General features: G+C 43.0%; 1 protein-coding gene across 3 annotated transcripts; it reads left to right on the top strand.

Moving 5' to 3' along the window:
- The first annotated feature begins 65,428 nt into the window (after positions 1 to 65,428).
- On the top strand, positions 65,429 to 141,574 carry Slf2 (SMC5-SMC6 complex localization factor 2). 3 transcript variants are annotated; one of them, XM_045155764.1, is made up of 20 exons: positions 65,429 to 65,717; positions 68,436 to 68,479; positions 69,709 to 70,442; positions 73,463 to 73,517; positions 82,157 to 83,124; positions 84,321 to 84,391; positions 91,657 to 91,779; positions 93,241 to 93,408; positions 94,918 to 95,020; positions 103,215 to 103,290; positions 105,196 to 105,337; positions 109,144 to 109,249; positions 110,853 to 111,029; positions 113,249 to 113,346; positions 114,246 to 114,333; positions 118,222 to 118,353; positions 118,630 to 118,707; positions 124,553 to 124,639; positions 133,693 to 133,761; positions 138,276 to 141,574. In XM_045155764.1, the coding sequence occupies exons 1-20, from the start codon at positions 65,578 to 65,580 to the stop codon at positions 138,309 to 138,311; spliced, it is 3,495 nt and encodes a 1,164-aa protein (XP_045011699.1). In that variant the 5' UTR covers positions 65,429 to 65,577; the 3' UTR covers positions 138,312 to 141,574. The 3 variants fall into 3 exon arrangements, with proteins under 3 accessions (XP_045011699.1, XP_045011708.1, XP_045011709.1); XM_045155773.1 differs by lacking the exon at positions 65,429 to 65,717 and adding an exon at positions 67,982 to 68,067; XM_045155774.1 differs by lacking the exons at positions 65,429 to 65,717; positions 68,436 to 68,479; positions 69,709 to 70,442; positions 73,463 to 73,517; positions 82,157 to 83,124 and adding an exon at positions 83,790 to 83,845.
- The last annotated feature ends 2,605 nt before the right edge of the window (positions 141,575 to 144,179 follow it).

Here is a 144,179-nt window from a genome sequence, read left to right as displayed (position 1 = left end):
AGCCTTATGCATGTGAGACAACAGGTACCTTACCATCTGAGCTACATTGCTAGGCTGATTTCTCACGGTTCTGGAGACCAGGAAGTCAAGATCAAGGCGCCAACAGCTTGTGGCTGTTAAGGGCCTGCTTCTTTATAGATGGTACTTTCTTACTGTGTCTTTAAATGATGGAAGGTACTAGTTAGCTATCCAAGTTTTTTTAATATTTTATTTATTTATGTGTGTGAGAGAGAGAGACAGAATGGGTGTGCCAGGACCTCTAGCGACTGCAAACTCCAGATGCATGCACCACCTTGTGCATCTGTCTTTACATGGGTACTAGGGAATCAAACCTGGGTCCTTAGGCTTTGCAGGCAAGTGTCTTAACCACTGAGTCATCTCTCCAGCCCTGAGGTTTCTTTTATAAGGACCTGAATCTCTTTCATGAGAGTCCCACCTGCTAATATAATCACCATGAAAGGCACCACCCAGGGTCTCTGGGCAGCCAAAAATGGGAGAGAGCAAGGCTGATGCAAGCTTGAAAGATGGATTGGAAAGGGAACCCTGGGGCACCTGAAAGGCCTGTGGATGAGGCTAGAAGCTGGATAGTGCCAGATCAGAGATAGCTTTGCCAACCATAACAGGAAACCTTGGTTTCCTTCAGACAATGTCAAGAGCTGAAGAAGGAGCTACATGAGGGACAGAGCCATGTTGTTGGACTTCTCTTCCTTTACCCATGCGTGGGAACAGGGTAAATAGGGAGCCTGGCAACTTTCTGGAACACATGAGAATCCATGAAGGAGCAGGCCTGGAGAACACATGAGAATCCACGACACATCGAAGAAGAATGGGGACCATGGAAGACAGCCAGACAAGCCTGCCCGAGGAAGTCACAGAGCAAGTGCACTCAGTGACCTTCCACAACTTGAGAGAAGAGGACTTGCCTGCTGTGCTGCCAACCCTGCGAGGCTCCCTCGCCCCCACTTCTTGGAAGTCCATCTGCTCCTATAGCTTCAGCTACCATTTGTCCATAAGTGGTTGGGTGTCCCACAAGGGAATGGGGCCAGCCTGTCTCATTCACCATTGCAACCCCAGCCTGTTCTATCACAGACACTCAGTGGACATCTGTTGACTGATACACAGACATGAAGAGTGACTTCAACATCTATATCCCCAGCTTCAGATCTTGCCACCCACCATGGACTGAACAATTCCATGTGGATGTTTCCCTCTCTCATTTAACCTGCTCAAGACCAAACATAGCACTTCCTCCACCACCTCCCCAACCTTTCCTCTGTGTGCATTTATTTTTTTTTTATTTGCAAGGAGAGAAAGTGCACATGAGCGCATCAGGGCTTGCAAGTGAATTCCAGACACATATGCCACTTTGTGCATCCAATTTTACAAGCTCTGTGTGCATTGTAGTGAATAAAATAAGCCCCACTACTGACCAAGCCAAAGGCCCAGGCTTCACTCTTGGCTCATCCTTCTCTCCCACCCATCCCCCAACTTCTAGCCAGTCCTGATTCATTCTCTCTTCTCTTCAGCTGCCCCCCTTCCTCCCACTGGACAACTCCAGTTGTCAGCTCCCATTGTCTCTGTAGTGATTTCCTAACTGGTTTCTCTGCTTCAGACCTCAACTACCTCCAACCCATCCTCCAGAATCATTCTAAGGTAGAAAGTGTGATTAACCATCCACCTTACTACCCTTCAAGATGGTTCCTCACCAAAACTCCCTGGCCAGTGCATGGGATCCTAGCCTTCAGTCGCAGCAGAGTCTTACAGCCTAACCCACACCATTATTCTTGACTCGTGACTCCCACCTCTTCTTAGAATACTCTTTTCCAAACCCTACTGCACCCAGTTTCCATACCACATTCACTTTGTAAAACTCCATCATCTCTCAAGACTCCCTGAAATTTTCTTTAGAAGTTCTATTTGGGTCAGGGGTGGCATATCTGTCATCCAAGCATTCGGGATACTGAGGCAGGAGGATTACAAGTTCCAGGCCAGCCTGGATTGTGCAATGAGTTTCTGTCTCAAAAGCAAAAACAAACAAAAAAAACCACTTCATTTGATTTTTGGTTTTCTTTGAGCTTTTCTGTGCTTTCCAATATTCTGCATTCAGCAAGTATTAATTTTGTTGATTAAGAAAATATGTTAGGTTAGGAGTGTGCCCCAGTAGTAGAGTGCTTGCCTAGTACATTCAGGGCCCTGGATTTGATCCCCAGTACAGAGAGAGAGAGAGAGAGAGAGAGAGAGAGAGAGAGAGAGAGAGAGAGAATGGTAATAGAGAGATAGAAAAGAGTGGAAGGAGGGAGAAGAGGAGGGAGGAAGCAAGGGAAAGAAGAAAGAAAGGGAAGGGAAGGGAAGAAAATGGAGGAAGGAAGGAAGGAAGGAAGGAAGGAAGGAAGGAAGGAAGGAAAACTTTTTTATTTGAGGGAGAGAGAGAGAGAGAGAATGGGTGTGCCAGGGACTCCAGCCACTGTAGAAGAACTCCAGATGCGTGCGCCCCCTTGTGCATCTGGCTGACGTGGGTCCTGGAAAGTCAAACCAGGATCCTTTGGCTTTGTTGGCAAATGCCTTAACCACTAAGCCATCTCTCCAGCCCAAGAGAAACTTTTTTAAAAATTTTTTTGTTCATTTTTATTTCTTTATTTGAGAGTGACAGAGAGAGAGAGAAAGAGGCAGAGAGAGAGAAAGCACAAGCCAGGGCCTCCAGCCACTGCAAACGAACTCCAGACACATGCGCCCCCTTGTGCATCTGGCTTATGTGGGTCTTGAGGAATCAAGCCTTGAACCAGGGTTCTTAGGCTTCACAGGCAAGCGCTTAACCACGAAACCATCTCTCCAGCCCCCAAGAGAAACTTTTTAATGCAACTGAGAGTCCTCTTCGCCCTAAAACTTCCTCAGGCTCCCACACCCCCCTACCCATAAACCTCTACTCCCTTGGGCTTCACTGGGCCTCTCTTCCGCCTGCTACATGGCTGGCATCCTTATTTACATACCTGTCTCCCTTATAGAGTGAGGCCCTTGTGGACAAGGGTGTAGGAGGATCTTGTTCATGTTGGCTGGCATGGGACTTGGCTCATCAGGTGTGTTCTATGACATTTTTTCTTGCAGAGCTGGGAATCAAACCCAGGGCCGTAGGCACTCAAGGCAAGTGTCCTTCCACTGAGCAACACCCATCCCATATACCAATGGTTCAACAAATTAATGACCAAGTGGCCTGAAAACAAGCTCACTGTTTGGTCAAATCACGGCACCCTGTGGGAGTCAGGGCATTGGGGACACTTGCTCTGGGAGAAGAGAAAAGCAGCCAGTCACGCCTGTCCCCACATAGGGCTCTGCCATACTCCTACCCATCTCCATGAGTGCTCTCTACCACAAAGGATCCTGCTGGCTTGAGGGAAGGTAACAGGACTTACCAAATGGAAAGGGTCATTTTAAGGCCTCACCTCACCTCAGCCCTGATCTGTACCTTCAGAGACCCTGAGTTGTGCGCAGACCCACAAGGAGAGTAAACCAGAGGGAGGACAGCAGGGAAAGAGGAAGGGAAGGTCTGACATGCAGAGACCAGAGAGCTGGAGATAGGACTCAGTGGGTAAAGTGCTCGCCACACAAGACATGAGAACCTGATTAGAATCCCCAGCAGCCATGTAAAAACTGGGCGTGCTGGTGTGTGCTTAGCATTCCAGGCTGGGGGGGCTGAGACTGGAGGATCCCTACAACTTTCTGGCCAGCTACTCTAACCAGATGGGTGGGCTTCTGGTTCAGTGCAAGACCCTGTCTCAAAAAACAAGGTAGAAGAGGTAGGTGGGTCACCGTGAGTTCGAGGCCACCCTGAGACTACACAGTGAGTTCCAGGTCATCCTGGACTAGAGTGAGACCCTACCTCGAAAAGCCAAAAATAAATAAACAAATAAATAGAAATAGAAATAAATAAATAAGGTAGAGAGCAATTGAAGAAGATGCTCTGCATTGACCTCTGGTTTGTACATGCACAGTGGATAAGAGCTTGCCATGTGAGCATGATGACCTGAACTTGAATCCCCAGCACCCATGTTAAAAAAAAAAAAAAAAGTGAGGCCAGGCATGATAGTGCTACACGCTTTTAATCCCAGCACTCCAGAGGCAGAGGTAGGAGGGTCACTGTGAGTTCAACTCCAGCCTGGGACTACAGAGTGAGTTCTAGATCAGCCTGAGCTAGAGTGAGACCTTATCTTGGGGAAAAAAAGCCACGTGAGGTGGCATGTGCCTATAATCCCAGCTCTGAGGAGGTGGAGACAAGCAGGTCTGTAGAGCTTGCTGGCTATCTAGACTAGTCAAATCAGTGAGTTCTGGGTGCAACCAGAGACTCTGTTTCCAAAACAGCAGACAGAGAGTGACTGAGAAACACACCCTACATCAATCTCTGGTTTCCATACTTGTACATGCACACACATGCATGCACACCTACACATACACATGAGCCCATATACACACAAACATGCACATATACATGCACACACACATACACATGAAAAAATCTAAGTAAAAATGAATTAATAAAAATATTTAAATCATGGTGGAAACGAACTGCCCTCTAATTGGACTGGAGACCCGCTCCATGGGAGGGAATATATCCCTGATACTGAAAACTTAAAACAGGGGTAGTCGTGAGCCCTAGGGGTGTAACGTCTGCTGATGTCTGGCTAAATGTATATACTATGTTTATCAAACTGCCCAGTAAGCATTTTCTTAATGTTCATACCCTTATATTAATGCTACTCTCACTTTTGGTAGAGAATCTTCTCTTTTCAGATGGCAGGGGCCTTGGGATGACTCAGAAGGTATCATGGTGCTGGAAAGAAGTGACCGGAGTACTCAGTACTATAATATCTCTATCACGCCTTCCAAGGCTCAGGGTCTCATGTGGAAGAGGCAGCGGAAAGAATGTAAGAGCCAAAAGAAGGGTAGGACTCCTTACAATGTGCTCCCTCCAGACACAAAATGGCCTGGATATCCGTGACCTCACAGTGCCTGACACTACCTACACAAGACCATCATAGGAGGAGGAAAAGATCATGACATCAAAATAAAAGAGAGACTGAAAGAGATGGGGAGGGGATATGATGGAGAATGGAGTTTCGAAGGGGAAAGTGGGGAGAGGGAGGGTATTACCATGGGATATTTTTTGTAATCATGGAAGTTGTTAATAAAAATTTGAAAAAAAAATTTAAGGAACTGCAGAGACCTTGCAGGGGCAAGGTACTGAGAGGAAACAGGAGAGAGAGACTGAGAGGAAGACTCACAGTAAGCTGCAAGTAGAGCCGAGCAGCCTGGCTACACAAAGCCTATGCTGGAGTTGGGAGCTAGGAATCTGAGGGAAGGGGAGAAGAGATTGAGGCCCCGTCCTCTGCAGGTGCCAGCCCCCATGTCCAGAGCTGCGGGCAGCACTCAGCAGGGGGTGCATGAGGCTGCCACTTGAGTGCTGAAAGCTGACTTGGGCCCAGATTCTCTGCTATGGGAACTGGCGCAGCTTCAGGACTGAGAAAGGTGTGGATAACAAACCAAGCTGAACTGGTGATGGGGAAAGAATAGGGTTTCCCTGTGGGGAAAGAGCTGGCTGGCTTCTCTGAGGCCCCAGATAAGAGCAAGTGACCAGTGACTTGGGCCTATAGACAGGAAACTTGACAAGGGGACACCACGGAAAGCCTGGTTTCTGTGAGCAGAGTGGAAAGTGGGTTCCCTGAAGGGAATCCCCCCCCCACACACACACACACTATTTCCCTGCCCATTAATCACACCTAAGACAAGGTGCTGTGAGATGGCTGCATGACCATACTTAGCAACAGTATTTGAGTATTTGAGTGCCCACTGTTGACCATGACCATCTGAAACACCCACACACTCAGCCACCCCCCACATAACTGTCGACTTCATGGCCCCATGCATCCATTGTATATACACAACCACACTCCGGCACAGCCTCCACCTCATCACCATCCAAACTCACGCTCAAACTTCTCATATATGTAGAAGTCATAGTCTCGCCAGATATAAGACGGGGCCACCAACTCTCATTTACACCTTTACTGCTGCTCAGAGTAAAATAGGGTTCATACACACATAACCTATCACATAAGGTACCTGAGCGTCCCCCAGACATTCCTGCACACACCCATAAGAAGATAAGCGTACACACACTAAGTGTTAAGTCTAGCAAAAGTGATAAGAGACAGCACCAGAGGTCTGGGTCTTGGTTTTGAAAAGAGCAAATGACAGGGTCAGGTGACTGGGCTCGTGGAAACAGCTAGCTCTGTGGCCACAACCCTAGCAGCATCCAGTAAGAGCAGCCATAGAGCCCACATCTCTTTTTTTTTTTTTTTTTTTTTTTTGGTTTTTCGAGGTAGGGTCTCACTCTAGCTCAGGCTGACCTGGAATTCACTATGTAGTCTCAGGGTGGCCTCGAACACTCGGCGATCCTCCTACCTCTGCCTCCCGAGTGCTGGGATTAAAGGCGTGCGCCCGGCTTCTTTTTTTTTTTTTTTTTAAGACACTCAAGAGAAGTCTTTCTTTTTTATATATATTTTTTTGGTTCATTTTTTATTTATTTATTTGAGAGTGACAGACACAGAGAGAAAGACAGAGGGAGAGAGAGAGAATGGGCGCACCAGGGCTTCCAGCCTCTGCAAACGAACTCCAGATGCGTGCTCCCCCTTGTGCATCTGGCTAATGTGGGACCTGGGGAACCGAGCCTCGAACCGGGGTCCTTAGGCTTCACAGGCAAGCGCTTAACCGCTAAGCCATCTCTCCAGCCCATGAGCCCACATCTCTTGAAGATAGTCCTTGCATCCCAGTTGACTTGGGGCCTTACCCACCCTGCCTCTAGAAGTCGTCTATCCGACCAGTGTCCAGTCCCCTTCAATCCCTACGGTCTCCCCCTCCTTAGCCCCTCTCCTGTCAGCTCATTCTCTTTCCATCTGCATCCCTTCTTCTCCCCCTACTGACCCCCCCATCCCTACCCCCCCAGCCTTGGTGATAAAAGAGCCAGATTGGAGCGGGTGCCATGCAGCTTCATTCCCCACCATATGGGCCCAAAAGCCAAATCGTCAGCTAAGCGATTAAATCAAGTATGTCGAACAAAATGTTATGAACTGACATTATGGGTATATAATTTTATGCCATTTGTTGCCATCTGTTTATCTAAACAGCCCCCATTCCACACAGACATACAGACTCACACCTTCCCTCCTACCCTCCACCCAGCAGGATCCCCCCACTCCAACCCGGGCCACAGGTCAGGGTCAAGAAGACCCAGAAGTTGAAGAACCAGGGGATTTGGGATGCTTGGGAATCCAAAAGAATTGGGGTATCAGGAACCCCAGAAAGGCTGAGAGATGAAAGCATAGGGGATCATTACCACTCACTGGCCTAGGAGGGGAAGGCTCTCGGAGAAATGGAGGCTGAGGTGTCAGAAGTTCTGGACATAAAGACTGTGGCTAGGGCCCGGGCTTGAGACCATGGACCTGAGCCAGGGATCCTCATTGGCAAGCCTCCAGCCTGGCACGTGGCACGTGTGTGAGAGTGTGTATACAATGCCGGGGTGGCATGAGAGCAGCAGCTGTGCACAGCCAAGCTGTGGGCACTTCCTCTCCCTCTGCCCCACCTGTCCAGGTCTGAGGGTCCTCTTGGAACCACAGGCACGGCTAGCAATCCAAAGGTTGAGGCTGTGTTTTCTAGTGTTTCCTCAGCATGCGGCCACAGGCAGGAGCACTGTCCTGCGCAGGGACTGGGGAACCTCGCCCCGCACCCTCAACCCCAGTTTCAGCCAAATTGTCCCTTGGTACCAGGCCTAAGGTCCTGGGCGCTTAAGCAGGAGTTCCCAATCACAGATGCGCGGTCACCCTACCCTTCTCTTTCCCACTGCCTGGCTCTTCTGTCTCTTCTGTGGGTCTCTCTCTCTCTCTCTCTCTCTCTCTCTCTCTCTTCTTCACTGTGGTGTCTTTTGTCTCTCTCTCTCACCTCCATGTTGGCTTTCATCTTTGTCTGTCTGCTCTGACTTTGTTTTGCCCTCAGATTCTTCTGGAGGTGCAGGCTAGGGCCTCAGGGCTGTTCAGTTGAAGGAGGTCATGGGCCAAAGTGGGAATGGGGACACAGGCCAGAGCAAAATGCTACACATCAAGGACATGTGTGGTGGACATTCAGGTGACCCTGGGACACTGAAAGCTATGGAACGACTCCAAGAGCCAGAAAGGAGGGGGCGGCTGTGAGCGGAGGTGTGAGCGGAAGGTGCCAGCACCTCGTGCGTGCCCACAACACCATAACCCAGAGGTTGTCAGAATGTGCTTTGGGGAGATGGAAGGCAAGATCTTCAGGAGCTTATGAAAATGCTATCCTTGACACATGCATGCTCATGCGCATGCGTTCTCTCTCGCTCTCCCGCGCACACAGGCAGGAGGCAGGTCCCACTTATACAGTTATGCACACAGAAACATATGGGGACAGACACAAGCACACATACACGCAGGGTCACAGTGACACTTTCCAAATATACACCCTCACAATCGGAAACAGTCGCTAGCAAAAGAGCTCAGAGCTCAGGCCAGGCCTCCCAGGTCCCCGAGCTGGGTTCCCAAGACCTGGCCTCAGCCTCTCTTCCACACACAGCACAAGAAGACCCAGGCTTTGAAGAACTGGGGGATTTAGGATTCTTGAGAGTCCAATAGAATTGATTGGATGGGAATCCAAAAGAACATGGCCACCTGGCATCCTCAAAGACCTAAGTACCCCTCACTTCTGGAGGAGTTGAGCTGTCACACCCAGAGAGGGACAGAAGCCCAAGAAAGAAACAGAATCGAACCCAAAAGAAGGCTGAGCTCCAGACCACGGCTGGGAGAGGAAGGCCATCAAACAAGAGACAGAGACACTGGTCAAGGGACATAAAAACGAGAAAGACAAAGAGACTTGACGGCCGCCGTGGAAAGCGCGGCCGCAGCGGGGCGAGGGCACGCTGCGGGCGGGCGGAGGTGCCCGGGACGCGCCGAGCAGGGCCTGCGCGGGTGGCGGCAGCGGGCGGAGGCTGGAAAAGCTCATTTTGCTGGTAATTTACTCTCCTGCTTTTGGGCCGCTCCGCCTGCCGCTGCCGCCCGCCCGGGCTGCCTGTTCCAATATTAGATATAAACAAGTAAACTGTGTAATGGATCACATTAAGCAGGCCTTGCGTCTTGAGGCAGGATTTAATTTGCATGGCAGATTAGCTTGTCTTCCCAGCAAGGCACCCCGGGGCACCCCGAGCTGTAATAGGATCCCGCCTCTTAGAGCCCATTAAGGCAATTGAGAGCGCCTTCTAATCTCCCTCCCCGCCCAGCGCCAGAATCCCCTCCTGCCGGACTGGGAGGGACTTGTGATGGTCGGACCCCATCTTGCCACCCAGTGTGGTGCCCCATCTCAGGCCCCACCTCTCCCTTAAAGTGACAACCCCAAGTCCCATGGACTGCCCCTTTTCCATCTCTTTCCTTGACACCTCGCCTCATGGAAGTTTCTCTCTTCACACCCACAACACTTCTGAATCAGGGAACTGCTTTCGCCCCACTTCCCCCCTCCCCCATTCCTCCAAGTTTACCCAAACTCCACGCCAGAGCCTCAACTTGTTTCCCCCAGATGGCTCCTTCAAACCTTCCACTCACCAGTGGGCTTCTCATATGAAGTCAAGGGTTAGAAAACGCTCCATCCTTTTCTTCAGTTTCTCACGGAGCACCTGCTTATGGAAGCTCCTGTCCACTCAGCAATAGCCTTCAAGATGACTCAGAGAAGGACTCAGTACCTACCTGCAAGTCACAATTGGATTTCAAGTTGGGGCTAAAGCGAGTGCTTATCATAACCCTCATTTGTAGGGTGATTTAAAGGTGTATTTTGTGTGGGCATGCAGTTGAGAGCACATTAGTGTGTGTAGGGTGTGCATGTGTTTGCACGTGTCCGTGTGCACATGCATAGGAGCCAGAGGAGGACAACAGGTATCCTCTTCACTCTTCCGCCTTTTTTTCTTTGAGACCAGGTAGCTGCTGACCAGGGAGCTCCAGAGATCTGCCTTTCTCCACCCTCCTTAGCACTGGAGTTAGTGTGAATTCTTTAAAGTTTGTAAGTAGTATCTATAATGGGCCATTAGGGCTGGAGAAATGGCTTAGCAGTTAAGCACTTGCCTATGAAGCCTGAGGACCCGGGTTTGAGGCTCGATTCCCCAGGTCCCACGTTAGCCAGATGCACAAGGTGGCACAAGCATCTGGAGTTTATTTGCAGTGGCTAGAGGCCCTAGTGCATCCATTCTCTCTCTCTCTCTCTCTCTCTCTCTCTCTCTCTCTCTCTCTCAATCCTTCTGTCTGTTGCTCTCAAATAAATAAATAAAAATAAAAAAAATTATAATGGGTCATTAATCCTCAAAGAAATCTTCTTAAATCATTTTAAAGATAAGGAGGATGAGGCACAAAGAGAAGAAATGACTTAGTCAAGGTCAAACAGCTAGGACTCCAGGATTCAACCACGTCTTCTGGACCCCAATGCTGCAGCTCTTCAGATAGACCATATAGCTGGGATCAGCACTGGGGTCCAGAGAGGAACAGGTCAGTCTTGGGTTAAGGACTATTTAGGGATCTACGTCAAGATCAGGCCCAACCTTTGTACCACCGCTGGGCCAGGAGTGGAGCCCATACAGGTTCATTTGACCAGAGATACTTCAGAGTAGATTTCTTGGACACTTGTTAGAAGAACAAAACACGCAAAAGCTAGTGCTATCGGAGACAAGGGTGGTGCGTAGACAGAGAAGGACTTCGGTCTGTGGAAGCATCCAGATGGGTTTCCTCAGGGCTGCAGAGCCCCTGAGCTGGGTTGGGTTCAGCTGGGGAGCCTGCAAGCTCAGAGCTGTGGCCTGGGCTGGGTGGGATGGAGCCGGGCTGGTGGAGAAGGGTCAGGGCAGCCCTTCTTGGCTCACAAAGGGTCCTTGTTGTGGGTAATGGGACTCCCCTGGCAGCTTTATTTGCTGTCAGTGGCTTTTATTAAAGTCTCCAGTTTCAGACCCTCCAACCTCCAACCATTGTGTATGCTCCCCATGGGCCCTGCCCCCAGCCCTTGGCTAAGCAGACTCCAAAGAGACCCCCCCTTCTGGGCCCCTGCCTCCCACCTCCACCTCCCAGTGAGAGGGCAGAGAGGCTCTGCACTCCTCGGGGACTTTGCAGCCTTGGCCCTCCATACCCGGTTGGTCTCTAATCCACCAGCTGTTGGACTGGTGCTGAGGGTAGCGTGGTGAGTGGGCCTCGTCAGGATTCAGAGTGACACCCACGCACGCACTCACATGGATGCGCATCTGTTCCCTCAACCCATGTCTGCACACAAATATACTAGAATGCTACTCTTTAGGGATTGAGAAGGGGGTGGAATGGATGGCTACAGTTTGATTCTGTTAGCATTTAGGGATACCCTCCAGACACTTTTAATCCAAATACCAAATCAGTTCTGGGGAGATGGAGAAAGGTGTCCCCCAGCTCAGACCGCTACCTGTATTGCTCTTCTCGCTCCCTTCCCTCCTTCAGTCAGCAGTGAGGAGTGTGGCTGGAAGGCAGGAAGCAGCGGGAGCTAGACTGAACCTTGACCTTGCGTAGGTAGGAGTGTCAAAAGCACTGAATATCCGCAGGTAGTTTATCCTCACCCCACCCAAATTCAAATCCCTCCTCTGTAATCCGGAGCCCCAGGTTCAAATTCATAGCCCAGAAGCCTGGCAGCTGAGAGAAGCACTATGGCCACATAGTTCTTTCAAGAAGGGACTCATCTGGCATTTAGGGGTGGGGAGACTGACCGGGCTCACCAGGATGACCCCCTAAAGCAGAAGTTTGAAAGAACATGAGAACTTGATCCCAGGAAGTCCTCGCTGAACTGGAGAAACAGACACAGAGCTTGAAGGGAAGTCCAGGGGCTGCAAAATGGGGACCAAAAGGGGACCTCAAATCACACACACTGGCCTCGATGTTATGCCCCAACTCATCTTATAGAGGCAGAGGTGGCTGTTCCTCTCTGTCCCCACAAAGGTGAGATGTGAGGTGGGCATGGCTTGGGTGTGGTCCCTGCAATCCACACATGAATGCACACCTGTGCACACACATTTATGTGTGTGGATGTCTGTAAGGTTGGAGTCTGTGTGAGCACAGATATTTGGAATCAATTTGTATGCTGGTGTGTGTCTCTTCTGGGGTACTGCTTTCTGGGAAAGCTGGGCTATAGGTTTAGGTAGAAGGTGTCTACGTCTGAAGATGTATTTGTTATGGGATGTCAGTTCCACATATATTGGAGTGTGTCAGAGAGGGACCAGTCTAGGGGGTCCACAGCCCTCCCCAGGGTCTTCTGAGCTCCTGGCTCGGCCTGTGCCAGGCCATTTGGGGAGCGCCCGTGCTTTATGGTGCGCGGGTGAAAAATGGAAATGCTAATAAGTAGTCGTTAAGTTGTCTTGCAAAAATGTTAAATGATAAATTGGGTAATGTTATTGTTGAAATGAAATATGTAAAATAAATGAGTTATTTATTTCTAATAAATATTTTGTTTACGATATATTTGTAGGGGTGTTAATTATTTTCCCCCTCAATCGGGGCAACAAATAAATTCTAATAAAGTGCAGACTGTGGCAAAGGCAGTAGGGACATCGGTGGTTCCTCTGAGCTGGGCTGCCCGAGGTCCTCACATATGATGGATGCTGTAGTCACAAGCAATTGTTCTTCTTGCCCTCTGCTCCAGCTCCAAATGTGGCACACCCCCGCAAAAAAAAAAAAAAAAAAAAAAAAAAAAAAAAAGCCAGGCATAGTAGTGCAGAACTGTGATCCCAGCACTTGAAAAACTGAGGCAGGAAGATAGTCAATTCAAGGCCTGCTTAGTGACATAAAAAGACCTGGTCTTGGAGAGCATTTGTTTCTTGCGCCTACATGGTTTGGGGGGTGATCCTGAGAGGCCCATCCAGACCTTTAGGGGTGTGTGGAGAGGAGCCGACACCAGGAGGTTCAAATAAAGTTTTGCCCTGCGAGCTGGAGAGATGGTTTAGCAGTTAAGGTGTTTGCCTGTGAAGCCTAAGGACCCAGGTTCAGTTCCCCAGGACCCAAGGAAACAAGATGGCATCTGGAGTTCATCTGCAGTGGCTGGAGGCCCTGATGGTTACACCATTCTCTCTTTATCTCTGCCTGCCTATTTCTCTCTCCCAAATAAATACGAATAAAATATTTTTTTAAAAAAAGTCTCAAAAACAATAAGAAGTGGGAACAGGAAGAGGAGAGAAAGAAAGGAAGGGAGGGAGAAAGAAGAGAGAAGGAAAGAAGACAGAGAGGGAAAGAGGAAGAGAGAGGGAGGGGAAAGAAGGAAGGGAGAAAGAAAGAAGGAAAGACTATATGAGAAAAAAGAAAGTGAAATAAAAAGCAATTCAGGGAAGCAGACAGATAGCCCAGGGTCTCCATGAGATGATTAAACCTCCCTGGGCTAGGTCTTGCTCCTTAGCTAGCTGCTCAGGCCCTAGGCAATCCCATCACTATGAGAACTAGCTTCTCAGAAGCAGCAGTAAACATATAAGTAAACTAAGCAATAAAGAAATCTCACATCACCTAACCCATCAGCATCATTGAGCACTCGCACTATACTAGGTGCCCCCAGTTACTCTAGCTCTCCTTTGACACAGTTGGGGGTAGCCAGGGGACAGATGCTCCAGCCTCCATTGTTTCTAACCCTGTCTGACTAGAGCTCCTCCCTTTAAGGAAGGCCCACCATCCACTTTAATCCTGTCTCTCCTCCCTCCACCCTTTCTACTCCAACCTCTTCTTAAACAGATACTTATTTTTTAATATCTTATGTTTATTTATTTATTTGGGAGAGAGAAAGAAAGAAAGAAAGAAAGAAAGAAAGAAAGAAAGAAAGAAAGAAAGAAAGGAAGGAAGGAAGGAAGGAAGGAAGGAAGGAAGGAAGGAAGGAAGGAAGGAAGAAAGAATGAATTTCCGACGCATGTGCCACCATGTACATCTTACATGGGTCCTACAAATTGAACCTGGGTCCTTTGGCTTTGCAGGCAAGCGCCTTAACCACTAAGCCATCTCTCTGGCCCTTAAACAGAAATTTCTATGACTAGGAAGGTCTTGGCCTCTCCAGGACAGAGAACCGTAGTTTAGCCCCTTCAGACCCATCTAACAAGAAATTGAGCTGGGATCAAGCCAGCCTCCTGAGGCCAAACTGTGGTGGTGGTGGTGGTGGTGGTGGCTGGGAGCACATTCCCCTTCAGAACAGGCTGCCTGCCAGGACATTATCTCCCTATGGGTAATAAAACTGCTGAGGCAGGACTAGCTGGTGGTGGGGACAGGTAGCACAGGCACCCAGCACCTGCTTCAGGGCCATTCTGTCCCTGCCCCAGGGGGCATCCAGCTCTCCATCCAACTCCTGGAACCAAGCAAGGTTCAGGTTCCCACAAAAAGCCTCTAAGCTAATCTCCAGCTAGGGGACTCGACCATTTAGCGTGCCTTCTTCAGGGTGTCTGTAGCTTGCTATTGGGCTGATTCAGAAGGTTCCTGAGAACTCTTTAGAGTTGGGATGTGGAACCCTGCCTCCTGGGCTGGGGTCCTCACATTCTTCCAGAAAGGGGACCTTTAGTTCTTCTGCCTACAACCCTAGCCAGTACACTGTACCTGCCTCTCAAAAAGCACCCCTGAGGGCTGGAGAGATGGCTTAGCAGTTAAAGCACTTGCCTGCAAAGCCTAAGGACTCATGTTCAATTCTCCAGGTCCCATGTGAGCCAGACCCACAGTAATGCAAGTGCACAATGTTGCACATGCGCACAAAGTACGCACACGTCTGGAGTTCGATTGTGGTGGCTGGAGGCCCTTAAGTGCCAATTCTCTCTCTGTCTCTCTCTCTCTCTCTCTCTCTCTCTTTTTTTTTTCCCCCCGAGGTAGGGTCTCACTCTAGCCCAGGCTGACCTGGAATTCACTATGGAGTTTCAGGGTGGCCTCGAACTCACGGCGATCCTCCAACCTCTTCCGAGTGCTGGGATTAAAGGTGTGCGTGCCACCACGCCCAGCTCTCTCTCTCTCTCTCTCTCTTAAAAAAAAAAAAAAAAAAGCCAGTCTGTTGGGCTTGTCTTACATTAAAAAAAAGCATCCTTGAGTCAAAAACATGGCTCAGCAGTTAAAGGCACTTGTTTGGGGAGCCTGATGGCCCAGGTTTAATTCCCAAGCCACCCACATAAGCCAGATGCAAAAAGTGGCACAAATGCCAGGTGTGTGTAATGGCAAGAAGTCCTGGCAAGAAGTCCTGGTGTGCCACCCACACACAAAGATACTTATTTTTAAAAAGTACCCTCAGGCTGGACTTAGCAGTTAAGATGCTTCCTGCAAAGCCAAAAGACCCAGATTTGATTCCCCACTACCCACATAAGCCAGATGCTCAAGGTGGCACATACGTCTGGGGCTTGTTTGCACAGCTAAAGGCTGTGGTGTGCGTTCTCCCTCTCTCTCTCTCTGCCTTTCACACTTAAATAAATAAATAAATATACTTTTAAAAATTATATTTATTTATTTATTTGAGAGAGAGAGAAAGAGGTAAATAGAGATAGAAAGAGTATGGATATGTCATGACGGCCATCCAGCTACTGCAAATGAATTCCAGAAGCACGCACCACCTTGTTCATCTAAGCTTACTTGGGTCCTGGGGAATCAAACCTGAGTACTAGGTTTCACAGGTGAGCACTTTAACCACTAAGCCATGTCCCCAGTCCTAAAAAATAAATACTTTTTTTAAAGTACCCTGGGGGCTGGAGAGATGGTTTAGCAGTTAAGCGCTTGCCTGTGAAGCCTACGGACCTCCGTTCAAGGCTTAATTCCCCAGGACCCACATAAGCCAGATGCACAAGGTGGCGCATGCATCAGGAGTTTGTTTGCAGTGGCTGCAGGCCCTGGCATGCCCATTCTCTATCTGCCTCTTTCACTCTCTATCTGTAGCTCTCAAATAAGTAAAAATAAATAAAAATTAAAAAGTACTCTGGGCTGGAGAGATGGCTTAGCAGTTAAGGCACTTGGTGGAAGCCAAAGGGCCCAGGTTCAACTCACGGACCCATGTGAGCCAGATGCACAAGATAGTACATGCATCTGGAGTTCGTTTGCAGCATCTGAAGGCCCTGGCACCCCCATTCCCTCTCTCTTTCTCTCTCTCAAACAAATAAAATAAAATGGCTTGTTTTAGGGGGAAGAAAAGTACCCTTCTACACAGGCATGATGAGTGCGTGCATGTACGTACATGGAGATGGGTATTCGAGAAGAGTACCAGGCCAGGCTTATGGGAGAACAGAGAGACCTTCAGCTGGGACGAAGAGGAAGGAAAATAACAGGGAGTCCATAGAATGAAGCACCCCCCCCCCCCCCGCCATCCACAAAGGCCACCCTGACCTACACACACTTGGACGCACAGCACACGAGTGCACATCCAGCTGCAAAGCCCCAGTCCCACACAATCACAGCTGCACATGTGCCACGCTCAGGAGAGTTTGAATCAGGTCCAGGAGCTGTGAGGAAAGATGACCAGACAAAAAGGGACCTGAAATCATTGCCCATCTGCAGGGCTTTGAGTAAATGGAGAAAGGGGGTATTGACATTGGGGGGAGGGTGCCCCCTGCTGGACAGAATGGCTGTAATCGCTCCCTACCCAGCAAGTTTTCTCCCTCATCTTCTCTCAACACGCAGGTCTCAAGATATCCAAACATACTGCACTACTGTCCCTCACACACTGAGTGAGGCCCAACCAGGAAGCATGGTTCTTTCCAAACATGTAAAATCTTTGATCATCATTTGTTTAAACTGTATAAATAGTCTACCCAGTTTTAATAGGATTTTTCTATGAATCGTCAACAAAGCATGAAATGTGATATTTTCACCATGAGTAGTTGGGAAATTAGTTACCTCTGTCTATGGAGCTCTGCTGGCTGGAGACCCCTGTGCTGTCTTGTCCCTTCTTCTCCTCCACATCAAGCTGGGCTGGGCCTTTCATAATGCTTTCTCCTCAGCCCCTGCCTTTTTTGGGTAGTGGGAGAATTCCGAGGAACCCATCAGTGACCACTTGTTCTGAAAGCAAACACCAGATGTCCCGGACCTCCATTTCCCAGAGTTCTCCTCTGAACGTAAGGCCTCTTGTCCTGAGTCACATCTAGTGCAGGCCTGGCTGAGTTTCAAGACAGGCAAGCATGTAGTGATGGCTATTTAGGACAGGGTGTTGGCTTAAGGGTAAAGAGTTGGGTCCAACTATATCCTCCCATTGTCCCCCTATGGTTGGGGCCCTCCATGGTTAGCCCCTCCCCAGGCTGTTGTACACTTACTTACATGCTGTTACACATTCACAAGGGTAGGACCTATGCACCGACCTCAGGAGGCTGCCAAGCTGCCCACCAGGCTGAGAACAGAAGGTTCTGAGAGAAACAAGGGAAGGTCAGAGCTGGGGATCAGATCTGGGAAGCAGGAGAGGAGAGCATTGGAGGAGAGCTTCAAGGGTGGGAGCCTTGTAGAACTGAGATATGGCAGACTCAGAGAAGCCAGGATTAAGACAGCAATGGTAGAACCTGTCCAACATCCAAGAAAGCCTTCCAATCCCACTTCCAGATGACTTCTGACCTCTGCCCCTGCCACCAAGCCCGCTAGCCCCAAAGCATCCCTCCTCTGCCTCACAGGCCTGGGGGGGGGGTGGGGAGCCAGTGGCCCATTCTAGTGACCAAGAGCCTGGAAGCAAAGCTGTTCCAAAGGCCTGAAGCCAGCTCAGGCCAAAGCCTGGTGCCATTCTGCCTCAGAGCTGGACCTGGGCCATGGGGGAGGGGAGGTAGAGCTCTTTCCAGCACCGAACCATGGTCCACGTGCTCCACACTGAACAGGGCCCCCTTCCTTTCTGCCCCCTGCCCCTAACCCTAGATGAATAAAACTCAGGGGGTGAGGGGGAGCTATTCATGGAGCCAGAGAATGTGTGAGCCTCCCAGCAGCCCCCTTCTCATTAGGGGACCCCTGTCAGGTGGCGCTCATTAACTTCAAGTTGTCTCTTGTTTTAAAACTCCAATGAGGGGGGCAGGGTGGAGGGCACATTGTCTGGCTACTGCCCCAAAGAGATTAGGCGCCCAGAGGGAGGGGGCAGGCAAAGGCCCTTTAATTAGTTACTTTCAAAGGTTCCCTGTCCCTTTTCTCTCAGGTCCCCCTCCTAGCCACCCTCCCCCCCCCCCCCCCCCCGGCTGGGCCCAGCTTGGTGGGGGGGGGTAGTCTTTTCTGCTTGGTAGAGCCGCCTGGTCACTCAGCTTAAATCCGCAGTCTTTGTTCCTGCCTGGACAATGGGCCCAGCACATCAGTCATAGAGGCCAGAGGAGAAGCAGGGCTATGAGGCTGGAGCCAGCTGAGCTGGTATATCCTGGCACCAGGGCACAGCAGGGGCTGGGCACCATGGACCTTTTCTGGGATGACAGGAAGAAAGCAAGAACACGCACATGCACGTGCGCACACACACACACACACACACCAACGCATGACTCCATACGAGGAAAAAGGAGAGAGGAATCTCGTGTCAGGGCCCTTTTCCATAGGGAGTTTCTTGTTGGTACCAAGAACCTGACTTGAGAATGGGAGTCCTTTTCCTTTCTGTAGAGTACAAAGAATGGCTTGAGTGAGGCACAGCACAGTCCCCATCTCAGCTCCAGTATCCATTAAAGAGTAATCAATCATTCCAGCCTCTGTTTCTCTGCTTTAAGAAGGAGGAAATGGAGCCAGGAATGGTGGTACACATGTAATCCCAGCACTCAGCAGGCTAAGGCAGGAAGGTAGTGAGTTTAAGGCCAGCCTGGACCACATAATGAGTTCTAGGTCAATTTGGGCTGCTTAGCAAGAATCTGTCTCCCAAAAACAAAAGGGAGGGCTGGAGAGATGGCTTAGCGGTTAAGCACTTGCCTGTGAAGCCTAAGGACCCCGGTTCGAGGCTCGGTTCCCCAGGTCCCACGTTAGCCAGATGCACAAGGGGGCGCACGCGTCTGGAGTTCGTTTGCAGAGGCTGGAAGCCCTGGCGCGCCCATTCTCTCTCTCCCTCTATCTGTCTTTCTCCCTGTGTCTGTCGCTCTCAAATAAATAAATAAATAATTTAAAAAAAAAAAAAAAGGGAAGGGGTGGTGAAGGAATTTCACTTTCCTCTCCAGTCCAGAGTAATAGTCTCTTAGACCAGTGCTAAGACAGTGAATACTCAATATATACTCTACTTTCTCCCTTGCATGGTTCCTAACTGCCAGTGTGACCCCACAACCCCTGCTACTAAGGGGCACATGGGACCTGTCCTGCTTCTGGGGCTGATGACAGACAGACAGACACGGGCTAGCCACGCAACACACCAAGCGCTGGGACACGTGTGAGGAAAAAGACTTGGAAAGTGATGACTGTGTGGATGGATGAGAATGAGAGGAAGGATTCCAAGTGAAATGAGGGATGGGTATAGCCAACAGAGAGGATAAATTGAACACCAGGCCGGGGGGGGGGGGGCGGGTGTCTTGGGGAAGAGGTGAAAGTCTGCATTGCAACAAGTTAGTTATTTGCCTGGGTCAGCAGATTAATGGCACTAACGAAGTTTCCGAAAGCACAGTGAGTTGGGGGCTCGGGGGCGTCCATGTGGAAAGGCACATGACTAGGGATTGATCAGGCTGCAGATGAAACAGAGGGAGCTTCCTGGGCCGTGGAGGTAGGAAATGCCAAAACCAATTATGCCCCAACCCCTCTGGCCTCCAGATTCCTCCCCCAGAGAGCAGGCAAGGGGCCGGCTGTGACCTCTCTCTGTGGGTGTATGCACTCCCGGGCACACACATAGATACCACACCATTCACGTGGGTAAATGACGCTGTGTGCACAGGGGCAGACCCTCTTGTTGGAAGGGGTAGCCCCCCATGTGGTGATGTTGTTAGTATTGGTTAGTGTTCACCCCCCACCCTCTCTTGCCTGTGTCTTGTCTGTCGGCTTTCTGCAGCCATCCTCGCGTCCCATCCGAGTGTCCCTACTTGGCAAACACATGTGTCATGAGGGAGAAGCAAGGTCTCATGGGTGGCTGCGGAGAATCCTCTTCATTCAGTTTTGGCCTTTGAGTTTCTCCTCCTCAAATTTGCTGCTTTGTCCTCAACCCTAGTTTCCTTCCTAGCAACCCTAGATTAGCATTTAGATGACCAATTGCTCACACAGATAGCTGAAACTGTATCAGCCTCTAGTTAGGAGGAGAGAACCCCGCTTTGGGGGAACCCTCATGAAAATAATTAATTATGCATGGGTTCCTTTGAACAGCCTGTGATGTTTGTTGAATGAATAAGTGTGGTAGTTTGAACACCCTCTCCAGCTTAAGAGAATTCACAAAGGGTATCAAAGAACCAGATCAAAGGGTGAGCAAACATCTCTTACAGAAGCTAGAGAAGCCCTTGGTTAAAAATCAACAGCGAAGAGGTGATTAAACATAAGATAAGGGCCCTTCAAACTCCTAACACTAGCCCAGCAGTTGCCTGACTTGGGATCTTTAAGGGAGAAGGGGCAGGGTGGGGAGCTGCAGGTACCAGGCCTGACTTTGGGTCTTGCATGCATGGGGCTGCGGCTGCTTTTCACTGCGTGTGTGGATTGTCAGCACTGGCACCTCCAGTCACAGGACAGAATCTGTGACTTGTGCCATATGTTGAGCGGTGTTATTATAGTTATTAGCAATTAGCAATCATGTGTTATCATAAAATCACTTTTCCTTTAAATATGCAAGTAAAAAAATTGTTTTTTGAATGAGTTCTAGCCAGTCTATTTCTCCTGAAAATTATTTCTAGGTTTTTTTGTTTGTTTGTTTGTTTGTTTGTTAGTTAGTTTGTTTGTTTTGAGGCAGGCTCTTACTCTAGTCCAGTCTGACCTGGAATTTCCTACATAGTCTCAGGGTGGCCTCGAGCTCATGGAGATCCTCCTATCTCTCCTCCCAGGTGCTGGGATTAAAGGCGTGTGCCACCACAGCCAGCTACTTTTAGATTTATGATATAACCCAATAGGCAAGGGAGACAGGATCCCTGAACACACGAGGTCCTCTTGGAAGCCCAGCCATTTGACACACGGAGGATCATACCAGTAGAGCGAGCGTGATGTGCTTTAGATGGGATTGTGCCCAAAAGGCATAGGGACTACTTGCCTACCCCCCTCCCCCAACCTCCACCATCCTGGATTCAGTCACTGCAGCTCCTGACCCTAAAACGCCTCCCACTTCTCATGCCCCCTATCACTACCCTATGCCCCCGCCACAATGTCTACGAGGGAGACCGGCTCCTCTTGGGGCCTGCAAGCTTTTGTTAGCGTTATGTGAGCCGCTAGTGACAAGGGCCCTGAAACCCAACGCGACCAAACTCATAAAAGGGGTCACTGTCTCTTTAATTAAAGTCCCCTGTTTGGAGGTTAAAGACAAACCCGTTTGATGGTGCAGGTGTGTAGAGGTGGGGGTGGGGGAGAGGGGTGGAAGGGACTGGAGGGAAATGGAATTCTATCCTTGGAAAGGAGCAAGGAGGGGCCTCAGTAGGGCAGACTGGCTGACCCATGGGAAGGTCTGATGGAGAGCCCTGAGGGTCCCTAGGAAGAAACCAGGCAGGGGCAGGGAGCCTAGGGGCCCGGGCAGCTGGCTCAATGCTCTGCAAGCATGCGTGCAGTCCAGGCCTCGAGCCAAGCCTGCACATACGGCCTGCCCTGAGCCACCCCGCCCAACATTATGCCGCTGCTGACCACTCCCCTGGTCCATTCCCGGGTTCCTCACTTCCCCATCCCAAAAGTTCTCCATTAACCGAGGGCCCAGGGTCTAACCCTATCTCCACACAGAAGCAACTTCATCACAGTTTAACATAAAAAGATCAGCTGGTATCGACCCGTAATTTGGACCTATGCCACGCTATTGGCAGGAAGACAGAATAAGTTAGGGTGGCCATGTTTCAAAAATTCTCTGTGTGCACTCAATCACCGCCCAGGGAAGGCGGGCGGGTGCGTAATAACCCAGCCGCGCTCTCCATTTCCCCTGTAGATCAATGCTAATACCAGGAGGCCCCAGAAGATGGATGGAACCGACAGGAACCTTGAAATCCCGACACGGAGGCTGGTGCCTCAACCGATAAAGGATTTCGCTGTTGCTGGGGCAGGAACACAGAAACCCTAGGGGCTATGCAGGGACAGTGTGGAGGGGCCAAGGAGCTGAGGAGGGCCCTCCTCTTTCCCACTCACTAATGTCCACGTGGTCACTCACAGGCTCCTCCAGATGCGCCCTTCAGAGTCACTGACATTGCATCATTGCTCCCACGGTGCCAACCCCAAACATCAGCACTTCCTCAGAGAGACCTTGGCTCACTGAGGCCATGCATAAGGAGCCTGGCATTCACACTTACACTCACACATTTATGTAAACTCAATCCTGACACTACAGGCAGACAGACCTCCTGCAATATGGACACGCGTAGACATCCGCACTCACACCTGTCAAAGTGAGACACTGAAACGGCACATGCCCACGCTTCCCTGCCTTTCCTTTGCCCCTCCTCCTTTCTTCCCATTTCCTTCTGGTGCTGGGATTAAAGGCATGCGCCACCATGCCTGGCAGGACTAGGACGTTGCTAAGACCACCTTCTCAGTCTTAATTTCTATCTGTGCAGACACAAATCCTTGTAAAGAGTCACACACAAACACATCAGCCCAAGCAAGCATTCTTGACTTTTGTTAATTAAAAAATTTTGACTATATACTAAAACAAAATTTGTACATATTCGTCGTGCATGTTAATATTCAATACATGTGTATGTTGCATAAATGTTTAAATTGGATTAATATTGGATATATATTTCCTCAAACATTTACCACTTCTATGTAGAGAAAACTTGCAAACTTCTTGTTTTTTGAAATGGATAGTACATAATTATCCACACATTCTCCTGGGTGGCCTGAAGCACAAACACATGCACATGGACACACGCACACACACTCACAAGCACACGCTCGAGTTCACACACCCACGCACACACACACACACAGTTCATTCCAGCAACAGGGTGTCCAGTAGAGATGTCACTTCCATATCCTTTTCAGAGCAGGACGCCAGAAAGTCTCAGAACCCCCCTCTTCCTGGAGCAGAGAACTGCAAGCAAATAAAAGAGACAGAGCATTGTGGAGAGTTTTTGAGGATGAGATAGAGGAAGAAACCCAAGGCTGAGGCTGGCTGCCAAGTGCTGGCTGGATCTTACTGCCTGCTGTCTGACTTCCTTCCTTATGAGCTCAACCCCAAGACGGGAGCCATTTGCATGGCCTCTCACTGACATCTTGTGGCCACATCTAAGGACTGCAAGCATCCCAAAAAGGCTCCTGGTCCCCTACATTACCTACTAAGAAACACTGTCCTGCCTGAATCCTAGATCATCCCAGGCAGAAGCACGCGCCCGGTCCCTAGATGCCTTGTCTGTGCCCAACCAGGGGAGACTGCACAGGGGTCTGGCAAGCACCTCTGGCAGGGCCAGGTGAAAGGACAGGAAACTGCCTTAGGAAAAGGCTTCAGGGTCACTTGGTAATGAAAAATAAATAAATATAAATTAAAACTGGCAAAAATAAATTCTTTTTTTTTTTCAAAAACAGATTCTTAAGGGAGTCCCAGGCTGTAGTAGGCCTTACTGTGTCTTCCACATGACTAGGGTAAGTGAGCCTGAGCTGAGAGCTGCAGGTTGAAGGAGAGTCCACCAGCTGCAGGCATTCCCTCCAGGAGGAAGAGACTCAGCCCTGGCCTCAGGAAGGCAGAGCACACAGGGGAGCCTTTGACCCTTCTTACAACCTTAACTCTGTGGGAAAGGTGATGCGCATGGCTACTACCCTAGCAGAGCCTCTACTCTTGAGGAAGGAAAAGGCTTAGCCAATCCCACAGCAAGGTGCCCCAGTCTTGTCTGAGGACTGTGGAAGCCTCCAGCTATTTCAGCCTTCTATGCCAAGCCCTAGTCTGGAAGCCTTAAAGGAAGCTGATTTCCACATTTCTTTTATGTTCTTAAATACTTTATTTATTTGTTTGATAGAGAGAGGAGAAGCAGAGAGAGAGAGAGAATGAGCATGCCAAGGCCTCCTGCCACTCCAAACAAACTCCAGACACATGTGCCACCTTGTGCATCTGGCTTACATGGGTCAGTAGGTTTCACAGGCAAGCACCTTAACCTTTAAGCCATCTCTCCAGCCCTTGTTGCCACATTTCTGTCAGCAGACTAGAGGTAATAAGAGAGCTAGGCAGAAGGCTGGAGGAATGGGCCCTCGAGAGTCAGCCTCCTCTACCTACAGAGATCTAATGCAAGGACACACAGAAGTAGCATGCCTGAAACCTCAAGCCTGACCCCAGAGTCTTTGGGCCCATGTTTCCTCCTGCTACCAACCCTGGAGCTAGCTCTCAGAACCTGAGGATGACAGGCACAGACGGAGACCATGTGTTCTCAGCCTAGAGCCATGGAACCCTGGTGGTGCTGGACTGATGAGCTTATTATAAATTAGAGACTCGTTAAGAGGTTAGAGGGGCTCAGTAAGCTTTCGGGGCCCATCTTTTCGATTTCTTGTTCAGTTTGTTTATTGCGATTGTTCCTGTCTCATAAGCTTATTGCAAAACCAATAAAAATGATCTATTCCGAGAGGGGAACTGCTCTTTTGACCAGTAAGCTGCCACTTAGTGCTAGACCCCACCTTTCCCCCACCAGGTGGCAAAGCCTTAGCCTGGTTGACCAGCTGTCTCCGGCTGTGGGGTCAGCAGAGGGTGCCAGGTTCCTGCTTGCCAGAAACTGTATCCACCTACCATGCAACCACCCTGACCTAGCCTCAGGCCTCCAACCTGGCCCCATCATACCAATGACTATGGACCCCCAACCCTCCAGTTCAGCTCAGTTTTAGGGGATGGGAGGCCAGAATGGGATCCAAAGACAGTCATGAAAACTTAGAATTTCAAGTGGGATTTTGGCTCAGTTTTCTTTCTGTACTTCAGCGAACCTGTGTTTTCAGCATAGGCTTCCTTGCCCTGAAGTTGCCCTAAAAGTTGATGGAATGAACAAAAAGAGCCCTATAGGCTTCCTGGAATCAGAAGTCCTGATTTTGACTTTGACAGAGCAGAAACACCTGACCCCTTGCATAACCAAATCACAATAAAGGTAATGGACATAGACACCTCTAAACCAAGTTGCTCCGTCTTCCATCTCCATCCCCTGACATCCTTTTCATGAATCATGTGGGCTCCACTTAGTGACTACAGCAGCCTTGAGACATCCTAGATTTTCCTGTACTGCTGGTGTTGGTTTCAGAGCTTTTCAAATGATTACTGTAGGGGAGAACAGAGAGGAAGAGGCTCAGAGACAAGCCACCCCACTTCTTCATGGGCTCAGAATTCCACAGGGTCAGAGCCAGGGACTCTTGAACTCCTTATGCCCAACCCATTCCTGCCTCAAACACAGAATCAAGGTGAGACACCTAGAGTAACTTGGCCAAAGTCCCATAGCCAATGAGTGACATAGCTGGGAAGAGAAACCAAGGTGACTGACTCTTTGCATTGCTCTGCTCTGTCTTCCTCTGTCCCGCTTGGGTCAAAGAGCTCTGCATCCTTGCCCAGTCCCCACAGCCAGCACAGCCCACAGATCATTCTTTCTTCCCTGCTCTATAAGAACAGGTTTGTTTTCTCTAAAGCAAGGGGTCTCATTCCCCAAGGCCAATGCACTGGCTTTGTCCCAAGGCCTCAAGGAGGGAGGAAAAAAAAAAACTTACACAAGAGGCCTTTGGAGTTCTCTGTTATTTCAAAGAGATAGCGTTCATTTACTGGCCGTTATCTATTTGCTTTAGAGAAGGAGTACAAGAAGTAAAGGGGAGGCAACAGCAGAAATTTGCAAGAAGCAGAGCATCTCAAGGACTTGGCACATTCTCAGAGAGTCCGTGAAGAGGTCTGCTAATGTTTCTTTAAGTCTCCTTAGTTCCCCACCCCCATAATAATCATTCAGAAGGCTCTGAAATCAATACCAGTAGATTTGTTTATACTAACAACACTTAAAATTGTCTTACTGGTCTAAGCATGTTACATACATTTATTAGTTTCTTTTTTTTTTTTTTTTTTTGTCTTTTGAGGAAGGGTCTTGCTCTAACCCAGGCTGACCTGGAATTTACAATGTAGTCTCAGGATATCCTAGAACTCACATGATCCTCCTACCTCTGCTTCCTGAGTGTTGGGCTTAAAGACATGCACAGGGCTGGAGAGATGGCTTAGTAGATAAGGTATTTGCCTACGAAGCCTAAGGACCCAGGTTCAATTCCCCAGAATCCATGTAAGCCAGATGTACATGCAGGCACATGCATCTGGAGTTTGTTCACAGAGGCTAGAGGCCCTAGCATGCCCATTCTCTCTCTCTCTCCCTCTCTATCTCTTTTTCTCTCAATAAGCAAATACATAAAAAATAAAGGCATGTACTACCACACCTGGTTCATTTTTTAATTTAATTCTGTATTAATTTAAGATGGGTGTCATGATGTATGCCTGTAATCTCAACACGTGAGGGGAGAGGCAAGAGGACCAAGGCAACCCTTGGCTTCATGGCAAGTATGAGGCCAACCTGTGCTATATGAACCTCTATCTCAAAAATAATAATTTTATATGAATTTATTGCATATCATTTTATTGAGTTACTAAGTCCTGATGGGGCAGAGGGAATTTTCCTCACCTAACCTCTGAAGGGTGGGTATTTGAGTCTATAATGTAAACTGACAGGGCAGATTAACAGAACAGTCATACAAATTATTTACATGTACATAACAAGTACCACACAAAACATGAGATTCAGAGGGCTGGAAAGATGGCTTAGCAGTTAAGGCATTTGCCTACATAGCCAAAGCACCCAGGTTCAATTCCCCAGTACCACGTAAGCCAGATGTACAAAGTGGTGCCTGTGTCTGGAGTTCGTTTGCAGTGGCTGAAGGACCTGGCATGCCCTCCCTCTCTCTCCCAAATAAATAAATAAAATATATTAAAGAAAGAATGACTGTTAAAATTTTTAATTTTATATATACATATACATACATTTATATATATATATATATATATATATATATATATATATACACACACACACACACACACACACACACACACACACACAAATGAGTCAGGGCCGGATATGGGAGCACACTCTAATCTCAGCTCTCAAGGGGCAGAAGTAGGAGGATCTCTGTGAGTTCAAGGTCATTCTGAGACTACATAGTTAATTCCAGGTCAGCCTGGACTAGAGTGAAACCTCACCTCAAAAAAAACATAAAAAATAAAAATGGAAGAGGCAAATGACTGATTTTATTATTTATTTTTACTTTGACACGTGGTCTCGCCATGGAGCCCTGGGCAGTCCAAGGAGGCCAAAATAGCCTTGAATTCGCAATCCCCCTACCTCAGCCACCCTAGTGCTGGGATTGCAGCAGTGAAACTTTGATGACACACAGAAAGGGATTGAGACTAGGGGCTCCTAGAGGAGGGTAGGGTGAGTTACACAAGGGTGAGAGGAGGAAATGAAAGTGGTTATCCCATTATGCAAGTAAAGTCTCTCAGGTAGTAACACTTAGAAGAATGTGTGACATCCTGGGACAATCTCTGGGCAAGGATGTAAACATGAGATCTCCTGGAGTCAGACAAGACAGACACCCGGGCTCTTGCTCACTTTGCTAATCTCTAATGGAAATTTCCTCTGCAGAGCTTTTCGTGTGCCGGACAGCCCCTGGGAAGAGCCTTGTGAGAAACCCCCTCAGACACTGTGGCAGGCATATTCTCATCTTCCACCTGGGAATCTCCTTATAAAAGCACCAACACGGGCTGGAGAGATGGCTTAGCGGTTAAGCGCTTGCCTGTGAAACCTAAGGATCCTGGTTCGAGGCTCGGTTCCCCAGGTCCCACGTTAGCCAGATGCACAAGGGGGCACACGCGTCTGGAGTTCGTTAGCAGAGGCTGGAAGCCCTGGCGCGCCCATTCTCTCTATCTCCCTCTGTCTTTCTCTCTCTGTCTGTCGCTCTCAAATAAATTTAAAAAAAAATTAAATAAAAAAAATAAAAAATAAAAGCACCAACACCAAGGCTAGAGGCTGGGGGGGGGCGGGGGGTGCAGTATCCCTTGTGATAGGAAGGAAGAACGATTCTGAACATTCCAAAGAGATAAGATATCTTTGGAGTCAGCACAGTGGTCCCTCTAGTCAATCTTGTTTACCACTCTGTGGGCCACCTCTGCCCTCAGCTTCTTTGAAGGCCAGTGTTTTATGCTTGACATAGGCGGTTTGGACCATGGCTCCCTCCCACACCATTCCCAAGAGAAGGCTTTCTGCCGGGTTCTGGAAGCCAGGGTGAGGGGTACCCACAGCCTCTTTCGCTCTCTCCCACACAGGCGCCTGCACTGACATCTCTGAGAGGGCCTTTGATTAAAGAGACAAGTGACTTTGCCCATTCTATTGATCAGAATAAATTACTAGGAACTAATTTATGGGCCTCCCCACAGCCGATGACATGGTGGATTGTGCGCTATTGGTCAGTAAATTGGATTGTCAGGCTAGATTATTGGTTCGTATACAGTTATCTCTCATAGCAATATCAGGCAGCCCAGGTAGAGAAGTGAAATCTTTTCTCTGCTGCCAGATGCCAGGATGTCGGAAGACCTTCCCCAGGCCTGGAAGGAGGTGCAGAGAGGGAAGAGGAGGAGAGGGGAGAGGAGGCGAGGCAAGGCAAGGCCTCTGTGCAGGATGCTTATTAATTAGTGCAGCATCACAGCATTAAAAGAACATTAGTGTGGAATCGTCTGCAGAGTGATGGAGAAATGACATTGTGGGCCTCCTCCTGTTTCTCTAGCTATGGCTTGGTGGGGAGGGGGGTTGATGAGCAGACGGAGGGGGGATGGGAAAGACCAGGAGCGAGGGGTGAAAGGGCCAAGAGGAGGGGAAGGGAGAGAAGAGGCCATATTTGCCGGAGTTGCAAGCAGAGCAGGTCTGCTAACTGCCAGCGTCGCCGAGCCACGCTGGGGAAATGGAGCTGCCGTTCTGCTCCGTACATCACAGCCAACGATGAAAAGTTCTAGAGCTGGGATTTCTCAGGCAATTTGGCCAGTGATGCATGGGGCAGTAGATCCTCGCGCACTCTTCCGTGCTTCTGCCAAGCCAGCAATAACAAAAACTTATTTTTTGCCAGGGAAACGGATATGAGTCAGGCAGCCCATCAGGAGTAAGGGGGGCTTTACCACTCCGCTGCGATTTGTACCGCTCCACTGTTTCCCACAGCTCTAAAGACCTGCCAGGAGGTGACAAAGGCGAGACAATTTCAAGTTCACAGTCCTGTGTCCTCGAAGCATAACAGCGTGCCAGAGCTGGGGACTTGCAGGGGCTGTGGGTTGCAAAGTCAGCGGTCTTTCCCCCAAGCTCATTGAGAAAGGAGACGTGGGATTGAAGTGATGGCAACCAGAGAGCTGGGGTACAGCTATGGATTCCTGGACAAGGCTCCTCCCTCACAAAGGCATTAAGCTTCGCATAGGTAGCTTGGACCATGGTTCCCTCCCATGCTATTCCCAAGAGGCTTAGAGGCCCAGAAGGGGCCAGAAAGAAGTGGATGGAAAGTAGAGTGTTGGAGTGAGGAGCTGACCACTGCTGGTGAGAACAGCAACACTTTCAGTTAAGACCCTCTGTGTCTTAACTCTGTGCGCGGTGGCGCACGCCTTTAATCCCAGCATTTGGGAAGCAGAGGTAGGGGGATCACATTGAGTTCGAGGCCACCCTGAGACTACATAGTGAATTCCAGGTCAGCCTGACCTAGAGTGGGACCCTACCTTGAAAAACGAAACAAAACAAACAAACAAAAGACCCTCTGTGCCCTCTTGCCATACACAGCCACACATCCAGACCCTAGGTCATCTGGTCCCTGGGCTAGAAACCCCATTTGATCCTGTTCAATCTCTCCCTGTTGAGGCATAGGCCCTAAGGCAGTCTGCACCTCCTATGGTCTGAGCTTCAGGCTGCAGGGGAAAGATTCAGACAGAGGAATCTGACTCTTGGCAGTGACCCCGCAAGTAACTCTTCCAGGCAGGGACCTATAGCCTCCAACTTCCTGAACTGCCCCTGAGAAGAGAGAGCCCTGAGGAGGTATCATTAGCATCTACAAAGACATCAAGATCACTCTCTTGCTCTTGGTGCTGATTTGGATTCTGTCAATAGACACAGCACTACGAACTAAAAATAGTCTGCATGTTCTCAAAGATGAGAACCCCTGGCCAAGCCTCTAGGTGTGCTTTGTGCCCATGGCCTGTTCAGTCTGCTCTGTGAAAAAGTTCAACTGTGGCTAGTTGATTAGTTGTTGACGAGTTCAGCATGACTATGCATCCTGATCACTCTCCTTTCCCCCCTCTGGCAACAAATATGAAATCAAAGAGGGAAGACCTTCCAGCTGAAAGGAAATAGGGCTGGGTCCAGACCTCCCAGATCCCAAGACAGTTCCACTCTATGTCCGGGCTTCCATCACCGCAACTATGTGGACGTGAGCGCACAAGCCCCTAGAGAGCATCCAGGCCTCCCTCCGAGATGGAAAAGTTTGCAAAGCTTGTAGAAAGAAAAGTGGGCCTGCTAGTCGCTCTATAAATTAGAGACTCATTAAGAGGAAGCAGAAAGGGCTTTGGGGGCCTGAGCTTTTCGATTTCTTGTTGAGCTAGTTTATTGCTATTGTTTCTATTTCATACGTTTATTGCAAAACCAATAAAAATTATCTATTAAGAGCAGGAAACTCATCTTTTGACTTGTTGGTTGAGGTTTCTACAGAATAACCTTTAACTGGTCTGCCCATGTGTGTGGGAGAGAAAGGAGCAGGCCCCATGTACTTACTAGAGGCCAGACAAGCTCAGTAGAAAGGTTCAGTCCAAGGGGGTAAGGGAGAGGGAGCCCCCAAAACATTAACACCCCATGCAGACCCTGTTAGCTTGCTACGTATTTGTATTTCCTAACTGGCACCTATAACTGTGTACGTTTGCAACTATTGTTTCAGAGGAGAAGCATTCAGTTGGATGGAGGAGATAGTTATATATTTAATATAGGGAACTGTTCTTGAAATAAAATTTTTATTACTGTCTCTGAATCGGACTAATAATAGAGCACTTCTAAGATTTCAAAGGAAGGCCTGGGTCTTGTCCCAGGAGGAAGAAAAAGGAGCAAATATTTGTTGCATGCTATTGGACCAGGCTCTGCACCTCTTTTTAAGAAGGTTTGTCTAGCATGCATGAAGCCTGGGTTCAATCCCCAGCACGGCATAAGCTTGGGCACAGTGGTGCACGTCTGTAATCCCAACACTCAGAAGGTAGAGGCAGGAGAATCAGAAGTTCAAGATCCTCTTTGAGTGTGTAGCAAGTTTGAAGCCACCCTGGGCTACAAGAAACACTGTCGCAAAATAAATTAATAAATACCAATAAATTTTTTTTTCTTTTTTTCAAGGTAGGGTCTCACTCTGGCCCAGGCTAACCTGGAATTCACTATGGAGTCTCAGGGTGGCCTCGAACTCACGGTGATCCTCCTACCTCTGCCTCCCGAGTGCTGGGATTAAAGGTGTGTGCCACCACACCCAGCTTACCAATAAAATTTTTAAGTGTTTTCTATTTTAGTAAAAGGTTCATTGAAGCTGGGAGAGGTCAGTGAGGTGCCCAGGGACGAAGGATAATATAATCCCCAGCCTGAGAACACCAGCCTTAGAAGAAGGCAGCCACCACCTCTCTTTTGAAGAAAGAATAGGAGACACAGTGTTCTCCTCCCAGGCCTCCTGGATGCCCTGAGGAAGATTCACAACCAATTGAGGGAAAATCCACTCAACTGTGACTCAAGTTAGAACTTGCCTTCAGAGTTACCAACACCCCTAAATCTAGTGAGAAGGAACCACAGGGGTCTTTAATAATCACTGTCAGGTCACAGGATGGTGACTAATGGGCCTAGAGGAGGAGATGGTGAAAAACACTCCAGGAAATAAATTTGGGTGATTAAATTTCAAGGCAGTTCATGGAACAGCAACCTGAGGCCTAAACTAAGCCATCAAGTTACCAAGAGAATCAAGATTTCAATTTAACCACAGCTGCCCATGAGCCAAAATAACTGAGTAACGCTGACACCCACAAAACCTTCCTTCCATAGGACCAGCTAGAAACAACCCAAATAATTATTGCCTTTCTGAAATTATTATGTAATTCTAACATTCTATATAAAAAAAATAGCAAGAAAGAAAGGAAGGAGGAAAGAAAGAAAGAAAAATAGATATTGCTTATCCAAGTAAGGAAGGTGGAGTGGGGTAGGGTCCTCCAATTAGACCAGAGCCACTCACAAATCGCTGAGTGACTCTCAGTTTACTCTTAACAGAAGAGGCCCAAAATTCCTCTAATTCTTTGCTATTTCAACTGAATGTCATGTACCCTGATTGGATCTAAGCCCCAAACAGTCATGGCCTAGCAGTTGGGGTATAATCCCATCAATTCAATCACACCCCGATACTGTTAAAGCTTTTCAAGTAAATGCCATCAGTCCTCCAAGACAGAGTCCCAGGGCTGATCCCCCTTCTTCTGGTACTGTCCCCATGGTTTCACTTAAGTTTGTTTGCTGATTTTTGAGTGGGGCCAGGCAGGGAGAGCTGCAGCCCCAGCAGCCTCGGTGGTGGAAGATTCTAGGCGGGAAGAGTTTAGAAACTGCAGCTGCTTCCATCTCTCTCTTTCCCAATCTCTTCCTCTCTTGAGAGTTCACCTCTCTGCACTGGCTCCACCAGCTGTTTCCTGTAAATCCATCTGAGACAGCTGCTGGCCCCACCATGCTAAATTTTCAGGGGCCCTGGATCCCTTTGACCGTCTTGGCCCAAATGCGGGCAAATCTCCCATGTCCAGACAAAACTGAGATTGTACAGAAAGCACTTCAGGAGAAGGAGAAAACTAGGGAGAAAGCCAAAAAAGTAAATTACAAAAGCAGAGAAACAGGCAACTTCAGAGCAGAGTCATTCTACAGAAAAACTCATCCAGTCCCAGTAAAGCTGGTTGTAAGAAAAAGAAGAGAGGCTGGAGAGACGGCTCAGTAGTTAAGGCACTTGCCCATAAAGTCTGATGATTACGGCTTGATTCCCCAGTGCCCATGTAAAGCCATATGCACAAAGTGGAGCATGCATCTGGAGTTCATTCGCAGTGACAGGAGGCCCTTGTATGTCCATTGTCACCCTCCCCATCCCTCTTGCATGCAGAGCCAGATGGCCTGAGTTGGATTCCCCAGTATCCATGTAAAGCCAGATGCATAAAATGGGACATGAGTCTGGACTTTGCTTGCAGTGGCAGGAGGCCCTGATGTGCCCATTCTCTCTCTTTCTGTGTCTCCCTCTCAGATTCTCTCTCTCTCTCTCCCTAATTAAATTAATTAATTAAAATTAAAATATTAAATAAAGATAGGGAGTGGGGAGAATTGCTCAATGCTTAAAGTGTTTGTAGTGTAAATGTGACCATCTGAGTTCGGATCCCCAGAACCCACATAAAGCCAAACAGAGTAGCATTCCTCTGTGACCCCAGCCCTCCTTTGGTGAGATGGGAAGCAAAGACAGAAGAATTGCCTGGAAGCTCGCAGGCTATAGTTAGCTTAGTATATGCAACAGAGAATGAGAAACCTTGCCTCAAACAAAGTGGGAAGCAGGGACTGACACACACAGTTATCCTCCGACCTCCACACATGCACAATGGCACAAATGCACCACACTCACCCTCATGAAAACATATAAAAATATAATGAAAAAAATAGAGATAGATACGGATATATGAACCTTTCTTACACAAACTGGTATCTATACCAAATCTCTCAAATCCTTCAGGGACAGCACTGTTTCTAGAAACATCTGCCTCTGTATAGTAAAGATGATACTTACAGGATCATTCAAGATTCATGTGATAGATATCTCATTTTAAATTAATAAATTCAGTTTTTCAAGCTTGATTAATACTTGTTTGACAGTAGGATCAGGGGTTATTTCTAGCTTCATATGAGTTTTCTGTACTCATAAGACTGAAAGTCAAATCTTAGACCAGGGAAAATTCTCCAGGTTAATGCCTTTCCTCTACAAAACACCCCGGCAAAGGCTTGTCCATCACTCTACGGGCGTCTCTGTAACAGACACTGGATGTGCTACCAACTTTCCCATTTGGAATTGATCTACACTGGGCACCAGGTCCACACATGGTGAGTGTTTAGGCTTACTTGTTTTGTTGGTGGGTGGGCGGATAGTTTGTCAGGTCACTGGAAACTTGTCCCCCTGTCTGAGGCCAGGAAGAAGCTGTGGTGACCCAGCAACAAGGGAATCTGCCTAGTAACAGGGTGGAAGGCAGCACTTGCTGCAATTGTTTAGAAATGACTGACAAATTGGAAAAGGGAAAAAGAAGTTTCTGGATTTTGTCAAGCTGGAGAGTCTGGGGCCAAAAAAGTGAAGGGAGACCCTTAGGGGTCAAGAAAAGTGGCAGGGGTGGGAATGGGGGGCAAGGCAAACACAGAGGCTTTATAAATCCAAACTAGAAAGAGCCTCCTGCTTTTTTTCCAAAGTGTGCTTAAGCAAAAAAGGTGGTCTTGGGCTGGAGAGATGGCTTAGCGGTTAAGCGCTTGCCTGTGAAGCCTAAGGACCCCGGTTCGAGGCTCGGTTCCCGAGGTCCCACGTTAGCCAGATGCACAAGGGGGCGCACGCGTCTGGAGTTCGTTTGCAGAGGCTGGAAGCCCTGGCGCGCCCATTCTCTCTCCCTCCCTCTATCTGTCTTTCTCTCTGTGTCTGTCGCTCTCAAATAAATAAATAAATAAAATTTTTTAAAAAAAAGGTGGTCTTGGGCTGGAGAGATGGCTTAGACATTAAGGTGCTTGCCTGCAAAGCCAAATGACCCAAGTTCAATTCCCCAGTACCCATGTAAAGCCAGATGCACAAAGTGGCACATGTGTCTGGAGTTTGTTGGCAGTGGCTAGAGGCCCTGCCATGTCCATAGTCTTTCTCTCTGTCTCTCTCTCTCTCTCTCTCTTTCTGCTTCTTTTCTCTCTTTCAAATAAATAAAATTAAATTTAGGGCTGGAGAGATGGCTTAGCAGTTAAGCACTTGCCTGTGATGCCTAAGGACCCAGGTTCAAGGCTCAATTCCCCAGGACCCATGTGAGCCAGATGCACAAGGGGGCACACGGGTCTAGAGTTCATTTGCAGTGGCTGGAGGCCCTGGCGTGCCCATTCTCTCTCTCTGTCTGCCTCTTTCTTTTTTTGTCTGTCACTCTCAAATAAATAAATAAAAATGAACAAAAAAATATTTTAATTAAATTTTAAAACTTTAGAAAAAAAAAAGGTGGTCTTCTACCACCACAGTGAGTGAACAGATGCCCCAAAGTGGACGCAGATGAAGTCTCTACCTCTCTGTGCTCTAGTTTGCAAGGGAACCTACCACAGCATACACTTCCACATTTGCTATCAACCTGGAATTTGTTCGACTCTGAAAGTCATAGCCCTTAGAAAGGATAAAGACCTACATTCATTTACAGTGAACCCATAGGCAGCTTAAGCGACTTTCCAAACGCTGTCTGTGTAGGGCAAGGAACCATTAAGAACTCGAGACTGGTCTGGCTTGAATCATTTCCCTCCTTCCTCCCCATCACAGGACAAGGACCTGGACATGCCTTCCTGTGAACTCTCAAGACCCTCCCCTGAAGAGAAGAAAAATTGTCATCAGCCTTTGACCTGATTAATAATTAAAACTGCTGAGTTTGAACTGCCCCTAACAGCGAGGTGCTCCAAAACCCCAGCAAACTTTAACAAATAACCATCCTGCTCAGGGGAGAGAGGAAGCTTTTTTCACTAGACAAACTGACAATTAGCTGCTATTCAAGTCCCCCTCCAGTCTTAGCATATTGGTTCTCCTTTGAAAGTGGCTCGGCATGGGGTAGAATTTTTGGCCTTGAGTTGAGAACTACTGTGCATAAAATCAAAGCAAGGAAGCCAGCAGTTGAGAGAATAGAGGCTATTTGGGGATTAGTGATTTTGGAGTTAGATTTCTAATAACTTGGTGAGTGGTGGGTTAGGAATGTCCTCCAGGAGTATCAGGCAGTCAACACTGTGGGACATGTCCTCACGTTGAACTGGAAAGCAGTGAGTCACTACCCGAGATAGCGGAAATACAAAATGGCACGAAATCACTTCAACTCAGCAGCACCACGTGGCAATCTGCTTTTTTGTAGCTGCTGCAGGCTGCACACCCCATGCTTGAAAACTTAGGGTGATATGTGAGGCCCCCAGGTTAGACTAAGTTTTCTCTCCAAAGGGCTACAAATATAGGCACCCCACATTTGGGACACATTGATGGAGAACAAAGAGAAGAAAGTGGAGGAGAAGGGAGAAGGAGGGGGCAGGCATTCAAACTGCTCATTTTCCCCTAGGAAGCATAAGGCCCAGCCACTACGGTGGGTGAGCAAAGCAAATTGGTAATGGGTGATCCAGATTGCATTGCGGAGTCTTGCCTGCTTCCCAGGCACTTACTGAACTTTATAACTCTTTTGGGGGTAAGGCACAAAAACCCTCAGTTTCTTATTGACCAGTTGAGGGGAGGGAATCTGAGCCTGCTGATCTAACTCTGCTGCTCCTCCACAAGATAATGCTGTTGTCCATCAGTAGATATTTGGAAATGAATTTTTAAAGGGGAAGAGTCTGGAAAATCATGGCATGATCAGCAGCTGCAGCAGCTTCAAGACTGCAATATCCTCGCCTAGAAAATGCTAGAAAAACCCAGTGTTTCAGAGGCAGAAGGCAGAGACCCACACATGACAGCACATTCTAGGCACTCTGTTTGGCCGGGGAGGGAGGAGTTCCAAGGCAGGGTCTCTCTCTAGTCCAGGCTGACCTGGAATTCACTATGTAGTCTCAGGATGACCTTGAATTCACTGTGATCCTCCTACCTTTGCCTCCCGAGTGCTGGGATTAAAGGCGTGCCACCATACCTGACTAGGCATGGATCTTGTTTGTTTGTTTGTTTTGTTGGTTGGTTGGTTGGTTTTGGTTTTTCTTTCGAGGTAGGATTTCACTCTAGTCCAGGCTGACCTGGAATTCTTGATGTAGTCTCAAGGTGGTCTGAACTCCCATGATCCTCCTACCTCTGCTGGTATTAAAGGCATGCACTACCACGCTAGGCTGGGCATTTGGCTTTGATTGAAGTATAGCTTACAAAGAGTAAAATTAATGGTTAATAAGCATATGGCTTGAAGAATGTATAGGAACTTATGTAATCACTGGCAAGGTCAAGTGTAAAACATAACTACCACCCCAGGAGGTACTTACTTTGTGTCCCCTCACAGGCAATATGCACTCACCCTCCTTCCAAAAGCAACCACAGTTTTACCTTCTGCGAATAAGTTTTGCCTGATCTTGAACGTTTCCTAAGTGAAACCACTTAATGTGTTCTTTGGACCCACCTTCCAATGCTCAACATATCTGTGAGATTCATTGATGTGATGTGATCAGGAGTTCATTCTTTTTTATTGTTGTGAAAACATATAGCTGCTAATCTGCTCTACTGTTGGGGTAGTTGTGTTACAGCCATTTTTGCCCATGGCATGAAGCTGCCAGGAGTTCCGGTACTGTCTTGCGGTGGATGTCAGCATTTCTATTGAGTATACACCCAAGTGGAATCGTGGGGTCATCTATTTACAAACAAAATAACTTGGTCTCAAAGAGGGACAGGACAATGTCTGTTTTCTTCATTACTTTATCCCCAGAGCTTGTTGCGAAGTATGCATACAGTCAATATCTTTGGAAAGAATACAAGAATATTGATAAAAATGTCAATTTTCCCAAAATTAATGGACACATTCGATGCAATTCTAATTGGATAACAAGAAGGAGGGAAAATTAAGTAAAATGATTTTAAAGTTATATAGAAGAATAAATGATTCAGAATGGCAAATAAAAACATGAAAAAGAAAAACAAAGGGTAAGACTTGTCTTCCCAGATATCAGACTGAACTATAAAACCACTGTAATTAAATCAATTTGGTATTGACATGGGAATAGATAAATGGATCAGTGGAGTAAAATAGAGAACCCAGAAATAGGCCAAGTATATATATGAGAATTTACTGTATGACATAGTTGGTATTTCAATTCCATGAAAAAGAATGGATTATTTAATAAATAGTGCCAAGACAACTTCCATCTGGAAGAAAATAAAACTGGACTCCTATTTTATACTACATAAAAATATAAACTCCATATAGATTAAAGGCAAATGTAAGGAATAAGACAATAACAATTCTGAAAATTTAGGAGGCTACATGTTCAATATAGAGATGGGGGAAGGGGGTGCTTTGTAAACCAAGATTGGAAATCCAGAAGGTATTAAAGGAAATATAGACATATTTTTACCTTGTGACTTTTTAAAAAATTTTGTATGGGAAAAAGTAAACAAAGTCAAAAGACAAGTAATTTGTGCAGGAGAGATGAACAATTAAAATCAATAATAACCAAAAAGTTTTTATAAGTAGACAAAAGGAAAATAAACATTCCAATAGAAAAATGATCAAAGCATAACAGCACCTCACAGAAAAGCATATTTAATAAATTTTAAAAATATTTTATTGATTTGAGAGACAGAGAGAAAGAGAGAATATGGGTGCACCAGGGCCTCTCTGGCCACTGCAAACAAACCCCAGAGACATGCACCTCCATGTGTATCTGGCTTACTTGGGTACTGGGGAATCGAACCTGGGTCCTTAGGCTTCACAGGCAAGCGCCTTAATGGCTAAGTCATCTTTCCAGCCCAGAAGAGCATATTTAAATGATCAACATGGGAGCTGGGAGATAGTCTTGGAAGCATGGGGCCCTGAGTCCATGTATACATGGCAGATGCACCTATAATCCCAACACTGGGGAGCTAGAGACAGGAGGATTCCTGGAGCTCCGGACCAATGAGAGACTCTGAAAAGAGGTGGATAGCGTTTCTGAGGCTGACACCCAAGGTTGTCCTCTGGTATCTGCACTCAAGCTAGCACATGTGCACATGAACCCACATACATATGAACATGCATGCACACATGCATACTACATGTGCACAAATGCAAAAAAAATGATCAACATACATACGGAAAGATGTTCACAATTATTAGTACTCAGAGAAATGAAAATTAAAATATGAGATATTATTTTATACTTTTCAGGCTAGCAAAAATTAAAGTAATGAGGCCGACTGCTACAGGATCCAAACTCCAGTTGTCAGGCTTCTACCAGTCAACCTCCCATTCAAGCCCCCGATTCAATCTTCACCCAACTTTAAGAACAATCCTCAGGCTCACACAGACTGCCTTTTACGCAGTCCTTGGAAAAATAATTAACCACATGAGAATGTTTGCACAAACCTTCTTTGAATTTTTTTCCAGTCTCATAAATTCATAAATGATGTCATTCATTGCTTTAATTTAATGAGAGTATTTCTTCTAAGATAAGGTCCAATCTTATGTTTATGAGTTAATTAATCTTTATTAGAATCAGAAATGATAGCACACAAAGTCATATAGCTAATAGTTGTTGGCACCATTTCACTACAGAATCAGCTGATGCATGAACAGCCCGCCACTTTGTGACCTTAGGTTCCTGAGAATTTTGAGGGTTACGTGCTTGAATTGAAGTACACTAAGAAATCAAGATGGGGCTGAGCTGGAAGCCTCCTCCGTGCTGGCAAGCTAACAGAGTGCTGGCAGGAACCATGCAGGCTGCTGGGGGAGAGGAGTCCTCAACAGTCTTCACCAGCAGCAGACCATGGGAGCCACGCCCCCCACCAGCCCGCCAAGATCTGCCCACTGAGGCCATAGTGGCATGTCTGTTATGGAGGCAACCAACCGCTCTTTGCTTGGATTTGAGGCCTACTCCATGGGAGGGAATACATGCCTGTACTGAGAGCTTGATCAAGCACCTATGTCTGGGAAGATCACAAGCCCTAAGGGGAAGGTACTGTTGTTTGGCTAAATGGATATATGGTGATTAACAAAACTGCCCTCTTGGCTGGAGGCTTACTATTAAAGACACTTGCCTGTAAAGCCAAAAGACCCAGGTTCGATTCCCCAGGACCCACATAGATGCACAAGGTGGCACATGAGTCTAAAGTTCGTTTGCAATGGTTGGATGCCCTGGCATGCCCATTCTCTCTTTCTCTCTACCTGCCTCTTTCCTTCTCTCTCTCTCCCTCTCTCTCTCTCTAATAAATAAATAAAATATTTTTTAAAAAATTAAAATAAGAGTAATTTCCACTGAAGGAATTTGGAGAAAACAGTTTATACACTGCTAGTAAAAATGCAAATTTCTAGAATTCTCAGTAATCTAGCAACATCTTTAGAAATTGAAAATATGTGTTCCTTTGACCCATTAATCTCATTATATCCCCTAAAAATGAAAGCGCTATTATATAAGTGTATATATGTATATATCAGTGTTATTTGTACTGATCATTCTCCTACAACTCTGAGGGAAGATAGGAACATGTTAAAAATGATTAATAGGACCCACATGATGTGCTAGTTAAGTTCAGAGAAAAACACCCATCTTTAGCATTTGGAGATTTCTATGGTGTCAATCCTCCCACTTAGGCCAGTTTCAGGCTACCAGTCTGATGTAACTGAATACCAGGTTGGGAAGAGATGTGAACAATCAGTTCTAGAAAGTTGGGACTCCAACACACCCATAGTTTGAATAAATTATGACATAGCCAAGCCTATGTTAGTCAGGTTTAAGAAGAATGAGATAGTCCTACAGGAGTCTACTTGGTATATTTCTAATAGGATCTGATGAGGGACAAAAAGTAAAACTCATGTGGCCATATTTTTATAAAATATATAATATATATATTTTTATAAAATATGTAATATATAAATCTAGATTAGTGTGTGCATTCTATACTTGCATATGATTATATGAATTTGGAGAGGAACCAAGAAAAAAAATTAAACAAAAAGAGCACACTTGGGCCTGAAGAGATGGGTCAGTAGATAAAGTACTTGCCATCCAAGCGTGAATACGAGTTCTTGAATCCATGGACCCCATGTAAAGCCAGAGGTGGTTGCCCATGTGTGTAATACCAGCACTCGTACTGAGATGGGAGGCAAGGACAGAGAATCATGGAAATGCATCACCAACCAGCCTGATACTCACTTTGATGAACAAGAAACCCTAATTCAAACAAGGTGGAAGGCAAGGACCAGCACTCGGGGCTGTCCTCTGACCTCAAGGCACATACCATGGCACACACATGCCCACATTCACACACATACACAAAGATAATAATAAAAGGGCACACTTCTGCATTACACACGTACATTTAATTTAAAAAGGGAAGAGCCAGGCGTGGTAGCACACACCTTTAATCCTAGCACTCAGGAGGCAACCCAAGATGATCTTGAAATCTGGGCCCAAGCAATCTTCCTGACTCAGCCTCCTGAGTAGCTGGAACTACAGATGAGTTTGCCTGAGTTTAGAATTTTAATAGAAGCCTAGTGAGCACAGCTGGCCTGGGGGACAGGCAGTGTGACCAGAACTCAAAGCAGCACAGGAGAACTGGAGGACTGGGCTGAGAATCAGGTGGAAGCAATTGGCCACAATGTCTCAGAAGCCCAAAGTGGAGGTGTGGCCACACACACAACCTTACAATTGTGAATGATATTCCTGGACAATGCCTAACTGCCCACTGATGGCAGTTGAATCTTCAGTTTAATTTTCTTGGTGATGAAATTCATTTGTACTCTTGTAAACATGTCAAAAGCTACAGAAATATGCAAGGTAGAAATGAAAATTCTACCTCTCAGAGATATAATCACTTCCAGATTGCTTTGTCTGCAAATATGAACATGGAATTCTCACACACACATATGTGAAGTGTTACAAAGTTGCTATCATAAAATCATGGCCTCTTAGAACTTGTAAGTTAAATAAAATACTAAGCATAAAACAAGCGAAATGTGAATGTTTCCATTTTTTTTCTAGTACTGTTTTAGAAAATAAATGCTCACACCTATAAACCCAGCACTTAGAAGGCAGAAGTAGGGGGGAATTGCTGTGAGTTCAAGGTCAGCCTAGGGATACAGACTGAGTTCCAGAATAGTCTGGGCTCTAAAAAGAAAAAAATGAAAGGAAGGAAGGGAGAGAAGGGGAGGGAGGAAGGAAGAATATATTTTTATTATTTATTTTTTATTTATTATTATTATTTTATTTATTGTCATTATTTATTATTTATCAAAATTTTTACCATTGTCTTTGTTTCTCCTCCAAATCACAGGGAGCTTGCCTAGCTATGGACAGCTCCTGGGTGAATCCCCATGACCACAAACAGAGGACAGCAACAGCAAAGGGGACTTTTGTTGTTGTTGTTTAGTTTTCACTTGACTTTTTTTTTTCAATTTCTTGGTGTCTAAAGTCCAAGTCTGGTTTGCAAATTCAACAACCTAACAATGTAAGCAATATAAGCAAGCTCAGGGGAGGGGTTCACATAGGATTTCTTAGGCATCTGTCCATGTCAATACCTAAGCATTATTGTAATTGGCAGGTGTGGAGTCCTCTTCAGAGGGAAAATAAATAAATAAATAAATAAATAACAGGACTCTTTAAATGTCAGTGCCTGTAGCCAAGCATGAGGCTCCCAGAGAATTTCATGGCTTTAGGGAATCAGCATCACAACCACTGGCCAAGAACAGTTCCCCAGATCCAGAGTTGTACTCACAAGCCACAGAACGGCCTTCAGCCCTGCAAAGAAAGAGGTGACATAGAAGTTAATGAGTCCATTTATTCACAGGTACTTCGACCCAGGAGCAATGGATGTTCTCATAATGAGAAGTGAAGGCAAAAAAAAGAAAAAAAGAAAAACCCAGAAAATTCACCAGTACAAGTTTTTCCTTTCTTATCTGCTAGAGAGTTTGAAATTAGTGTAGGGCTGGAGAGATGGCTTAGTGGTTAAGACGCTTGCCTGCAAATCCTAAGGACCCATGTTTGATCTTTCTCCAGATCTCACATAAGCCAGACGCACAAAGGTGACGCAAGCACAAGGTCACACATGCACACTAGGTGGCACAAGCGTGTGAAGTTCAATTATAGTGGTTGAGGCCCTGATATGCCAATTTTCACTCTCTCTCTTGCTCCCTCTAAAAAGTAAAATAAAATTAGATTGTGTCTTACACTGGTTATTACCCATTACTTTATATTTTAATATTTTATTTTTAATTATTTGAGAGATAGAGAGAGAGGCAGATAGAGAGAGCGAATGGGTGTGGCAAGGCCTCCAGCAGCTGCAAATGAACTCCAGACAGATCTACCACCTTTTGCATCTGGTTTACATGAGTCTTGGGGCACCAAACCTGGATCCTTTGGCTTTGCAGGCAAGTGCCTTAACTGCTAAGCCATCTCCCCAACACTATTTATTTTATTTATTATTATTATTATTTTGGCTTTCTGGATGTAGGGTTTCACTCTAGTCCAGGCTGACCTGTAATTCACTCTATATTCTCAGGGTGGTCATGAACTCACAGTTATCCTCCTACCTCTGCCTCCCAAGTGCTGGGATTGAAGGCATGTTTATTTATTTATTTGTATGTCTGTGTCTTTGTGAGCATATGCAGGCACACATGCCAAGGCTTTTGCTACTGCAAATGCACTCCAGACACGCATCACTTTTGCATCTGGCTTTACAACCAGCAGGTTTTGCAAGCAAGTACCTTTAACCACCGAGCCATCTCCCCAGCCCATATTACCTATTACTCTAATATGGTACCTTTGTCACTGATTACTAATATTACTGCATTATAGACAGTGTTCTTTGTACACTTTCAGCTTATTGGCATCTCACTAAATCCTGGTATGGCTTAGATGTTCATTCTTTGTAAATATTATACATGTGCATGAAAATAACATAAGTTAATACTTCAGTGTTGTCTACCATCCTCAGCGAAGGAAGAAATCAGAATACTGAAGTCCACATTCCTACTTGAAATTAGCATTGAGGGCTGGGGATATAGCTCAGTGGCAGAGTACTTGCCTACCATGTGTTAGGGCACTGGGTTCAATCCTTGGAACTAGTGGAAGAGAAGGGGAGAGAATTAGAGAGGAAAGGAAAGAGGGGGACAGGGGAAGCTGGCATTGATAGATAAGCTTTCAGACACAGCAATTTCAGATACCAACATCTGAAGATGTTAAAGGCTCTTTTATCGCCTGTGTATAACATCTTCCCATACACTTTAAATCATTTCTAGACTATTTGTAATACCCAATACAATGCAAGTGCTATGTAGATAGTTGTAATGTAGTTTGGTGAGTGAAAACAAAAACAGTCTGTACATGTTCAAAGCAGATATTTTCTCCCAAATATTTTCAACTCACATATGACTGAATTCATTGATATGGAAGGGAAATCACCTTGCTGAAATCATCAAAATTTAAAGGGAATTTTAAAAACTATAAGTGTTTTTTAAAACTGTCAAACTGAAGATTATAAGGTTGGAAGTAATAATTCCACATAGTATACAAACAGTCCCTGACAGGATGATGGTTCCACTTACGGGTTTTCAGACTTCATGAAAGGGTGAAAGCAATGCACGTGAAATAGAAAACACACTTAAGGTTTGATCTTCCCCTGGCCTGGTGGTACGCTACACAATACTCTCCAGCAGATACTGGATGGTGGCCGTGAGCAGCGCTCCTAGCCAGCCGTGAGAGGAAAGTGCCAGTCCTCTGCGCTGAGCTGTTAGGCTGTGATGTTTACTAGGCCAACTGTACTTACTACATGAATTCTTCACTTCAGTATTTTCAATTTACAGGATGGGACCCCTTTGCAAGTCAAGGAACATCTACATTTCCTTACAGATACTGTCTACATACATATAAGAATATGGGCTGTAACCAACTGCCCTCTGATTAGACTGGAGGCCTGTGCCATGGGAGGGAATACATCCCTGATACTGAAAATTAAAATTGGGTAGTCATGAGCCCTTGGGGTGTAACATCTGCTGCTGTGTGGCTAAATGTATATACTATGCTTATCAAACTGCCCAGTAAACACTTCTCTTAAAGTTCATACCATTATATTAATGCTACTCTCACTTTTGGTAGAGAATCTTCTCTTTTCAGATGGCAGTGACCTCGGGATGACTCAGAAGGTATCATGGTGCTGGAAAGAAGTGACTGGAGTGCTCAGTACTGTAATATCTCTATCACACTTTCCAAGGCTCAGGGTCTAATGCGGAAGAGTTGGCGGAAAGAATGTAAAAGCCAAAGGAAGGGTAGGACTCCTTACAACGTGCTCCCCCCAGACACAAAATGGCATGGATATCTATGACCTCACAGTGCCTGACACTACCTACACAAGACCATCATAAGAGAGGGAAAAGATCATGACATAAAAATAAAAGAGAGACTGATTGAGATGGGGAGGGGATATGATGGAGAATGGAGTTTCAAAGGGGAAAATGGGGGGAGGGAGGGTATTACCATGGGATATTTTTTATAATCATGGAAGTTGTTAATAAAAATTTGAAAAATAAATAAATAAAACTAAAAAACTTCGAACATTAAAAAAAAAAGAATATGGGCTGAGGAGATGGCTCAGTGGATAAAGCACTTGCCACACAAGTGTGACTACCTGGGTTCAGATCCCCAGATCCCACATAAAAACTGGAAGCTACAGTGAAATGGGAATCAGAGAGAGAGAAGTTCCTGGAAGCTTATGGTCCAGCTGGCCTGGTGAACAAAGCAGTCAGTGAACGAGAAACTCTGCCTTCAACACGGTAGCGGTGAGGACCAACATGCAAAGTCGTACACACACACACACACACACACACACACACACACACACACACACACTCACACATGCACACACCAAAAACATATGTCAGTAAATAGCATATGCCTATTCTTTCTTTCTTTCTTTCTTTCTTTCTTTCTTTCTTTCTTTCTTTCTTTCTTTCTTTCTTTTATTTATTTTGGTTTTTCGAGATAGAGTCTCACTCTAGCTCAGGCTGACCTGGAATTCACTATGTAGTCTCAGAGTGGCCTCAAACTCATGGCGATCCTCCTACTTCTGCCTCCCAAGTGCTGGGATTATAAGATAATAGGTGCCACCACGCCCGGCACCTATTCTTTATTTTAAATATATATAAATTGTGTTTTGTCAATCAACCATTTTAAAGGTTTCCATTCAAAAAGTGTTAAGCACACTCACATTGTTGAACAATCAATCTTTTTGTTAAACTTTTTTATTGACAACATCCTTAAATATAAACAATATACTATGATCATTCTTAAAAATAAAACCATATGCAAAGAGGATTTCAGTATTTGCATGCTTTTGTGCAATTTGCTTTTTAAAAAATATTTTATTTATTTGTTTATTTATTTGAGAGAGAGGCAGATAGAGAGAACTGGCACACCAGGTCCTCCAGCCGCTGCAAACAAACTCCAGACACACGCACCACCTTATGCATTTGGCTTTTCATGGGTCCTGGGGAATCAAACCTGGGTCCTTTGGCTTTGCAGGCAAACATCTTAACCGCTAAGCCATTCCTCCAGCCTTGCTTTTTTTCACTTTATATAATTCAGCTGTCTTTTCATATCAACACACATATTCTCTCCAGTCTTTTTAATGATTTAATGTGGAATGTGTATTCAGCAGTAAAGCTGTTTTGTGGCTTACTTAATAATCCCCTTTTGATGGACGTTTGTATTGTTTCCAGGGCAGCCATGACAGCTGTAATCCCATCATGCTGCTCTGAGCAGCTTTCATCCATCCACACGTGAACTTTTCTGCAGCTTGCCCATTCCTTGCTGCCACCTCCCACAGAGCACCCCATCCAAACCTCCCTGCCTTTCCTTTGCGCAGATCCAGGCTCTCAACCCACTTCCTCCCATTTCAAGGATTCTAGTCATCCTCACAGATCCTCTCCCTCTCAGCTTGGCCAAAGAGCAGCCTTGCTGCTCCCTAAGTTCCCATGCTCCTGACAACCAGCAGATGGGACATCTGGGTGTGTTTATGACATCACTCTGAGATGCAAACAGCGCCAAGCAATAAGACCACTGGAGTGTAGTGCGAAACTTTTTTTTTTTTAACCTGGGGAATCCCTGGCTCTCATTCCTATCTTGTATAATAGTAAATGAAACACCTACTATCCAAAGTTCACCAACCTCATCTGTAACACCAATCCTGAGAAAATCACAGTGATTCTTTCTTCTTTAATATACTTTCTGGTCCAGCCTAAAAGGGTCTTCTGAGAGCACTTTACAAATCTGAAGATCCTAAACTTATGATCCCCTTTAACAGGTCTCTGTGTGTCAGTCCTGGTAACCCTGGTTATTTGCTTATGCTAAAAAACATCTTTCTTTTTCATGTTATGTGTGGCACATGGATACATGTGTGTCCATGTGTAAGGAGGCCAGATATCCTATAGGGTGTCTTCCTCAGTTGCTCTCCATTTTACTCTTTTTTTTTTTTTTTTTTGGTTATTTTTTGGAGATAGGATCTCACTGTAGCCCAGGATGACCTGGATCTCAATCTGCTTGAACTCACAGTAATCCTCCTACCTCTGCCTCCCGAGTGCTGGGGTTCAAGGCCGTGTGTCACCACTCCCAGAATTCCATCTGATTCTTTAAGATGGTAGGCCTCTTGAACAGAGAGTTCACCAATTCAGCTAGACTAGCTAATCAGCAGACCCTAGGGATCTGCCTGTCTCCACCTCCCCAGTGCTAGTATTATAGGTCCATGTGACCATGCCAGACCTTTGACATGGGTGCTAGGGATCCACACTCGGATCCTCATGCTTTCAATGGCAAGCATTTTATCCATGAAGCCATCTCCCTAACCCTGAACATACATCCTTTTTAATTACTATGCAATTACATAGCTGCAGTGTTCTATGATTAACAAATACCCTGAGAATGTTAGGACTTTGAATGCTGAAGACAGCTAATCCTGGGCAATCACCTGCTTGTACTTGTAACATAAGGCCAGCAGAATGCATAATTTCCTGAGCCCTGTGGAGACTGGGTAGTGGGGGGATGCACAAAGAGAGGGAAGGCTTCATGAGAGAATTCAATCCCAAAGTGAGCTAGGGGTACAAATGTCTCGAGGGTTGGTACATCTGTGGACACCTGTTGTTTTGCCATTTGTTTTGCTGAAGTGGAGCCACTCATAATACCCAAAGCTGATCCCTTGACTTTCACACCTGTCCACATGAAAATTTTCATTTGTGATCTAAGCCAGCAGCACTCAAAGGGCCTCAGGAAAATCAGGCGTGGTACTTCTTGGCTACGCTCTACAAAACAGAAACAAAGCACATTTTTCTGTTCCCATACCCAGAAAGGCTGGTTTCTGCTCTGGTCATAAGAAGAACACAAAGTAAGAATTTTGTGCTTGGAAGAGTTCAGAAAGAGAACATTATGATAAGGAACATGTGAGGCCCCCACACGGGAAACCAGATTCTGGAGGAAACTTGGACCAGACCACTTGGGCTTCCCACTTGTTGAGAGCTCGGACTAAAGCCTGCTTCCAGAGTGAAGACAGGAGAGACAAGGCGGCTTTGGTGAGTGGGCTAGAGTGGAGGAGGGCAGGGGGCTAACCAGAGCCTTTACAATGCAAAGAATATTCTGAGATCCATCTGATATATTTTTTTAATATTTTATTTATTTAGTTATTTGAGAGAGAGAGAGAGAATGGGTGTGCCAGGGCCTCTAGCCACTGCAAACAAACTCCAGACGCATGCGCCCTCTTGTGCCTCTGGCTTATGTGGGTCCTGGGAAATCAAACCAGGGTCCTTAGGCTTTGCAGGCAAATGCTTTAACCGCAAAGCCATTTCCCCAGCCCTGGACTTTTTTTTTTTTTTTTTTTTTTGAAAGCAAGGAATCCACTCCAGGACTGAAGCAAGGACTGAAGCACGGTTTATTTCACAGCATTCCTTTTTATATCTTCTTACAAACAGGTTTTCCATGGACAAAAATTCCATGAGCTTCACACAAGTTTCTATCAAAAACTCCTTCCTGTTACAGGGTTTTTGCACTTCAATCACTTCTCAGTACAAAAGACTATTAAGGCCAGCCAAATGGCTTCCGACACTGAATATACATAATCTTGCTTACATGTAGGTTGAACTTTTTTTTTTTAATAAGGTATTGCTATGTAGTCCAAGCTGACCACAAGCTTGTATTCCTTCTGCCTGAGGCTCCTGAGTGCTGGGATGACAGGCGTGCCTCACTATATCAAGCTATTCCACATCATGTTAGTGAAATCATACACAAAAGTTAGCTGCTATTGGGCTGGAGAGATGGCTTAGCAGTTAAGCGTTTGCCTGTGAAGCCTAAAGACCCCAGTTTGAGGCTCGATTCCCCAGGACCCACATTAGCCAGATGCACAAGGGGGTGTCTGGAGTTTGTTTGCAGTGGCTGGAAGCCCTGGCATGCCCATTCTCTCTCTCTATCTCCCTCTTTCTCTCTCTGTCTGTTGCTTTCAAATAAATAAAAATAAACAAAAAAAAATTTTTTAAGTTAGTTGCTATTGAATTGACATCCATTATTAGCTATTTTGGCAACAAATATTTTCTATCAAATACAATGTCCTATTACAACTGTACACTGAAAATATATTTTTACAGAAAACATATTAAAAACAAAGATGGGCTGGAGAAATGGCTTAGCTGTTAAAGTGCTTGCTTGCAAAGCCAAAGGACCCAGGTTCGACCATCTGATATATTTTTATGTCTCTCGTTGTGTCTGGCTGGGAAGCCAAGTGCTTGGCATGGAGGGTCCCAGGAAAGGGGGAAGCCAGGAGTAAGTAACTAACAAGTGACCCCTGAAACTTCAACTGGGGATATCTAGGTGTCACACCCTCACTAGCACTACTTCTGTACCATGGAGCTCCTCTTACCAAGTGCCTGCTATAGTGATATGAATAAATGATAGCTATTAGTAACAGATTAATAACAGGGACTATCAGGATGAAGATTGATTGGACACTTACTAGATGCTGCCAGACACTATTATGAGCACTTTATATGTGTTAACTGATTTTAATACAAACCAATGAAATGAGTGCTATCACTGTCTCCATTTTCCAAAAGAGGAATCTGGACATAAGGGGCTTAAGTAACTTCCCAAGAGTAAGACAGCTACCATTCAAACCCAGGCAGTCTGGCTCCAGAGTGTGCATTCCTATCCACCGTGTTTCTCTGCTTCTTCTTTCTTTGTTAATTAATGTGGGTGTACACATGCATGCGTGTTCATGGGTACATACATGCCACTGTGCACATGTGGAGGTCAGAGGGCTTTATGCAGGTTCTGGGAGGATTGCTCTGCAGGCTTTGCAAGTGTTGCAGTTACTTTCTCGTTGCAGGGCAGACACCCACGCAGAAGCAGCTTATGGGAGGAAAGGGCTTATTTCAGGCATACAGAATCCATGGGACGTTGCATCTGGGCAGAAGCAGACTTGCTTCCATAGATACATCACAGAAAGATACCACGAACAGCCAAAAACCACAAATAGCCACAGCCTCAAGCTGCTCTGAACACACTTTAGGGCTGGACTACAAGATATGCCACCAGTAACACCTCCTCCAGCAAGCTGCTGGAGACTCAAGTTGTAAACTTAATCTTAATCAAAACTACCTCAGGCTATGGCAGACAAACATTTGTATTCAAACTACCGCAGCAAGAAAACACCTTTAATCACTAAGCCATCTCTCTAGCCACATTACCCTGTTTCTTTAACCAAAGCTTTTCTTCCAGAGAGAAGAAAAAATATATATATATAGTTTATAAATTTATTTCAGTGTAAGGTCACACAAACTATAAAGCTATAGTGAGCTCATAGTGTTTGTATGGCTCGAGGAAGGAGCAAGCAGATATCCTTAAGGATACCAGGGAGACTTTATTAGAGAACAAGCAACTCTACAAATAGCTGTACAGAATCCCAGAAGCACAAGTGAGGCTGATGTATTCAAAGAAATGTCTACCTCACTGCTGTGAATGGCTCTGTGTAAGAAGCCCAGGGAAAGTGGAAGCCTGCACAGCCCAAGTAGAGAGGGGGTCAGGCCATGCTTTACCTGTCACCACAAATCTCAAAGTTTGTTTGGGGATTTTGTGTAATGTTTCATTTTATTTACCTGTGGGTGATGAGGGTAGGAATTGCTTATTAGAGGGATAGCTGAGGTTGCAACTTGGAAAACCCATTGAAGAGAAACAAAATTGGAGCCAGATGTGGGGGCCCATGCCTTTAATCCCAGCACTTGGGAGACAGAGGTAGGAAGATCACTGTGAGTTCAAGGCTATCTTGAGACTACATAGTGAATTACAGGTCAGCCTGGACTATAGCAAGACCCTACCTTGGAAAACCAAAAATAAAAAAATAAAAATACTGATGCTGGAAGAGAAGAAGACGTTGTCTTCAATGGTGTTACCACTGGTAGATTGCTCATACTCCAGTAAATAATCCCCCACCTCTGCTTATTCAAGAAACCCTACTTAGAGCCGGGCATGGTGGCGCACGCCTTTAATCCCAGCACTCGGGAGGCAGAGGTAGGAGGATTGCCATGAGTTCAAGGTCACCCTGAGATGACAGAGTTAATTCCAGGTCAGCCTGGACCAGAGTGAGACCCTACCTCGAAAAACAAAAAAAAAAAAAAACAAAAAAAAAGAAACCCTACTTAACTAGGTGGAGCACGCATGACGGAAAAAAAGACATTAAGTAGCTGGGTGTGGTGGTGCACGCCTTTAATCCCAGCACTCGGGAGGCAGAGGTAGGAGGATTGCCATGAGTTCGAGGCCACCCTGAGACTCCATAGTGAATTCCAGGTCAGCCTGGGCCAGAGTGAGACCCTACCTTGAAAAACAAGCAAACAAACAAAAAAGACATTAAGTAAAAAAGGACCTAGTTGGGAAGAAGAAGGGGTTCAGAAGAGGGGGATGGGAACAGGAGAAGATAATGATAGGTGAATATTATCAACATACATCATATATACATTTGTAATATTTTTCAATATATATAATATTATAAAAATTAAGCCAGGTATGGTGGCACACACCTTTAATCCCATCACTCGGGAGGCAGAGGTAGGAGGATCACCATGAGTTCAAGGCCACCCTGAGACTACATAGTGAATTCCAGGTCAGTCTGGGCTAGCGTGAGACCCTACCTTGAAAAAAAAAAAATTGAGGCAAGAAGGCTAGCCCTTAAGTACACATTTTTAAAAATCCAAAGCAATCCTATACATTCTTAATAACTAAATATATACACATGTAAAAAAATTAGTTGTCTTGGAAAAAATAATAGATGGATAAGGGGGAATTAAACTGGGAGGGATAGTTTAAAAAGACCAATAATATTACATTATAAAAACAAAAAGACCGGTGTCAGGCATGGTGGCACACACCTTTAATCCCAGCACTTGGAAGGCAGAGGTAGGAGGATTGCTGTGAGTTCAAGGCCACCATGAGACTACATAGTGAATTCCAGGTCAGTCAGGGCTAGAGTGAAACCCTACCTTGCGGGGGGGGGGGGAGACCAGAAAAGAAGTAACTAGATATAAAATTAATAGCTATAAGTTAAAACTGGTGTATGGGTGTTTGGATTATTCTTTGTATGTATCTGTATATATTTTACATTTAGAAAAACAATGGGGGTAGAGATACAAGCAGAGTGTAAAAACAATTCTTGGTGACAGATGCTGAGGGTGACAGAGGAAGGGGTGGATAGTAGGGTACAGTTAACCACAACACATCCTATGTATTTCACTCTGCCTGGTATTCTACTGTGTGGATACATAATCATTTAACTACTTACTCCTTCTGGACCAGTTAGTTCCCTCTCATTATTTTGCTACTGAAGATGTGGCAAAGAATACCTTTATCCGTGCACTGCTGGGAACATGGAAGTAGAGTCAAGATGGGTCAAAATGCACGCACATTTTGTTTTTGTGTGTGCTGTGGAGTATGTGGTATGGTAGCTGTATGGTGTATGCATATATAGTGGTAGTATATGCACAGGCATGTGCAAATGTGAGTGCCTTGTTCTCATGGATATGGAGGCCAGAGTAGAATAGCAGATGTCTGCCTCCGTCACTCTCCTGCATTGTTTCCTTGAAACAGAGTCTCTCACTGAACTCAGAGCTGCCATTTTTTCAGGCTGGCTAAACAGTGAGCCCCAGTGATTCTCCTGTCTCTGCCTCCTGTCCTAAGACTGGTGTTTATAGGCATGCATGACCATGCCCAGCTTTTTTTTTTTTTTCTTAATGGGGTTCTGGGGATCAAACTCAGGACCTCTTACTTGTAGGGGAAGTGCTCTTATCTGCTAAGCCATCTCCCCAACCCTATTAAGCACTATATACATAATTTGTTAAACAATGTTTATTTATTTACTTGCAAACACAGAGAGAAAGAGAGAGAGAGAAAGAGAGAGAATGGGTACACGAGGGCCTCTAGCCACTGTAGACAAACTCCAGACACATGCACCACTTTGTACATCTGACTTTACGTCAGTACTGGGGAACTTGAACCCGGGCCATCAGGCATTGCAGACAAGTGCCTTAACTTCTGAGACATCTCTCCAGCCCACATTTTATATTTTTTTTAGAGATATAGTCATTGGCCCTTTGACATGATCATAGGAATTTATTGGTCATAAGTAGTAAATACATGGCAATTTCTTTAAATAAGAAATTTTGTGAGGGAATTAACATGGGATTTTTTTTATAATCATAGAAAATGCAAATAAAAATTTTTTAAAAAAAGGAAAAAAAAAGAAATTTTGTGCCAGGTGTGACTATGCCTTTAATCCAGGCACTCAGGAGGTAGAGGGAAGAGGATCACTGTGAGTTCAAGGCCAAACTGGGACTAAAGAGTGAGTTCTGAGCTACAGGGAGGCCCTACCTCCAAAAAAAAAAAAATAGCAAGGCTGGGCATGGTGGCATACAATTTTAATTCTAGTACTTGGGAGGCAGAGGTAGGAGGATTGCTGAGTTCAAGGCCAGCATGAGACTACACAGTGAATTCCAGGTTGGCCTGGGCTAGAGTGAGACCCTACCTTGAAAAACAAAAACAAACATAAAAGAACCTTTTGAGGCTAGGGAGATGGCTCAGTGGTTAAAGGCACTTGCTTGCTGGTTTGATTCCCCAGTACCCACCGAGAACCTAATGCACAAACTGGCACATGCATCTGGAGCTCACTTACAGTGGCAAGAGGCCCTGGCACACCCATTCATTCAGAATTCTCTATTATTTTTTTCATTCCCTCTTTCTCTCTCTCTCTTTCTTTCCCTTGCAAATAAATAAAATTTAAAAAAATAATAAAAAGAACCCTTAAAAGTTGGGGATGTGATGTTGGTAGAGTGCTTGCCTAGCATGCGTGAAGACTTGTTATGATCTCCAGCACCACATAAGCCAAGCAGGGTGTTGCATGCCTCTAATTCCAGCACTCAGAAGGTAGAAGCAGGAGGATCAAGAATTTAAGGTTGGGCTGGAGCGATGGCTTTGAGAGATGGCATGGTCACAACTTAGGAGGCTGAGGCAAGAGGATCACCAAGAGTTCCAGACCAGCCTGGAATAAACAGTGAGACCTTGTCTGAAAAAGAGAAACAGCAGGGACGGATGGTGGGGGTGGAGAAAGTGAGGAGAGAGGGAGAAATGATCTCACAGTTATAGAAATAAACAAGTGTTGGAGTGTATGTCAACACTGAGCAGCTAGCCACTGCCTACTTTGACAGCAGGCCTGTCATGTCTCACTCCAAGGCTCCCCAGGGCTTGCTGCTGGGAGGAGAGAAGGCAGACTTGCATTCTCACATGGAAATTATGGTCTGGAGATGCTGCCCCCAGTTAGTCAGGAATGTGCCCTCCAATTCTCTCGGTCCCACCTCCTTCCATACTGAGGCTGAGTACCAGCCACCATTTATCATTCTGCTTGTACAGACAGTGACAGAGGCCACCATTTTCTCATTTGTAGGAATGTGGTGATTAAGCAGGTCAGAATTCATAACCTGCTTAGAACAATACCTGACCTACAGAAAGGTTCAATACATGTGTGTCATGAAGTTCACAGGTGATGCTAATGCTCTGACTCCTGGTATCGGTACCTGTAAGAGGGAGGAAAATGAGCCTGATGCACTTGTAGTACCTACCTAAACTCTGTAGAACCAGCTGTGACTGTTTTTTTGTTATGTTTTTGTTTTTGTGAGGTACGTCTCACTCTAGCCCAAACTGACCTGGAGTTCACTCTGTAGTCTTGGCGTGTCCTCAAACTCACGGTGATCCTCCTACCTCTGCCTCCCGAGTGCTGGGAGTAAAGGCGTGTACCACCATGCCTGGCAGTGACTTCTTTTTTTTTTTTTTTTTTAATTTTCATTAATTTGAGAGAGAGAGAAAAAAAGAAAGAAACAGAAAGAGGGAGAGAGAGAATGGGTACACCAGGGTATCCAGGCATTGCAAACAGACTTCAGACACAAGAGCCACCTGGTGCATCTGGATTACATGGGTCCTGAGAAGTTGAACCAGGGTCCTTTGGCTTTGCAGGCAAATGCCTTAACTGCTGAGCCATCTCCCCCGCCCCTAAATATGACTTCTGATGTACCACTCAAAGCTAGAAATCTAGAATTTTGTATAAAACCTCTTGATTTTTTTTTTTTTTTTTTTGTGGTAGGGTCTCACGGTAGCCCAAGCTGACCTGGAACCCACTTGGTAGCTCCAGGCTGGCCTTGAACTCACAGTGATCCTCCTACCTCTACCTCCACATGCCCAGCTCTCTTGATTTTTAAATGTTGTTCTATGTCTTTAAAAAAATTCTTGGGGGGAGGGGCTGGGGATGTAGCTCAGTTGGTATTGTGCTTTTCTAGCATGCGAGGCCTTGGATTTAATCCCCAGCATTGCATAAAACCAGGTATGGCAGTATATATGCCAGTAATCCTAGCACTTGGGCAGTAGAGGCAGGAGGATCAGACGTTCAAGGTCATCCTTGGCTATATGGTGAGTTCAAGTCCAGTCTGGGCTACAAGACATCCGCTCTTAAAAAAAAAAAAAAGACCTGTGGCGCATGCTTTAAACCTGGCAGTCAGGAGGCAGAGGTTGGAGGATCATTGTGAGTACAAGGCCAGTGTGGGCTAGAGTGAGACCTACCTCAAAAAACAAAACAAGGGCTGGAGAGATGGCTTAGCGGTTAAGTGCTTGCCTGTGAAGCCTAAGGACTCCGGTTCGAGGCTCGGTTCCCCAGGTCCCACGTTAGCCAGATGCACAAGGGGGCGCACGCGTCTGGAGTTCGTTTGCAGAGGCTGGAAGCCCTGGCACGCCCATTCTCTCTCTCTCCCTCTATCTGTCTTTCTCTCTGTGTCTGTAGCTCTCAAATAAATAAATAATTTTTTTTTAAGAAGTCTTTAGAACTGGTCATAATGCTTCAGATTATAATCTTAAACTACAAAGCAAGCCTATCTCACAAAAACAAAAACCTCCTTGGGAGCCAGACATGATGGTACATACCTGTAACTCTGGCACACAGGAGGCAGAGATAATAGGTGTCACTGGAGTTAAGGTCAGAGCCTGGGCCCTGATAGGACCCTAACAAGCAAGGTTCAGCCTCCCATCCTCAATAAGCCAATTAAACAAACAAGTAATAATGAAAAGCAGAAAAAGGAGATTTACTCAATGTAGCCACATTGGAAAGAGGGGCAAAGAGACTCAGTGACTCTCCAAATGCATCTTTGGGGTCCTGACGTGAGGTTTAGGTTTAAGGGCCAGAGAGATGCCTATCAAACAGTCTGAGTCAAGGTGTGGTCCTCTCCATGGTAGATCCACTATCATATTATTGCCTCTGGCTCCTGACTCCCACAAGGTGGTCTGACTATGCATAATCTCTTTCCAGGAGTCAAGTTCCTACTCTGGCTGGCATTAGGCTTCAGCCTTTGCCTTCTCCAAACATGAGATTCCTGGGGAAATTTCAGTTCCTCAGGGTATATTGTCCCGATAGCCAAAAGGAGGGGTGCAAGTATTTTAAGAGTATCTTCATTCCTGTCAGGGTGGTTACAGAAGATAACTGCAAGTTCAAGGCCAGCCTGGTCTAACTAGATGAGTTCCTGGTCAGCCAGACCTATAGAGAAAAAAAAAAAGTCGAGGCTGGAGAGATGGCTTAATGGTTAAATGCTTGCCTGTGAAGCCTAAGGACCCCAGTTCAAGGCTCAATCCTCCAGGACCCACGTTAGCCAGATGCACAAGGGGGCGCATGTGTCTGGAGTTTGTTTGCAGTGGCTGGAAGCCCTGGTGTGCCCATTCTCTCTCTCTCTCTCTGCCTCTTTCTCTCTCTCTCTGGCTCTCAAATAAATAAGTAAATAAAAAAAAAAAAAAAAAGTCGGCTAGGCGTGGTGGCTAATGCCTTTAATCCCAGCACTTAGGAGGCAGAGGTAGGAGGATCCCTGTGAGTTTGAGGCCACCCTGAGATTACATAGCAATTCTAGGTCAGCCAGGCCTAGAGTGAGCCCTACCTCAAAAACAAACAAACAAACAGACAAACAAAAAAACTCTTCTTGGAAATTAAAAGACACATATCTTCAAGAGGCCATCTCACCATAGAGGCTCAGTATTTTGGTGTCAAGGTAAGGTTGCCTGATAAAGGCCTTTATGACTGGGGTTATGGCACAGTTGATAGAGTGCTTGCCTAGCATGTGTTGAGGCCATGGGTTTCATCCTTAGCACCGCATCACAGAAAATGAAACAACCACGACAAATGCATTGTGATAAATACGTAGAATTCTTTAGAATTCTGGCAAGAGTGATGCATGAAATTAAATTACTCCCAAAGGCTCTCCTCAGTTCTATGTGATGGGCAGGTTAAACAAAAGATAAGATCTTTCTCTTTTGTTCATTCGTTCTTCTCTCCCATTTCTCACCTACAGATCCTAAGTTACTGAGGACAGAGGGGACTTCATTCAGACAGCCCCAGTTCCACCAGTCTCCCCCATCTACAAGGTGTTACTGCACAGGAAGGGATAGACAAGCTAATAGGTAAGAGACACACAGAGAGAGATGTAATGTCTCCTACTATACGTTCACAACATAAAATGCAAATGCTTTGTTTGTTGAATAATCTCCACACATTTGTGGAGTTACTCCTTGATATACAAGGGGGATTGGCTTCTGGATGCCCCAGGGATATCAAAATCAGCAAAATTTGACCATGGCCTACAGCAGGAGCTCAAATCCCTTATATAAAGTGGCATAGTATTTGTATATAACCTATGCACATCTCCACTGTATTTTAAATCATTTCTAGATTACTTATAATACCTACTATACAGTAAATGCTATTTTGTGTTGTTTAGGGAACAATGACAAAGAAGAGGCTATACTTAATTTATTTATTTTTGTATTTATTATACAACACAACCATCATAGATCCAATGGCATAGCCAGAGACACAAGAAGGAGAATGGCATGGCTGGAGGTAACAGCCCTTCCACATTTCACTTGCGTGGATTCAGTAGAATACTTGCTCAGAGTATGGCAGACTCAGCTGTTGCTTTTTGGAAACTTTTGGGACTAGTTTTTGTTATTGATAATGTTATTGTTGTTTTGTTTGCTTGTGTTTTTAAAATTCTCAATCCACAGTTGGTTTGTATAGATTTAGAACTTCCAGACATACAGGATACATACTGTATCTTAATATCATAGGAAGCTTCCTTGGAAAGATACTCTGAGAGTTCATGGCACTTCCTCCACAAGTCTCCTAGCTCCTGGATGGTATGACCATAAGAAGGCTGAAGAAGCACCCCAAATTATGCTCCCACTGCCCTACTAGCTGGGACCACCAAAGGAAGATAGCTCTTCCCATTTCCACTGTTTAGTGCCACCCACACAAAGAAATATGAAACATTGAAAGCAATGCTTTTCAAACATTTTTGTGTTTATGTGTGTGGTATTGGTGATTGAACTCAAGAGTCTCACATATGCTAGACAACTGCCCTACCACGAGCCATTTTCCCAGATTTTTTGTTTTCAATTTTTTTCTTTTCTTTTCTTTTCTTTTTTTTTTTTTTGGTTTTTCAAGGTAGGGACTTGCTCTGGCCCAAGCTGACCTGGAATTCACTCTGTAGTCTCAGGGTGGCCTCAAACTCACAGTGATCCTCCTACCTCTGCCTCCCAAGTGCTGGGATTAAAGGCGTACGCCACCACGCCCAGCACTTGGTTTTCAATTTTGAGACAGGTTGGTCTTGAACTTACTCTGTAGCCCAAGAAGGTCTCAAACTTGCAATCCTCCTGTCAGCCTCCTGAGTAGCTAGGAATGCAGGTATGTACCACTGCCTTGTGTGACTTTCAAACATACGACTATGGCCTATAGCAGGAGCCTTTTCTATCGCCATTATGGAAAATAAACCTGGATACATATAACTGAAAAAGTAAAAGTTAGCGAAACAAGGCATGCCCATATACCATGTGCAGTGTACTAGTAGTGTCTATTCCATTATGAGATTGTTGCTTTAATGTGGGTCAGTGATTCTTATGTCAATGGCTTGCTAATCATGTATGAGAAACACTTGACTGTAAGCTAGAGGCCCTAAGACCAATATTTCTCAAAATTTTCTTATATTTAAGATGTACAAGCTGAGATGAAGATGGCTCAGCAGTTTAAGGTACTTGCCTATAAAGTTTGAGGGCCCAGGTTTAATTTGGTTTGATACTCTAGTACCAGGTAAAGCCAAATGCACAAAGTGGAACATGCACTTGGACTTCGTTTGCAGTGGAAAAGAGGTCCTGGAGTGCTCATTCCTTCTCTGTCTTGTTCTCTCTTGTTTGCAAAGAAATAAAAACGTTTTAGTATATGTGCTACCGGAGCGAGCACAGATAAAAATGTTTTTAAAAATATGTACAAGCTATATTTATGTCTACTGCCACCATAAAAATAACTCCAGGAGCTGGGCATGGTGACACACGCCTTTAACCCCAGCACTCAGGAGGCAGAGGTAGGAGGATCACTGTGAGTTTGAGGCCACCCTGAGACTACAGAGTGAATTCCAGGTCAGCCTGGACTAGAGTGAAACCCTACCTTTTAAAAAAAAATGTTTTATATATTCAAAAACTACAAATATGTTTCTAGCGCATCTGTTTTGTAACACCCCATGATGAAATGAAATGAAACCGGCTTTCCTTAGTTACAGTTTTTCTGTTTACTCCCAGGAAATTTGGATTGCATGAGGCATTTCCCAGGCAGCCCCTGAAACTAAACCAGTGTGCTTTCCAAGCATTTGTTCAGCAGTTTTGAGTTCAGCATCTGTTTGCCAAGTTTTTGTGTGGACCTTGAGCCGGGTGAGCTCACCTTCCCTTCTTGAGGCCCTCACATGCTCTTTCTTTCTGTCAAGCTTTCAAGTTAATTATTTCCTGTTTCTCTGAGCCTGTTCCTTATCCCACCTCAGCCCACCCTCCTCACATTCCTACCCCCAACTCCTGTGCAGCACATGTGTCTTTGTTTCTTGGTTGGCTCTAGAGTACCCTCCAAGAGCCTCAGAGTTAAACTCAGAGAGCAAACTTTAGCAGCTCTTGTACAACCAGAAGATAACCCTATGTCCTCAGCTTTTTAGCAGCAGTCTTTGTTATGTACTAATATAGTCCCTTTTCATTCTCTTAGCCTGTGTGCTAAGAAGCTTTGTAAATCTGTCTGCCCAAGATGTTTTCCCTCTTGTGACTGCTAAGGATCTCTGGCATCTGTTGTACAGTCACTCATCTCAGGACGCCCACCGTGAGCTTGACTTTCCCAGAAAACTTGTTCAGTTGTTCACACAAGGTTGCTTCAGTGGCTGTCTGTCCCACCCATCCTTTCTCATAAAGGACAGAGCCCACTGAGGTCAGTTGGCTTTCAGAATTCAGTGTGCTAAACTGAGCTAAGCTGTACCTCAGACATGCTTCATGCATAGGAAGCCTGTGGTCTTTGCTTCCTTTTCCCTATGCCCAGAAATCTTACCAAACCAACTTTTTACCGTCATTTGGCCCTAATTTCTCCAAAAGATTTTTCCAATCGTGAACTTTCAATATTTTTAATATTTAATTTATTTGAGACAGAGGCAGAGAGAGAATGGGCATGCCAGGGCCTCCAGCCACTGCAAATGAACTCCAGACCAGTGTACCACCTTGTGCATCTTGCTTATGTGGGTATTGGGGAACTGAACCTGGGTCCTTTGGCTTTGTAGGCAAGTGCCTTAAGGGCTAAGCCATCTCTTCAGCCCTGGGACCTTTCAATTTAATACTCTGAGTTAAAATTTTTTTTATTTATTTGTATGTGTCTGTGTGTGCACGTGCCACACACCAGGGTCTTTGCTGCAAACACCCATCTGGCTTTACATGAGTGGCTGGAGAACTGGGCCTGGGCCAGCAGGCTTTGCAAGCAAGCACCTTTTAATCACTGAGCCATCTTCCCAACCCCCCCCCCCCCACAACTGAGGTTTGACTTGCAATATTCATCTTTTTCCCAAAAGCCTTGCCTGGTTTTAGTTCCCCTGTTGTCTTCCAAGGTGAACACAGATGAACTCTTTGACTTCTTTTACATAGTGTACCTTTTCCTGGCTATTTCCAGCCCACAAGAAGTTAAAACTAAAAAGGTTCTTATAAGACTGGGGTATAGCTTAGTTAATGGTAGTGTGCTTGCCTAGCACACATGAAATCTGGATTGAATCCTCAATACTCCAAGGGGGGGGGACTTAGTTTGTGTATGATATATCTGTTCACATCTAAGTCGGGGAAATGAGGATCAACATAAAGCAGAGACCCATTTCTATTTGGAGGAAAGATAACCTGAGTGGCTCCTAGCTACTTATTAGGATGGTGAGCACACCAAATCGGTATCATTTTCCTATATGGCTGAAAGAAAGAAGAGCCTTGATGTTTATTGAGGATTTAGATAACTCCTTTCCTGTTAAGAAGAGATTTTTTAAAATTGTGTTTTCCTTATGACTCCATCTCCATTTATTGATCAAGGGATTTCTTGCCTCACTTAACTCCATAATCTGTTGCTCAGATTAAGAAAATGTGAAAACTATCGTTTGGCAGCACCAGGACAGACTTTAAGCTGAAACCTTAGAGCTGAATGATTCAAATACTATAATCCAAGAAAAGCTACTAATTGTTCAAGCAGAATGCATTTTTGTGCATTCTTCTTTTTATGGACTAAGCATGTAATGAAATGAATGGAATTAAATATTTTGTGGCCATGCTCTGTTATAGAAGCACTAGTGAACAAACGTCCTACAAAAAGGAATAGGAAATAATGCATGTAAAAAGGCTTTAATAAGCAAACATATTCCATTATCCAACATATTTTCAGCATTTACTATGTTGTTTGATTATTTATTTTGAGAGACAGAAAGAGGAAGAAGCAGATAGAATGAGAGAATTGGCCTGCCAGGACCTCCAACCACTGCAAACAAACTCCAGACACATGTGTCACCTTGTGTATCTGGCTTATGTGGGTCCTGGGGAGTTAAACCTGGGTCCTTTGGCTTTGCAGGCAAGCGCCTTAACTGCTATCTCTCTAGCCCTATTACAGTGTTTCTTTCTTTCTCTTTCTTTCCTTTTATAAGAGAGAGAGAGAATTGACATGCCAGGGTCTCTAGCCACTGTAATCAAATTCCAGATACATGTGCCACCTTGCATGTCCGGCTTACGTGGGTTCTGGGGAGTCCAACCTGGGTCCGTAGGCTTCAACAAAACACCTTAAACACTAAGCAATCTCTCCAGCCTATGTTGCTTCTTAATGTAAGGAATGATACATATATAATAGCAACATGGTAAATTCTGTTATAGTAAGGAGAAAAAAGTGTTCTTGATTTTGGGATTTCTTGTCTTGCTGTTGTTTGGATGAGACTTTTTAGCCTCTACTTTGCCACTGGCCATTTTATTCTCACTAATTCTTCCTCCTGAGGGCTACCAGAGGAGAGGAGGTGAGCTTCAGGTCAGTCCCACATGCTTATCAGTACAATAAACTTGAAAGGCTTGCTTGAATTTTTTTGTGTGTGTCATTTAGGAATTTGTTCTATCCAATTGACTGAATATCCTTGTCAAGTAAAGCTTGCACTGCCTGAAAATTTATTATTTTGATTATAAGCAGTCATAATTAACAGTATTTTATTTTCCATCTCTAGATGATTTTATTTTTTCATTTTCATGAGCTAGGGTCATGTCTTGTAGCCCAGGCTGGTTAATTCTGCTGCCTCTCAAGTCTACTATTATAGATCTGTACCACCACAACCCCCTTCACTGCAGGAGTCTGTCTTAAGAACAAAGGGAATCATAATTTACTCAGGCACCAATTACTTGAGAGATTGGAACTCTGCTCAAGTACTTTTTCCTTTATGGCTTACAAGTACACAGAGAAATAAGCAACATACCCATTATATAGACAAGGAAACTGAAGCACAGATTCTCTGACCAATCTGGTTTATTTATTTATTTATTTTGAGAGAGAAAGAGGGATGGGGGATGGGCATGCCAGGAGCTTCAACCACTGAAAGCGAACTCCAGACACATGCGCTCCTTTGTGCATCTGGCTTATGTGGGTCTTGGGGAATCGAACCTGGGTCCTTTGGCTTTGCAGGCAAGTGCCTTAACTGCTAAACCATCTCTCTAGCTCTGAGCTTTTTTCTTTTTAATGCTAGAGATAGAGAGAGACAGAATTGGTGAGCCAGGGCCTCCAGCCACTATAATCAAACTCCAGACACATGAGCCCCGAAAGTACAAACAGCTTTACTCAGAAGGCCTGAAATCAGCTGCCTAGTTTTACTATCTATGCTGTTTTCACTTGATATGAGTCAATTAAAAGCTGGCCCTATGTTCTATTCAAAAAAAATGTCTCAAGCCGGGTGTGGTGATCATGCCTTTAATCCCAACACTCACCAGGCAGAGATAAGAGGATCACTGTGAGTTCAAAGCCACCCTGAGACTACATAGTGAATTCCAGGTCAGCCTGGGCTATAGTGAGACCCCGACCTCAAAAAAGAAAAATAAATGTCTCACCAGGCAAGGTAGCACATGCCTTTAATCACAGCACTTGGGAGGCAGAGGTTGGAGGACTGCTGTAAGTTCAAGGCCAGCCCAAGACCACACAGTGAATTCCAGGTCAGCCTGTGTTAAAGGGAGAAACAAACAAAAAAAGTCTCCAAATTAGTTAAAGAGACAACTAGAACTCTGCATCATTAAATAACAATGTCTCATTAAGTAACAATTTAGTGCATTATATGCTTTAAGGAAAGCATCATTTGTGCAGAAAATAACAGTCCAGGGACCTGAGAGATGGCTTAGTGGTAAGGCAGTTGCCGGCAAAGTCAAAGGACCCAGGTTCAATTCCCTATCACCCATGTACAGCCAGATGCACAAAGGGACACATGCTCCTGGAGTTCATTTGCAGTGGCTAGGAGGCCCTGACCTGCCCATTCCCTGTCTGTCTGTCTTTGCTGCTCTCTCTCAAATAAGTAAATAAAATAGTAAAAAAAAAAAAAAAAAGCCCAGAAAGATAAGGAATTGTATTGAGCTGAATTTGATGCAACTTATAAATAAAATTGAAAAGAAATCACCAGGCAGTTAAGGTGCTCACCTGCGAAGTCTAAGGACACAGGTTAGATTCCTCAGGACCCAATGTAAGTCAGATGCACAAGGTGGCGCTTGCTTCAGTTCATTTGCAGTGGCTATAGGCCCTGGCGTGACCATTTTGTCTCTCTCTCTCTCAAATTAATAAAATATATTTAAAAAAAAAACTCCAACGAAACCTGTCTGCAGAGACTTCGTGGAGAAGCTATGATAAATATTCCTTTGTGGAATAAAAACTATTTCAAAGGGGTGGTGGGTTTTTTGTTTGCCCTAAAAAAAAGGGGGGGGGGAATCTACCACTAATACTTAAGAACCCTCGCAGAATGCGCCCATCTTCAGATTGGACCGAGCAGATTACCGAGGAAACGCTGAGAGCATCACAGCACCTTGGCCTGAGATGTTAAGACGCCGTGAGGAGAAAGCAGCTGAGTATTTCTGTGGCACAATCGTGTGACAACTGTTGGCCGTCCTCCCTGAGAACAGCTGCAGGCTCGGGTTTGCTTCTGCAACCCTTACCCAGACTGACGTCGCCAGCTGTCGCAAAGCCCCGGACAGCCCCCGCCTGGTCGTCCCGACTCACCCTCCAAGGCCAACTGCCCCCTCCCCACGCGGAGGCGCGAGCGCACGTGATGGGCCTGGGGAGGGCAGTTTGCATTCTCCCCACCCCTGCCAGAAAGCCCGCCTGCCCCTGAGAGGCCGAAGCTTTCTATTGATCCACCACCAGAATGACCTCCAAGACAGCCAATCGGAAAGCGAGTCATCAATTAAGTCCCGCCCCCTCGTGGTCCTCGGGTTCCTTCCCGCTCACACGGGAGTCACTTCCGAAGAGAGACCCGCCATGAAGAGAGTAGGGGGTGCCGCCCACCTCTGCTCCGACCGCCTCCCCGAGTCCAAGCAACAAGACGGCAACCACGCACCCAGCTTCTCCAGCCACAGCTCATGCCGCCGTCGCCAGCGGCGCCGACATGACAAGGCGCTGCATGCCCGCTAGGCCAGGTTTCCCCTCATCCCCAGCCCCGGGGTCATCGCCCCCGCGCTGCCATCTGAGACCCGGTAGTACCGCCCCTGCTGCAGCGGGAAAGAGAACAGAAAGTCCTGGGGACAGGTACCGTGCAGAGGGCTGGAGAAGGGGCCGGGTCGTGGGGGCAAGGGTATGAGGGGAGGACAGCGGACGGCCGACCCTCAGTTCCCGCCATCCTCAGCGAGCTCAGTCAGGCCTTGGTGTTCTGGGGCCTGCAAGCCCTCGCCCCGCCTCCGCGCGGGGGCTTCTGGGAGTTGGAGTTTCCTTTTCTGTAGTTGGGGCGCTGCTCTTGTTCTAATGACCAGCAGCCTCGGTGGCCACGGAGAGTCCGTCTTAGGTAGAAGGTTATTATTACTATTTTGTCCTTTCCGAGAGCTTGACCTGGGGTTCCCCATTTTCGGTGCATATACTTAGATCGTTCTGATTCTAGCGGTTTGAAGTATAAACCTTTTTCTATATTGGGTTTTCTATAGTGGTTGAAATTATTATATAAGATGTGATAAAAAAAAAAACCCTTCCACTAATTTATAGTCGAGTGTACACGATGATTCGTACTGGAAAAAAACAGATTTGGAATGTGATTGTTTTCTCTTTCAGTAACTTTATGTCTCTCTAAGAGGCCATTTTTTTGTAAAGATTTTGGGGGAGCTATGTAATAAAATAAGATGGGGACTTTCATTAAATGACATCCTCTGACAATAAAACATGATTAAATACTCTATAAACTTGGTACTGTCTTTTTTATTTTAACTTTAGGAATTTAAAAGTAAATTCACGTTCTAATATTGTACAGATCCACACTTCTTTATCTTCATTCTGAAAGGCAGAAAGTGATGAAAACCAAACATTTTCAGAAAGTTTGGTACCACATCTTACTTGGCAGCCAACTTGACCAGAATTGATAAAAGGTTGCTTATGGTCTGTACGTCATTAAGTGTTGATATTCCTAAGCTTTGCTGGGGAAATGCTGGATTAGCAGGTTGCAGTGCCAGACCCCACTGGAGCTTTATATAATGTTTAAGTTATCTCCTTTCTAAAATCCAATGAATTCGAATGCACATATGGTCCCAGATGTTGCAGATAAGGGTTTGTGAAGCTGTTAGAACTGCTTTTTAAATTATTACTATTTTTATTTATTTCTTGGTTTTTGTTTTTTTTTTTGAGGTAGGGTCTTGCTCTAGCCCAGGCTGACCTGGAATTCACTGTGCAGTGTCAGAGTGGCCCCAAACTTACAGCCATCTTTCTACCTCTGCCTCCCAAGTAGAATTTTTTAATTTAAATAAACCAGTTATAAATAAGTAATGGATATTTCTGTGCATTTGAACTTAAGCAATTACCTGTAGAAAGTTACATGTAATGATTTTTTTTTTACAGGTCATGTATGTGATCTACTCAAAACATTCCCTCCCTCTGATATATTAATTGAGAAGGAGCAGGAGAGCTAAAACTTTAAGGAAGAGATGCAGTGTTACACTTAGTAATTAACATAAAAATGTTTAGTACAATCTTGAATTAGCTGCTTCTGGGTTCTTTTTCATCTCTCCACCAACAAATGGCATCATCTTTCTCCTTTGTGTACACCCTCCAGCATTTCTTCCTCAACTCTAGTAGTTAATTTACCTAATGTAATTTGCTTCCTGTAAACAAGTGCATACATTCTTTCTTAACCTGTCACTCATAGTTCATCTCATAACTACTTGGGTTTTCTACTCACATTTCAGTGCTGGACCCTCAGCCACTAAAATTGTGCATTGCTCTTCTGATGTGAACTAGTAAGATGTACAAGATACAGAAAGAGCTCAGCCTTGGATTTGGATTGTTCAGGGTTTCACTGAGTTTCACTCAGCTTTCACTGAGGACCACAGCCTCATAGTGGGTAAATGTTTATAGAAACTGGCACCCTACAGCTTATTCTCTTTGAGCAAAATGAATACATTGTAGTAAAACTTGAATCACCAGGGAGCTAATTCTTTTGTTTTGCATATAACACCCAGCCTTTTATAACTGACAACTCTAAATGCATGAACAAGAGGACATGTTCTGGTCATATGGTCCTATTTCCTTTGTGCCACGTTAGGATACAGAAAACCATAAATTAAAGCAATTTTTTTTCACTTGTTCACTTTTATATCTCCTTTTACATATTTTCTAGATAATCTTATTTTTATAAATATCTTAAGGCTTCTGGGGTAAAAAATTAAAAATTTAAGGTTCATTCCAATTTTTGATGTTATATAGATTGACATTGTAGTATATAAAGAGATTAGTATAAATTTAGTGCACAGTCCTTTCTACCTTTGCTTATTAGCACATATCTCTTCAGCTTCCTCCTCAGGTCAGCAAAATCGCTCATATGGCCATTCTACCATCTGCTGATTGACTCTTACTATGAGAGTCTGTTCAGGTTTATTATCATTACTCAGCAAATTTCTATGTGAGTACTATTTTATACCAATCACTGGAGATACCAGCAAACAGAATCAGGTCCTATCCCCAAATCTTCCATCCTCCCCTGGAGCTGTGAGCCCTTCAGTATTATAAAACTCTGTCAGTTGCCTGGATTCACATGCTATTTTTGCCATTTAAGTAGTCTAGATTTCCTAAGTCTATATGCTTAGAAGCTTTGAGCAGACAATAAATTATATTTTCAACTCTTAAATGCCATTGTCAGAATTTAACTAGTTAGACCAGCTAGTGAAATTCAGCCTGTTATATAAATCTAACATTCTCCATTTAATCTAAATTATTGAGGTTTTACTATTTGCCTTTGTGATACCATATTAGTTATGCTTTTGTTTTCAGGAAACAGTCAATTATAGATTTCCTCAAGCCAGCTTCAAAACAAGGTATGTATACTGCTAGACATTATTTGTGAGCTGTTTTGGAGGTGAAGAGGGCCTCCAAACTTTTTATTTGATTAAATTTAGTGTTCAAAGTTAAAATGCACTGTTTGAATAAAGATATGATGTGTATTTTTTCAAAGACAAGTGCTAAACATTGCCTTTTTACTGTTACACATTCTTAACATTTAAAATATTCTGATTAAAGTGTTACAGCATACTAAATTGATTCTCTGGTACAGTAACTTACAAGTAGAGGGATACAGGGAGGTTATGTGATGAATGTCGCTAAAGGGAGCTTTCTGAAAGCAAGGCCAGTACCACACAAACCATTTGCTTTATCTTTTCTTAATTGTTCTTTGACAGTTTCATACCTCAATATTGTAATTTGGTTATAAAAATCCTCCCATGACCCTCTCATCTTCTCACTCTCACTGGGCCCCTTCTCCCCCCTCCCACATACTAGTAGATACATCATTAAGAGAATGATTCCCCTGCCCCAGCAACCATTAACTACCAGTAGTACCTCAGGGATGGGTGGACAAATAAACATTTCTTTTTCTTTTTCTTTTTTTTTTTTTATGTGAGAGCTAGAGTGAGAGAGAGAATTGGTACACCAGGGCCTCTGGCCACTGTGATCAAACTCCAGACACGTGCATCACTAGTGTGCATATGTGACGTTGCACACTTGCATCACCTTGTGTGGCTTACATGGGACCTGGAGGGTAAAACAGGCAAGCACCTTAACCGCTAAGCTGTCTCTCCATCCCAAATAAACCATTTCTTAATTTCTACCCCCCCCCAAAAAAAATGTATATCAAGCCTAGGAATATAGTTGGCTAAACTGTTGGGGGTGCTTGCTTCAAAAGCCTGCCAGCCTGAGTTCAGTTCCTCAGTACCCACACAAAGCTGTATGCACATGGGTCTGGAGTTCTTTTGCAGTGGCAAGAGGCCTTGGCACACTCATACATGCCTCTTGCTCTCTTCCAAATAAATAATGTCAAGTATATTATTGCCCAAATATTACTAGAGTTTTTAGTTTGAGTTTTTTTTTTTAATTTTTATTAACATTTTCCATGATTATAAAATATATCCCATGGTAATTCCCTCCCTCTAGTTTGAGTTTTTTAGTAGCTTTAATCGAATTAAAAATTGATAAAATTAAAAATTAACATAAAGCATCAGTTTGTCTTTAATAACATGAAACTTGTATGTTTTAATTGTGTCTGTTTTAGATAGACATATGTTGGATTCTTCACAAAAATCAAACATTAAATATGGAGGCAGTGGATTGTCTATCACCAAGACAGAGCAATATGAAAGGAAACTCTCCTCACAAAAGAAAATGAAACCCAAAAGAATGCCAACAGAAGAAAGCCCTATTTTAGAAGCTTTCATGAAAGGTGTTAAAGGCCACCACAAAGACCATGGTGCGCATGATTCGCGTCGGCCTTGTGTGTCACTAGCCTCCAAGTATTTACCTAAAGGAACAAATCTCTATGTTCCTTCTTACCGCTTGTCAAAAGAGATGAAGGCACGAAAGAAAAAACATCGGTCTCCAGAAAGGAGGAAGTCACTGTTCACTCATGAGAATAACAGAGAGAAGAGTGACAGAGATCGAAGGAAAACCAGTACTGACTCCAAAAAGCATGCCACGGTGACAGAAGCTGACATCTTCAGGAACAGCTCCAGGAGTGCTAGTAGCCGGAGCAGCCTGTCCAGACACCATCCAGGAGAAAGTGCACTGGGAGCTAAGTTCCGGTCGTCACTGGCATCTTACTGCCGAGAGCGAGAGCTAAAGAGATTGAGAAAGGAACAAATGGAGCAGAGAATCAACTCAGAAAATTCTTTCTCAGAAACAAGCAATCTTTCCTTAAAATCCTCTAGTGGAGAAAAAATATGTAAATCAAGTCAGGAACAAAGTAAACACAATGATATCATACCTGGAAAAAGTAATCTTTCAAATCTGGTATGTACGATAATTACTGAATTTGCTTTGTCACTACCATATCATGTCTATAATACTAAAACTAAAGATATTTAATAATTTATAACATTGGTGTCTTTATGGAAATGCCACAATTTTTATTTTTTATATTTTTTTTAATTTTTAAATTTTTATTAACATTTTCCATGATTATAAAAAAATATCCCATGGTAATTCCCTCCCTCCCCCCTGACACTTTCCCCTTTGAAATTCCATTCTCCATCATATTACCTCCCTATCTCAATCATTGTACTTACATATATACAATATCAACCTATTAAGTACCCTCTTCCCTTCCTTTCTCTTCCCTTTATGTCTCCTTTTTAACTTACTGGGCTCTGCTACTAAGTATTTTCCTTCTCACACAGAAGCCCAGTCATCTGTAGGAAATGCTACAGTTTTTAAATACTTATTTTCATGTGTGTTTGTGTGTATTTGTACGTGTGCGCCAGGATCTCTAGCTGCTGCAAACTACCCCCCCCCTCCAGCTTTACATGGGTAGCTAGGAAATTGAACCTGACTATGGAGGCTTTGCAAGCAAGCCCTTTTAACCACTAAGCCATTTCCCCAGGGGGCTGACATACTGTTTGTGGTGAAGCAGGTTTCCTCCACTACTGTTCATTGAATGCAGTAAAGCATTGTTTCTTGCCCTTAATTTTTTTCAGATCAGGCTCTGCTGGAAGGAATTATTTAAGGAATAATAGAAAAATGTAAAAGAACAGAAAGATTCAGTGAAGCACTTCTCAAAAATGTAGTCATCAAAATGCAGCATCGCTTGGGAATTTATAGTGGCTCACACCTTTAATCCCAGCTCTCAGGAGGTTAAGGTAGGAGGATCACCATGAGTTGGAAGCTAGCCTGGGGCTACAAAGTGAGTTCCAGATCAGCCTGAGCTAGAGTGAGACTGCTTAGGGAAAAAAAGAAAAAGCAATCTCAGGCCATACCCCAGACCCAGTGAACAAGGAAACAAGGAAGCCATGGAGATTGAACCCAGTAGTATACATGCAACAAATTAGTCTTCCAGATAATCCCGATGCACTTTAAAAGCTTGAGAGCCACTGGTTCAGATTATATATAAATCCTTTTTCTTTTTTTTTTTTTTTTTTTTTTTTTTTTGGTTTTTCAAGGTAGGGTCTCACTCTAGCCCAGGCTGACCTGGAATTCGCTATAGAGTCTCAGGGTGGCCTCCAACTCATGGCAGTCCTCCTACCTCTGCCTCCTGATCAAAGGCGTGTACCACCACGCCCGGCTTTTTTTTGAGATAGGATCTCACTCTAGCTCAGAATGACTAGGCACTCATTCTATAGTTCCAAGTTGGCCTCAAACTCATAGCAATTCTCCTGCCTCTGCCTCCCAAATGCTGTGATTAAAACTGTGTGCAACCATTTCTTCTCCCTCTTTCCTTTTCCCCCTCCTCCCTTTTCTTTTTCTTCCCCCTTTTTTGGGGGGGGTTCAAGGTAGGGTCTCACTCTACCCCAAGCTGACCTGGAATTCACTATGTAGTCTCGGTGGCCTCAAACTCATGGCAATCCTCCTACCTCTGCCTCCTGAGTGATGGGATTAAAGGCATGTACCACCATACCTGGCTTTTTTTTTTTAAAGCAGGGTCTCACTGTAGCCCAAGCTGACCTGAAACTTATTCTGTAGCCTAGGCTAACCTCAAACCAAGATGATCCTCCTACCTCAGCTTCCTGAGTGCTGGAATTAAAGGTGTGTACCACTGTGCCAAACTCTAAATATATCTTAAGCCCATCACATTTTCCCTTTCAGAATATAGATTGAATTTAGATCAGCAGTAAAGCTTTCCCTCTTCCCAAGAAAATTAAGTTTTAATTTAAAGTGCTTCTATATGTACAGAGAAAGTAAAGGAAAAGTCAGTTGTCAAGTGTAATATTGAGCCAAGTGTAGTGATACACACTTGTAATCTTAGCACTTGGGAGGCTGGGGCAGGAGGATTTTGAGTTGGAGGCCAGTCTGGCCTACATAGCATAATTATATCTCAAAACAGTATAGGACTGAGGAAATGCTTGGTGATGGAGTGTTTGCCTTCCATATAGAAGGCCTTAGTTTAATAATTCCTGGTACTAGGGCTGGGAAGAAGCTCAGTGATTAAAGGCACTAGCTTGCAAAGCCTGCAGCCCAGGTTCAGATCCCAAGCCACCCACAATAAACCAGATGCAAGAAGTGGTGCAAGCATCTGGTATTCCTCTGCAGAGGAAGGAGGCTTTGCATGTACATACACATAGATACACATACACAAGTTAATAAAAATTTCTGAAACCAGGCATGGTGGCACATGCCTTTAATCCCAGCACTTGGGAGGCAAAGGTAGGAGAATCGCCATGAGTTTGAGGCTACCCTGAGACTACATAGTGAATTCTAGTTCAGCCTAGGCTAGCATGAAACCTTACCTCACAAAAATTCCTGGGCCTGCAAAAATTGCAGCATTGATAAGGTACTGTGAATATTTAGGAATCAAACCATGATATTCTAGAGTGAATAGAGATCATTGCATTGTATTTTACTCAGAGAAATTTGTAAATCCTGAGGTTTGCAAGAACTTGGTACCTTTACTAAGTGAGGTTGCTAATGATCAATAGAAGTTAGTAATACTTGGTCCATATAATGGTTGTATAATACTATTTTTTGAGTTATGAATATAAGTTCCTAAGCTAGCACTATGAAAACTAACTTTATTTTTTATATTTTACATGTTTTCTGATACACATACCCTTTATCCAGTATGTGTGCATGTGCGTGTGTGTGTATATCCCCAGTGTTGGGTATTGATTCAGGGCGTTGTGCATGTAATATGACAGTGAGTTACGTTCTCAGTCCACACCCTTCATTTTAAAACTTAGTACTTTTATTTTTTCAAAGATCTTTAAGGCTTTTTAAGCAAGTTTAATCTCTAGTTGTGTTTGCTTTATTGTCTAGAAATTTGTTTAAATGTTAGGAAGAAATGTTCACGTTTAATTAATTTTCTCTCCTTTTCATAATAGGAAAATGGACACCTCTCAAGGAAAAGATCTTCTGATTCATGGGAACTTACTTCAGGTAGAATTAAACTTAAACTTACAGATTTCTAAATTAGGGCTAGGGAGATGGCTCAGCAGTTAGAGGCATGTGCTTGTTCCTCATTATCCACATAAATCCAGTTGCACAAAATGGTGCATGTACCTGGAGTTCATTTGCAATGACAGGAGGCCCTACTGTGCCTGTTCTTTCTCCCTGTCCCCTTCCTCTTTTCCTCCCTCTCCCTCTCTCTTTGTTTGCAAATAACTAAATAGAAATATTACTTAAAAAAAGTAAAGGGCTTAGTAGTCAGGTGTGTGGCACGTGCCTTTACTCCCAGCACTTGGGAGGCAGAGGTAGAAGGATCACTGAGTTAGAGGCTACCCTGAGACTACATGATGAATTCCAGGTAAGCCTGGACTGGAGTGAAACCCTACCTTGAAAAACCAAAAAAAATTAAAATAAATAAATAAATAAAGGGCTGGAGAGATGGCTCAGCATTTAAGGTACTAGCCTTCAGAACCCGAGCACCCAAGTTCAGTTCCCCAGTACCCACTTGGAGCTAGATGCACAAAGTGGCACATGCATCTAGAATCCATTTGCAAGTGCTAGAGATACTGGCACACCCATTTTTTCCCTCTCTCCTACCCTGCTTGCAAATAAATAAAATTTAAAAATTGGGCTGGAGAGATGGCTTAGCAGTTAAGGCAATTGCCTGCAAAGCCTAAGGATCCATGTTCAACTCTCCAGATCCCACATCAGCCAGATGCACAAAGGTAAGGCAAGCTCAAGGTCCCATATGCCCACTAAGTGGCTCAGGTGTCTGGAGTTGTATTGTAGTGGCTGAGGCCCTGGTGTACCAGTTCTTCCTCTGTGTCCCTCTCTTTTTCTCATGCACTCTTGCTCTCCCCCCCAAAAGTTAAAAAGTTGAAAAGAAAAAATAATCTTTAGAGTGGGCATGGTGGCATACACATGTAATCCCAAGTACTTGGAAGATGGAGGCAGAGTGATCTCAAGTTTGAGGCCAACCTGAGCTGCACAGCTAGACCATGAGTATAACCAAGATGGAGATGGGGAGTGCTTGAATTTATTATGTACAATCTGAGTTTTGTATATATTTTTAAAATTTCTGTCTTGAAGTTCTTTTTTTTTTCTTAACTTTTATTAACATTTTCCATGATTATAAAAAGTATCCCGTGGTAATACCCTCCCTCCCCCCACTTTCCCCTTTGAAATTCCATTCTCCATCATATCCCCTCCCCATCTCAATCAGTCTCTCTTTTATTTTGATGTCATGATCTTTTCCTCCTCTTATGATGGTCTTGTGTAGGTCATGGATATCCAGGCCATTTTATGTCTGAAGGGAGCACATTGTACGGAGTCCTACCCTTCCTTTGGCTCTTACATTCTTTCCACCACCTCTTCCGCATTAGACCCTGAGCCTTGGAAGGTGTGATCGGGATGTTACTCAGTACTCCAGTCACTTCTTTCCAGCACTGTGATACCTTCTGAGTCATCCCAAGGTTACTACCATCTGAAAAGAGAAGATTCTCTACCCAAAGTGAGAGTAGCATTAATATAAGGGTATAAATACTAAGAGATGTGCTTACTGGGCAGTTTGATAAGCATAGTATATACATTTTTCCAGACATCAGCAGATGTTACATCCCTGGGCTCATAACTACCCCTGTTTGTGTTAAAGTTCTTAAGAATGTGTTTCTAAATTTGTAGTCAGTGTTTCACTTCTGAATCCTTAAGCGTAATCTTAGTGTCAGGCATGATGGCACTCAGGAGGCTGAGGCAGGAGGATTAAATTTTCAGCTGGTTTGGGCTATGTAGTGTGGGACTATATCTCAAAAAAAAAGGAGGGGGGCTGGAGAGATGATTGGGGAGCCTAAGGACCCAGGTTCAACTCTCAAGGTCCCATGTCAGCCAGATGTACAAGGTGGCAAATATGTTTGGAGTTCATTTGCAGTGGCTAGAAGCGCTGGCGTGTACATTTTCACTCACTCACTCTTTGCCCCTCTCTCTGTCTCAAATTTAAAAAACAAAACAAAACATATTCTTTTTTTTTTAACCTTTCGTTTTTTAGTTTTGTTTTTTGAGGTAGGGTCTTGTACTAGCCCAGGCTGACCTGGAAGTAGTCTCATGCTGGCCTTGTACTCATAGCAGTACTCCTACCTCAGCCTTCCAAGTGCTGGGACTAAAAGGCATGTACCACCACACCTGTCTTTTTAAATTTTTCTTTCCTATTTTTTTGTTGTTTGTTTGTTTTTAATATTTTTATTGACATCTTCCATAATTGTAAACAATATCCCATGGTAATTCCCCCCCCCCCCCCCCCCCGCTTTCTCCTTTGAAACTCCACTCTGCATCATATCCCCTCCCCCTCTCAATCAGTCTTTTATTTTTGTTTTGTTTTGTTTTGTTTTTCGAGGTAGGGTCTCACTCTGGTCCAGGCTGACCTGGAATTAACTCTTTAGTCTCAGGATGGCCTTGAACTCACCGTGATCCTCCTACCTCTGCCTCCCGAGTGCTGGGATTAAAGGTGTGCGCCACCACGCCCGGCTAGTCTTTTATTTTGATGTCATGATCTTTTCTTCCTATTATGATGGTCTTGTGTAGGTAGTGTCAGGCACTGTGAAGTCATGGATATCCAGGCCATTTTGTGTCTGGAGGAGCACATTGTAAGGAGTCCTACCCTTCCTTTGGCTCTTACATTCTTTCCACCACTTCTTCCACAATGGACTCTGAGCCATGGAAGGTGTGATTGAGATATTTCAGTGCTAAACACTCCTCTGTCACTTCTTCTCAGCACTATGGTGCCTTCTGAGTCATCCTAAGGTCACTGCCATCTGAAAAGAGAAGGTTCTCTAACCAAAAGTGAGATTAGCATTAATATATGGATATGAACATTAAGAGAAGTGCTTGCTGGGCAGTTTAGTGAGCATAGTATATATATTTAGCCAGATAACAGCAGATGTTCCACTCCTACGGCTCAACTACCCGTTGTAGGTTTTTAGTATCAGGGATATATTTCCTCCCATGAAGTGGGCCTTAGTCCGATTAGTGGGCAGTTGGTTTCCCCCATACCAGACATGACACTATTGCATCCATTGTCTCATTTGACCTGGCTGGCTAAATATAAGGCTTGCATTGTTTACTGTTTGGTATCTTCACTGGTGATCTCTCTCCCACTGAACTACATGCAGCATGGCTTTTTCCAGCTTTCTTGTCAACTGGTCTATGTGGAGGAGGTTTTCAGCTTGGCTCCAACAGGGTTTCTCAGTGACCTTGCAGTCCCAAGTATGTGGGTCTTACCATCTGTTCCTGGTGGGAAACCAAGGGCCTCGACAATGGCCTGTAATGTTTGGGGGGCATCAGGGACCTCCCTGGCCAACAGCTCACTGGAAGGTATCCCATCCCTGGCACTGAAAATTTTCTAGTAACAATCTGTGGCTCCTGTTTGTTCCATTGTCCAAGAAAGTAGGTTTCCATATGACTTATTTATATCCTCTTAGATTTTGATTAGCCCTCCCTCTACCTTTCCTTACTCAGTCTCTTCCCCTGACCTCACTTAGGCCTTTTCACCCCCATTAATCTGTTCTTCTACTTGCGTATATACAATATGTTTTTTTTTTTTTGTTTTTTGAGGTAGAGTTTTGCTCTAGCCCAGGCTGACCTGGAATTCACTACATAGTTTCAGGATAGCCTCATAGCGTTCCTCTTCTGCCTCCCAAGTGCTGGGATTAAAGGGGCGTGTGACCACACCCAGATCCTTTTCTTTTTTTAATTTTTATTTATATTATTTTATTTTTTATTTGAGAGAGAGAATAGGTGTGCCAGGGCCTTTAGCTGCTACAAATGAACTCCAGATATATGTGCCCCATTGTGTGTGTGTGGCGGGGACATTGTGTGCTGTATCACTATGTATCTGGCTTATATGGGACCTGGGGATTCGAACATGAGTTCTTAGGCCTCACAGGGTAGTGTCTTAACCACTAAGTCATATGTCCAGCCCTTTCTTTTCTTTTTTCCAAAAAAAAGTTACTTACTTATTTATTTGCAAGCAGAGATAGAGTGAGAATGGACATAGCAGGGTTTCCTGCCACTGTATATGAACTCCAGAGACATGTGCCACAATGTGCATCTGCAGCCCTTCTTGATATTCTTGATATTATAGACCAAGGTCTTGGTATTTATTTTGCTGAAGATTCTATGTATAATGTTAGACCCTAACAATATCCAAAACAGTGTTTTTAAATAGAAAGATACAGCCAGGTGTGGTGGTGCACACCTTTAATCTTAGCACATGGCAGGCAGAGGTAGGATCACCAGGAGTTTGAGGCCACCCTTAGACTACATAGTGAATTCCAGGTCAGCCTGGGCTTTAATAAGACCCTACCGCAAAAGAAACAAAAAAGGGCTGGAGAGATGGTTTAGTGGTTAAGGTGTTTGCCTGCAAAACCAAAGGACCCAGGTTCAACTCCCCAGAACTCATGTAAGCCAGATGCACAAGGGGTTGCATGCATCTGGAGTTAGTTTGTAGTGGCTGATGGCGCTGGCACACCCATTCTCTCTCTCTCTCTACCTGCCTATTTCTTTATCTCTCTCTCAAATAAATAAATTAAATTAAATATTTTTTTAAAAATTGAAAGATGCATTTCCAATATTAAATTTCATCAACATCTGTAAGATACTAGTTTGTCCTTTAATACCTGTGGGCTGATAAAAATACATTAGTTGCTGTTCACTCAGTATTTCTGAAAGTATCATTTTAAAAAGTAAAAGATGGGAGGGCTGGAGAGATGGCTTAGTGGTTAAGCGCTTGGCCTGTGCTAAGGACCCCGGTTTGAGTTCAAGGCTCAATTCCCCAGGACCCATGTTAGCCAGATGCACAAGAAAGCGCATGCGCCTGGAGTTTGTTTGCAGTGGCTGGAGGCCCTGGCACACCCATTCTCTCTCTCTCTGACTCTTTTCTTTCTGTTGCTCTCAAATAAATAAATAAAAATAAACAAAAGTAGAAGATGGGCTGGAGAGATGTCTTAGCATTTTAGGCATTTGCCTGCAAAGCCAAAGGACCCCTGTTTGATTCCCCAGGACCCACATAAGCCAGATGCACAAGGGGTAGCATGGGTCTGGGGTTCATTTGCAGTGGCTAGAGGCCCAGACGCCCCCATTCTCTCTATTCTTCTTTCTCTCTCTCAAATAAATATTTTTTTTTTTTTAAAGAAAAAACAGAAAATGTCCTGGAGAGATGCTTTAGTGGTTAAGATACTTGCTTACAAAGTCTAAGGATCAAGGTTTGATTCCCCAGACCCATGTAAGCCCGGTGCATAAGGTGGTCCCATGTATTTGGAGTTCATTTGCAGTGGCTGGAGGTATCCACTCTCTCTGTATCTGCATCTCTTTCTCTCTCTCATATACATAAGTAAATAAATACTTTTTTTGTTGGTTTGTTTTTCGAGGTAGGGTCTTGCTCTAGCCCAGGCTGACCTGGAATTCACTACGTAGTCTCAGGGTGGCCTTGAACTCACTGCAATCCTTCTACCTGTGCCTCCCAAGTACTGGGATTAAAGGCTTGTGCCACCACGCCCGGCCTTAAAAAAAAATATATATATTTTATATATATATTATATATATATATATATATATATGTTTTTTTTTTTTTTTTTGATTTTTCGAGGTAGGGTCTCACTCTGGCCCAGGCTGACCTGGAATTAACTATGTAGTCTCAGGGTGGCCTCAAACTCACGGCTATCTTCATACCTCTGCCTTCTGAGTGCTGGTATTAAAGGCATGCGCCACCATGCCTGGCTTAAATAAATATTTTTTTTACAAAAACAGAAACTGGAAAGTAGGGGCTGAGGAAATGACTTAAATGCCACTTAATCATGAGGGCCTCTTGGGCCAGAGACCTCCAAGTTCAATGCCCCAGAATCCACATAAATAGCCGGGTGTGGCCATGCATAGTTGTAACCCTAGCCTGGGGGCTGGAAGGGGTGGTGCAAAGACTGGACTCCTGGGAATCATTGGGACTCCCTGACAGGCAGCAGCTCTAAGTTGAGGAAGAAACCCTGTCTCAAGCAAACACATGGATGAATGATAATATCTAATGTTCATTTGAAGTGGCTGTCTGCCTCCCCTCCTCTCTTTCTCTCACTGTCAAATAAATTAAAATAAATAAATAAAAAATAAACTTACAAAAGGGCTGGAGAAAGACCTTAGAGGTTAAGGCACTTGCCTTTGAAGCCTAAGGACTCCAGTTTTGATTCTCCAGAACCCACGTAAGCCAGTTGTACAAAGTGATGCATGTGCACAGGTTGCACACGCATCTGGAGTTCATTTGCAATAGCTAAGGCCCTGGTTTGTCAATTCTTGCTCGCTAGCTCACTCACTCTCGCGCTCTCTGTCTCTCATTTAAAAACAAAACAAAAAAACCCAGGAGGTTGGCTCAGTGGTTAAAGGCCCTTAGTCTGTAAGTACTTGCTGACCAGAGTTAACACTTTTGTAAAGCCAGACACAAAATGGTGCACATGTCTGCAATCAGCTCTGTGCCTACAGCAATGTGAGGCAGAGCCAGGAGAATCCCAAAGCTCCCCTGCCTGCTAGTCTTCCAGTAGCAAACAAGAGAGCTCCTGTCCCAAAAGAAAATAGGTAGAAAGGTAGGACCAACATCCCAAGGTTGTTCTCTGACCTCCACATACACAGTGTTTGCTTGAGTACATACATACACAAATCATTTTAAAAGATGCAAATGGAGCCGGGCGTGGTGGTGCATGCCTTTAATCTCAGCACTTGGGAGGCAGGCAGAGGTAGGAGGATCGCCTTGAGTCTGCCTCTGCTTCCCGACTGCTGGGAAGAGTTTTTAATAAACTGATTTGCCCTAATCTTTTTCCAGACAGTTTTGTTTCCTTCTGGATAATATCCTGAACAAAACAGAAACTTGTCATCATACCTAGATACATGTAAATTACCTGACTTTCATAGTAAATTGAAAGAAACTCAGCTATGTAGTTACCTTCTTTTTTTTTAGTTACCTTCTTTTAACTGCATATTTTAAGATTACCAACATTACTTCAAAGTTGTCTCTTCCTCTTTTTTTTTTTTTGGTTTATCGAGGTAGAGTCTCACTCTAGCCCAGGCTGACCTGGAATTCCCTGTGTAGTCTTAGGATGGCCTCAAACCCACAACAGTCCTCCTACCTCTGCCTCCCAAATGCTGGGTTTAAGGCATGCACCACCATGCCCAGCCTGTCTCTTCCTTTTAATCATTTCATTTCTTGCATTATAAGTGACTTGTCTTTTTTTGTTGTTTTTCTTTCTTTCTTGTTTGTTTTTCTTTTCTTTCTGAGGTAGGGACTTATTCTAGCTCAGATTGATCTAGAATTCATTCTTTAGTCCCAGGCTGGCCTCAAGCTCACAATGATGTTCCTACCTCTGCTTCTAGAGTGCTGGAATTAAAGCCATGTGCCACCTTGCCCAGTTTGACTTTTACTTATTTATGGTTTTGTTTTTGTTTTCCAGGGTAGGGTCTCACTCTAGCCCAGGCTGACTTGGAACTAACTGTGTAGTCTCAGGGTGGCCTCGAACTCAATGGTGATACTCCTCACTCTGTCTCCCAAGTGCTGGGATTAAAGTTGTGAGCCACCACAACCAGTTCTTTTATTTTATTTATTTATTTGAGAGAAAGGCAGATAGAGGGAAAGAGAGAGAATGAAAGAATGCAGATGCCAGGGCCTCCAGCCACTGCAAATGAACTCCAGACACATGTACCATCTTGTACATCTGGCTTATGTGGGTCCTAGGGAATCAAGCCTGGGGCTTTTGGCTTTGCAGGCAAGCATCTTCACTGATATGCCATCTCTCCAGCCCTGGATTTAAACTACTTTTAGTTATTTTATTTATTTGAACAGGGGGACAGAAAGGCAGATAGAAAGAATGGCCTCTAGCCTCTGCAAACAAACTGCAGGAGCATGAAGCTACCTTGTGTACCTGCTATACATGGGTGCTTGGGAATCTAATCTGGGTCATTAAGCTTTGCAGGCAAGCACCTTACCCACTGAGTCATCTCTCCAGCCCCCAAGTTACTTTTTTTTTTTTGTTTTGTTTTGTTTTGTTTTTTGTTTTTCGAGGTAGGGTTTCACTCTGGCCCGGGCTGACCTGGAATTCACTATGTAGTCTCAGGGTGGCCTCAAACTTATGGTGATCCTTCTACCTCTTCCCCCCCCACCCCAGTGCTAGGATTAAAGGCGTGAACCACCCTGCCCGGCTTCCCTAAGCTACTTTTAAATGTCAAAGTGTTTGTTTCTGTAACCAGGTAGTCCTGAGTTTTAAAAGGTTGTCTTTGAGTAGAAGTACCGTCAGAATCCTTTCATTGGTATAGATGTACAGTTGCTTATGTTTGAAAAGTAATATCTTTAATTTTAGTCTAATATGGTAGTATACTTTTAATAACTTTGTAGTAAAACTTAGCATTTGTCATTAGCTATAAATTTCTTGGAGACCACTATTTATCAGTTGACAAATAATATTAGTTATCTTACTCCACATATGGTGAATAACCTCACCCTAATTTTGGTATTTAAGCATTTCATCAGAGTGTTCCAGATACTTAGTGAATAAGCTTTATTCAGATAGGACAGTATACTTTCCACTAATCTGACAAAAATTAATTTTTAGGCTCTAAGCAGAATAAATTATCTGAGAAAAGAAAAAGGAACTCCATGGACTCAGATTTGAAAAGCACAAGAGAACATATGATACCAAAAGCAAAAGAGTCCTTCCCTGAGAAGCGTCCTGATATACCACATCAGAAAGAAAAATTTATCAGACATATTGCACTCAAGACACCTGGTGGTGTGCTGCGCTTGGAAGATATATCCAAGGAACCAAATGAAACTGATTACTCCTCTACAGATTTGGCACCTTCAAATTCTGGCCACCATTCCTCAAAGAATAGTGACCAAATTCATGTGGCAAGTACCAAAGAGACTAAGATACAGAAACCCCACTTATCTTTACCTCAGGAAAAATCTTCAATTAAAAGAGCTAGTAACCTTCAGAAAAATAAAATGCCTAGCTCCATGGCATCAAAAGAGACGAAACTTCTACCTTTACTTTCCCATGTACCAAGTGCTGGCTCCTCTCGAGTACCATTAAATGCTAAAGATTGCACTCTTCCAGTTCCCAAAAAAGATAAAGAGCGTTCCTCATCTAAAGAATGTTCTGGGCATTCTGTAGAATCCTCCAAACACAAGGAACACAGAACAAAGACTAATAAGGCTGTTACTAATACCTCATCAGGGAAAAGTTCTGGGGGACCTGTACCTTCAGAGCATGACACTCCTACCAAGTCCAGCTCAGCTGCTTTGGAAGTGGTGCCCAGTGTCCCAAGCCCTACAGCACCTTCAAATAAAGAGAGTTCAGGAAATTCCAATGCAGGTATCAGTGCACTGAAAAGGAAATTCAGGGGTGATTTTGATAGTGATGAAGAAAGTTTAGGTTACAACCTAGAAAGTGATGAGGAAGAGGAAACACTAAAATCACTGGAAGAAATAATGGCTTTGAACTTCAGTCAGACTCCTGCAACTTCAGGAAAGCCTCCTGCTCCTTCTAAGGGGCTAAGATCTGAGCCATCAGATTACACAGTAAGTAGTGCCTTGACATTTGTGTTTATTTGAAGAGGAAAAGATGGATTGATAGTGGAAAAGGATAGCTTGTTACAGCTTATGTCAAAATTCAATATTACAACTCATTAGATTGAGGTGGTATAATTGTTCGGTTAAATGAGTTTCCCATATGTTTTTTAAAAAATATTTTTATTTATTTATTTTTTGGAGGGGGGTCAGGTAGAGAGAATTGGCATGCCAGAGCCTCTACCCACTGTAAACAAACTCCAGACATATGCACCACATTGTGCATCTGGCTTACATGGGCACTGGGGAATCAAACCTGGGTCCTTAGGCTTCACAGGCAAGCGCCTTAACTGCTAAGCCATCTCTCCAGCCCAAGTTTCCCATATCTTTAATTTTATTACTGGAAATCAGTGGTCTCCAAACTTTCTTGATCACACATACTTTTTTAGTAAAAGCAGACTTTAAGCATGTACCCCAATATATGTGTATACTTACAGATTACATACATGTACCACCATAATACTGTGTACTTTCTGAAGTGTATACAAAAACAGAATTTAAAAGAAAAGAGGAGTATTTTCCTATAGAAGTTATATAGAAGTTACTATAGACTAAGTTCTACTGGAGTTTCTATAGAAGTTTCATATAAATAGAAGTTCTATTATTTTCTTCCTGCACCCCAATGGATCACCTTGCACACCCCCTGCTTTGGAGACCACTGCTGTAAATGAAGGTAGAGTGTAGAAATGTTGTTAATTGTGGTGTGCAATTTTATTTATAAAATGCTTCATTCTATCTTGGGAGTAAGCTGGATTAAATTTTAAGATTTCTGTAAAATTTGGTGGGGAAGGTGTTAATATTCCATGGTAACACCTAACAATTAGTAGTGGCTTGATTCCACTAAACTAGAGTATAAAGCAAAGATAGGGTAACCCCAGAGTACTTGGGGGTTTGCAGCCAGATCCTGAGGCTTGCAGGGTTTTACAAATAGTGCTTTTCCTCATAGATGGTGAAATCAAACTGCCTGCAGTACAGAATATTAGATTTAAAGCATGATGATGCAAATTCTCTTTTAAGAAAGGTGTCATCCTGGCCTAGGTTACTGAAATAGAAAATAGTCTTTAGTAAAGTGAAGAACAAAACATCCCAGTTCTTCTTCTAAGATGCTACAAAATTATTGTTGTTTTTTAATTTCCTTCTTATTTTAGGAACCCATTCAAAGTGGAACTTACACAAATACTTTAGAGCGTCTCGTGAAGGAAATGGAAGACACACAAAGGTTGGTTGTGATTAATTTACAAAATTTAACATACTGCATGCTTGTCTGGTTAACCTTTAATTTCACTTAAAAAAAAGTCATAAGCTAGCCGGGCATGGTGGCGCATGCCTTTAATCCCAGCACTTGGGAGGCAGAGGTAGGAGGATCGCCATGCGTTCGAGGCCACCCTGAGACTCCATAGTGAATTCCAGGTCAGCCTGAGCTAGAGTGAAACCTTACCTCAAAAAAAAAACCAAAAAAAAAAAAAAAAAAGTCATAAGGCCAGGTGTGGTGGTGCATGCCTCTAATCCCAGCTGAGGTAGGAGGATTACTGTGAGTTTGAGGCTAGCCTGAGAATACACAGTGAATTCTAGGTTAGCCTTTGCTTGAGTGAGACTGTATCTCTGGGGGAGGGGGAAGAGAGGAGGGTAGATCATAAGAAAACTAGGCATGGTGGCACACTCCTTTGATCTCTGAAGTAGGAAGAGCGCTATGAATCTGAATTTTTTTTTTCATTTTCATGTTCATTTAATCTGTCCAATAGTTTAGATTACAGCCCAAACCTACATTGAACACAGCCCTCTGGGTTCCGATGTGATGTCTGGAATATTGCATAGAAAAGGCACAGCTCTCAGGTCTGTGGGGAAAGGTCACACCTCTGTTTTGACAAACCCATGCACCAAACATGTATGTACATCTTTTTGTAACATCTTGTGTGTACACTTTTATTCCAAACTTAGTATCCCCAAAAGCCCACAATTTTTATTGGCTTTGTCTGCAAGAGCATTTGATCCTGGCTTATTTTCAAGAACCACGTAGACTTACTCTTGGAAGCATCGGGAACAATTGTACACAGGCAGGACCCCCACACACTCCACTGCCCAGGTGCGGGGCGGGTCTGGGAGCTAACCATTTACAGCTCGGACAAGTCAGATACATTCTTCCCAGTATCCTCAGAAAATGTATAAAGATCCAATTTCTAAAAGAAAGTTTTGAAATTAAGACAATTCATATACAGTAGATAGCAATCGCTGCACAGAGTAGTCTCTTTTTCCTTTTTTTTTTTTTAAATATCTGTCATTGAAGAAGGCTGTCCTTGTGGTATTCGTAATTCGTTGTTTACCGCAAAGGTGGTTAATGATAAGTTTAATGAATCTGAATTTTTGAGTGAGAGAGGCAGATTGAATGGGACTATAAAATGAGTTCCAAGACAGCCTGAGCTACAGTGAGAGACCTTGGGGGAGAGGGGGAATCATAAGGCATCAGTGTACATTTTGTTAGTACCATTGTAACTGTTCTGTTGTCCACTATTACAAATGAGGTGTGTTGTTGTGTTCATGACTGGATCAGGAAATACAGGTTTTTACACTGTACTGCATATTGCTTTAACAGTATGAATCCCATTTTGCTTATCACTAGTAGCTGATAACCAGAATCCATTATGAAAACCGTGGTAGAATTTTTTTTAAAGATATATAGTTCAGTTTAATACACTTACATCATTGTGTGATACATTACCACCATCCAGCCCCAGAACTTTTTCATTTAATTGAAATGCCATGTCTATCAAATAATATCTCCCCATTCTCCCCTTCCTCCCTGCCCTTTCACAAGCTACCATTATACTTTGTCTCTGTGAAACTAACTACTCTGAAGACTGCATGTAAATGAGATCATGCAGTATTTGTCATTTTAATACTAGATCATTTAGTTGGTTTATGTTTGTTTATTTATAGTTGCTCCTTCATAGTGAAGAGCACATCAGAATTTCCCTCCTTTTTAAACTTGACGATTCCCTTGTTTCACATATATACCACATGTTGTTTGCTCATCCATTATGGCCACTTAGGTTATGTCTACTTTTAGGCTGTTGTGAAAAATAACTGCTGTGAAAGTGAATATATCTTAAGTCCTTCCTTTGCCATAAGTGGACTTGCTGAATCATAAGGTGTCATTGTTTCATTTAGGGGGAGCAATTATTTTCTACAACAGCTGCATCATTTCTTTCATATTCCTACCAGCAGTGCATATGAATTTTCTTTCTCCACCACTTAATATTTACTTTTTTTTTCTTTTTGATAATTGCCACCCTAGTGGGAACGAGGTAGATTTCATCATGGTTACTTTTTCATTGGTTTTGGGTTTTTGAAGGGGTTTTGTTTTGTTTTGTTTTGTTTTAAGGCAGGGTCTTACTCTAGCCAAGGCTGACCTGGAACTCACTCTGTAGGTCCAAGCTGGCCTTGAACACACGGTGATCCTCTTACCACAGCCTACTGAGTGTTGGAACTAAAGGTATACATCATCGTACCTGGCTTCATTATTGATTTTGTTTTTTGTTATTGTTATTATTTTGGGCATGGTAGCATACACTTTTTTTTTTTTAATTTATTACTGACAGCTTCCCTACTTACAGACAATGAATCACGATAATTCCCTCTCCTCCCCCACATTCCCTTTCACAAATCTACACTCCATCATTTCCCCTCCCTCTCTCCTTTAATCTGTCTTTTATGTTGTTGTCACCGTTTTTGCCTCCTATTAGGAGGGTCTTATGAAGGTATTGCTAGGCACTACGAGGTCATGGATATTGAGGCCAATTTCTCTCTGGACGATGTAGCATACACTTTTAATCCTAGAATTTGGGAGATAGAGGTAAGAGTATCACTGAGTTTAAGGCCAGTCTGAGACTACATAGTGAATTCCAGGTCAGCCTGGGCTACAGTGAGACCTTACTTCAAAAAATCAAAAGAACAAAAACAAAAGAAAAGGTATATGCCTTCATACTTGGCCTTGTTTTTGTTTTGTTTTTCAAGGTAGTGTCTTGCTCTAGCCCAAGCTGACATTATTATTAATTTTTTGTAGGTAGAATATTGCTCTAGACTAAATGGGCCTGAAATTCACTACGTAGTCTCAGGCTGGCCTGGAATTCATGGTGATCCTCCTACCTCTCCCAAGCGCTGGGATTGAAGGCTTGCGCCACCTGCCCAGCAATTTCTTTTTTTTCTTTTTTGGTTTTTCAAAGTAGGATTTCATTCTAGCCTAGGCTGACCTGGAATTCACTATGTAGTCTCAGGGTGGCCTTGAACTCATGGCGATCCTCCTACCTCTGCCTCCCAAGTGCTCATTATGCTTTATTTTTTAAAGTATTTATTTATTTTTGACAGAGAGAGGCAGATTGAATGAGCATGTCAGGGCCTCTAGCCACTGCAAACAAACTCCAGACCTTGTGTATCTGGTTTACACGGAAACTGAGGAATCAAACCTGGCTCCTTAGACTCTGAAGGCAAGCACCTTAACCTCTAAGTCATCTCTGGTCCAGCCCTCATTATGGTTTTGATTAGCATATAAAACATCTTTTTTGTTGTTGCTTTCTTTCAGGGAAAGTGGGAGGTTGGTTGGTTTTGAGAAAAGACCTTATACTATGTTGTCCAAGCTGGCCTCAAACTTGGGATCCTTCTGCCTCAGCCTCTCTATGCTGGAATTAACAGCATGTATGCCATCATGAGTAGCTTTAAGTCTTGAGTTTTGAAAGCAATAAAACCATATGTGTAGTCCTATGTCATTTTGAGGGAAAAGTTCAGAATTATGATGGGCAGCTCATACACACACATATATCAGAAAGTTGGGGGTCATAATTTTCCTTATGACATTTAGGTGACTAGCTGCGTGTGGTGGTACATGGTTGTAATCCCAGCACTTGGGAGGGTGAGGCAGGAGGATACCATTAATTTGAGGGAGGCCTGGACTATGTAGTGAGAACTTGTCTCTAATACATAGAAATTTGTGTGACTAGTTACAGACATTGTTAATGTTAAAAACATAACTTATTAATTCAAAGAATATCCATGAAACTATCCCAAGGAACTTGAAATTTAGCTGAAGTTGTGGTATATACTTGTCTCAAACTTAACTAGATAACTATTATAAAAATTTTGCGGATTTAGGTTAAAAGATTTTTCCACCAAATGTGGTGGTGGTGGTGGTGGTGGTGCATGCCTTTAATCTCAGCACTTGGGAGGCAGATATCGGAGAATCGCTGTGAGTTTGATACCAGCCTGAGGCTACATAGTGAATTCCAGGTCAGCCTGAGCTAGAGTGAAACCCTACAAAAAAAAAAAAAAAAAAAAAGGGCTGGAGAGATGGCTTAGCGGTTAAGTGCTTGCCTGTGAAGCCTAAGGACCCCGGTTCAAGGCTCAGTTCCCCAGGTCCCACGTTAGCCAGATGCACAAGGGGGCGCACGTGTCTGGAATTCGTTTGCAGAGGCTGGAAGCCCTGGCGCGCCCATTCTCTCTCTCTCCTTCTATCTGTCTTTCTCTCTGTGTCTGTCACTCTCAAATAAATAAATAAATAAAAATTAAAAAAAAAAACAACAACAACAAAAATTAAGCATTGCAGCTGGGCATGGTGGTGCAAATCTTTAATCCCAGCACTGGAGAGGCAGAAGTAGGTGGATTGCTGTGAGTTCAAGGCCACTCTGAGACTATATAGTGAATTCTAGGTCAGGATGGACTAGAATGAGACCCACCTTGAAACTACCCCACCCAAAAAATAAACTTCAGCATTGCCAGGTGTGTAGTGATGCACACCAGTCTTCCCAGCACTCAGAAAGCAGAGACAGGAGGATCTCAAGTTTGAGGTCAACCTGGGCAATACAGCAAGACCTGTCTCAAAACATGTACCACTAATAATAAAACAATAAATTGAGCATTTCTAAGATTGAAGGCAGTGGTGCTAATTTGATCTGAGGATTGTCTTTTCTGTTGTAATAGAATAATACATTTACTGGTTACTATTCTTTAGTGTCACTCAGTGTTTGGGCTAAAAATAAGAACTTTGGTTAAAGTAACTTAATCCTGGAATGGCAGTATGAGCAAGGACTCTGCAGCAAAGCCCTGTCTTTGAATCTCAGACTTCTGCATTGTGACCTCTTGCAGTTATTTAGCTCTTCTCAAATAATTGTATCCTCGTCTTATAGTAAAATGCATGGGGTTGTGAGGATTGAAAAAGCTCATGGGGGGCCGGAAAGATGGCTTAGCGGTTAAGCGCTTGCCAGTGGAGTCTAAGGACCCCTGTTTGAGGCTCCGTTCCCCAGAGCCCACATTAGCTAGATGCACAAGGGGCGCTTGCATCTGGAGTTTGTTTGCAGTGGCTGGAGGCCCTAGCGCACCCATTCTCTCTCTGTGTCTCTCCCCCTCTTTCTCTCTCTGTCACTCTCAAATGAATAAATAAATAAAAATCAACAAAAGTTAAAATACAATATCCTTTTAAAAAAAGAAAAAGTTCATGGGGGTAGAGAGATGGCTTAGTGGTTAAGGCACCAAAAGAGTTCATGTATAAAGCCCTCAGTACAATGCCTATCAAATAGTAAGTACTCAGTGTTAGGTGTTGTGATGGTAACAGTGGTATGACCATGAGGAAAGCACAGCGACTGCTAGAAAGCCTGGTTAATTAACATTACTGGTATTGGCTTCTTACTGGAAGTTGAGCTAATACTAAAGATAAAAAAAAAGATAATCAACAAAAAAAAAAAAGAAAGAAAGAAAGGCCAGACTAGGTGGCGCATGCCTTTAATCCCAGCATTCGGGAGGCAGAGGTAGGATCACCATGAACTTGAGGCCACCCTGAGACTACATACTGAATTCCAGGTCAGCCTGAGCTAGAGTGAGACCCTACCTTGGAAAAACCAAAAAAGAAAGGATAATCAAAGCCAGATATAGTGGCTCATGCTTTAATCTCAGTGCTCAAGAGGCAGAGGTAGGAGGATTGCTATGAGTTTGAGGCCACCCTGAGACTACAGAGTGAATTCCAGGTCAGCCTGGACTAGAATAATATTCTACCTTAAAAAGAAAGAGGAAGGATAATCAAATTAGTGATGTTCTTGCCATTTTTCTTTTCCCATTCTCTCACTGATTTGGACAAACCATTCTTGAATTTCTAATGATAAATATTCAAATGTTATATGCAGTGCAAAACTATTCTAATATTTCATGGATAGCTCAATAAAGGCCCAATACCTAAAATAGACTTTGTGTTTTTGTAAAAATGGTATATTATTTTGAAAATAGTGGTATATTTGGGAAACATCATTTGACTTATAACTGAATTTGTCACAGGGTATGAGAGAGAGAGAGAGAAAGAAAGATTGATTTGACATGCCAGGGTCTCCAGTTACTGCAGTGGAACTCGAGACACATGTGCCACCTTGTATGTCTGGCTTACATGGGATCTGGAGAGTTGAACATGGGTCCTTTGGCTTTGCAGGCAAGCACCTTAACCACCAAGCCATCTCTCCAGCCCTGTTTTTGTTTTTTTCTTTCCCTCATGAATAATTTGGGCCAGGCATGGTGGCGCATGCCTTTAATCCTAGCATTCAGGAGGCAGAGGTAGGAGGATCACCGTGAGTTTGAGGCCACCCATCTGAGAATAGAGTGAATTCCAGGTTAGCCTAGACGATAGTGAAACCCTACCTCAAAAAACAAAAAATAATAATAATTTTGGGTTGGGGAGATGGCTCAGTTAGTAAAATGCTTTCCAATCAAGCATATGAGGACCTATGTTCACATCCCTAGAACCCACATAAATGCAGGTATAGTGGTGTGTGCCTGTAGTCACAGCTCTCAAGAAGCAAGGATAGGCAAATCCCCAGGACAAGGTGGCTAGTGAGACTAGCTGAATCTATGACTTCTGGGTTCAGTGAGTGACCTTGTCTTAATAAAAGAGATAGAGAGATGTAGAGAGAGATACCTAATATCAAATGCTAGCCGCCATGATTCTTTAAACACACTTCACACACACAGATGCAAAAAAAAGTAGAGGCTGGAGGTATCTCAGTGGTTAAGGTGCTTGCCTGCAAAGCCTAACAACCCAGGTTCAGTACCCTAGTACCCATATAAAACCACATGCACAAAGTGGCACATGCATCTGGAGTTCATTTGCAGTGGCTAGAAGCCCTGGAACACTCATTCTCTCACTCTGTGTCTCTGTATTTCTCTACTTGCAAAGAAATAAATTTTTTTTTAAAATGTAAATGGGGCTGGAGAGATGGCTTAGCAGTTAAGCACTTTCCTGTGAAGCCTAAGGACCCCAGTTCGAGGCTCAATTCCCCAGGACCCATGTTAGCCAGATGCACAAGGGGGCGCATGCGTCTGGAGTTTGTTTGCAGTGGCTGGAGGCCCTGGTGCACCCATTCTCTCTCTATCTGCCTCTTTCTTTCTCTGTTACTTTCAAATAAATAAATAAAAATAAACAAAAAAAAAAAAAGTAAATGATGTTCTTTCAATTCTCAGGTTAGATGAACTACAGAGGCAACTACAAGAAGACATAAGACAGGGCCGAGGCATTAAATCTCCCCTCAGGATTGGAGATCAAGACAGTACAGATGATGAGGATAGCCTCTTGGAAGAACAAAGGTATTTTAAAAAAGAGAGAGAACAGAGGTGTGACTGACTTCTTAATTATATGTAGCCTCTATTAAGGTTTAATGGTTTTTTTCAGCTATGTTTTATAAAATAACTGGGCCCAAACCAGGGGAGATTCAGCAGGTAAGAGTGCTTGTTGTGCATGTGGATCTGAATTCCATCCCCGGCATTCACAAGAAAAGACTGGCATGGCTACACATGCCTGTAATACCAGTTCCAGCCCTCCCCCCCCCCAAAAAAAAAAAAAAAAACAACTTCAGATTAAGTAGAAGACTGCATCTCCAGGAAGTAAAACAGAAAAATAATAGAGGGGGCCATGTGCATCTGCACAAATACGTGCATACTTTGTAAACACATGGCATGCATACACACAAAAGAACTGAGCCATGGATGGCTGTTTTCATAGTGAGTAATGTATACTGGGTTTTGTTGAAAGGTAAACATTAGGACTAAGGTACATCTCTCCTGGTTATTGTTCCCTACCAACATAATGGTAGAGATTTTTCACTATTAACAGAAAATAGTAGCAGAATTTTTTTTTCTTTCTCATGTTAGTCCTTTCTAGATTAACATTGATTCTCGAAAAAGTTTTCTGGGGGAGCTGAAGACATGAATCAATGGTTAAAAGTGCTTGCTTGCAAAGTCTTACAGCCCAGATTCAGTTCCCCATTACCCATGTAAAGTCTGATGCACAAAATGGTGTATGCATCTGGAGTTTGTTTGCAGTAGCAGGAGGCCCTGGCAGTCCCTATTCTCCTTCTATAAATAAATATGTATATAGTTTATTCATTTGCAAGCATAGACATAATGGGCACACCAGGGCCTCTAGCCACTGCAAATGAAACCCAGATGCATGGGCCACTTTGTGCATCTGGATTTACATGCAAAACCAGATGCACAAAATAGTGTTACATGGTGTAGCAGACAGCTTCAGGTCACCGAGATGAACTTCCAACCAGGCACAGTTATGGAGGAAGGGATATTATTGAAGATAGAGGGGAAGTTCCATAGTGGTTGAAGTAGCTGGCCTGCTTTCACAAGTCTAAGCAGAGAGAGGAAAGCCACACCAGCATCACCAAAAAGCAAGCAAAACACCCTTCAGGAACTTCAGGCAGAACTCAGGTACTCTGCATCTCTTTAGACTGAAATTCCAATCCACCACCACACCTTAGGCCTGGACCCTAAGATCTGACCAGTGACGCCTCCTCCAGCCAGGTGGCCGCAGATCTAAATTACAAACTTTAATAAACTCCTGAATGTATTGGAGGCCATCCATTCAAACTACCACACATGGGTTCTGGAGAATCAAACCCTAGGTCATTAGGCTGTGCAGGCAAACAGCTGAGCCCTCTCTCTAGCACAAATAATTTTTTTTCTTGGCACCCATCTTTTAAGTACAAAACCACATGCATTCTAATTTTTTGGTATTCAGTGATCTTTTTTGTTTTTCAGGGAATTTCTAAAGAAATTTTCAGTTACAGTTGATGCTATTCCTGATCATCATCCAGGTGAAGAAATCTTTAATTTCCTCAATTCTGGAAAAATTTTCAATCAGTATACCTTAGATTTAAGAGACTCTGGTTTTATCGGAGACAGTGCTGTTGAAAAGCTTATTCTCAAGTAAGTAAAACGTTATTTTTCTTTTTTGCATAAAAAAAAAATTCTAGGGTCTCATGCTAGCTCAGGATGATCTGGAACTCACTCTGTAGTCCCAGGCTGGTCTCAAACTCACAGCAGTTCTCCTACCTCTGCCTCCCAAGTGCTGGGATTAAAGACATATGCCACCACACCAGGCTCTAAAATCTTACTTTTCGGCCTATCGTTTCCTAATCATTTTACCTTTGTTTTTGGTAGCATTTGACACATCACATGCTTTTGCTTATTTTCCTTCCTGTTTGCAGTGCTAGAAATCAAACCCAGGGCCTCATGCTTTTATGTTCACATGATTTTATCAGTTATGGTTAAAATTAACATGTGAGGACTTGGAATATGTAGTTCAGTTGGTAGATTGATTGCCTGGCATGCACAGAGCCCTAGGCTCAATTCCTAGCACCACATAAACCTGGCAGGGTGGGCACATGTCTGTAATCACATCACTTGTGATATTAGAGCAGAAGGATTAGTTCTGGGTCATCTTTATGACTGCATAGTGAATTCAAGACCTGCTCGAAATACATGAGACTCTCAGCTAAAAACATCAATAAGTGAAAGTGAGGTGTGGTGTTAGACACCTGTAATCCTAGGACTAAGCCAAAAGCAGGAAGATTGCAAGTTTATGGTCAGCCTGTTCTAATTTGTCTCCAAAAAAACAAAAAACAGTCATGGTGGTACATGCCTTTAATCTGTACTCAAGAGACAGAAGTAGCAGGGTCATTGTGAGTTCAAGGCCACCCTGAGACTACAGAGTGAATTTCAGGTCAGCCTGGGCTAGAGCCAGACCCTACCTCAAAACAAACAAACAAACAACAACAAATAAAAAAACTAACTATAATTCCCCAGAACGACAAAAGAAAACAGTCTGTGTGTAACACTGACTGTCAAAAAAACAGGTGCCTAACCAAGAAGTATATGCTTTGCTTAAATGAAAGGAGTAAGATGTCCCAGTATGGTATATCCTTTTTACCATAAGTTTCTTCCCCATTTTAGTGTCTTATATTGCCAGCTTTCATGTTTATATTCCCAGAAAGTCCATGCAATAGAGTTTGGGTACTACTGAGAAACCAAAAACTACATGTTAAGGTGAACAGTGTAATTTCTGTCCCAGTACCCTAGTTAGTAGTATGTTTTTTCTCTGCACATGATACTTGAGGTCTTGAGAGAACACATTAATTCTGATGCTGCTTTATAAACTACATCCCTAAGCTCACAAAAGCAAATGTCCTAGGACTTGATAGACTCTTAGCACTGCCAGCAAATATACCTTTTCTGCCACATTATACTGTGGAGGCAGTCAACAGATTGAACTGGCTTTAAGCCAGTTATGTTTAACCCATCCTGTATTGGTAAAGAGGCCACCTCCATACACTGAGGACAGTTTGCTTGCCCATTTCTATGATTGTGTCAGGTGTGATGGGGTGGAAGGGAAGTGTTTTGCCATGAAGGTAATAAACATTGACTTTAATTTTTCAGATCAGGAAAAACAGACCAGATTTTTTTGACAACACAAGGCTTCCTTACCTCTGCTTACCACTACGTTCAGTGTCCTATACCTGTGCTAAAGTGGCTGTTTCGGGTAAGAGAAATTTTTGTGGGATTACAATTGGCTCCTATTATATTCCCTGTTCAAAGACAAACTTCTCCTATATTTATTGAACTTAATCTAGCAGCTGGAGAGATGGCTTAGTGGTTAAGGTGCTTGCCTGCAAAGCCTAATGACAAGGGTTCAATTCCCCAGCACCCACATAAAGCCAGGTGCACAGTATCTAGCATGTCAAACTCATGATTTCAGAGGTTAGAATAAGTCAATGTAAAGAGATCTTTTTTTTTTTTTTTTTTTTTTTGAGGTAGGGTCTCACTCTAGCTCAGGCTGTCCTAGAATTCACTATGTAATCTCAGGGTGGCCTCGAAGTCATGGTGATCCTACCTCTGCCTCCTGAGTGCTGGGATTAAAGACATGCGCCACCATGCCCGGCTTTATGTAAAGAGATTTTAAAGAAAATAAAAATGCAGATTGTGTGCAGGATACTCAATCTTTTACATGTTTTGACATTTTTATTACTGGTTGCTAAGTGACTATTGTAGTTTGTTTTTGTTTTGTTTTATTTTTTGTTTCTTTGAGGTAGGGTCTCACTCTAACCCAGGCTGACCTGAAATTTATCATGTAGTCCCAGGCTGGCCTCAAACTCATGGCGACCCTCCCACCTCTGCCTCCCAAGTGCTTGAATGAAAGGTGTGCGCTACCAGCTATTGTGGATACTTTTATAAGGAATCTTCTAATTTTTAATTTACATACCTAAATTTCTCTTCAGTTCTTCTTTTTCTTGGTTTCAGAAGTACCTTTGTACATCTTCCAGGCTTTTAATCGTATGCTAATATTTCCTTATTCATATATGTATTTTAAAAAATACTTTATTTTTCTTTATTTATTAGATAGAAAGAGGCAGGTAGAGAGAAAGAGAGAGAATGGGCACACAAGGGCCTCCAGCCACTGCAGACGAACTCCAGTTGCATGCACCACCTTATGCATCTGGTTAACATGGGTCCTGGGGAATTGAACCTGGGTCCTTTGGCTTTGCAGGCAAGTGCCTTAATTGCTAAGCCATCTCCCTAGCCCTTGTATATGTATTTTTTTAAAATTTTTATTTATTTATTTTGTAAGCAGAGAGAGAATGGGCACAGCAGGGTCTCTAGCCACTGCAGACAAACTGCATATGTCACTTTGTGCATCTAGCTTTATATGGTTAGTGGGGAATCAAATTGGGTTGTTAGGCTTTGCAGACAAGTACCTTAACCACTGAGCCATCTCACCAGCCCTATATATGTATTTTTATGTAAGCCTAGTTGATATATCCACTTATATGACTATCTGTATTTTTGTTCTATGTAAGTGACATCATTACTCCCCCCCCCCCCCCAAGGTAGGGTCTCACTCCAGCTCGAGCTGACCTGGAATTCACTCTGTAGTCTCAGGGTGGCCTCATACTCATGGCAGTCCTCCTACCTCTGCCTCGCAAATGCTGGGGATTAGGTGTGTTTCACCACTCCTGCCTATCATTGTTTCTATATTGAGTGTCTTTGTGTTACTTTGGATTTTTTTTTTTCCTTTAACAAATCATACTTTTTTTTTTTTTTCATTTTTATTAACATTTTCCATGATTATAAAATATATCCCATGGTGATTCCCTCCCTCCCCACCCCCACACTTTCCCATATGAAATTCCATTCTCCATCATATTACCTCCCCATTACAATCAATGTAATTACATATATACAATATCAACCTATTAAGTATCCTCCTCCCTTCCTTTCTCTACCCTTTATGTCTCCTTTTTACCTTACTGGCCTCTGACTTTGGATATTTTACACTACAGCAGAAAACATTGGAGAATTGTACAAGTTTTTGACATATCAAGAAGATACCAGATCAGGGTTACAAAGTGGATTTTGGCTGAAGTGGGAGGCCATGGAAAGGGCTTTTTATGCTATACTAGGTTTTCTCTTAAGAACTGATATAGTAATGACTGGTGAAGTTGGAATTAGCCTCCTCCTATAGACAAGAAAGTTTATGTTTGACAAGGTTTTATCAGGTAACAAGAGTGTTACACTTTAATAAAATCCTAAATATAATGTATATAGGAAATGTATATCAGATGGTCTGCAGTGATGGCTCCATGGTTAAAGGCACTTGCTTACAAAGCATGGCAGCTTCGGTTCAATTCCCCAGTACTTATGTAAAGCCATCTGCACAAAGTGGCACATGTGTATGTCTCTCTAGTAAATGAAAATATTTAGGGAAAAAATACATAAGAGGAAAAGGATTAACAGTATAAAAGGTTTTTCTTTATTTTTTGGCTTTTCGAGGTAGGGTCTCACTGTAGCTCAGGCTGGAATTCACTATGTAGTCTCATCTCAGGGTGGCTTCGAACTCATGGTGATCCTCCTACCTCTGCCACCTGACTGCTGGGACTAAAGATGTGTGCAACCACGCCTGGCTTTTATTTCTTTTCTTTTTTTTTTAATACTATTTATTTATCTATTTGAGAGAGAGAGAGAAAGAGGCAGAGAGAGAGAATGGGTGCGCCAGAGCCTCTAGCCACTGCAAACTCCAGATGGATGTGCCGCCTTGTGTATCTTGCTTACGTGGGTCCTGGGAAATCTAACTGGGGTCCTTTGGCTTTCCAGGCAAGCACCTTAACCACTAAGCCATCTCTCTATCCCTTATTTATGTTTTTTTTGTTTTGGTTTTTTGTGTGTGTGTGGTTTTTTTTTTTGCCAGAAGGGAGGAGACTTAAGCTCCAAATAAGGTCTTTCTCACTGGCAGTTTCCTGTGAGACTCTTCCTGTCCTCTAAAGAAATGGAGAGAGAGGAGTTTTTTAGACAAAGAATAGCAGGCAGTGTAAAGATTAGAAGGCAGGAACATTTATTACATGAGCCTCAATAATAATAATTATTATTATTTTGTTGTTGTTGTTGGTTTTTCGAGGTAGGGTCTCAGTCTAGCTCAGGCTGACCTGGAATTCACTATGCTATGTAGGCTCGGGCTAACCTTGAACTCACAGCGATCCTCCTACCTCTGCCTCCCGAGTGCTGGGATTAAAGGCATGTGCCAGCATGCCCAGCTCAGTAATTTTTTTGGTGGGGGGGGAAGGTAAAAGGTTTATTTTGGCTCACAGGCTCAAGGGGAAGCTCCACAATGGCAGGGGAAAATGATGGCATGAACAGAGGGTGGACATCACCCCCTGGCCAACATAAGGTGGACAATAGCAACAGGAGAGTGTGTCAAACATTGGCAAGGGGAAACTGGCTAAAATACCCATAAGCCCACCCCCAACAATACACTCCCTCCAAGAGGCATTAATTCCCAAATCTCCATCAGCTGGAAACCTAGCATTTAGAATGCCTAAGTTTATGGGGGACACCTGAATCAAAACACCACATTCTGCCCCTGGTCCCCATAAACTGATAACCATACATGATGCATTCATCCAACTTGAAAAGTCCATAGTTTTTATCATTCATACATACATACATACATACATACATACATACATACATACATACATGATGCATTCATCCAACTTGAAAAGTCCCCATAGTTTTTATCATAGTTTTTATCAATTCCAATGATGTTCTTACATCCCCATAGTCCAAGATCTTCTAATTGAGCCATAATACCAAAAATAACCTCAAAAAACCCATAAAAACACAGCATAAACATTCACACTGCAAAAGATGGTATTGGGCATAGCAAAGAAATATTCTACCAACACAAGATTTAAAACAACCAGGGCAAACATCAAACTCTGTAGCTTCAAAGTCCAACAACGCTAGCCAGTGACAAGTCTCCAAGTCTGATAATTCTAACCAGCAAAGTCTCTGGCATTCCAATTCCATCCCTCCAACTAGGGTACTCACAGTCCTGGAAAATTTCATTAGGGCTGGTAGCTTTTCTTAGCAGCCATCTCATGGTCCCGGCAACTCTACTGGGTCTCCACTGCCATCCACAGTTCATCCTCATGGCCCAATTGGATCTCCATGCAGGCATCCAGCAAACCTGCTTCACACTATCCATGGCCATTTCCAAAATGCAAGAGCCGTGTTGCAAACTCAATGACCCTCTCTTTCCTGCATTTTGTATACTCCACAATACCAGGTAGGGTGCCAGTTTGTTAATCCAGGGGGGAATAAAGCAGACTTTGAAGAACAGCACCAGCTGGCCCAATCTCAATGGTTGTAATCTCTCAAACAATTTGCAGGTGAACAGGCAGCAGTTTAGGCCCAAAGGCTATTATTTCTCCTCTTCCTCCTCCTCCTTCTTCTTCTCCTTCTTCTTTCTTCTCCTCCTCCTCCTTCTTTTTCTTTTTGCCATATCCCTCTGCTCACATCAGTTCATTTCTATACAAAGCAACCCTGCACAATTTATCAGGACCCAGGCATAACAGCAAGCTTCCCACACAAACTGCTAGCCCAGTCCAGGTGTATTAGTTAGGGTTCTCTAGAGGAACAGAACTGCTAGAATGAATTATTTTAAAAAGGGAATTTATTGGATTTCAATCCATGCAGGTCTTCAGCTGTCACTGGTCTTCAGTCCACATTGGAAGGCAGTGAGCAGTTCCAGCAGCCAAGTGGGGAGAAGGAAAGAAGCCCAGCTCAGTAATTTTTAGTGTTTGTTTTTTTTTTTTTTCATTTTTTATTTATTTATTTGAGAGCGACAGACATAGAGAGAAAGACAGATAGAGGGAGAGAGAGAGAATGGGCGTGCCAGGGCTTCCAGCCACTACAAACGAACTCCAGACGCGTGCGCCCCCTTGTGCATCTGGCTAACGTGGGACCTGGGGAACCGAGCCTCGAACCGGGGTCCTTAGGCTTCATAGGCAAGCGCTTAACCGCTAAGCCATCTCTCCAGCCCTTTTTTTTTTTTTTTTTTTTTTTTTTTTTTTTGTCGAGGTAGGGTATTGCTCTGGCCCAGGCTGACCTGGGATTCACTGTGTAGTCTCAGGGTGGCCTTGAACTCATGGTGATCCTCCTACCTGTGCCTCCCGAGTGCTGGGATTAAAGGTGTGTGCCACCACACCCAGCTCTCAGTAATTATTTTTTAACAGTCCTAACTAAATCAAAATTTGCATCCCCCTATGGTTTTAATCTAGTGATACTAATTCTCTTTTCCAACAGGCTTTCAGTTACTTGAAAATAACTCATGACCCTCATCCTTCCCCATACTAAACATTCTCCAATCCTTAACTGTCTGGGTCATTTTTCTGAATGATCTGTAGCTGGCTAGTGTTACTCTTACAGTGTTTTGCCTCCATGCATAAGTGGACATGTGTTCCAAATAATTCTGTCTTAGCAGTAGTTCCAGTGAAGTATTTACTCATCCATCTCACCTATGTATTTCTACTGATTATAATTCATGACTTGATTTGCTGTCATGTCAGAGCTTCCCCCTAATTGTGTATGACTTTTCTTAAGTTTATAAACAAGACTGCATTCATCTATATTAGTTTTCATTTTGTGATGTGGGCCTGTCATATATGCAGGCATATCTGAGATTTTTTATTATTTAGATTCACCAAGTTAATAATCATTAAATACTTTCTCTGGGTAAGACATATTGTCTCATAACTCCTCCTGTTCAATTTCATTATGGTTAGAAGGCCTTCATCAACTTAACATTTTTGGAAAGTAGGTCTAGATTCATTTTAATGTTATAGTCCTAATTTTTTTGTTTTTTTTTTAAATACTACCAGTAACTTTTTAATGAGACATACTTTGTTTTTGATTATGAAGACTTAATATTATTAAAGAACAGTTCTCCCCAAATTAATTTATTAAAGTTGACAAAATTGCAGTCTGAACTGTTATTTCTTCCAACAAGAAGACACATGAGGCAGGAGGCAGAAGAGACACACATATCCACAGAAGAAAAATGGAGCCAGTCACAGATGAGAACACAGCGTATGTGCAGATGGCATTACAGATAAATGGGCAATCACTGGCAAATAATCATAAGTCATGGCAAATAATTTGGCAACTTTAAGACTTCCAAACAAAAAGTCTCATGATATAAGAATTTGAATTAAGGGCTGGAGAGATGGCTTAGCGGTTAAGCGCTTGCCTGTAAAGCCTAAGGACCCCGGTTCCCCAGGTCCCACGTTAGCCAGATGCACAAGGGGGCGCATGCGTCTGGAGTTCGTTTGCAGAGGCTGGAAGCCCTGGCGCGCCCATTCTCTCTCCCTCTATCTGTCTTTCTCTCTGTGTCTGTCGCTCTTAAATAAATAAATAAATAATTTTAAAAATATATTAAAAAAAAAAAGAATTTGAATTAAAATAACCCAAAATAATTGGGAGTTGACATAGGTAAAGGATTTTTATGGGCTCAGTATAATTGGTTTTTCCCCCCAAAATGACATGAAACTCACAAACCATAAAAGCAAACATGATTATGCCTGGACATATAACAATCATACACATTTTTATAACAAAACAGAGTTAGAAGTGTATAAAAATATATGCAATGCTTGACAATTCAGAAACTTATTTTCCCTCAATAGTATATATGATTTTTGAAATCTAAAAGAGAGTAAGGCCTCCCCATATTCACCATATTGGACATAAAGAAGAAATTAAAAATACAGATGATTAATAAACATGAAAAATAATAAAACTCAAAAACAAAAGAAATCCAATTTAAGGCAACAGTTTGGGCTGTAGCATTGGAAAAGATTTAAAATAGTTGTAAAATTCATTGAATGGGGGTTATGAGAAAGTTGGCAATCTCATTCATTGCCTTTGAGGATAAAGCTGTGACTAATTTATTTATTTATTTTTTGAGAAAAAAAATTCCTACTGTGTAGCCCAGGCAGGCCTAGAACCCACAAACATCTTGCCTTACCCTCCTCAGTGCTAGGACAATAGGCATGGATTGGTATGCTCAGCCTAACTACTCTTGATTTAAATTTGCTAAAATGTCATTAAAAAGAGAGAGAGAGCCATAGGCCAGGTGTGGTGGTGTACACCTTTAAGCACAGCACCTGGGAGGCAGAGGTAGAGGATCACTGAGTTCAAGGCCACCCTGAGACTTCATAATGAGTTCCAGGTCAGCTTGGACCAGTGAGACCCTACCTCGAAAACCCTACTCTGCCCCTCCAAAAAAAAAAAAAAAGCTGGCATGGTGTAGTGCACACCTGTAATTCCAGCATTCAAGAGGTAGAGCCTGGGAGATCTCAAGCTCAAGATCAGCCAATGATACGTAATACTAGCCTAGGCTGGCTACATTGTGAGATCTTAACTCGAAAGAAAGAAGAGTAACAAAAATATTTACATTTTTGGGCTGGAAGGATGGCTTAGTGGTTAAGGCATTTGCCTGCAAAGCCAAAGGACCCAGGTTCGATTCCCCAGGACTCATGTTAGCCAGATGCACAAGGGGGCGCATGTGTCTGGAGTTCATTTGCAGTGGCTAGAGGCCCTGGTGCGCCCATTCTCTCTCTCACTGTCTCTCTCTGTCAAATAAATAAATAAAAATAAAATATTTTTTAATTTACATTTTTTAATTTTTATCATGTGTATTCAAAAAGATAAGAATTTACTACGTAAAGTTTTTAACAATTTTCAAAGGGAAATCATGTTTTATTGTGAAAAATTCAAAAAGTTCTATTTGGGCTGGAGGGATGGCTTAGTGGCTAAGGAGTTTTCCTGCAAAGCCAAAGGACTCAGGTCCGATTCCCCAAGACCCACATTAGCCAGATGCACAAGGGGCACATGCATATGGAGTTTGTCTGCAGTGGCTGGAGGCCCTGGTGTGCCTATTCTCTCTTTCTCTCTCCCTCTTTCTCTGTCAAATAGATAGATAAAAATATTAAAAAATATATAAGTAGAATTTAAGTATAAAAGTGGGCTAAGCCAGGCATGGTGGCAAATGCATATAAGTGGATTTTTTGGGAGTTTAGGTCCCACTATAGCCTAGGCTGGCCTCAAACTCACAATCTTGTCACTCAAGTAGCCAGAATTAGAAGTATGTACCAGCATGTCATGCTTAAAATCACTTTTTTTAAAAAAATTTCACTTCCAGATATGTGTGCCACCCTGTGCATCTGGCATACGTGGGTACTGGGGAGTTGAACCTGGGTCCTTAGGCTTTGGAGGCAGGGGCCTTAAGCGCTAAGCCATCTCTCCAGCCCCCCTTTCTTTTAAACAAAAAAGATAATTTTATAGTAAATTCTCATGTTTTCTTTCTTTTTGATATTTTGTCATTTATCTGCTTTTGACAGATGATGTCAGTTCATACAGATTGTATTGTATCAGTGCAGATATTGAGTACTTTGATGGAAATAACAATTAGAAATGGTAAGTACATGCATAAGTTTAATGTGATTTATTGCATGTATTGTTGGTTATTACATGATCTTTTCATATTGCTAAATGCTGGGTGGAAGGTTGTGTTTTGGTGTTAATGGGGATTGAAACTTGGGCCTCATGAATGCTAGACAAGCACTCTTATCACTGAGCTAATGTCCCTAGCTCTAAAAATTATTTTTGTAACCAAACCTTTTTTGTTTTTTGTTTTTTTTCGAGGTAGGGTCTCGCTTTAGCCCAGGCTGACCCGAAATTCACTATGTAGTCTCAGGGTAGCCTTGAACTAACAGCGATCCTCCTACCCCTGCCTCCCTAGTGCTGGGATTAAAGGCAAGCACTAGTATGCGCGGCTCCAAACCATTTAAGAAAAAAAAAAAAAGAGCCTACATATTTATTTTGCATGTGTGTGTGAATGTATGAGTGTACCAGGGTCTTTTGCTACTTTAGGTGTGTGACTGGAGAATTAAACCTGGGCTAGCAAGCTTGCTTGCAGAATCTGACAGCCCAGGTGCAATTCCCATGCCACTCATGTAAGCTGGACACAAAAAGTGTCACAATTAACTAGCTTTTGCTTGCAGCAGCAAGAGATGCTGGTGTATGCATGTATCCACCACCTACAAGGTAGACAAAGCAGTTTGCATCTGTTATCCCAACACTAGGGTAATAGAGACAGGATCCCTGAGGCCTAGACTATCCTTAAACTCCTTATCCTCCTGCCTCAGCCTCCCAAGTGCTATGATTACCAACTAATTTTAATTGGTGGTAGGTCAGCAGCAATATTGTATCAATAGTGCATTAAGGCTCATTGAAGCCATCTATTACAAAAGTTGCTTTCTCACCTTTGAGAGCCCTTATAGTAGAAGAACACTATGATTTACCTGATCACTTGTTGGAGGAATTAAGATTATAAAGGAACTCAAGATGATAAAAATTGAGGGCTAGAAAGATGGCTCGGTGATTAACAGGCACTTGCTGGGCTGGAGAGATGGCTTAGCGGTTAAGGCGCTTGCCTGCAAAGCCGAAGGACCCATGTTTGACTCTCCAGATTCCATGTAATCCAGACACACAAGATGACATGCACAAAGGTTGTGCATGCACTCAAGGTGGCACAAGCATCTGGAGTTCAGTTGTAGTGGCTAAGGCCCTGACACGTTAATTCTCTCTGTCCCTTGTTCTTGTTTTCACTCTCATTAAAAAAAACAACCAAAAAAAAGGCAACCAGGCCTGGTGGAGCATGCCTTTAATCCCAGTACTTGAGAGGCAGAGGAACGAGGATTACCTTCAATTCAAGGCTGTTCTGAGACTACAGAGTGAATTCCAGGTCAGCCTGGGCCAGAGTTAAGACCCTACCTTGGGGAATAAAAGTACTTGCTTACAAAGCCTGTCCGTCACAAATTTGATTGCCCATATAAAGCCACATGCACAAAATGGCCCATTCTCTCTCTCTTCCTCTCTCTACCTGCCTATTTCTGTATTTCCCTCTCAAATAAATAATTTTTTAAAAAAAGCATGATGACACATGCCTGTAATCCCAGCATTTGGGAAACTAAAACAGGAAGATCAAGAATTCAAGGTCATCGGGTGTGGCGGCACATGCCTTTAATCCCAGCACTTGGAAGGGAGAGATAGGAGGATCTCTGTGAGTTCAAGGCCACCCTGAGACTACCAAGTGAATTCCAGGTCAGCCTGGGATAGAGTAAGACCCTACCTTGAAAAACAAAAACAAACAAACAAAAAAAAGAATCCAAGGTCAGCGTAGGCTACATAGTTGCAGCCATGTCCTCCCCTTTCCCAAAATATCATTGTAATAATCTGTTTCAGTTGCTCACTATAATAATGCAAATGTGGGTTTGTAGACTAGTGGTTTGAAATAAAATAATTTCTCCTATTTACCAGATACTTTCAGCGACTCACCAATTTGGCCCTGGATCCCGTCATTGTCAGATATAGCAGCTGTGTTTTTCAATATGGGAATTGATTTTGGATCTTTGTTTCCTCTGGCAAATCTTCAGCCAGACTTTAATGAAGAAAATCTAGTGTAAGTTTTCTTCTCATAGTAAATACTACATCCCCCAAAATAACTTAAGTTTTAATGATTTCCATTTGTCACTAGAATTGATTTAATCTGTATTCATTCCATATTTAAAAATGTTTTTTGGTGTGTACACATGATTTGTGTGTGCTGATGTGTATGAATATGGGTGTGCATGTGCCAAAACATGCGTGTGTGGGTCAGCTGATAACCTTGAGTGTTAGATCTTGCCTTCTACCTCGTTTAAAGTAGGGTCTTTCATTTTCTTTGTTGTTCACTGCTGCATTTGCTGAGCTAGCTAGCTTGAGAGCTTCCAGGAAATTCTCTTTAACATGGGTTCTGAGGCTCCAAACTCAGATACCCATATTTGCCCAGGAAGTGCCTTATCTTACTGATCAATTTGCCCTAGCATCTCTCAAAATTGAGACCAATCTTGAAATACATATATTCTTAACATTTGCTTTAATCTAAGAACCATCATCATGTTTAACAGGCAAATAATAGAAGCATTCTCATGAAAAGTTTTGAAAGACTCTTCATTGTTATATATAGTTTTGGTCAAAATAATTAGGAGAAAAAACTAAGAGATTAAAAATTGGGGTCTCGAGAGATAGATGGCTTAGTGGTTAAGGTGCTTGCCTGTGAACCCTAAGGGCCCATGTTTGACTCTCCAGATGCATGCATCTGGAGTTTGTTTGCAGTGGCAAGAGGCCTTGATGTCCCATTCCCACCCCCGCACTCTTTTTGCAAACAAATACAAATATTTTTCAAAAAACTGGGCTGGAACTGGGCGTGTTGGCATACACCTTTAATCCCAGCACTCAGGAGGCAGAGATAGGATAATTGCCATGAGTTCAAGGCTGCCCTGAGACTACATAGTGAATTCCAGGTCAGCCTGAGCTAGGATGACAACCTACTTCAAAAAAAATAAATAAATAAACTTACATGGAAAGCCTACTAGGTTTGCCCACCTGAACATTCAACAGTATGATATTCAAACAGGATCTGATGCAAGGCAGGAGAAGGAGTTGAGACCATATCAACTGATTATAAAGTCATACAGAAATGTAAGGAAATGTAAATAATAATATTCAAGAAAATTATGAGGCAAAATTTGCCTCAGCAAATGAAAAAAAAGGTACAAATGGGGGGGAGGGGCAAGTTTTCACCAGTGTAGAAATCTGAGTGTCCCAAAGGTACGTTATATGCTAATTGTATAGCATTGCAGTCAGGTTCGCATTACTGGTAGAAATCACCCAATCAAGAGCAGCTTGTGGGAAAAGAGGTTTACTTTGGCTTACAGGCACGAGGGGGAAGCTCTACGAGGGAGGGAAAATGACATGAACAGAGGGTGGACATCACCCCCTGGCCAACATAAGGTGAACCGTAGCAACAGGAGAGTGTGCCAAACACTGGCATGGGAAAACTGGCTATAACACCCATAAGCCCACCTCCAACAATACACTGCCTCCTGGAGGCACTAATTCCCAGATCTCCATCAGCTGGGAATCTAGCATTCAGAACACCTAAGTTTATGGGAGACACCTGAATCAAACCACCACCTATAGTATTACCAAAAAAAAAAGTAGGAGAATGGGTTACTTAGTATCTGATATTGATATTATCTGTTCTGGAAAACTAGGTAGTATTTTGAAAATACTGGAATCATACATCAGATGTAAATATATACACCAATACTCTGTCACTCTCTCTGCCTCTTGTCTCTCGGTCTCAAATACATTAAAAATATTTAAGCCAGCTGGATGTGGTGGCACACGTCTTTAATCCCAGCACTAGGGAGGCAAAGGTAAGAGGATCATGGTGAGTTTAAGGCCACCCTGAGACTACATAGTGAATTCCAGGTCAGCCTGGGCCAAAATGAAACCCTACCTTAAAAAACTATATATATATTTTAAAGTTGGTTATAATTGCACACATCTCTAATCCCGGCTCTCAGGAGGCAGAGGTGGGAGGATTACTGTGAGTTCAAGGCCCAGCCTGGGACTACAGTGAGACCCTACCTTGAAACAAAAAGGAGAGGGGGAGAGAGGGAGAAAAAACAATGTACATGTATGTGTCTGTGAAAGGGAGAGAAAAAGTACCTGCATACAGTTGGTCACAGGCTTAATTTCAAGTTGAGAGAACGGTCAAGAAAACCTGGAGAGATGGCTTAGTGAGTTAGGTGCTTGCCTGAAAAGCCTAAGGACCAATGTTCAACTCCCCCAGATCCCACATACGCCAGATACACAAGGTGATACCTGTGCAAGGTTGCACATGCACACACAGAGAGATGTTTTTTTTTTTTTGCTTTACCTTGTGTGTGCTGGGTGTGGTGTGGTTTATGTATGTATAGTGTATTTATGTGCGTGTGTGCACACGTGTATGAAGGTGAGAGGACACCTAGTATCCTCTATTGCTCTTCCACATTACTTCCTTAAGACATAATCTCCTGCTGAGCCTGGTGCTACTATCATCAGTCTGAGTGGTCACCAGGCCTTAGTGATTCTCCTGTCTCTCTGCCTTCCACAGGACTGGGATTACAGATATATGAAGCTGTGCCTGACTGGGTGCTAGGATTGAACTCAGGCCCTCATGTTTGTGCAGCAAGTGCTGTTACCCATTGAGCAAATCACTCAGCCCCAAAATGTATGTTTTTTTCCAAAAAAAAATAATGTCATTTGAAAGACTCCATTAATCCCAGTACTCAGGAGACTGAGGTAGGAGAATCAATGTGAGTTTAAGGCTAGTTTAGACTACAGAGTAAGTTCCAGGTCAGTCTGGAGTGTCCTGCTTCAAAAAAAAAAAAAAAAAAAAAAAGATAGCATTTAATCCCAGCACTCGGGAGGCAGAGGTAGGAGGATCACTGTGAGTTTAAGGCTACCTCGAGACTACATGGTGAATTCCAGGTCAGCCTACCTCCAAAACCAAATATATATATATATATATTGAAAGCCAAGTTGAAGCCTATCCCATAAACCTTTACTAGTAACCTCAACCAGAATTAGAATGCTTAGAATTGCTTCTTTTCTTTTTTATTTTATTTATCTATTCATTTACTTTTATTTCAAATTTTTATTAACAACTTTCATGATTATAAAAAATATCCCATGGTAATACTCTCCCTCCCCCACTTTTCCCTTTGCAACTCCATTCTCCATCATATCCCCTCCCCATCTCAATCAGTCTCTTTTATTTTGATGTCATGATCTTTTCCTCCTCTTATGATGGTCTTGCATAGGTAGTGTCAGGCACTGTGAGGTCATGGATATTCAGGCCATTTTGTGTCTGGGGGAAGCACATTGTTAGCAATTGCTGCTTTTATATTGCTTTGTTTTTTTGTCTACTTAAGAGGACTTGAACAATCAGGACATCTTTATTGTCAGAGACATCTTCAACATAGCTTTATGACATCAAGAGTGTTGAGGTTAGCACATTACAAAAGGAAAACAAATAGAGATAGAAATCAAATCAGTAAACTGAGTGTAGAGGTGCCTATAATTCCAGCACTCAGGAGACAAGGCAAGAACACAGTAAGATCCTAGAGAGATCCTAGAGAGGCAGGGAGGGAGGGGAAATGTAAATGAAATATTCTGTTTCTTATTTAAGTTGGGCATGGTGGAATGCACCTGTAATTCTAGCTAAAGAGTGTAGGGCAAGAGAATTGCAAGTTCAAGGCCAGCCTCAGCAACATAGCCTGTCTCCAAAAATCATCCACAAAAGTTATTCAGTATTTCTTACAGGGAGTAAACTTTTTGTGCCTAGTTTCATATTGCCTTCTCTGGTTTTAAAACACATGCTTTTTTTCTTAATAGTTCTGAAACACAAACAACATTGAGGGCAAAAGGAAGTGAAGAAGTTTCATCTTGCAAGCCAATTTTTTCAACTCTTCCTGAAACCAACATTTTAAATGTGGTTAAGGTAGGGAAAAAACAAAACAAAACCAAAAAAACCTTTTATTCCTTATGTTGTTTAGCAAAAGCTAGAATCATTTTATTTTTGTGATTAATGGTGTAAAAATATTCACTACGTTCTTACCATATGATTTTAGTTGTTTCTTACCAAGTGAAGTTTCTTCGCAATAATAATTTCTTTTTTTTTTTAATATTAGGGATAAAGTGGTCAGAGTCTTATCAAGATGATTTTTTTTCTTTTTTTAGAGAGAGAGAGAGAGAGAGAGAGAGAGAGAGAGAATTGGCATGCCAGAGCCTCAGCCACTGCAATTGAACTCTTAAGTAAACTCCAGGTGTGTGCACCACCTAATGTGCATGTGTGACCTTGCACTTGCATCACCTTGGTGTATCTGGCTTACATGGGATCTGGAGAGAGATTGAACATGGGTCCTTAGGCTTCACAGGCAAGTGCCTTAACTGCTAAGCCATCTCTCCAGCCCTCAAGATAGTTTAGAAACATTAGATAGATAGATAGATAGATAGATAGATAGATAGATAGATAGATAGATATAGATATAGATTTTTTTAATTTTTTTTAGTTAGGCTGAAGAAATAAAAAATATTACTTACAGTATAATTTAGTGATCAAGAATAATACAGGCCAGGTGTGCAGAGGTAGGAGGATTGCTGTGAGTTTGAGGCCACCCTGATACTACATTCGTGAATTCCAGGTCAGCCTAGGCTAGAGTAAGGCCCTCCTTGAAAAAATAAAAAACAAAGAATTAACAATGCAACAGGGAGTGGTGGTGCATGCCTTTAATCTGAGCACTTGGGAGGCAGAAGTAGGCTAACTGTGAGTTTGAGCCCACCCTGAGACTACAGAGTGAATTCCAGGTCAGCCTAGGCTAGCATGAGACCCTACCTTGAAAAGCTAAAAAAAAAAAAAAAAAAGAAGAATAACAAGCTGGGCATGGTGGCACATCCCTCTAATCCTAGCACTTGGGAAACAGAGGTATGAGCATAACTGTAAGTTAGAGGCTAGGCTGGGACAACAGAGTGAGTTCCAGGCAGCCTGGGCTATAGTGAGACCCTATTTTTTTTTTAATTGACAACTTCCATAATTGTAAACAATATCCCATGGTAATTCCCTCCCTCCCCCCACTTTCCTTTTGTGATACCCTATTTTGAAAACACAAAATAGAATGACTGGAGAGATGGCTTAGTGGTTACTGTACTTGCCTGCAAAGCCAAAGGACCTAGGTTTGATTCCCCTCGACCCAGGTAAGCCAGATGCACAAGGTGGCACATGGAGGAGTTCATTTGCAGAGGCTGAAGGCCCTGGCATGCCAATTCTCTCTCAAATAAAATATATGCGAACATATTTTTTTAAAGTACTAATTAGAGCATGAAAACATATTATTGGCTGTATCAATTTTTTTTTTCCTGAATCATTTGGAAAATGTAGAAGAAAATATCACTTCATTCTGTTAGCATTAGTGTTTCTGGCCTTTTTACTTGTCATCTGTATAATTCTCTCATGCATCTTGTATGTCTTGTATCAAAAGGATTTTATAATTAAAACTCTTCAGGTAAAATCTGTCTTCCTAAATTGTTCTCTGCATTTGTATCAGTTTCTAGGCCTTTGTACATCTATACATCCAGAAGGTTACCAAGATCGAGAAATAATGTTGCTGATCTTAATGTTGTTTAAAATGAGTTTGGAAAAACAGCTGAAACAGATTCCGTTAGTAGATTTTCAAAGTCTCCTGATAAATCTTTTGAAAAACATCAGAGATTGGAACACAAAGGTAATGCTCGTGATATTTAAGTGTTAGAGCCAGGCATGGTAGTGCATACCTGTATTCCCTGCACTTGGGAGGCAGAGGCAGGAGGATAAGGAATTCAAAATCATCAGCTGCCCAGCAAGTTTCAGAGTCTGCCTTGGCTACATGAGGCCCTGTTGCACAAAGAGCCTGGCATGGTGGCACACACCTTTAATCCCAGCACTCGGGAGGCAGAAGTAGGATCGCCACGAATTCGAGACCACTCTGAGAATACAGAGTGAATTCTAGGACAGCCTGGGCTAGAGTGAGACCCTACCTCAAAAAAAAAAAAAAAAAAGCAAAAAATAAGTTTTGGGCTGGGCGCAGTGGCTCGCACCACTGAGACAAGGTGAGATCCAGATTAGCCTGGGCTACAGTGAGACCCCAACTCAAAACACCAATATAAAATTTTTAAAAATAAGCTTTGATGTTTGGATTTTTGTGTAGCCTCATAATTCAATTTGCATAGTGCTTGAAGAATTAAAACTGTTTCTGAGCTCAGTTAAAATCTTTGACTCTGGGCTGTAGAGGTGGCATTAACAGTAAAGGCCCTTGCCTGCAAAGTGTAAGGACCAGTGTTCAACTCTCCAGATCCCAAGTAAGCCAGATACACAAAGGTGAGGCAAGTTCAGTGTCACACATGTCCACTAGGTGGCACAAGCTCATGGAGTTTGATTACAGTGGCTGAGGCCCTGAAGCACCAATTCTCTCTCTCTCTCTTTCTTTCTTTCTTTCTTTCTTTCTTTCTTTATTTATTTATTTATTTTTAATTTTTATTAACATTTTCCATGATTATAAAATATATCCCATGGCAATTCCTTCCCTCCCCATCTCTCTCTCTTTCTTGCTCACTCTTTCTAAAAACAGAAATAAATAAAATGTTTGACCATTAAAAAGAAACTGAGAAAGGCACTATGTTTTGCTGGAATTTTGTTATTTAAATTAATGATAAACTGACTTTTCTAAAATAATCTTAAATTCAACATGCTGTTAAGCATTTACTATGGTCTAAAGTCAATATTTATATAAATGCTTAAGACTCAATGCCTTACCTTTCTGGGGTTTTCATCATCTTACCTCAGAGAGTTAAATGATAATGTAAACTGCAGTAACGTGTATAATTAAGTGTTACAAATTAAAATAAAGCAGGACCAAGGCAGCAGCAGTGCAGGGGTGCTATGCTATTCATATGAGGGCCCTCAGGAAGATCTTTCTGCAATGACTTCTGAGAAGAGGTATAGTGAAATGATAGTCATAACTATAGCCAGAATTTGTTTCACTTCTATAGTCATGTGAAGAATGAACACAGATAACTTTTAATTAGGCTCTTTAAAAATTATATATTTCTAGCCAGCTATAGTGGCATACACCTCTAGTCCCAGCAGCACTCAGGAGACTAAGATCGAAGGATCACTATGAGTTCAAGGGCAGCCAGGAGCTACAGAGAGTTCTAGGTCAGCCTGGGCTAAAGTAAGACCCTGCCCTAAAAAAAAAAAGAAAGAAAGAAAGAAAGAAAGAAAGAAAGAAGGAAAGAAAGAAAGAAAAGAAAAGAAAAAAGCATATATATTTCAGCCACTTGGGGTGGAAACTTTAAAGCAGAAAGAAGCTGGTAAGGCTAATAAACCCATGAATAACTACCACCCAGCTTCAGATATTATCAAGGTATAATTAATCTTATCTAAATCTTTTAATCACATGCTGTATATGCTTCCTTCTCCTCCTTATGAGATTATTTTGAAACAACTAATAATATCAGAATAAACAGCTGAGGACATAGCTTAGTAGGAGCATTTGCCAGCATGCATCAGGCCTTGAATTCAGTCCCTAGCACATGGGTTGGGGGTCCTGAATAGGTTCCCTAAAGTTCAAGAATTTTCAGGTCAAGAGCATGTATGATATTGTATGTCACATTAATACATTTGGAAACTGGTATTGTGTTGAGATTACTTTATTCTTCAGAGAAGTATCACTGAGTATAGATAAAGAGAAGATGCAGCATGAAGCATAAAAATAAAGTGAGAGTCTACTAAGTGTCTTATTAAGATAACTTAAGATGAAGCAGAACCTCTGCTGTGTACATTTTAATTGTTCTAAACTCCATGCATTTTCAAAAAAAAAAAATAATAAGTGCTCTATTTTGTTAGTTCTTCCATCAGGGCAAGAAGGTATGTGGACTTGATTCTGTGCATGTTCTCTTTTGTCAGGTGCATGAACTCTGTCTGGGAATAAATGAACTCTCCAGTCACCCCCACAACCTTCTTTGGTTGGTACAGCTAGTCCCTAACTGGACATCACGTGGAAGGTATTGAAAAGTGAGATAAGCATTAAGAAATTCTATAATGTTTACTTTTGGGTTTCTTTTTTGTTTGATCTTGAGTTAGGGGTTGATTTTGTTTCTTTGGAGACAGGATCTTACTGTGTAGAGTAGGCTGACCTCAAACTCATGTTCCTCCTGTCTCAGCCTCCTGAGTGCTGAGTTTATAGTCTGTGCTCCCAGGCCCAGCTTGAGGCTTTGTTTTTTTTCTGTTCATTGTTTTTTGATGCCTAAATCAAATCATTGTCAGTATAGATGACCCATATGATCAATTTTTGGTTTGTTTGAGGCATGAAGTCAATCTAGCCCAGGCATACCTACCTCACTCACATCAGTCCTCATACCTCAGCTTGCTGAGTGCTGGGACTATGGGCATGAGCTCCACTCCCAGGTGAATTGGTAGAAGATTGTTTATTCCCGCAATCAGTAGGTTTTCTGTCAGTAAATCAGCAAGGTGTAACTGAGTCCAGCCAATTCTTTTTTTTGGTGACTCATCAACCTCAGGCTGAGCCTCAGACTCACTGTGTAATGGAGAATGACATTGAACTCCTTATCCTACTGTTTCTACCACCACTACTACTACCCCCATCCGGGATTACTGGTGTGGACCACCACACCAATTTTCTGTCACAGTGACAAGTGAACCCAGGACTTTGTGCATGCTAGGCAAACACTATACCAAGTGAGCTACAATCATATCCCCAGCCCAGGGTAGGCTCTCTGACTTTATATGCAAATACTTCACATGAAAATTTACTGTCCTATAACACCTTATTTTTCTGTGCAGCTTTTTCTTAGAACACTTCAAGAACTCCTTTTGGCTCATTTATTTGTTTTTTTGGTATTGATTAAAATATATTCCAAATACTTTTAAATTCTAATTCCAGGCAACTGAGACAGTGCCTCAGTCTAGTGATCATTTCTAATCTTTTGGATGAGAAACATGAAGATGTACCTAATGCCAATAACCTGCAGGTATGAATATGTTTCTACTTCTGATTTTAACTTAATTTTATTTCTTGCTTTTTTTTTTCTTTCATGTTAGTGTGTCACTGTAGCCCAGGCTGACCTGGAATTTACTGTGTAGCATCAGGGTAGCCTTAAACTCATGGTGATCCTCGTACCTCAGCATGCAACACCACACCCAGCTATTTTAAGTATTTTTATCAGGCTGGAGAGATGGCCCAGCAGTTAAGGCACTTGCCTGTAGAGCCTAACAACCCAAGTTCTATTTCCCAGTACCCACATATAGCCAGAAGCACAAAAGTGGCATTTGCATCTGGAGTTCATTTGCAGCAGCTGGAGGGCCTGCCAGGCCCGTTCTCTCTGTCTCTCTTCTCTCCATGCTTACAAATAAACAAATAAAAATATTTAAATTTTTTTAATTTGAGAGAGAGGTTATGGTCACACCAAGACCTTTTGCTGCTGCAGACAAACTCCAGATGCATGTACCACTTTGTTTATCTGACTTTACATGGATTATCAGGCTTTGCACATTTAACCTCTTAAGCCATCTCCACAACCCATACATTTCTGTTTCTAATAAATGAGAGAAGTGGTAAAATGTAGGGGGGGTTGATGAACCCTAAATCAGAAGTACTGGCTAGGTCTTGACCTTCAAGCATGCCACTACACTGTTCATGTACTCTTTCACATTATGCTTAGCTAACAAGGTCCAGTTTCCTCATCTATATAGTCGAGATGGGCAGTATCCTCTCTACCACGTTAGTTTATCAAAATTAGCACTATGATTAAATGAGATACTGTACAACTATTATGCATTAATTGGATCTTGCACCTAGTTTAATATTAAATGGCCCTTTCAGATTGTAGAACTTAACTGTGGTTTGCTTCCAGCATTTGTACAAAAGATTTCTTAGGTATGTCAGTATCTGCAAACATGTTCTGTGGAAAACCCCACTCTGAGAAGTTCTGAAGGCTTTTTACAAAACTTGATAGCACTAAGGAGGCTTCTCTTAGTTGGATATGAAAATTCACCACAGTGACCTAGGAAGATGGCTTAACCACTAAAAGCACTTGCTTGCAAAGCTTTTCCAGCTCCAGGTTCAGTTCCACAGCTGCCCACATAAGCCCATCACAAAAAGTAGCACAAGCATCTGGCTTTTGTTTCCAGCAGCAAGAGGCTCTGGCACATTCCCCTCCGCATCCCCCCACGCACACACACACACAAACCCACTACTTGATGTAAGCCAGGCCTAGAGCTCACTATGGAGTCCAGGTTGCCTTGAACTCCCAGTGGCCTTTCTGCCGTAGCCTCCGGAATATTACACACACACAAGTAAACAATTAGAAAGAAAATTTACCACAGAACTTGATATTAGTGTCCCTGTGTTCTTGTTTGAATTGTAGTTCAATGTAAGGTACTATGTCACCTCCTAGGAGTAAATGAAAAGTGAACCAGATTAGAGACTCTGCTCTTGAAGACAGTGTAGTGGTTGAAAGAAAAGAAACCAATAGTATTGAAAAGCTCTGGAGAGATAGATCAGCAGTTAAGGTACTAGCCTGCAAAGCCTAATGAACCAGGTTTGATTCCCCAGTACCCACATAAAGCCAGATGCACAAAGTGGCACATGCATTTGGAGTTCCTTTGCAGTTTTTTTTTTGTTTGTTTTTGTTTTTGTTTTTGTTTTTTAAGCATGGCATTTGTTTTTATTATAAAACCCATTTAGTAACCCAGGGCAGAGCCTGTATAGCCTCCAAGAGTCCCACAGCTTTCATTTAATCTTCTACCCTCTTCAGAGAAGGAGAGGCCAAGGGTTGGAGTTGGCATCAGGCAGTGTTCCAAAGGGCCCCTGCTGGAACCCCAAGAGTTCATTTTGCTGGCAGCACACCAACAGCACCTTGGTGGGGCACTCTGGCCCCAAGGTCGAGGCTGGAGGCGCTCCCACCTGTATGGCGTCATGAAGAGCCCGGGAGCCTTTGCAGTTCTTGATGCACCCATTCTCTCTGTCTCTTTTCTATCTGTTTGCAAATAAATAAATATAAGAAAATATAAAAAATATAAGAAAATTATTTTATTTTATTTATTTTTTTTTTTAATTTTTTTTTTGTCCATTTTTTATTTATTTATTATTTGAGAGCGACAGACACAGAGAGAAAGACAGATAGAGGGGGAGAGAGAGAATGGGCGCGCCAGGGCTTCCAGCCTCTGCAAACGAACTCCAGACGCATTCGCCCCCTTGTGCATCTGGCTAACGTGGAACCTGGGGAACCGAGCCTCGAACCGGGGTCCTTAGGCTTCACAGGCAAGCGCTTAACCGCTAAGCCATCTCTCCAGCCCTTATTTTATTTATTTGAGAGAGGGAAAGAGGCAGAGAGAGAGATTGAGAATGGGCACGCCAGGGCTTCCAACCACTGCAAACAAACTCCACATGCATGTGCCACCTTGTGCATCTGGCTTACATGGGACTTGGGGAGAACCGAAGTCCTTTAGCTTTGTAAGCAAGCGCCTTAACTGCTAAGTGATCTCTCTGGCCACCCACCCCCCAAAGAAATTTTTTTAAGAATAGTATTGGAAGCATACAAGATGATATGGAACAGAAAGATTGATGATGGGAACAGTTTCTACATAGTCAATTAATCAAAATAGTAGATTCAATTCCAGATACATGGATGCCATTCCTAAGCCATCGAAAATAAATCTCTTTCTCTCTCTCTCAGTCCACTCAGTCATGTATTACCGTGAAATAATCCAGCATAGAATTTTCTCCTGTTTGCCTCTGTTTTATCAATTGTCAACTTTTCCTTATACACTCATATAAAAGAGAACTACAGGAGTAATTGACCCTCATACTCACTACTTGATATAAGCCAGGCCTGGAGCTCACTAACTAGCCCAGGCTGGCTTTGAACTCCCATGATCTTCCTGCCTTAGCCTCCACAGTACTGGGATTACAAGCATGAGCCCCCACACTCAGTTTTCACAACCAACTTCTGATAGTGTGTAGGTTTTTTTGTGTGTGTTTGTTTGTTTAAGATTTTAGTGACTTCTATTCACAGAGAAATTCACCTTGACTGACTTGACTTCAAATATGCATTTCTTGTGACCTGTATTCCAGTATCATTTGGCCTCTTCCTAGGCCATTTCTCCTAAGTTTCATGTACTAAGTCTTTTAACTTAAAATCTAGTAAGCAGGTCTGGAGAAACGGCTTAGTGGTTAAGGTGCTTGCCTGGGAAACCTAAGTACCTGGGTGGGTTCAATTCCCTAGTACCCACGTAAGCCAGATGCAAATGGTGATGCATGCATCTGGAGTTCATCTGCAGTGGCTAGAGGCCCTGGCATGCCCATTCATATTTTTTTTCTCTCTCTCTCTCATAAATAAATAAAAAACATTAAATCCATTAAGTAGTTGAGAACTTTAAAGGAAAGAGGAAAATGAATGTCATAAAACTATCAAGAAAGGAAAGGGGCTGGAGAGATGGCTCAGCAGTTAAGGTACTTGCCCAGAAAGACTTCCAACCAGAGTTCAATTCCCTAATACCCATGTAAAGCCAGATGCATAGTGGCACGTTTCTGGAGTTCGTTTGCAGTGGTTGGAGACCCTGGTTGCGCCCATTTTCTCTCTCTCTCTGCCAGGTGTGGTGGTGCATGCCTTTAATCCCAGCACTCAAGAGGCTAAGGTAGGTGGATCGCTATAAGTTCTAGGCCAGCCTATAACTTATAATAGAACTAGACTAATAGGCTAGTCTGGACTAGAACAAGACCTTACCTCAAAGAAAAAGAAAAATAAAGGGGCCAAAATTATAGAAGACAGAATGAACAGCATTAGCCCAAGAAAGAGCAATTGCACTTGTGAGTGTACTTGTGAGTGTTGTTCACTGGCTCCTCTCTGTTTTAATAGATATCCGTCCTGTATCACTATCTTGTGCAAATGAAGCCTTCTGATTTATTGAAGAAAATGGTCTTGAAGAAAAAGGCTGAACAACCAAATGGAACCATTGATGACAGTCTTCACTTAGAACTTGAAAAGCAGGTATCCTGGGCTAGATCCTAAAGTACATAGGAATAGAAAGTGAACAACATTTTTAATTTATTGCTGTCATGAAATTCTTCAGTAGACTTGAGAGTTGATGTAAAGGATAGTGACTTGCGTAGAAATCAGAAAGCCTGGTTTAAATGCACATCTTTTCTGTCCTTGACAACTTGTTTCAATCCTTATCTTTCCTAGGCAGTTTTGCCATTGGGTAAATGGGAATGTTAATTATGCTGTCTGTTTCATGGGTGTTAATTTTCTTCATTTCTCTCACAGGCATATTACCTGACGTATGTGCTTCTTCATTTAGTTGGGGAAGTTAGTTGTTCTCCCTCTCTTTCTTCTGGACAACGGGTAGGTGATGGTTATTGTGGTTATTCTAAATGTTGTTCTCTTGTAGAATGAATGAGAATATCTGTTAGGAGAAAACAAACGTTAACCTAACTCCAGAAATCCAGTGTGAACTGGAAACAAGAGCCATGGTACCTTACAACCATGTCAGAGTAACAAAAACTTTTAAGAATTTTTTTTTGTTGTTATTATTAGGACAGATCCTTACAACAGTATAATATATTCTTAAGATACCAAGGTCACCAAATGGACCAGCTTTCAGCCAGTTTATTCCCACCTCTCCTCACTTATTTCCCTTCTTACCTCTACTCGCTCTTGTGAGTGTATGTTTGGGGGGGTGTTACGTGTGGTGTATGCATCTGTGTATCCAGATGTGCATCTGCCATGCATGTCTGTTCAGAGGTCAGAGGAGAACTTTGGGTGTTTTCTATTGCTCATCTCCAGTCCTTGTTTTTGTTTTGAGACAGAGTCTCACTCTACCCCAGGCTGACTTGAGCACACAGAGATCTTCCTGCTTCGGTCTTTGTAAAGTGCTTTGTAAAAGCATGAAACCACCACACCTGGCTTTCTACTGAAGCTTCTTTTTTAATTTTAGAAATAACATTTGCCTTTAAAATTAAACTAATATTGAGCTGGAGAGATGGCTTAGTGGTTAAGGCACTGGCCTGCAAAGTCTAAGGGCCCAGGTTCAATTCCCCAGTACACATAAGCCAGATGCACAAGGTGGTGTTTGTGTCTGTAGTTTGTTTGCAGTGTCCGGAGGCCTTGGCACACCGATTCTCTCTGTCTGCCTCTTTCCCTCTCACTCTCTCCAATAAATAAGTAAAATGTTTTTTAAAAAATAAACTAGGGCTGAAGTGATGATGGCTTAGCAGTTAAGGCATTTGCCTGCGAAGCCTAAGGACCCAGGTTCAGTTCTTCAGGTCCCATGTAAGTCAGATGTAGTGTATGCGTCTGGAGTTCTTTTGCAGTGGCTAGAGGCCCTGGCATGCCCATTTTCTCTCTGTCTCTGATAAATAAATAAAAATAAATCTTTTTTAAAAAAACTAAACTAGCCAGGCGTGGCAGCACACACTTTTACACGCCTTTAATCCCAGCACTTTGGAGACAGAGCTAGGAGGATCACTGAGTTTGAGACCACCCTGAGACTACATAGTGAAATACAGGTCAGCCTGGGCTACAGCTGGACCCTACCTCAAAAAACTTTAAAAAAATAAACTAATGTTAAATCAAGCTACTTCAAACATGCAGTTCTTAATTCTTTCTCCACAGTAAGATTTTCATCTTTAAACCAGGCGTAGTGGTGCACACCTTTAATCCCAGTACTTGGGAGGCAGAGGTAGGAGGATTGCTGTGAGTTCAAGACCACCCTGAGAACATAAGGTGAATTCCAGGTCAGCCTGGGCTAGAGTGACACCCTACCTCGAAAAAAATAAAAAGATTTTCATCTTTAATTGTTCTGTTGTTCCCATATTCATGGGGAAAGTTCTTATTTAATTCTTGTTTTATAGCTTACCTTTTATTTCAGTTCTTGGTATTATTGGGGCAGGAGGTTGAAGCAGGGTCTCATGTAGCCCAGTCGACCTCAAACCCACTATGTAGCCAAAGGATAGCCTTAAACTGTTGGGCCTCTAGTACAGGCATGGGCTATCACACCTAGCATTAATCTTATTTTAAAACCACTATCTTCTAGTCGTGATAGATGAGTTGTGTTCTGGTTTTGTGGGTTTTTTTGCAGGGAGCGGGGGCATGAGGTAGAGTCTCACTCTAGCCCACACTGACCTGGAATTCACTCTGTAGTCTCAGGCTAGCCTCAAACTCAAGTTGGTCATCCTACCTATGCCTCCCAAGTGCTGGGATTAAAGGTGTGCATCACCATACCTGGTTTGTTAAGAGTTTTTTAAATATTTTTATTTGTTTGTTTATTACAGAGGAAGAGACAGAGAGAGAGGGAGAGAGAGCAAGCGAGCATGAGTGTACCAGGCCCTCCAACTACATGTGCCACCTTGTGCATTTTCATGGGTACTAGGGAATTTAGCCTGGATCCTAGGCTTTCTTTGTAGGCATGTGCCTTAGCTGCTGAGCCATCTCTCCAGCCCAGGAATCTTTTTTTTTTTTTTTTTTTTTTTAACAGTGAGGTAGGGCCTCACTGTAGCTCAAGCTGACCTGAAATTCACTGTGTAGTCTCAGGGTGGCCTTGAACTCAAAGCGATCCTCCTACTTCTGCCTCCCAAGTGCTAGGATTAAAGGCATGCACCACCATGCCTGGCACCAAAAATCTTTTTGTTGTTGCTTAAGGTTTTTTGTTTTTTTTTTTATTTGAGAGAGAGATAGAAATAGGCAGAGGCAGAGGTAGGAGGACCGTTGTGAGTTTGAGGTCACCCTGAGACTACATAGTGATTTCCAGGTCAGCCTGAGCTAGAGTTAAACCCTACCTTGAAAAACCAAAAGGAAAAAGAAAAAAAGGGAAGGTACAGAGAGAGGGAATGGGCACACTAGGGCCTTTAGCCACTGTAAACAAACTCTAGATGCATGTGTCCCTTGTACATCTAGCTTATATGAGTCCTGGGGACTCGCAACCTGGGTCCTTTGGCTTCTCAGGCAAATGCCTTTACCACTAAGCCACCTCTCCAGCCCTTTTTTTTTTTTTTAATTTAATTTTTCCAAGAATGTTTGTTTTTGAGGTAGCATATCACTCTAGCCCAGACTGACCTGGAATTAGACAGCAATCCTCCTACCTCCTATCTCAGCTTCTGAAGTGCTGGAGTTAAAGGTCTGCACCATCACAACTGACAGAAAGAGTGCGTTCTGTTGTTGTTGTTGTTTTAAATTATTTATGTTCGTGTATATGTGTGTGTCTGTGTGTATGCCATAGTCCCAGAGTCTTTTGCCACTGCAAACAAATGCCAGACACATGTGTCACTTTTTGCATCTGACTTTATATAGGTGCTGGGGAATTGAACCCAGACTGATAGCCATTGCAAGCAAGTACCATTAGCCACTGAGGCATCTCCCCAGGCCCCCTTTTTGTTTGTTTTTATTTTTATTTATTTATTGGAGAGAGAGAGAGAATAGGCACACCAGAGCCTTCAGCTGCTGTGAACAAACTCAAGATACATGTGCCAACTTGTGCATCTGCCTATGTGGGTCCTGGGGAATTGAATCTGGGTCTTTTGGCTTCTCAGGCAAGTGCCTTTATCATCAAGCCATCTCTCCAGCCCCCTATTTTTATTTATTTATTTTTATTTTTATTTTTATTTTTTTCTTTTGAAGTAGGGTTTCACTCTAGTCCAGGCTATGCTGGAATTCACTGTGTAGACTCAGGGTAGCTTTGAACTCACAGTGATTCACCTACCTCTGCCTCCCGAGTGCTGGGATTAAAGGCATGTGCCACAATGCCCAGCTTTCTCCAGCCCAATTTTTATATTATTTTGGGGGGGTTTTGTTGTTGGGTTTTTTTGTTGTTGTTGTTTGTTTTTTAATTTTTCAAGGTAGGGTCTCCCTCTAGCCCAGGCTGACCTGGAATTCACTGTATAATGTATAGGGTGGCCTTGAACTCATGGTGATCCTCCTACATCTGCCTTCTATATGCTGGGATTAAAGGCATGTGCCACCATGCCCAGCTCTTATTATTTTTTTAATTTCTTTATTTGGGAGGGGAAAAGAGAGAGATAGCACAGGGCCTCCTAGAAACTGTAAACAAGCTTCCAGACCCATGTGCCACCTTGTGCATCTGGCTTATGTGGGCACTGGGGAATAGAACCTGGGTCCTTTGGCTTTGTAGGCAAATGCCTTAACTGCTAAATCATCTCTCTAGACCCTTTACTTTTTTATTTTTATTTTTTGTTTTTTTTTAATTTATTTATTTGACAGCGACAGAGAGAAAGAGGCAAAGAGAGAGAGAATGGGCGTGCCAGGCCTTCCAGCCACTGCACAGGAACTCCTAATGCATACACCCCCTTGTGCATCTGGCTAACTTGGGTCCTGGGGAATCAAGCCTTGAACCAGCATCCTTAGTCTTTACAGGCAAGCGCTTAACTGCTAAGCCATCTCTCCAGGCCCCCTTTACTTATAAAATTTTTTTAAAATTTATTTGCAAGCAGATAGAGAGAAGAGAGAGATAGTAGCCATACCAGGGCCTCCAACTACTGTAAACAAACTCCAGATCCATGTGTCACTGCGTCTGGATTTATGTGGATGCTGGGGAATCAAACCCAGGTCATTAGGCTTTATAGGCAAGTGCCTTAACCATTGGGCCATCTCTTCAGTGCCCCTTTTTTGGTTTTTGGCCCAGGCTGACCTGACATTCATTCTGTGGTCTCCAGCTGGCCTTGAATTCACAGTGATTTTCTTACCTCTGCCTCCTGAATGCTGGGATTAAAGTTGTGAGCCACCACACCGAGCCACAACTTTTGTTTCTTGAGATAAGATCACATTTAATACATGCTGGCCTCCAACTAGCTATGTAGCCAAGTATAGCCTTGAACTTCTGATCATTTGCCTCTACCTCCCTAGTGCTAGGATTCCAGCTGTGCCACCACACCAACTTCCTCTTCCTCTATCCCCATGTCACCAAATACTCTTCCATTGAGCTAAATCCCTATCACTCACACCATTTTTTTAATGGATTTTTTGTGGTAGGATCTCTCTCTATTCTAGGCTGACCTGTAATTCACCATGTAGTCTTGACTGGTCTCACACTCATAGTAATCTTCCTACCTCTGCCTCCTGAGTCCTGGGATTTAAAGACGTGTGCCACCATGCCCAGCCACACCAACTTTTATATGGTACTGGTGATTGAACCCAGGACATCATGCACTCTGCTAACTAAGCTACATCCCCAGCATAGTAGCAAAATATTTTTTTTAATTATTGTTGTTTATTTTTATTTGAGAGCGACAGACAGGAGAGAAAGAGGCAGATACATAGAGAATGGGTGCGCCAGGGCTTCCAGCCACTGCAGATAAACTCCAGATGCATGCACCATCTTGTGCCTCTGGCTTATGTGGGTCCTGTGAAAGTGAGGCTCGAGCCAAGATTCTTAGGCCATCTTCTAAGCCCTTCTGGAGCTATTATTATTATTTCATGGTGTTTTGTTTTTTTTTATTTTGTTTGGTTTTGGTTTTGGTTTTTTTTTTTTTTTTTTTTTTTTTTTAAATTTTTATTTATTTATTTATTTGAGAGCGACAGACACAGAGAGAAAGACAGATAGAGGGAGAGAGAGAGAATGGGCGCGCCAGGGCTTCTAGCCTCTGCAAACGAACTCCAGACGCATGCGCCCCCTTGTGCATCTGGCTAACGTGGGACCTGGGGAACCGAGCCTCGAACCAGGGTCCTTAGGCTTCACAGGCAAGCGCTTAACCGCTAAGCCATCTCTCCAGCCCTGGTTTTGGTTTTTTGAGGTAGGGTCTCACTCTAGGCCAGGATGACCTGGAACTCACTATGGAGTCTCAAGGTGGCCTCGAACTCACGGCAGTCCTCCCATCTCTGCTGCCGTAGTGCTGGGATTAAAGGCGTGAGCCATCACGCCCGGCTTTGTTTCAGTTTTTAATAGGCAGGCTCTTGTCCTGTTGTTAGGGTAATCTCAAACTCTGGGGCTCAAGCAATCCTGCTTCAGTCTCCTAAATAGCTGGGACTACAGAAATGTGTCACCACACTCAGCTCCTGTGTATATTTATATTTTTATTAAGTAGCTATATGCCATAACTCTTCTGTTCTCATAGAAATAACAATAGAACTGCCTCAGATAGATTTCTAAGCAGTTTAGTTGCTTTAACTACCTAGTTTCGTAGTTACTTTGTAGTACTTCAGAGTTGTTTTAATCATTGCATTTGTTCTCTTTGCACAGAAACACTTCATGCTACTCTGTGGGGCTTTGGAAAAGCATGTTAAGTGTGATATTAGGGAAGATGCAAGACTTTTTTACCGAACTAAAGTAAGTATACTTTCACGTCTTAATAAGTATTGTTTTTGTTGTTGCTTTATTTTATATTTGTTTACTTGCAAGAGACAGGGAGACAGGCAGACAGAGTGAAAGAGAATGGGCACACCAGGGCCTCCAGCCACTGCACAAAACTCCCGACATTATGTACCACATTGTGCATCTGGCTTATGTGAGTCCTAAGGATCTAACCTGGGTCCTTTGGCTTTGCAGGCATGCACTTTAACACCTAAGCCATCTCTATTGCCCTGTTGCCAAATTTTAATCACATTAATATTTAAGGAAGACTTAGATGTGGTAATGCATACCCAGAGTCCCAACACTTGGAAAGAGAATGCAAAAGGATCACAAATCCCAGGACCTTGTCTAAAGAAAAGGAAAATTTGAGCCAGGTGTGGTGGTGTATGCCTTTAATCTCACCACTTGGGAGGCAAAGGTAGGAGGATCACCATGAGTTCAGTGCCACCCTGAGACTTCTTAGTGAATTCCAGGTCTGCTTGGACTGCATCAAGATCCTACCTCGAAAAAAGAAAAAAAGGAAAAGGAAATTTGAGGAAGAGAAATAATCTCTCCTTCAGGGCTGGAGAGATGGCTTAGTAGTTAAGACACTTGCCTGCAAAGCCTAATGACCCATGTTTGACTTTAGATCCCACTTTAGCCAGACACACAAAGGTGAGGCAAGCACAAGGTAGTACATGTCCACTAGGTGGCACAAGCATCTGGATTTCGATTGCAGTGGCTGAGGCCCTGGCAGGCCAAATTCTCTCTCTAAAAATAAAATTAAAAATATACATATATGTGGGGGGGCTTAATATGTGATTAGTGGTAGGGTACTTGAGGCCCTTCATTAGATCCTCAGGGCCAGAAATAATCAATTAATTAATCCAGAGACCATCAAAAGGACTTTTAGGGTTTTTTGGTGTTTTTTTTTTTTAATTTATGGGTATGAACATTAAGAAAAGTGCTTACAGGGCAGTTTGGTGAGCATAATATATGCATCTAGCCAGACAACAACAGGCATTACCCTCCTAGGACTCATGACCTCCCATACCATAAGCTTTTGACTAGGTTTTCAGGCATGTATTCCTTACCATGGAGTGAGCTTTCAGTCCAGTTAGAAAGTGGAAGGTTTCCCCCATAACAGACATGCCACTGTTGCACCTGTTGGCTCATTTGGCCTGGCTGGCCAAACTTAAGGCTTGTAGTGTCCATTGTTGATCTCAACTGATGACCTCTCTCTCCCATAGGGATGCATACAATATAGCTTTTTCCAGCTTTCTGTCAGCTAGTCCACAGGAAGGGGGTTTTCAGCTCAGCTCCAACTTCATTTCTCAGTAACCTTATAGCCCAAGCATGTGGAGTCTTCAGCAAAAGCATCTATCTATTTATTTCTGATGGGAAACCAAGACCTTGGCAACAGCCTGACTTTTAGTTTTTGAGGTAGGGTCTCACTCTCAAAAGGCCTTTTATTTTATTTTATTTATTTATTTTTAATTTTTTTTGTTTATATTTATTTATTTATTTATTTATTTATTTATTTATTTATTTATTTGAAAGCAACAGACACAGAGAGAGATGGAGAAGGGCAGATAGAGAGAGAATGGGCGCGCCAGGGCCTCCAGCCACTGCAAACAAACTCCAGACGCGTGAGCCCCCTTGTGCATCTGGCTAACGTGGGTCCTGGAGAATCAAGCCTCGAACTGGGGTCCTTAGGCTTCACAGGCAAGTGCTTAACTGCTAAGCCATCTCTCCAGCCCCCTCCTTTTAAATTAATTTATTTATTTGAGAGCGACAGACAGATAAAGAGGCAGATAGAGAGAGAGAGAATGGGCAAACCAGGGCCTCCAGCCACTGCAAAAGGACTTGTAGTTTTTGAGGTAGGGTCTCACTCTCAAAAGGCCTTTCTTTATTTTTTATTTATTTTATTTTTTAAATTTATTTATTTGAGAGCAACAGAGAGAGAGAAAGAGGCAGATAGAGAGGGAGAATGGGCACACCACAGCCTCCAGCCACTACAAATGAACTCCTGACGCATGCGCCCCCTTGTGCATCTGGCTAATGTGGGTCCTAGGGAATGGAGCCTTGAACTGGGGTCCTTAGGCTTCACAGGCAAGCACTTAACTGCTAAGCCATCTCTCCAGCCCAAAAGGCGTTTTTTTAGACAGTCTCACTATATAGTCCAGGTTTCCTTTTTTTTTTTTAATTTTTAATTTATTTATTTGCAAGCAGAGAGAGAGAAGAGAGACAGAGAATGGGCACACCGGGGCCTTTAGCCACTGCAAACAAACTCCAGATGTGTTTGTCCCTTGTGCATCTGGCTTACGTGGGTCCTGGGGAACTTGGGTCATTTGGCTTCACAGGCAAATGCCTTAACTGCTAAGCCGTCTTTTCATCCCTCCTTTTTTGTTTGTTTTTTGTTTTTCGAGGTAGAGTCTCACTCTTGCCCAGGCTGACCTGGAATTCACTATGTAGTCCCAGGGTGGCCTAGAACTCTTTGTGATCCTCCTATCTCTGCCTCCCACGTGCTGAGATTAAAGGTGTGCACAACCATGGCCAGCTGCCTTGAACTCTTGATCTTCTCTCTACCTCCTTAGTACTGGTATACAGGCCAGTCTAGACTTTAACAGCAGCTCAGCTTCTGCTCAGTATTTGTAGCTAGATTGAAGTGCAAGTAAAAGTCTCAAAGCAAACAAGTTGTTAACTTTTTGTTTGAAATTCCTGACACCCAAAGAGAAAAAAAAATTTCAGTACTTTAGGGACTTTGTAGTTTGTTTTTTACCACTGTACAAATTATTATTATCATTATTTACTTATTTATTGAGAGAGAAAATGGGCATTCCAAGGCTTCCAGAATTGTAGGCAAATTCCAGATGTATGCACCACCTAATGTGTCTGGCTTACCTCGGTTCTGAGGAGTCAAACCTGGGTCCTCCAGCTTTGCAGGCAAGCACTTTAACTGCTGAGCCATCTCTGCAGTCCCCATTGTACAAATTAAAACGCCTTAAGCTTAGTATAGCTTCAAAGATTGAAGCATTATTGAAATACAGAAATAATCATGAAACAGTATTTATGAAATTTCATGATGGTTGACAAATTTAATTTTTTTTTTTTTTCAAGGTAGGGTCTCACTCTAGCTCAGGCTGACCTGGAATTTACTATGTAGCCTCAGGGTGGCCTCAAACTTGTGGTGATCCTTCTACCTTTGCCTCCCAAGTGCTGGGATTCTGCCACCACGACTGGCTAATGTTATTTTTATTTATTTATTTTGAGAGAGAGAGAGATACAGAAATAGGCAGGGAGAGAGAGAGAATGGGTGCACCAGGGTCTCCAGCCAATGCAAATGAACTCCAGATGTGTGTGCCCCTTTGTGCATCTAGCTTATGTGGGTCCTGGGTAGTCGAAACTGGGTCCTTTGGCTTTGCAGGCAAGTACCTTAACCACTAAGCCATCTCTCCAGCCCATATATTTTTTAATTTTTATTTAACTATTTATTTTTGTATTTTTGAGATGGGGTCTCACGCTAGCTCAGGCTGACCTGGAATTCACTATGTAGTCTTAGGGTGGTCTCAAACTCATGACGATCCTCCTACCTCTGCCTCCCAAGTGCTGGGATTAAAGTTGTGCGCCACCACGTCCAGCCCAAGTTTTTCTTATAGTGAAGAAATAGAATGTGTTACAGGAAGGACTTTGAAATGTAAGTTCTATACCTATCTTGAGTTCTAGGATGAAAATGCATCAATAAGCTGCTAAATTTTTTTTTTGAAACAAAAGATTTTTTTTTATATTCTCAAAGGTATTAGAAAAATAAAATTAATGAGCATGTGGTAGGAAAGCAACTTTAGTATTAATAGAATGATTTGAGTTTTTCCTGAAATCTAAAATTAAACATTTATTTATGTATTTATTTCTAAAATTAAACACTTTTTAGAAAGGTATAAAGAATTTTTGAAGCTAGCCATAGTGGCACACGTCTTTAATCCCAGCACTTGGGAGGCAGAGGTAGGAGGATCGTCATGAGTTCAAGGCTACCATGAGACTACATAGTGAATTCCAGGTCAGCCTGGGCTAAAACGAGACCCTACCTTGAAAAATCATAAAAAAGAAAAAAGAAAAATCTTTGTCATAGTACTCTTTAAATTTTTTTATTGTATAGATTTTTTTTTTTTTTTTTTTTTTGAGGTAGGGTCTCGTTTTAGCCCAGGCTGACCTTGAATTCACTATGCAGTTTCAGAGTAGCCTTCAACTCACAATGATCCTCTTACCTCTGCCTCCTGAGTGCTGGAATTAAAGATGTGCACCACGACACCAGTCTAAATTCCTTTTTGGCTTCTGGTGTTTGGGTAGTGTTGCAGTCAGCTTTGCGTTGCTGGCAAAAAACACTGCCAAGAACAAGCTTTTGGGGAGAAAGGTTTTATTTTGGCTTTCAGACTCTTAGGGAAACTCCACAATGGCAAGGGAAAGCAATGGCATTAGCAGAGAATGGAAATCACCTCTTAGCCAACACCAGGTGGGCAATAGCAGCAGGAGAGAGTGCCAAACACTGGCAAGGGGAAGCTGGCTGTTACACCCATAAGCCTGCCCCCAACAACACACAGCCTCCAAGAGGCTCTAATTCCCAAATTTCCACCAGCTGGGGACACCTGAATCAAACCACCACAAGTAGTAATTAAATATAACTTTCAATTGAGTGTGGTGGCCCACACCATTAATCCCAGCACTTGGGAAGTAGAGGTAGGAGAATCACTGTGAGTTCAAGGCCAGCCTGGGACTACAGGGTGTGTTCCAGGTCAGCCTGGGCTAGAGCGAGACCCTACCTCAAAAATAAAATAAAATAGGTCTTGGCAAAGACTTTCTAAATACAACCCCAATTGCTCAGGCAATAAAACCACAGATTAACCACTGGGACCTAATGAAATTACAAAGATTTTGCACCGCAAAGGACACAGTGAAAAAAGCAAAGAGGCAACCTACAGAATGGGAAAAAATCTTCGCCAGCTATATATCTGATAAAGGATTAATATCTAGGATATACAAAGAACTCAAAAAGTTAACTAATAAGGAATCAAACAGGCCAATCAAAAAATGGGCTAAGGAGCTAAATAGAGAGTTCTCAAAGGAAGAAATACGAATGGCATATAAGCACCTAAAAAAATGTTCTACGTCACTAGTCATCAGGGAAATGCAGATTAAAACTACATTGAGATTCCATCTCACTCCTGTCAGATTGGCCACCATCATGAAAACAAATGATCATAAATGTTGGCGGGGATGTGGAAAAAAAGGAACCCTTCTGCACTGCTGGTGGGAATGCAATCTGGTCCAGCCATTGTGGAAAACAGTGTGGAGGTTCCTAAAGCAGCTAGAGATTGATCTACCATATGACCCAGCTATAGCACTCCTAGGCATATATCCAAAGGACTCATCTCATTTCCTTAGAAGTACATGCTCAACCATGTTTATTGCTGCTCAATTTATAATAGCTGGGAAATGGAACCAGCCTAGATGTCCCTCAACAGATGAGTGGATAATGAAGATGTGGTACATTTATACAATGGAGTTCTACTCAGCGGTAAAGAAAAATGAAGTTATGAAATTTGCAGAAAAATGGATGGACCTGGAAAGTATTATACTAAGTCAGGTAACCCAGGCCCAGAAAGCCAAGCGCCACATGTTCTCCCTCATATGGGGATCCTAGCTACAGATGACTGGGCTTCTGTGTGAGAATGAAAATACTTAGTAGCAGAGGCCAGTAAGTTGAAAAGGAGACATAAAGGGTGGAGAAAGGAAGGGAGGAGGATACTTAATAGGTTGATATTGTATATATGTAATTACAATGATTGTAATGGGGAGGTAATATGATTGAGAATGGAATTTCAAACGGGAAAGTGTGGGGGTGGGGAGGGAGGGAATTACCATGGGATATATTTTATAATCATGGAAAATGTTAATAAAAATTAAAAAAAAAAAAAATAAAAAAAAAAAAATAAAAAATAAAATAAAATAAAAGATTTACATATTATTTCACAAAAACAGAGAGGAGTAGCAGGGCTTCTGGTAACATGGAAATAACCAGTTGGCAAATATTTTTTGTTAAGCCTTTTGGAGACAACTGTGGTAAACCTAGAAATGACCAAACCCTTGGGCCCTATAACACAGTTCACCTTTCAACTTATCTAACTGTGTGTTGAAAAGCTAGAGAGCCCAGCCAGGTATGGTGGCACATGCTGTTAATTCTAGCACTTGGGAGGCTGAGGGAAAAGTATCACTGTGAGTTTGAGGCCAGTCTGGGCTACAGAGTGAGTTCCAGGTCAGCCTGGGCTAGAATGATAACCTGCTTCAAAAAAAAATAAGCTGAGCATGGTGGTGCACACCTTTAATCCCAACACTTGGGTGGCAGAGATAGGAAGATCACATGAGTTCCAGGCCACCCTGACACTACATAGTGAAATCTGGGTCAGCCCGAGCTAAAGTGAAACCTTACCTCAAATAACAGGGGGGAAAAATGCTAGAGAGAAGAAAATACAAATTCTTTGAAGGCAGGGTGGTAATTTTTCTGGATTTTCTTCAATAACTAATAGGAAGCTAGGCATGGTAATACATGCCTATAATCCCAGCACACAGAGGCAGGAAGATAACTATAAGTTTGAGGCCAGCCAGGGCTTCATCAAGAAAACTTGTCAGGGCTGGAGAGATAGCTTAGCAATTAAGGTGCTTGCCTGCAAAGCCAAGGGACCCAGGTTCAACTCCCCAGGACCCATGTAAGCCAGATGCACAAAGGGCTCACACATCTGGAGTTTGTTTGCAGTTCGTTGTCATGCCCATTCTCTCTCTCTCTCTCCCCCTGTTTCTCTATCTCTCTCTCTCAAATAAGTAAATAAAAATATTTTTTTAAAAAGAAAACCTGTCAGCCGATCAATCAATAGGAAACTTAAGTTATAAGCATGGATAGTTTAGATTAACAATGTTTAGGGGGCATGGAGAGATTGCTCATTGGTTAAGGCACTTGCCTGCAAAGCCTAACAACCCAAGTTTGATTCCCTAGTACTCATATAAAGACAGATACAAGAGGTAGTGCCTGCATCTGGAGTTTGTTTGCAGCATCTGGAGGTCCTGGCATACCTATTCTTTCTCTCTCTCTTCTGGGCCTGGTAGTACATGCCTTTAATCCCAACCAAGGTAGGAAGATCACTGTGAGTTCAAGGCCAGCCTGAGACTACATAGTAAATTCCAGGTTATCTTTGGCTAGAGCAAGAACCTACATCAAAAAAACAAAACAGGGCTGGACAGATGGCTTAGCACTTAAGGTATTTGCCTGCAAAGCCAAAGGACCCCGTTCTATTCCCCCTGACTCACATAAGCCAGATGCACAAGAGGCACATGCATCTGGAGCCCGTTTACAGTGGCTGGAGGCCCCAACATGCCCATTCTCACCCCCCTCCTCCTCCTCCTTCTTTCTCTTTCTCAAATAAATAAATAAATAAAATATTTTTTTAAAAAAATGGAGCCGGGGGCTGGAGAGATGGCTTAGCGGTTAAGCGCTTGCCTGTGAAGCCTAAGGACCTCGGTTCGAGGCTCGGTTCCCCAGGTCCCACGTTAGCCAGATGCACAAGGGGGCGCACGCGTCTGGAGTTCATTTGCAGTGGCTGGAAGCCCTGGCGCGCCCATTCTCTCTCTCTCCCTCTAGCTGTCTTTCTCTCTATGTCTGTCGCTCTCAAATAACTAAATAAAAAGTGAACAAAAAATATTTAAAAAAAAAAAAATGGAGCCGGGTATGGTGGTACACGCCTTTAATCCCAGCATTCAGGAGGCAGAGGTAGGAGGATTGTCATGAGTTCAAGGCCACCCTGAGTCTACAAAGTAAATTCCAAGTCAGCCTGGGCTAGAGTAAGATCCTACCTCGAAAATCCAAAATAAATAAATAAAACGTTTTATTTATTTGCAAGTAGAGAGAGAGGCAGGCGAACAAACTCCAGATGCATGTACCATTTTATGCATCTGGCTTTATGCGGACACTGGGGAATTAAACCTGGGTCCTTAGGCTTAGCAGTCAAGCACCTTAATCACTAAGCCATTTCTCTAGCCCTAAAGATTAAATTTTAAAACGTGTTTAAGGTTATGGTGATAAAGGAAAGTTTATTAATTGCAATAATTTGAAAGCCCCTACAAAAGATAAGTAGTTTTTTTGTCTTGAAAAAAAAATCTAATTGAATTTTTTTAGGCTATTGTGTGGATATGAGCCTATGATAACATTGTTTTATCAAGGTAGGGTCTTGCTCTAACCCCAGCTGACCTGAAATTCACTGTGTAGTCTCAGATGGTCTTGAACTCATAGTGATCCTCCTACCTCTGCCTCCCAAATGCTGGGATTAAAGGTGTGTGCCACCCCACCCAGCTCTACAATAACTATTTCTTTTTGTTTTGTTTTTGAGATAGTGTCTCAGGTAGCTCAGGCTGGGCTAACACACACTCTGTGTAGCTGAGGGTGGCCTTGAACTTTTTATTCTCGTACTTCTACCTCCCCAGTCCTGAGATTATAGATATGTGCCACTGTGCTGGGAATTAAAGCTTCATGCATACTAGGCAAGCACTCTACCACTGAGCTACATCGCCAGTCTGTTTTTCTTTTACTTTTTTAAAAAAATATTTTCTTTATTTACCTGAGAGAAAGAGAGAGAGAGAGAAGGGGTGTGTCAGGACATCCAGCCACTGCAAATGAACTCCAGACACATGCACCACCTTTGCATCTTGGCTTTCTGTGGGTACTGGGGGATCAAACCTAGGTCCTTAGGCTTCACAGGCAAGCTCCTTAACCACTAAGCCATTTCTCCAGCCCCGTTCTTTTACTTTTTGAGGCAGGGTTTCACACAGTATCCCAGGTGCCTTAAACTTTGGCAAGTTTAAGGCAGTCCTTTGTGCCCTAAATACTGGGATCCCTGGTGTGTACTCCACACCCAGCAGCTATGAGCTCTGTTGTATCAAGTGTTGATTTGTTTATAGGTGAAGATATTTTGAACTGATCTTTTTTTCTCCTTTTTGTTATTTTTAAGGTGAAAGACTTGGTTGCCCGGATACATGGAAAATGGCAGGAAATTATCCAGAACTGTCGACCAACTCAGGTGTCATTTTATTAAACAATTTGATTATTTTTAATAGTTGTGCTATTTGGTATTCTTTATACTGTTTAAAATGAAGGATAGCAGAGCACTAACTTCCAAACATCTTAGGATAAATTGACAATTCCACTGTGATCCATGGTTGTGTATGATTTTTAGCTTTTGTTTGCTTTATATTCATATTCAGAAGTGGTTACACCCACTTGAAAGTGTTACACTGTATAAAGTGAATGGAATTTTGTGAGGAACACTTTTTAGTCTTTTATTGAGATAAAATATGCATTATACAGGCTGGAGAGATGGCTTAGTGGTAAAGGCACTTGCCTGTAAAGCCTAAGGACCCAGGTTCAATTCTTCAGATCCCTTGTAAGCCAGATGCACATGGTGACACATGCATCTGGAGTTTGTTTGCAGTGGCTAGAGGCCCTGGTACACCCATTCTCTCTCTCTCTCACTCTCTCTCTGTCTTTCTCTCTCCCTCTTTCTCAAATAAATTTTAAAAAACATTTAGCCAGGTGTGGTGGCACACGGCATTCGGGAGGCAGAGGTAAGTGGATCTCCATGAGTTCGAGGTCACCCTGAGACTACATAGTTAATTTCGGGTCAGCCTGGACCAGAGAGATCCTACCTTGAAAAAAGAAAAAAAAAATTTTTTTTCAAGATTTAAATATATATATATATATGTATGTATGTATGTATTATACAAATTATACATTTCACCCACGTAAAGGATATGATGGTTGTTAGTATGTCCACAAAACTATACATAGCATCCCCACAATTTAACTTTAGCATTCACTTCCCATTCCTCTACTACCTTCATTCCTCTCCTCATTTCCCTTAAGCCTTAAGCAAACACTAGCCTACTTTCTATATAGACTTGAGGTATTTCCTATATATCAGATAGTAGTTTCTTTTACCTAACAGATTAGTGAATCCATATGGTAATATATAACTGTATGGATGTATCACAGTTAATTTATCTACTTATTACTGACTTTGTAGCTGAGAATGATCTCAACAGCTGATCCTCCTGCCTCTACTACTGAGTGTTGAGATTGCAAACATGCACCACCGTGCCCAGTTTATGCAGTGCTGAGGATCAAATCCAGAGCCTTGTGCATGCTAGGCAAGCACTCTATCAACGAAGCTAAATCCCAACCCCTAAGAAACTGCCAGACTGTTTTATACAGAAACTGAACCATTTTACATACCCACCAGAATATATGAGGATTCTGATGTCTCCACCTTTTTCCCAAGTATCCAAGTATTATTATATCTGTCTTTATTTTTATTTTTTATTTTTGACACAAAGCCATAGTAGGATTGGGAGTTAGAATCTCATTGTAGGTTTAATTTTTTTTTCTCAATTTTTATTAACATTTTCCATGATTATAAAAAATTCCCATGGTAATACCCTCCCTCCCACCCCCCACTTTTCCCTTTGAAATTCCATTCTCCGTCATATCCCCTCCCCATCTTAATCAGTCTCTCTTTAATTTTGATGTCATGATCTTTTCCTCCTCTTATGATGGTCTTGTGTAGGTAGTGTCAGGCATTGTGAGGTCATGGATATTGAGGCCATTTTGTGTCTGGAGGAGCATGTTGTAAGGAGTCCTACCCTTCCTTTGGCTCTTACATTCTTTCTGCCACCTCTTCCGCATTAGACCCTGAGCCTTGGAAGGTGTGATCGAGAGGTTACTCAGTACTCCAGTCACTTCTTTCCAGCATTATGATACCTTCTAAGTCGTCCCAAGGTTACTGCCATCTGAAGAGTGAAGATTCTCTACCCAAAGTGAGAGTAGCATTAATATAAGGGTATGAATATTAAGAGAAGTGCTTACTGGGCAGTTTGATAAGCATAGTATATACATCTTTCCAGACATCAGCAGATGTTACACCCCTAGGGCTCATGACTACCCCTGTTTTAAGTTTTCAGTATCAGGGATGTATTCCCTCACCCATGGAGCAGGCCTCCAGTCCAATTAGAGGGCAGTTGGTTTCCACCATGACAGACGTGCCACTATTGCACCCATTGGCTCATTTGGCCTGGCTGGCCAATTATAAGGCTTGCAATGTCCCTGTTGAGTATCTTCACTGGTGGTATGTCTTTCTCCCATTGAACTACATGTAGAATGGCTTCTTCCAGCTTTCTGTCAGCTGGTCTACATGGAGGAGGTTATCAGCTCAGTTCCAGGAGGATTTCTCAGTGGCCTTGCAGTCCAAGTATGTGGAGTCTTCAGCAATAGGGTCTTACCATCTATTCCTAATTTTTATTTCTGCAATAATTAATGATGTTGAACATCTTCTTATATGCTTACTGGCAACTTATATAGCTTCTTAGGAAAAACTCTCTTCATACCCATTTGCCATTTAGCTTTTTTGTTGTTGTCGTTATTTTGTTTTCTTTTTTCAAGGTAGGGTTTCACTGTTGCACAGGCTGACTTGGATTCACTATGTAGTCTCAGGGTGGCCTTGAACTCATGCTGATTCTCCTACCTCTGCCTTCCATGTGCTAGGATTAAAGGCATGCAGCACCATCTGGCTTCTTTGGCTTTTTGTTTGTTTGGTTTTGGTTTTTTGAGGTAGGGTTTCACTCTAGCTCAGGCTGACCTGGAAGTCACTATGTAGTCTCAGGGTGGCCTTGAACTCATAGTGATCCTCCTACCTGTCTGCCTCCCAAGTGCTGGGATTAAAGGTGTGCGCCACCACACCTGGCTTCTTTGGCAATTTTTAAATGGTGGTGTCTATTTTATTATTGAGTAGTAAGAATTCTTCCATGTATTCTGGATACAAGTCACTTTGTTTTGAAGGGAGGTGGGTGAGTATATTGGTTGAAACAGTTTTGCTCTGTAGCTCAGGCTGACCTGGAACTTACTATGTAGGCCAGGGTTGCCTCAAACTCATAGTGATCTTCCTACCTCTCAGCCTCCTGAATGCTAAGATTGCAGGTGAGTCACTACTCCCAGTTTAAGTCCCTTATATATGATTTGTATGTGTCTTCTCCTAGTCTCTATTGTCTTTTTAAAAAATATTTATTTTTTTGTTTGAGAGAGGTGTGTCAGGGCTTTCAGCCACTGTAAACGAACTCCAGATTCATGAGCCTCCTTAACCACTAAAGCCATCTTTTCCAGTTCTCTTTTCATCTTTAAAAAAAAAATTATTTTTATTTATTTGCAAGTGAAGAAAATGTGTAAGCATACCAGATGTAATTGCCACTGCAAATGAACTACAGGCATATGTGCCACTTTGTGCATCTGACTTTATGTGGGTACTGGGAAATTGAACCCTGGGCCAGCATGCTTTACAAGCAAGCACCTTGAACTGCTGAGCCATCTCTCTAGCCATCTTTAAACTATGTTAATGGTACCATTTGTAGCATAAAACTTTTGCAATTTGTTTCTTTCTTTGTCACTGTAGGCTTTTGCTGTCATATCTAAGAACCCTTTGCCCAAGGCCTAAGAGGAACATTTTTTAATGCCTGCTTTTAAGTTTGCAATGCTATTTATGTATCAGCGCTATCTGATAATTATCTAAAATAATGCTTTTCAAACTGTGGATTCTGGTTCATTAGTTTTAGAGTGAAACCTGAGATACTCCTCCTCATGTTTTTAGCAAGTTAATTGGTACCAGTGTTACTGTCCAAAAACTAACCTCTGAGTAGCCAGTGCCTAGAAGTTGCTTATATTTCATGGCAACACAGGGACACTAAATATTAATAGGAAAAGCAGTCTCACTACTTTACATTTTCACTCTTGTTGGTATCTTTCCTTCTTTGGTGTTTTTGTTTTGTTTTGTTTTGTTTTGTTTTGTTTTGTTTTTTTGAGGTAATGTCTCACTCTAGCCCAGGCTGACCTGAAATTCACTATGTAGTCTCAGGGTAGCCTTGAACTCACAGTGATCCTCCTACCTCTGCCTCCTCTGCTGGGATTAAAGGTGTGCCCCACCACACCTGGCTTTGTTGGTATCTTTCATGAGATATGCATTCCCTTTTAGAGAACTCTTTGATAAATCTTCAAATTATGCTTTGCTATTATTGGACCTCAAGATGCAATGTCTGTTCATTAGTTTGTTTTTATTTGTACATTGGTATGTGTGTAGGCATGCCAGTATATCTTGCCGCTGTAATCAGTGCCCATCTGGCTTTACATGGGTGGTGGGGAAATGAACCCAGGCTGGCAGGCTTTGCAAACAGGAACTTTTAGCCACTAAGGCATTTTCCCAGCCCCTGTTGTGGTATCTTTTGATAAAGGGTCTCATGTATTCCAGGCTGGCCACAAACTTCCTGTTTAGTTAAGGGTGACCTTCAATGCCTGATACACCTATCTCCACCTCCTTAGTGCTGGGATTATACACCACACCAGGTCACAAAATTTTATAAGAAATTTTGAGAGAAATCTACGTAATTTTGTTGCTTTCATTATCAAAGCTTGTTGGCTAATGTTAGTTCTGTAAGGATTAATTCATTATCTGATTACATTTTCCTTTATTCTGTTCTTTTCTCCTCCCTTTTGTAGGGGCAGCTTCATGACTTCTGGGTACCAGATTCTTAATAGAAGCTCTAGCAGCAAAGATAAGAACCAAGAGAAACGTATTTAGAGCCTTTCCAAGAGGACTAAAAGGAATTACTGTGGAATCTGATGGGATGCAGAGAAAATGCATAACAGATGTGCCACTCCAACACTGAGTGTGAAGCTGGTAATGAGGCAGATGTGAAATGTGACCTTATAAAAGAGCAGAGCCCTATAAAAGGGTAGGAATAGAAGCAGCTAGAAGTTACATATCTAACCTGCCTTTATTAGCTCCTCTTGTTAAATTTTAGGTGGTTATCTTTTTTTTAGGTAGTATTTATGGCACTTGGATAATCACAGAAAATAAGGAAGAAAAAGTTTGGACCAACTTGAGGAGTTGTACTTAGAAACCAAGACCAAGGTCCAGTTAGGATTAATTTTAGGATGCAAAGGGAAGGCTTATACCACTAGTAGTAAGAGTGGGTCTCTTCTGTAACTCTCTTAAAACACAGAAGGGTTCAGTCAGTGTATTTTCCTTCACTATTCAAGGTTATAAATCTAGTAGGTTTTTAAAACACATTAAATAATTAAGAAACAGACATTTAACATACTGTCAGATTTTCCAAAAAGGAAGAAATAAAGTAGTGACTGTGTTTTTAAAATGCCAAAACACTCATATATGGTTTGTTTTGGATTTCTTGAAAATGCATTTATTGTTTAAAATATTGGTTAAATCATAGAATCTTAGCTTAATCTTAGAATGCTGGCCCTTGGTAGTCAAATTACGGAAGTCTATTATAAGAGCTTAAAAATCTGGAAGTTTTCAAAACCTTGAGTATCCATGAGTATCTAGTTTGGCAGAGACCTTGATAGTGTTTAATTTTGGGACAGTGTGTGTGTGTGTGTGTGTGTGTGTGTGTGTGTACGCGCGCACGCGCGTGCTTGCACGCTTGTATCTTGAAGTTGTTGCACTTGAAAACCACAGCTGCTCTAAATTCTTTTAAACACTGGAAAGCCATCCTTTAGTTTAGATGGTAGAAGTTAGTAGAAATGCACACGCTAGTTTTAGCCCAAGGCCCTTTGTAACCTTTGGTAGTCACCGAGTCTTGATGACTGAATGTCCATTTTAGGAGGGTTTGTTTCCTGAAAGAGAATGTGTGTTTGCTTGGGCGACTGATTTCTCCTGAGCTCTCTAATGTCTGTAATTGGTGTATGGGGAAGAGAACAAAACAGGGCTTGATCTTTATGGTTTTAGAAAGGAGAAAATTAATTTCGAGAGCTAACTTTCTACCTCTAAATTGAGGCTTATCTTAAATTTATCATTTAAAATAGTATCAGCAACTTTTGAGCTCATGTCAGGCATTGGGCAGTTAGAGATTTTATAGGCAAGGCTAAATAAATCCAGTTTTTGAGAACCCAGGTTGAATGAGGCTCCAAGAGTCAGACCAACATAAGTTTTATTCTGTGCTGAGTTTACTGGTAAGAATATTATTATCTTGATACTACCTCTCAAGGGTATTGTTACAAAATGCCACTGTGGTTAAAGAGATAGATACAAAGAGTTCTATTTGACAGAAGCTTGAAACTCTGGCATCTATCTGCCCAACAATGGGGGCTTTCACTCTGTAATTTAATACCTTGTAGATACATTATTTGTGTGTAATTTTATAAGTGTTCATATTTTTCTCATTTTGCATTGTGTAAAGTGTACAAAATCTCAAAGTATAAAATTCTGCTTATATTGCTTGTAATTACAGTGTGTAAATATTTTCTAATCGTGTACATTGATGGGGACAAGTGGGTTATTCAGGTTTTTTTTTTTAAGTGACCCTTTTATATTGCAGTTTCAACAGATAACTGCCCATCAAATTTAAAGCCACTTTGATACATTTTTATTTAGCAGTTAAATTAAAATTCTATTTTTAATTGTAGTTATCCATTTAAAAAAAAAAAAAAAAACTTCATCTGTCCCTTTAAAATAAAAGGCCAGACATCAGTTTGGGCCCTTGTGTCTATGACTCTGGTAGAGGTCTTCAGTCTCCAGGTCATAGTCCAGTCTGTATTTTATTGGGGTTCTCATAGAAATTTTGTGATTCCCTTTTTAGCACAAGTAGTCCATGGTTTTTCTCCCAGATTAAGTATTTTCCATCACCCTCTTGGGTCCCCGTGCTTCATCTCCCTCCTGTTACTGCCTAGTGCACAAAATGGCAGAGAGGGAGAAAATGCTCATTGCACAGAGGACGTCAGGCCACTTTTGGACTTGACAACAAAGCTTGCACTGAGTGGTGGTGTGTTTGGCAATATTACTGTGCCAAAAATCACCATGTCTAATTTTCTTGATGTATGTCAAACTTATTACCCTTACTGCAAGCTGAAAATTAAGGTACTTGTAAGTGTTTATGCTTTTGTGTGTTACCTGTTTGCATTTTCTAACATGCTTTCTTGTTATCAGAAAATATAACTGTAATGTGTTAAATGAAGAGGCTCTCCATGCACAAAACACATCTATGTAGTAGTGAAGTAACAGCGTGTGTACATCTCTTGTCTATCTCCTGATGGTATGGTGCCTTGGTCACCTTTTGGAAGGTTGGCATTTTGTTTTTGTTTTGAAATGCAAGTAGTAGTTTGCTTTTGATTTCACACACACACAATAAAACATCCCCAGTAAGAGATAAATAATGTCATGTTACCGTCCAGGCTTTGTTGAAGCATTTGCATTTTTTTTAACCAAAATAGGTACAGTTGGTGGGGATTTGACCAGTAATAAAATTTGAAGTTTTTAAACCAAGAGGAATTTTTAAATTAAAAATGAGAATTTTGCTGGGCATGGTGGTGCACACCTTTGATCCCAGCACTTAGGAGGCACAGGTTAGGAGGATTGCCATGAGTTTGAGGCCACCCTGAGACTCCATAGTGAATTCCAGGTCAGCCTGGGTTAGAGGGAGACCCTACCTATTAAGAGAGAGAATTTTAAGAAATGATCATTAATACTCAGCTGAGTGGAGAGCTAGGGGATGACTGACCCAGGGTGTCTCTCAGTAGATGGGTACAGGTACTGGGTGTGTGGAGCATCAGCATGGTCTTGGTTACTTCCTGCTCACCAGCAGCGTCGGTGTACCGCGTTATCTGTGCTTTTGTTTTCCCTGGGCATTCCTGTGAGCCCGCTAATCTACCAGCTGTTAGGCTGTAAATGCAAATTTCCCTTTTATTTTTTTTTTTTTCTCTTAAAGATTTTATACTGCATCTCGTTTAAAGTCGTCTGAATGTTATATGTGTGTTATTAAAACTGCTTTTTCTCAGTTTAACTGTGTTTGGTAACATTTGTTTGAGAGTGGGGGTGGTTCAGTATCTGGAATGCCCTGTTTTTAAAATGATTTCCTCCTTTCTTCCTTGCTATGGATTCTCCAGCTTTTTAGCTTGATGGCTTTTGCTTCTGGAAAACATAAAGCCACAGCTGTCCACAGTTCACTTTGGAAAACTAGTTCATTTGCTGTATACTTTACAGTCAGGAATTTAGTTATCTCATTCTGACCTCATTCTCCATGTTCATTCAACAACAGTTGAGTACCTGCCTACATGTTAGGAGTTGGTGGTGGACAGCACAGAGCTCTCCTTAATCTTACCTGTTCATGTCCAGATGAAATAAAGATATTGATGTGGATTGTTCTAGAGGTCAGGACTAAGAAGAGGGATACCATACAATGCAGAGAAAGGGTTCTGGACCACATACAACCTGACAGAAAGATGGGGTTTGCAGTAGGTCAATTATGGGGAGACTGACACTTCACCAGAGAACTTAGGCGCTTTTAAGGCATTGTTGCCAGAAGCCTTGAGTTCCAGAACCATGCCAATATTTTTTTTCTCTTCCTTCTGACAAGCTAAGTTGAGGGAGACTACCTATCCATGACCACTTTTCTGATAGCAAGTTGGAAGGATTAGGGATGACAGCCAAGACAGAAGCAGTGACATTGGCTTAAAGTGCTCATTGCAGGATAGGCCACACAGCTTTGTCCAGGTTAAAGGAAAAAAGACCTAGAGACAGTTGCCCTAGGCTTGGCGTTACATCTCAGGTTTACCACACTAACCATTTGATCTAGTGCAAGTTAAACTGAGCCTTGGTTTTATCACCTGTTAAAAGGAGTAATAATATTTACTTCAGGGCTTGAAGACTGGCTGAATGAACTAATGCATGAGAAGTGTGCTCGGCAGTGCCTGGCATGCAGCAAGAGTGGAATAAATGCTGTTATTTAGCTCCAACTTGATCTTTCAGAAGACAAAATTGATTCTAAGCAGGCACCTGTGGTATGCTGACTCTAATCAGGTCTTATCTCCAAAGAGCTAGTTTAAAAGGTGGTCTGTTGCATCAGACTCAGGGAACTCCAAAGGATTCTCTGCCCAGCCATCTTCTTCTTTTTTTTTTTTTTTTTTTTTTTTTACTTTAAAAGACCAAATATGGGCTGGAGAAATGGCTTAGCGGTTAAAGTGCTTGCCTATGAAACCTAAGGACCCAGGTTCTATTTCCCAGGACCCACATAAGTGGGATGCAGAAAGTGATGCATGCATCTGGAGTTTGTCTGCAGTGACTTTCCCATTTTCTCTCTATCTGCCTGTCCCCCTTCTCTCAAATAAAATAAAATATTTAAAAATAAATTAAAAACCAAACATACAGCTGGGCGTGGTGGCACACACCTTTAATCCCAGCACTTGGGAGACAGAGGTGGGGGATTGCCGTGAGTTCAAGGCCACGCTGAGACTACACAGTGAATTCCAGGTCAGCCTGAGCTAGAGTAAGACCCTACCTCAGGAAAACACACACACACACACACACACACACACGAACAAAAATGCTACGGCAGTGAACAAGAATCAGGACATCTGACTATGCTAGAGTTCTCTTACCTCAGGGAACCTTGACTGGACTCTAGGAAGTTCTTAAGCACCCCTCCCCCTGGGACCCCACTACAGTGAATGACTGCTCTGTGCCAGATCTAAAACCACACCAGCCCTGGTGTATAGGTAGGTGGCTGAGAATCAGTGCTGAGGTAGACCAGCGCTTCCCTCAACCACCATCTGACAGCAGATCTGAGGCAGATAGCTTCATGTTCCCTTGTGTCAAGTTCTCCACCTTAGAAATGGGAGCCTCTCAGGCACCCTGTGAAATAAACAGGGCAGTTCCTTCAAGGATGAGGCACAGCCTCTTCAACAGATGATCTCCTACCTTGTGTTTCAGTTAAAATGACTAGTAGGCTAGAACTTAACTTAATTTTTTTTTTAAGGAAGCTTCCCATAGAAAGTTCCATTGCCTTCACATCTGATACTCAGATGTCGAAGAGGAAGCTGCAGAAAAAAATGGATTGTGGACTAAATCTGTGTTACCAGAAGCCCTGAAGTATTTGCCCAATAAATGCAGCAAGTGCCATCCTAGAACTTGGCTTTGGAATCACATTCTTTCCTAACTGACAAAGGTGTAAGACAGAGTCTGCCATCACAGCAGCTCAACAAGGAAGGCTTGCTTATAGTAAAGCTTAGTGAGGTGCAGAAGAACCTACCATGTTGGCCTACTTGCTGGCTCCTGAGGTATGTGAAGTCAGCACTGTAGGTCACAACTTGGGCAGCCAGGCCACAGCCTATGGACCCTGCAGTTTCTGTCCCGTCAGGTACTGTGGGGCTAACAGCCTTCTTGTCTCACCTCTTTGTTCCTTCCAAGCCACTTTCCCACAAGGACTATAGACTTAGCTTTCATAGCCATGTCTTTACTGACTTCTATACTCAGTCTATCAGCTCTTCCAGGATTTCCTTCTGTGGTCTTACCAAGCTGCTATTTTATTTCCCACTAGGAACCACCTTCTTGCTTCACCAAATCAAACCCCGTCCCTTCTGCATGCCCCTTCCCCTCTCCTGATGTCACCA

This window comes from Jaculus jaculus, chromosome 1 (assembly GCF_020740685.1).
Source record: "Jaculus jaculus isolate mJacJac1 chromosome 1, mJacJac1.mat.Y.cur, whole genome shotgun sequence".
Classification (NCBI taxonomy): Eukaryota; Metazoa; Chordata; class Mammalia; order Rodentia; family Dipodidae; genus Jaculus; species Jaculus jaculus.
This window is presented reverse-complemented; position numbering and strand designations above follow the sequence as displayed.

Excerpts from the sequence above, each read along its gene's own strand:
- Slf2 (XM_045155764.1), top strand. The coding sequence starts at position 65,578 with ATGACAAGGCGCTGCATGCCCGCTAGGCCAGGTTTCCCCTCATCCCCA. Across the intron at positions 105,338-109,143 it reads TTTAATGAAGAAAATCTAGT|TTCTGAAACACAAACAACAT; the intron begins GTAAGTTTTCTT and ends TTTTCTTAATAG. Across the intron at positions 114,334-118,221 it reads CTAATGCCAATAACCTGCAG|ATATCCGTCCTGTATCACTA; the intron begins GTATGAATATGT and ends CTGTTTTAATAG.